This window comes from Pelophylax lessonae (assembly GCF_965119305.1).
Source record: "Pelophylax lessonae genome assembly, chromosome: 11".
Classification (NCBI taxonomy): Eukaryota; Metazoa; Chordata; class Amphibia; order Anura; family Ranidae; genus Pelophylax; species Pelophylax lessonae.
Genome location: NC_138778.1, coordinates 43,887,148 through 44,031,326, shown reverse-complemented (window position 1 = coordinate 44,031,326; position 144,179 = coordinate 43,887,148). Strand labels below are relative to the sequence as shown.

The 144,179-nt window shown below is 44.4% G+C and overlaps 1 protein-coding gene across 1 annotated transcript; it reads right to left on the bottom strand.

Moving 5' to 3' along the window:
- Positions 1 to 33,544: 33,544 nt before the first annotated feature.
- TOP1 (DNA topoisomerase I) lies at positions 33,545 to 115,411 on the bottom strand. The gene is made up of 21 exons (XM_082271219.1): positions 115,170 to 115,411; positions 113,246 to 113,270; positions 76,629 to 76,716; positions 74,781 to 75,246; positions 72,365 to 72,411; positions 70,619 to 70,711; positions 66,732 to 66,804; positions 65,960 to 66,057; positions 65,020 to 65,135; positions 56,537 to 56,658; positions 56,334 to 56,456; positions 55,886 to 56,073; positions 55,327 to 55,471; positions 46,957 to 47,100; positions 45,660 to 45,845; positions 45,483 to 45,551; positions 44,816 to 44,930; positions 42,179 to 42,306; positions 41,983 to 42,077; positions 39,196 to 39,345; positions 33,545 to 35,430 (listed from the first exon to the last, which is right to left on the bottom strand). Exons 1-21 carry the CDS (start codon positions 115,200 to 115,202, stop codon positions 35,328 to 35,330), a joined length of 2,607 nt encoding a protein of 868 aa, XP_082127345.1. The 5' UTR covers positions 115,203 to 115,411; the 3' UTR covers positions 33,545 to 35,327.
- Positions 115,412 to 144,179: the final 28,768 nt, after the last annotated feature.

Here is a 144,179-nt window from a genome sequence, read left to right as displayed (position 1 = left end):
CCAGAGAAGGGAGGACACTGGACCGGACCCAGCACCGCGGATAGAGTATTGAGGCACAGAACAGGTATGAGATGCCAAAAGCATCTAACTGTAGGGTTGAAAGACAAGAGGGAGGGGGGACACAAATCTATATATGTCCTGGTCAGCACCTTAGCATATAAATATTCATACATTTATACATATTTTTGGCGTTAGCTTTCATGGTTTATCCATGGGTTTCTCCTCCCCCCCTCTTCCTCACATCCTTCGATAAGAGAAGATGCGGGGATTCGATTTGACCACGAGTGACGGCTTACTCTGCCCACTTTATTCTACCCCAGACGAACAAACACATAAATGTATGAATATTTATATGATAAGGTGCTGACCAGGACACATATATATTTGTGTCCCCCCTCCCTCTTGTCTTTCAACCCTACAGTTAGATGCTTTTGGCATCTCATACCTGTCCTGTGTCTCAATACTCTAGCCGCAGTGCTGGGTCTGGTCCAGTGTCCTCCCTTCTCTGGGTACCCCGACCTTGCTGGCTTTGTCTGTCTGGCCTCGCCGGGTGAACAGTAGGACCCCTTTTGGCTACTAGGGGGCACCATGTCTCTTTCCTTCAGCAGATGTTTGTCAGGGAATCCCTGTGAGACGTCAGGGGCATGGCCGTGCGCATGCGCAGGCTATTCCCAGAAGAATGGCTAATGGGCGTTTGCGCGTGCACGGGAGTGCGCATGTGCTCAGCGGCGCTGGGCGCCAGGCGGGCTATTTAAAGGAAGTTCAATCCTGTTTCCTTTGCTGACTGATCTTCAGCTGTACCCTGTGACCTGATTATACCTGTATACTTCCCTGTTGCTGACCTGGCGTGTTCTGGACTTGACTTTGGATTCTGCTTCTGCCTCTCTGCTAAACCTGACCCAGCTCCGTCCCCGACTTTGGCTCTGCTTATGATTTGGTACCCTGCTACACCGCCTGTTGATGACCCTGGCTTTCCTGCAACTCTGACTCTAACTTTGGCTCTCAGAGCTACCCCAGTGCTTGCCTGGCTGTCCGCTGCACCTGTTCCATACATCGCTGCATGTTCTAGTTTCCGGGATCCGGACAAGCTGCCTATCCTGACCCATCAACAACTACAGGCACTCGTGTCCCTCCTGTCCCTTGACACCCTCTGTCTCACCTTCAGTGGGGTCTGGGCGGGAGATATAAGAGAGGCCGACCTCATCAACTCAGTCTCCTCCCAGGTATGTGACAATGTTACTCTTTTGGATAAAATGGTAAGATATATTTATGAACCTGTATAAGCTCACATTTGGGGAGATTGTGAAATTGTGATGCCTAGCAATTTTGTTTGTTGTGCATATCACTGCTTACTCTTCCCTTGAGCATTACTGACTTTATATCTCTATTTAGAATCTTTAATGGACTATATAATTTGGTCCCTGAAGAAGCCGTTATATGAGGGATTACACCTCGGCGAAACATGTAGGACCTGTTATCCATCTTATCGATTACTTTTTGTTGAATATCCAATATGTACCTTTTTGCTATAAATTTTAATGTATCTATTGTTTGCACTTTATTAAACTTGTTAATTTTATGATTAGTGTGTTCATATACTGTATATATGTATTGCAACAGAACATATTACAGCCCCAGAAAATCCCATGTTTTGGATGGGTTGCAGTCCATCGACATTGGTTCGCTTTGGACTGCTCCCAACCACTTTTTCTCTAATATAGGGTAACTGTTTCTGGCCAGCATTGAGGAAGACATATAGGGTAACTGTCCCTGGCCAGCATTGAGGAAGACATATAGGGTAACTGTCTCTGGCCTGCATTGAGGAAGACATATAGGGTATCTGTCTCTGGCCAGCATTGAGGAAGACATATAGGTTAACTGTCTCTGGCCAGCATTGAGGAAGACATATAGGGTAACTGTCTCTGGCCAGCATTGAGGAAGACATATAGGGTATCTGTCTCTGGCCAGCATTGAGGAAGACATATAGGTTAACTGTCTCTGGCCAGCATTGTGGAAGACATATAGGGTAACTGTCTCTGGCCTGCATTGAGGAAGACATATCGGGTAACTGTCTCTGGCCAGCATTGAGGAAGACATATAGGGTATCTGTCTCTGGCCAGCATTGAGGAAGACATATAGGGTATCTGTCTCTGGCCATCATTGAGGAAGACATATAGGGTAACTGTCTCTGGCCTGCATTGAGGAAGACATATAGGGTAACTGTCCCTGGCCAGCATTGAGGAAGATATATAGGGTAACTGTCTCTAGCCTGCATTGAGGAAGACGTATAGGGAAACTGTCTCTGGCCAGCATTGAGGAAGACATATAGGGTAACTGTCCCTGGCCAGCATTGAGGAAGACATATAGAGTAACTGTCTCTGGCCTGCATTGAGGAAGACATACAGGGTAACTGTCTCTGGCCAGCATTGAGGAAGACATATAGGGTAAATGTCTCTGGCCAGCATTGAGGAACACATATAGGGTAACTGTCTCTGGTCTGCATTGAGGAAGACATATAGGGTAACTGTCTCTGGCCAGCATTGAGGAAGACATATAGGGTAACTGTCTCTGGCCAGCATTGAGGAAGACATATAGGGTAACTGTCTCTGGCCAGCATTGAGGAAGACATATAGGGTAACTGTCTCTGGCCAGCATTGAGGAAGACATACAGGGTAACTGTCCCTGGCCAGCATTGAGGGAAGCAAAATGAGTTGATGTCCTGTATTAAAGGGATGAGGTGGCAACCCTAACACCAGGTCATTCATCAGATTCAACAGATACTCCCAGTCATGGAAAAGGATAGGTGTCAGGCAACTTGATTGGAGCGTTAGAGAGGTGCATGGCACAAGGTTGCTGGAGGCTGATGGTAAAGTGGAGGCTTGAGGTCTGATGTTTATATGGCCTCTGGCCAATGTTTATCACACCTTTGCACTGTGGCAAAGTGCAGCACACTTCCTGGCACCCCAATGCAGCTTTCCAAATGCACCTGCATTGCACTACAACCCACGTTCCAACACATTGTTGGTAAATATATCTTTGCATGCATCTTTTTGGTGTGTTAAGAAGCCCGGCCAGTTCACACTTATGCAATGCGGGAAGGCTGCGAATTTGCAGCCTGTTCCCGCATCGCAAACGCACCCCGGCAGTTATCACTGCCATATGCGATACGCTGGGGGTGTCAATGTAATCTTAACGACACCCCCAGTTTGATCGCATATCGCAGTGCGATCTTGCAGTTCGCACAGGATGGGATCGCACAAGTGTGAACCGCTGTGCGATCCGATCCTGATGCGGCTGCAAAAAAGGGTCCTGTGCGTGTTTGCTGCGGGTGCGGTGCGAATTTAGCCATACGAAGTGTATGGCTAAACTCGCACCGCACAGCCGATCGCATGTAATGAAGGAGCAGTGCGCTCCGACATTACATGCGAACGTCGCAGCCGTATGAGTGTGAACCGGCTCTTAAATAAAATGCAATATTCAAAACCCTAAGGGTTTCACGCTTTCTATGGCCTCTTAGGAATGACCTGTGTTAAGGTTGCTCTTCAGAGAGCATTTGACGGGCAGTGAGGAGGCATAGTATCACCTCCTCTCCCCCTGCTTTAACCCCCTTAAACCCTGGACTAGGATATAGGTGTACATACCCAGCTGCTGCTTCTGCAGCTAAAGAGGGAGGAGTTAGGGGGGAAGTAAAATTGTGGCTTAACAGTGGGGTTATTGCTGACCCCTTTCCCAACTGCCAGAGTAAATTAGCACTAAAGGAAAAATGTAACTGTAACCATGTTCTACTGGGAGAATATAATTATTTAGAACAACTGACAACCTTAAAACTTACCTGCAGGAAAACAGTTAATTACACACATAGAATACATGTAAGTAATCTGTTTTACCTGTTTGTATTGCTGTCCATCCAATCCTGAGATTTACACTGCTGTGCCACATAGCATAGCATAGCCCTGTCTGCTGGGGCAGGAGACCTGATTTGTGTCTGCTGCAATTCAGAAACAGATCTCCTTCCCATTATTACACTGTGACTGAACCATAAGGCCTCATGTGCTGAGGCATAAAATCCACTTTCTGACACCTGGGGAGGTGCATGTGCCACAAACTAGCTGCCAATGCAAGTGAATGGCTGTATGTGGCCATGCACACGTAAATGTTGATGGCACCTGCATCAGCGTTTATTGTTGCATGCACGTGCGGCACTTTGTCCCAAACAAGAAAGGGACATGTCCTTGTAGAAGCACCATATGTGCATGCATGGGTAAATGCAGATGCACCATTATTCAATTTAGATACGTTAAATAAACACCACACCGGTAACAGCGTTATTTATTACCTGTGTGCAAGAGGCCCAAGAGTGTAGAGGGAAATGAATCATGGTGAACCCTGCACTCTCTACATTACACACTTCTGACCCCCTCACTCTGTTTATTACATACTCCTGACCCCTGCACTCTGTACCGTACATACTTCTGACCCCTGCACGCTGTACAGTACATAATTCTGACCCCTGCACTCTGGCCAGTACATACTTCTGACTCCAGCACTCTGTAAATTACATACATCTGACTCCTGGACTCTGTACATTACATACTTCTGACCCCAGCACTCTGTACATTACACACTGACTCCTGGACTCTGTACAGTACATACTACTGACGCCCGCACTCTGTACAGTACATACTTCTGACCCCAGCACTCTGTACAGTACACACTGACTCCTGGACTCTGTACAGTACATACTACTGACCCCGCACTCTGTACAGTACATACTTCTGACCCCCACACTATGTACATGACATACACCTGACCCCTGAACTCTGTACAGTACACATAGCTCCCAACTGTCCCTGATTTCGTAGGACTGTCCCTGATTTCCTCTGTCCCTCTTTCCTCCTCATTCCTCCCTCATTTTGCTCTAATCTATATAGTTGTATATAAAATGCACTTTTTATCTTTCAAAAAGTGTTTCCCAGTGCTAAACCTTTCATCCAGTTTCTAAACTGCTGCATTTTTAAAATTCAAAAGCCAGTATAAATAAATAGTAGTGGTCAGAAAAAGCACTCGTGGATTAAACTAATAATTTTTCTTTGTATAATTCTTCTTTAAGGGGACATGGCAGGGGGTGTGTCTTATGGCTGCATACTTTTGCTAATAGGTGTCCCCCATTCCCATCTCAAATAGTTGGGAGGCATGCAGTAGGGATCGACGGATTATCGGCAAGGCCAATATATCGAGTGCCGATATGCACTTTCCCCGATATATCGGAATCGGCCCCGTACATTACCGATATTGTCATTAAGTCATTGCGTATGTTGCGCCACGTGCCTCCGCGCACTGGAACAGCTTCTGCCTTCTTAGGCCGCCTCCCTCAGCCTCGTCTGGAGTTGGGGAGTCTCGGGACAGTGAGTATATAGTGCACACGGTGTGTTTAACACAGTCGCCACATACATACACCCACCCACAGCTGCCCGGTGCCAGCCAGCCACCCACAGACCTGTACCAGCCAGCCAGCCACAGACCCTGGGCCTGTACCAGCCAGCCACCCACCACACAGGGTGCCAGCCACCAACCAAAGGATGCCAGCCAGCCACCCACATTAACATGTTTAGTAACAGATTTGTGTAGAAAATTATGTTTATTTTGCAAAACTTTAAATGTTCAAAATATCGGCCCATATCGGCGCATACCATATGCAATGGCCAAAATATCAGTATCGGTATCGGCAACGAAAAACCGATATCGGTCGATCCCTAGTATGCAGTACATACTTCTGTTAATAGGTCTAAGTTTTAAGCCCATTTAGATGTTAGAGCAGTTTTTACAAACCAACAATGCACCATAGGTTTCTTTTCTTAAAAAACGGGGTCCAACTTGCACACAGGTCCATTGCTTTCACAAAACGCCCCTTCATCCAACACACTGCTTTGCAGTTACCTTAAAGTTAAAGCGGAGTTCCGGCCTGTTTTGCAACTTTAGTGATTCCTGGAGTGCTCGCTATGCTGATCAACAATTGGGCAATTTCAATTTTTTTCAGGGGTCCCCTACCTTATTTTCAGGGCATTTTTGATTGTACTTCCTCCTTCTCCCCCCTCTGTGGCCACGGCCACCGACATCACTTCCGCCTTTGCATTGCATCCTGGGAGCTGTTTGTCATCACAACCAGGAGGCTAGAATCAGGAAGAACTCCCAGAACACTCCCTGGAATCAGGAAGACGGACATAGCAGATTACACTGCGGCTTCAGATACCCACATCCAAGATGGCCGCGCCCAGACAGCGTTTTTAAAAGTAAGATTTTTTCTAAAATCCAATACTGTACACCTTGTAAGTATGAGAATAGCGGTTCTGTAAAGGGCGATGGATTAGTATTATAGGGGTATTTTTAGCTAGAAAAGGTATTTGAGGCCGAAACTTCGCTTTAATCATATATTTGCCCACTGCTCACCAAACTTCAACCACACTAACCTTACAATATCGCTTCTGATAAATCACATTTTTAACCACTCAGCTCAGTTTGGGTAGAACTGCAATCTGTAAAATTGCTCTGTGTTCATGTTTTATGAAATCCCCGGCATTAGAAGAAACTGATGACCCTGATGTGATCTAAAGCTCTACCATGAATGAACCTGCTCATACTTTCCTAATGACAGAGGTCACTGAGACAGGAAGTTATGGGAAACCTCAACAGTGGAGACCACATAACCATAAAAACCTTATAGAGAGTTGTTATACATTAAATTGTGCTGCCCGCTCTACTCCTTATATTGTGTTGTGCATTACAATATGGCTAACCACTGCAAATTACATACTCTAGTCTAAACCAAAGTGTGTAGTTCCCCAACAGTTGCTGGTTGCAAAGTAGTTTCCAAACATTTTCATGAAGTTCTTCTTTAACCACCTTCCTACTGCCGTATTGTAGAAAACAGAAAAAAAAGGAGAAAAACAGCGGGCGGTGGACGTTCTATTTCTGGGGGGGGGGGGGGGGGGGGTGTCATTTATAAAATCACCCCAGAAATAGCCTTTATTCTGCACAGTAACCCATTCACCTCTGTTTTCCCACTGTATGTGACCTGAATATTAACCCCTTCACCTCCTCCTCCCTCCGTGTATGACCTACATGTACTGTATCCAGTGCACCATTACCATGCTCCATTGTTTAACCCGCTCAGTACCGGCCTGTTTCCTCATAATAAAGGAGAAAGGTCTATAGGTAATTGGCATCTGTGGGTACATAATAAAGGAGAGGAGTCTATAGGTAGGTGATATCTGTGGGTACATAATGAAGGAGAAAAGTCTATAGGTAGGTGATATCTGTGGGTACATAATGAAGGAGAAAAGTGATATCTGTGGGTACATAATGAAGGAGAAAAGTGATCTCTGTGGGTACATAATGAAGGAGAAAAGTCTATAGGTAGGTGATATTTGTGGGTACATAATGAAGGAGAAAAGTCTATAGGTAGGTGATATCTGTGGGTACATTACGAAGGAGAAAAGTGATATCTGTGGGTACATAATGAAGGAGAAAATTTTATAGGTAGGTGATATCTGTGGGCACACAATAAAAGAGAGGAGTCTATAGGTAGATGATATCTGTGGGTACATAATGAAGGAGAAAAGTCTATAGGTAGGTGATATCTGTGGGTACATAATAAAAGAGAGGAGTCTATAGGTAGGTGATATCTGTGGGTACATAATGAAGGAGAAAAGTCTATAGGTAGGTGATATCTGTGGGTACATAATGAAGGAGAAAAGTCTATAGGTAGGTGATATCTGTGGGTACATAATGAAGCAGAAAAGTCTATAGGTAGGTGATATCTCTAGGAACATAATGAAGAAGAAAAGTCTATAGGTAATTGGCATCTGTGGGCACATAATAAAAGAGAGGAGTCTATAGGTAGGTGATATCTGTGGGTACATAATGAAGGAGAAAAGTCTATAGGTAGGTGATATCTGTGGGTACATAATGAAGGAGAAAAGTCTATAGGTAGGTGATATCTGTGGGTACATAATGAAGGAGAAAAGTGATATCTGTGGGTACATAATGAAGGAGAAAAGTGATATCTGTGGGTACATAATGAAGGAGAAAAGTCTATAGGTAGGTGAAATCTGTGGGTACATTATGAAGGAGAAAAGTGATATCTGTGGGTACATAATGAAGGAGAAAAGTCTATAGGTAGGTGATATCTGTAGGAACATAATGAAGAAGAAAAGTCTATAGGTAATTGGCATCTGTGGGCACATAATAAAAGAGAGGAGTCTATAGGTAGGTGATATCTGTGGGTACATAATGAAGGAGAAAAGTCTATAGGTAGGTGATATCTGTGGGTACATAATGAAGGAGAAAAGTGATATCTGTGGGTACACAATGAAGGAGAAAAGTCTATAGGTAGGTGAAATCTGTGGGTACACTATAAGGGAGAAAAGTGATATCTGTGGGTACATAATGAAGGAGAAAAGTCTATAGGTAGGTGATATCTGTGGGCACATAATAAAAGAGAGGAGTCTATAGGTAGATGATATCTGTGGGTACATAATTAAGGAGAAAAGTCTATAGGTAGATGTAGCACCCTACAGGTAGGTGCTGTGTAAAAGTATATTAGTGGGGCCTTGGCTGCCTAACAGCAGGGCCATGATTTCAGCTGGGCTGTCATGTCTCCCAGGTGTGTCTGCTGTATGGGCAGTAGAGGAAACCCAATCAGAGACACATTCAGGCCTGTATCTACCCCAGAAGGCAGTGTTTGAACAGATCAATATTTGAGCGTCCCCATAGTTTAGTGTTCTCAAAACGTGTCGTTTGCACGATCAGCACTGATTCCTGCCAGCACCTGTGTTTAGCCCACTCCACCCAGCCCACTCCACCCCACCTTCAATTTAATGACCAGGCCATTTTTTGCGATACAGCACTGCGTTACTTTAACCGGCAATTGCGCGGTCGTGCGACGCTGTACCCAAAAAAAATTGATATCCCTTTTTTCCTACAAATAGCTTTTCCCAGCAGCGGCTGATTGCCGCAGTAAATGTACGGTGGGCGGAGCTGAACTGGGTAATGACCAAGCCATTTTTTGGCTTAATTTAATTTAAAGGACAATTGCGCGGTCGTGCGACGCTGTACCTAAATAAAATTGATATCCTTTTTTCCCCAATAATATAGCTTTCTTTTGGTGGTATTTGATCACCTGTCCGATTTTTTTTTTTTCTTGCGCTTTAAACAAAAAAAGAGCGACAATGCTGTATAAAACCCATTGTAAATACGTTTACAATGCAGATGTGTCATCTACGATATTTTAAAATACGGTGGGAGATTTTATGTCTAATCCATTTGGAAGTATTGCAAAAATGTCCGTTGGTAGCCTAAGGGTTGATATTTAGGGCTTTGTATATTTAAATGTCCACAGTAAAATCCCACGGTATTCTAAGATATTGTAGAGGGGGATGTGTACAACACATCTGCATTGTAAACATATTGGTCCAATGGGAGATTTCCTTTCTGACCCATTTTGAAGTATTGCAAACATGTCAGTTTGTAGTCAATGGGTTGATATTTAGGGCTCTGTATCTTTAAATCTCCACAGTAAAATCCCACTGTATTGTAAGATGATATCGTAGAGGGGTGTGTGTATGACACATCTGCATTGTAAACGTATTGGTCCAATGGGAGATTTTATGTCTGATCCATTTGGAAGTATTGCAAAAATGTCAGTTTGAAGTCAATGGGTTGATATTTGGGGTTCTGTATCTTTAAAACACCACTGTAAAATCCCACCGTTTTGTAAGATATCGTAGAGGGGGGTGTGTATGACACATCTGCATTGTAAACGTATTGGTCCAATGGGAGCTTTTATGTCTCATCTATTTGGAATTATTGCAAAAATGTCATTTTGTAGCCTAAGGGTTGATATTTGGGGCTCTGTATCCCACTGAATTATAAGATATTGTAGACACATTTGTGTAATAATTATTTCGTAGATTACAATCTGCTGTGTATTGTGTCAAATAATGTTTCTGTTTACAATTTCCAACCCAAAAAACTTGTCTGATAGCATGACCACTAATTTGGAACTGTCTGATGGCTTGACTTCAGTCAAATATTATCCAAAACCATAATGTGCATCTGGAATAGCAATCAGCAGGTTTATCTATGCATTAAGGCCAAATAGCCTACTCATCACCAGAATAACCGGGGCAAGCCCCGGGGTATCCAACCATGGTGCCCACAGCTTTTCAAACTTGGCCATGGTTCCCCTGTGTTGATAAATAACTTTTTCCAGTCTCAGTACATTGCCCATTGCATTAATCCATTCTTTCAATGTTGGGGGGTCCTCTGAGATGGAATTTATTTTAATGCATTTCATTCTGGTGGCTTTCTATTAATGTGTCTAAATGAATACCATCTTTTAATAATTTTCTCTTTTTATTATTAATACCTGTTAACTTCCTGTATGTGTCACTATTGTATTTGTGCTTTTTAATTAATTGCTTTTTTAGTGCCATCTTGTGGTAGATTTATAAATTGCACATCCACAATTTACATAACATCACTTATTCTTTATATAGGATTGGGACATTCAGCTGGCTGTTTGAATTAAAGTGATATAAAGACTGGCACTAGATGGACCCCAATCCAGTATGAAGAATAGAAGTGTTAGAATGGGGTGTGCATAATTTAAATCCACAAGATGACGGTAGTTACAATGATTTAGTCTTTCTATTGTGAATATATTGCTGGATATACTTTTCTTATGGACTTGGGAGCATATTTGGGGTTTATTACAGCTATAGAAGCCATTTACAGACACTAATCCTCACTTTTACATTTGTAAATGTATTATCATTATAATTAAAGGAAGTTAAATAGAATCGACAATTTACACAGAGCTTTACAAAGTGTACATTTACATTTGTCCATGCCTTTAAGGTGTCTAAGGTCCCTATCTCACATGCATACATTCTTGGGCCAGTATTGACAGGAGCCAATTAACCTATCCGCATGTCTTTGGAGTGAGGGAGGAAACTGGAGTACCTGGAAGAAATGCACACAGGCACAGGGAGAATGAGCCATGCCCCGGAAGACGTCAGGTATGATGAAACGTGTAGGGAGGAGCCTGCTTTCATGTCATTGTGCTACCAGAAGTCTATATGCAGCCGTGTCCGATGTTCTGAATGCCTTATCATTCTATTTTAAATGTGAGTGTTTTTCTTTTTAACATTAAATTGATTTATTAGTACACACTATGTGGCACTTCTTCTTTTGACATATATATCTATGGTCCTGTGACTGAGAGCGTTCTAACCTACTTCATATGACGAGTGACACCGTCCCATTACCCAGAGGTCCCAGGCTTTAGAAAATAATCTAGAGTAGGACGAATTCCTCTACATCAAAGTATAGCATTAGACAGAGATTTAGAGATAAAGGACCAATGGTCCCAATTGATCACATCATTGGGTGAACAGATGTCAAAGCCCTGCTTGGAGATGAGATGTACCTTATGCGTTATTTTCTTTCAAGCACTAGCTTCAATTTATTCATGGGGAAGATTGTCCACTCTTTGGATCACATTACACTTTCTACAATTCAAACTGTATTTGTTGATTGGACTTATGAATAGACTATCAAGCTAACACTATTTATGATGTTTGTTATTTATGATGGGGTTAGCGCTATGTGTGATTATTATTAACTGTAGCACTATGTTTTTATCTCATAGTATGATTGCTGCTTTCTTAGTAATTCATTATACACTTTAGCACAGTTTACTTTTTGTTTTATACAGGGAGAACAGCTAAACTCTATGCAGCTAGTGTCCTGATTGGGATTTAAACCAGGGACTCGAGTGCTGCAAGGAAACTAGGATCCCTAGAAGCAGGGGAGGACTGCAGGGAAACTGGGATCCCTAGAAGCAGGGGAGGACTGGGCCAGGGGGGCAATTGCCCCCTGGGCCGCTCTGATGTCCTGTAAAAAGGCTGCTCCACTTCTGCCACAGACATGCCTAAATCATTCCTATTGAAGAGAAGTAAAAAGTCCCCACCACTGACCTACTGAGTGCAGGATGAAGACAAGGACAGAGCGCAGGCCCCCCTCCCCAGCATAAATGGTATAAACTGTGTCTGAGTAGAGGCCGGTTCCATGCCCCACTTGAGACTCTCCTCCGGTGGCCAGCCCCATCCGAGCTGTCCCAGCTCCCCCCAACGACCCCCTGCTGGTCAGATTTGGAACCCAGATTCAGCCGGTGAGTAGGGAGTACCTGGAGCAGGGCTTCAGTCTGGCATGGGGGTCAGAAGGAAGATGGAAAGAGGGAGAGTGGGAGGGGGGCTGAGTCGCTGCACCATGGGCCTTTGGTTTGTACTTTTCCCCTGGGTTGAATGTTTCCAGTCTGCCCTTGCCTGGAAGAAACCCTTTCAGGAAAAGGGAAAACATGCAAGCTCAATGGGTATGGAGTCCTGATTAGGATTCAAACCAAAGACTCCAGATTTTCTCTTTTAATAGCAACTACTACACAGTGCAAGTATGTTTTTACTTTTTGTCTCCTTTTATGTATCCTTTATTTTGTGCATAGTTGTACAAATGATCAACTACAACAAAGATATTTGATAATAAAATGTCATTGGCCTGTGTTAAACAATGCATTAGAATATGTGACAACTTTCATACACTAATTGTCCCTTTGCAAGTTCCTTTTACCCTGTTCCCAACAACCCTACTGTAAATTATCATCCAGCTGGGAGAAGACTAATTAAGATCAAATTTACCATGCCAGAGATTCTTGGCTAAACCCTCCCACCAGGGAACCCAATGTGTTGATCAATAACCAATTGTGATCATGAGAAAGATCAACACACTGCAGGCTACTTTGTATCATTTTCCCTCACACAGCAACTTCAGCTGTTAGGAAAGACAAAGGTCTGTGTGACAGGAAGAATCTCAGGGAAAAATAGTGTTAAATAAAGCAAATAACAAATACTACGGAATTAATCCTAAAAAGCAAACATTTATTATATTGCAGCTTACCAATTCTTAGATATGATGGCTGTTAGTTTACATTTCAGGCTTTCTTTCTTCTATTTTCACCTGCTGATCCTGTCAGTAAGTCTGTTGTTTTTCAACAACCCCATTTAGCACTGACTGGGGTGCTTACAATGGTCAGCTTTTTTTTTATTATTATTATTTTGTTTTTTAATCAGATTTTATTTTTGAAATTTTAATAACAAATAAGCACCAACAAAAACAAATAAAAAAACAAAAAATCAATTATACAATCCAAAGTCAAGCAATATCAGAATCAATGCATTTGATACATCATCGTCAAGATATTCACACGTAAAAAATATTTAGAAATATTTAGAGATATACAAAATTATTAAAAAATACAAAAGATTTCAGAAATACTCCGAATCAGATGGTATATGAATCTTTAAACTTTGACTGCTTTTATTTATGTGAAACCTTTACCCCAAAAGGAACAAACCTGTTACTCTATTTGCTTATAGATTGTGAGTTGAACTTTGCCTTCAATTTGTTAGTGTATCTAAATCTGCTAGTCCATCTAACACACCCCTCCCCACAGACTGATAATGATCCTTCATCCAGAGTATAGGCACTCTAATACAGGAGGTACAGTATGTTACTAGTCAGATCATCAGGTGAAAACAGAGGAGAAAAAAGTCTAAAAAAGAAAACAAATGCAGCCACCACATTTAATGGTTGTCAATCTGCAAAATAATGCATTTTTGGTTTTGGTTTAAGGCTATTAAACTCTAACCAGAGTGCAGGAAAATGATCTGTGACCGTTGTATCCACCAGACACAGCAGATCATCAGTCGGTGTTCTGGGCCAGTGTGTTTGCCCCTAGTGTTTTGTGATAACTGTGATCAATCACAGCAATCACATGTCCAGTAGTAAACAATGGCTTTCATTCATGATGCCGTTGCTAACTACTGTGATCTCTGTGATTGGTCACAGTGATCACACGATACAGGGCCAGTCACATTGGCCCTGTACCATGTGATGGCTGGGGACAATCACAGCAATCACAATAGTAAGAAATGGCATCATGAATGAAAGCCATTGTTTACTACTGGACATGTGATCGATCACAGTGATCACATAATACCAATTGCATAGTAAACATCATGAATAGATGCCAAACACAGATTGAAATTATTCATTTTACAGTGATCATCACTGTAAAAAGGAGAAAAAATCCCAATTAACACCCCAACTATGGTGACACTGCACTGCTCTGGTGACAGTATGTAAAAAAAAAATGTTTTCTACTGGACATGTGATTGCTGTGATTGATCACATAATACCAATTGCATAGTAAACAATTGCATTATGAATGGATGCCAAACACAGGTAGAAATGATTGCTTATACAGAGATTATCACTGTAATAAGGAAAAAATCCCAATAACCACCCCCACTATGGTGACAGTATGTAATTACGTACTGTCACCAGAGCAAGTGCAGTGTCACTATGGTATCAGTGCCGCCAGAATTGTTATTGATTAGCACCACAGTAGTACATAGTCACCAGACCAGTGCTGCCAGTCAGTGTTCCTAATCACCTCTGTCCACTCACAGTGTCCCTAATCACCACCGCACAGCTCACAGTGTCCCTGATCACTGCCACACCAGTCATATTGTCCCTAATCACCGCCACACCAGTTACAGTGTCCCTGATCACTGCCCTACCAGTCATATTGTCCCTAATCACTGCCACACCAGTCATATTGTCCCTAATCACCGCCACACCAGTTACAGTATTCCTGATCACTGCCACATCAATTAGAGTGTCACCAGACCAGTGTATGCCAGCAAAAGTATTGCTTATCACCGCAACACTGGTCACAGTGTCGCCAGTAATGGTGTTCCTGATTGCTGCCACATTAGTTTTCAGTGTCACCAGACCAGTGTAAGCCAGCAATAGTGTTCCTGATCCCTGCCACACCAGTGCAGAATGCCTCTGACTGCCTTCTGTACTTACCCTGGCCTATTTATTGATAATGTTTTGCCTGTTTGCTGACCAAGCCTCTGCCTTCAGCCTGAACTGACCCATCTGCATGTTCGACTGACCATGTTTCAGCCATCCAGCCATCCTCTGCGGACAACTGCACTCCTGGAACCAGAGGAACACTTTTGTTCTTCCTTTATTTTGCCTCCTGTGCTTATTGGACGGTAAACATGGCATTCCTGTGGGCCGCTATGTAACAGTAGGCTAGTTTTGTTTGTCTTCTAGAAACTGGGACTGGTATAGGTGACCCTAGACTAAGCTATAGAAGTATTTGCTCTCGTACCACTAGGTTGAAGAAAAGCTTCTTTCCTCGATCCGTATGGCTCTTGAATGTAAAAGGTGTTTTGGGATAAACTGATTGGGAGTTATGAAGTTCTTGTGGTATGTGTGTAGTTTTAAGTTATGTTAGGTGTGGAATTTCTTTTTAATATGGGGATCCTACAACTGTGTTTCATTTTATGATTGGTATTGTAAAATGATAATACATTTTTTGATCGGAAACTTTCTAGCCTTCAAGAGGTAGTGATAACTAAATCCAAAATGCTTCTGTCCCTCAAAAAGCTGCTCTCCTGCGCTCAAGTGGTATGCTTAAAGGTATATAGTATGTCTTTTCTTTTACTTCAGAGCCAAGGGTTTTGCTTCCCCCTCAGGACAATAGGTATCCTTATATACTGCAAAACAACAACCAATGGTATGGGAAGACCAGGTGGCGTCCGTCATTTCTGACGCATTTCAAAGGAGAACCCTGTTCATCAGAGCCATAATGGTCTTCCCATACCACTGGTGGATTCCAGCAGTCCTGAAAGCGGAGTTCCGGCCTCAATTTTGGGCCATCCACTTGCTAAGGGGAACCTGAAAAAGAAATGGATAATGGCGATTTTTTTTGGTCACTTACCTTATTATAGAAGAAAATATACTCACCTTCCTTCCACTTCCTCCCTCTGTGGCCGCAGCCCGCGCTGTCACTTCCGGTTTTCGTTGATTCCTGGGAGCTGAACGTCATTGCTCCCAGGAATCAATGCACCTGCACTGGCCCCGCTCGTCACTTCCGGTGCAGGCGCGGTATTCACTGCTAAACAGCTTCTGGGCATGCCCAGAAGCTGTGCAGGGATGCCGCGCCTGCACCGGAAGTGACGAGTGGGGCCGATGCAGTGCATTGTGGGACTCCGACGTCACGAAGAGGACACGAAGAGGGACTCTGCGGCTTCAGCTGCCCACACCTGAGATAGCAGCGCTGGAGAAGAAATTTTCAAGGTAAGTATTTCTTCTTACAGGTAAGTGCGACCTGGGACAGTTCAGAGGCTCTCCATTATGGAATGTACTAGCCCTGACTGTCCCGGGGGTATTTTTAGCTCATATTGACCCTCGAGGCCGGAACTCTGCTTGAAGGCAATTCCTCCCACTTGTAATCTCTGACCACTCATACAGAGGCGAAAATTACAGTATATTGGTTTTGATATAATTGGTTGATTTGTGTAATACACATGATACAATGTCTGGTACATAACCAGTCCAAAAAGTAAAAAAGTCTCACCATACTCAGGAGGAGCAGCAGAATGTGTTTTGGGTTGTAATTCTAAGTATGGCTATGCTGTGTGTGAGAAAAATAATAATAAACTGATAACATTGTATAAAGAAAAATATATTTTTATTTTATTTTTGTAATTTCCAAAAACTTGTGGCAAAAAAAAATGGAGTCTTGAAAAGACTCACCAAGCCTCTTAGAAAATAGCCTGGAGTGTTTGTTTCCCAAAATGGGGTCAGTTTGTGGGTGTTTCTACTGTCCTGGTGCTCCAGGGCCTTCAAAAATGTCATAGGTAAACAGAAAATTAGATATGTAATTTATGCTCCTTGAATACCCAAAGGTGCTTCTTGGATTACAACTTCAAAAAGCTCACTAAACTACTAAATAACTTGGACTGTCTACTGTCAAAAAAAGGGACATTTTTGGGCAGAGCATATATCTCATCTGGTGGGCAAGGCTCATCAAAGACTACTTTTTGTAGAAGCTGTGGAGGACAGGCTTTTCAGAGTGCATTCTCATTAGTGTCAATAAAGCTGCAATTGAGAGTATGCTATCTTATTACATTTCTCTGTTGCAAGGATCATGCACAGTCCATGACAGAAATGCGTGTAGAGGGTAATAAAAATGACACAGACGACTATTGCAGGAGTTGGTTTACTGAGTATTGAGGAACTGGGGGAAGGAAGATGCAAATTAAATTTTGGAGGATATTTTGCATTTTTTTATACATTGCTACTTTCTGGTAGACGGTATAGAAGGATTTTCTCTCATACCACTAGGTTGCAGATTAGCTTCTTTACTCAATCCGTAAGGCATTTGGGATAAACTGATTGGGAGTTATGAAGTTATTGTTATATGTGTGTAGTTTTAAGTGTTTCTATACTAGGTGTGGAATTTATTTTTAATGTGGGGGAGCTACAACTATGTTTAATTTTATGATTGTTATTGTAAAATGACAATACATTTCTTGATCCTACACTTTCTAGCCTTCAAGAGGTAGTGATGACTAAATATAAAATGCCCCTGTTCCTCAAAAAGCTGCTCTCCTGTGCTTAAGTGGTATGCTTTGGGGTATATAGCAGGGATATGCAAACTGTGGCTCTCCAGCTGTTGCAAGTCCCATCATGCCTCTGCCTCTGGGTGTCATGCTTGTGGCAGTCAGTCTCTTGCTATGCCTGATAGGACTTGTAGTTAGGGCAAGAGTTTGGATATCCCTGGTATATAGTATGCCTATTCTTCGACATCAGAGCCAAGGGTGTTGCTGCCCCCTCAGGACAATAGGTATTTTTATATACTGCAAAACAACAAACAATGGTATGGGAAGACCAGGCGGCATCCATAATGGCCGACGTGTTTAAAGGGAGAACCCTCTTTATCAAAACCAAAATGGTCTTCCCATACCACTGGTCGATTCCAGCAGTCCTGAAGACAATTCTTGCCACTTGTTTTGATATGCTTGTATATACTGTGCGTTTGTGAGTATGACATTTGTTGCTTTTTACCTTTCAATAAAACATTTATTTTGGTAATGTACTAGGTCGGTGCACCCTTTTCTTGTTGTTTCCCTGTCCCTTAGAACCATGGCTTCAAATCCATGCAGTTAAAAAATAAGTTCAGATGTAACATGTAACGAAAAGACCAGCCCCGGCTCCCCGCCTATCCCCCGTTGTGACAGCTAACAGGGGATCTTCGTCGCCCACTAGCTGTCAAAACGTTTTTAAAACGCGGCTGTTTGGGGCTCTGCCCACCTGGCCACGTTACTCATTCACAGTTTATTCTATGAATAGGAAACTACAAGTCCCGACAGCCTTTGCAACTGTAAGCTTGTAGTTCTCAATTAACTACCACAGCGCTGTTGAGCGCTGTGTTAATTAATTTACTCTTTCTGTCAGTGTGTATCTGCTTGCCTGTATGAGGTACGAGCGGACAGATACACTGACAGGTCTGCAGGAGTCCTGCATGGTACCAGCAATCTGCTGATTGTTAGTGCAATGCTTTAAAGGCTTCCATAACAAAAAATAGTAAATGCACATTTGTTTACCTCCAAGAAAACATGTGCCTTTATTATTTTTTGTTAAAAGGTGAGTTTATCCTTTAAAGCAGTGGTCTCCAAACTGCAGCCCTTGGTGCATTTTTCCTCCCCCTGATACAAGACACTATATCACCCACTAACACCAGCAATGGGGCATAATTATTCACACTGATACCAATGATGAAGCACTATTCCTACCACTGACACCAACGATAGAGCACTATTCCTACCACTGACACCAACGATAGAGCACTATTCCTACCACTGACACCAACAACGGGGCACTACTCCTTCCACTGACACCAACAACGGGGCACTACTCCTTCCACTGACACTAGTGATGAGGCACTTTTTCTCCTACTGAAACCAACGATGGGGCACTATTCCTCCCACTAAAACCAACTGTCAGGTACCTGGTCAGTGAGCCTGACCTGTAGAGGAGGGCCTCTCGTACAGCTCTAGTTTGGGGGCCACTGATAGTGAGACAGTAGCCACAGGAGTGTCTGTATTCAGTCCAGTAGTCTGTGTGGCAGCAGTCAGAAGGTAGATATTGAAGCAGGCAGGCTGGTAGTAGATGAGCTGGCACAGAACTTGGCAGACTGTAGTAAGCAGCAGAGAGCCGGAACCAGATGAAAGTTTGCTAGACTGAGAGCTGTAGCATGCGGATGAGCAAGATGTAGGGTCAGACGAGACGAGTCGGTAATGGTCAGGCAGATCAGGCATAGACAGGATGGTCAGGTCACAAGCCAAGTCGGCAACGGGAGATCAATCAAGCAGAGACAGCAGGCAGAAGTGCAATCCAAGACAAGCTGAGGTAGGGGTAGGTAGCAGTCAAACGTAGGTCAGGAGTAAGCCGGGTGTGCACGTGCCTTTGCAGGTTCACAAGCCCAAAACTATGCACATCTGCTCAGCCAGTTGCTGGTCTACGCATGCAAATTTGTGTTCGCTGCGAGACTCCATCTGTACTACGAACATGCCTTCCCTGACACCAACGTTGGGGCACTATTATTCCCACTAACACCAACGATGGGGCATTATTCCTCCCACTATCACCAAGGATAGGGCACTATTCTTCCCACTGACACCAACAGGGCACTATTTCTCCTACTGACACCAACAGCAGGGCACTGTTCCTCCTTCTGACACCAATGATGAGGCACCGTCTCTCCTACTTATAACAACAGGCCATTATTTCTCCTACTGATGCCAAATTCAGAGGAAGATACAAGGTGCACAAGTGCAGTAACCTCTGTGAGAATGAGGCAGCATAGAAGGCACTTTGGTTATTTGCACCAGGTGAACTCCAGAGCCTACAATTCCACCAACCCTTTCTACATATTGTATGGGATTGTGCTGAGGGAAGACCTCTTTGGTCTCAGGTCACTGAATTTATGGCAGACTCGATTTGATTTGCCAAATGTGTGTAGCCCTCTGGTTTTGGGAGTGTTGTAGAATCAACATATGGACAATGCTAAACTTTTTCTGAGGCTTTTTATTTTTTTTTTTTAAGTATGAAAACAAATCAAGTTGAAATGGGTAACTACTAATAAAAAAGAAAAGGGGGAAGAGATCTGTCACAAAATGTATGTCTGGTTGCCTCCATCCCTAAATGTGTATTGTGGAAGAGGGGGGAAAGTGGGACTTTAAATGAGTTTTGTAACCAGGCATATCTGTTTCCAAATGAGTATCATATAAAGCCCCTACACAAGGAGGGGAACCCAACAAGAGCTGACATAAATGTACAGATATGAAGAACCATATTTATTAATCACATATATAACTAATACAAAATGGGGATAATGCACTCATTTCATGTACAATAAAATCCATAAAATTAATAGGTTGCATCTGACATCAATTTCTCTATAGATACAGGGTCTGGAAACATGAGATACTTGAAAACGGCTGAGTAAATATAGGCTCTACGCGTTTCGTGGACCTCCGTCCACTCATCAGGAGCTTGAAGAAAAACAGTATCTAAAATACATAAAAAATCTCAATTATACCAAAAATATTAGGGAAAAAAGAAAAATGGGGAAAGGAGAGGAAAAAAGGGGGAATACATTTGTATGGAATGGGCACTACCTGAGATGGTGTCACATATCCAGAAGTATTCCAATTGGGAAAAATGAAAAACAAAGGTTGATCCGAGAAATGCCTGACCCGGGACTGAGGCACGGACATCATCCAGCACGCGGGGGAGAAAGAGCAGTAACGAAGTGAAGAGCCAGTGGGTGGTTGATAATGGATGTTTTGGAATCAAAATAATCTACAAATATATATGCACTTAATTTGTTTGTTATATGTTCCTTCAAAATAAGGAAATTAATTGATCTGAAAGCCACCACCAGATCTTGTTGAGACATAATAAAAACCAAAGAATGTGGGAAACATTGCCAGAAAAAGTGAACATACCAGATAAAGAAGGGTGCAGAGAGAGCAGTGATACCAAGCTGCATGTCTCCAAGTGAGAAGAAAAGTGAAAAAAGTGGTGGAAAAGTAGCCTAACCACAAGAGAAAAAATAGAATAGGGAAAAGAGTGAGAGGCCAAAGAAACAAAAGGGGTGCATGTCTGTCCCATAATAGAAGGGAATGCAAGAAAAGTGCATATTGAGAATAATGTGAGTTAAACCAGAACCAGAAGGATACATACCAACAGGTGCACCTCCACAGTGGGAGGATAGGAGGAATTAGATGGCAATATGAATTGAAATAACCCAGCTGCATGTCCCGATCGGCGAGGATGAGTCCATGCCAACGCCATAATGGCGTCTGATCTATATAGGCGGAAATCAAACCTCCCACAACCGGTCAGCTGACCGGATGTTGGTCGGAGAGGAACCGCCACAGACGCAGATGAAAAAAGCGTAACCATGGAAATATGACGCCGACGGGCGCCAACTCCATGGTGAGCAAATTATGGCGCCGATGGTTGTAGCACAACCCGACCCCCAACCTGGATGCGGGAAGGCAGACGCAGGTGCAGGGGAGGAGCGGCTAACAATCATCGCAGCCCCGGAACCGGAACCCCGGACCAGTCCCCGTGATTCAGGTCCACTCTATAATGGGGACAAAAAATAAAAGGAAGCTCAAATGGCTAAAAAAACAATTGTAAACAGGGAATAAAAGGTATAATGAGAAACAAAAATGGTATTGGACTGAAAAGCTTAAAGTGGCAGACCTCTTCAGTAAACGGGTGTCTTCCACCCAAAATAACTACCAATATCCTTATAAATTAGTTAGTGTCACCACAGGATGACACTGTGGACGCTGGGGTAATTCTGTGCCTCGTCCTAATCAGTATTGTTTAGAAAAAATTATGGACAAATGGACTTTGTTGGCACCATGACAGGACAATATGTCATAAAAAGTATTTTTTATTATGAAACTATTAAAAATGTGTATATATCCAAAACAAACATTAAGCAAAAACAAAAAAACACGATCTTAAAAACAATTGTTGCTAGTAATATAATAGCTAGTATACATGAAGCCCATACAACCACCTAGTTGGAAATATAGAACATCTATATAATGTATAAGCAAAAGACGGAACCGTGGCTACTCAAGAAAAAAATATTCATGACAAAATGTAGAACGGTGGTGGTGGGTTCACTAGATCACAGTATTCAGATAACCATAACGTTCTCTACATGTTTCACACTAAATGCGCTTCTTCTGGAGAATATTGTTATGTGGATAATTTAGGCAATCATGAAATGAAGATATTGATTGTAGGGTACATAAGAATTTTTCTATTATATCAGTAGTTGTTGGTCATTACAGCAGAGGGTCAGCATAAGCCCAAAAGTCCAGAACCAAAAAGTGGAGGTGGGGGGATATTTAAGATAAATAAGTAGATCAGTCCATACAAAGAAAGCTAAGATTTGAGGTTAAAGAGGTCTCCAGCCAAACAGGTTTTTTTGGCGCAGCAGAGGCAGTAAGGAATATGTGTTTTTTTTCTTTCTATTTCCAGATGGTTGGAACACTTGTGTTGCCAAAAGAGGTATAGCTATACAAATGTATATGGAAAATGTGTCACTGGTTATAATATGCAGTGGCAAGTAGTAAGTATTCTGGTATGATAAAAAGATTTCATAAGTATAGGGAGTAAGTCCACCAGTCTTTTCCTGTGATATCTGGGAGATCGATTCATCCTTATGTGTACTGCCGGTCAAAAATATCACCTGATGGTAGAAAACGCTGGAGTACCGAGACCTCTGCTCTATCCTTAGCCTGAAGGCCTGGAAAAAGCTGGTTAACATGGACATCCCACTATAATGAGATGACATACGAGGCTAGGGATGTATATAATGAGGCTCTGCTACTGGTTCTTGCACCAAAATATATCAAATAGAACTATATTGATTGTTGCTAAATGCGAATCATAAAAATTGAATAAATTATTATTATATTTAAAGTGCTGGATGCTGTGTATTCAAAAAATAGTCAAAGAGATAAAAAAAAATAGTGTATTGTATACATATAATATGCTAAATACCATATGAACTAAATAAAAGTGCTGGATGCAAGTGCAAAAAAATAAAATAATCACCCAATATCGCTGCTACAAAGTGATAAAAGTGCTCAGGGTTTCTTCAAAAAAATTATATTGTAGAAAGTGAACAAAATAAATTAATTATTAATGTCCATAAACAATTGTGCCAAGTGGTGTATTTTCATAGTTTCCACGCTGGTGCAAAGTTGCTGATCCACTACCTAGTGAATAATGGCCACTCACCAGAAGCACTCAGGCCACTAAAACCTATAGTGCCTGTAGAATTCCTCCTAGGGGTAGGCCAGGATTTTATACAGTCCAATGGTGCGTGTTTCTCAGAAAAATATAAAAGAAGCACTTCATTGTGCAATGTACTTTATTAAAATCGATAAACAAGGGTAAAGCATTCACTCACATTTTGGGGTACCTCCAATGGTACCATCTGTAGGCAAAGATACTCAGAAACATGGGAGCGCCGCTCAGCTGATGGCGTGCTTTCAAAGATGCATTCCACCCCACTCGGTCCTGCCACAAACCGGAAGTGATGTCACTCAGAAACCTCTATGCATTTCACCAAGAAGTTAAAATAAACCTACCATTACAATTATAGACTGATCATTTCTTTGTCAGTGGGAAATTGTACAAAATCAGCCAGGGGATCAAATAATTTTTTCCCCTCCCTGTAAAATAGATATACATTATGTAAAGGGATGTCCCTGTAGCTTCATAATGTCTGTCAATTTTTTAAAGAAGCCGGTGTCCTCTGCTGTACTATCAGGAAGACATGTTCTGCATTAACCCTTCTCACCACTAAGGACCTGTCCAACATGATGATATGCTAGGGTTAAACTAGAGCAGATGGCTTCTGACTTTAATAGCACTTGAGAATGTCCATCTGTAACTGAAAGACATATTGCAAACGCACGGCCCTGAAGAAACCTAGGGAAGGGTATGAAATCCAAGAGCAGTGGTAGAGTAGATTAGGTGCAACACTCAACAACCTAGTAGATGTCAGTTCTCAGCCCTACAGCAAAACCTTTCTGTAGTAGGAAGCGGCAAAAAGTGGGGATTTCAAAGGTGCCCAGCAATCCAAACAGATGGAGGAGCTCCCGGGGACCAGTGTGATGGGCCTATTCACAGAGCAAGTCACCAGAGACAGTACAAGAGCTGGGGCTAATATCAATGGCTCTGGAAAGCCCCTTACAAAGAAGCCAGTGCCCAAGGGTCCCAGCTAACCCTACAATGTCTAATCCAGCAGGGTTCAGTCGTGGAACTCCAAAGCCAATGTGAAATGCTGCAGTAGATAGCTGCAACCATTAAGTTCAGCTCTTGCAATGCCATCTTAAGAGCATTAAAGGGCCCCGCCTACACAATCACACACAAGAATAAAAAAATGGATTTTTGTAAGATCTTACCGTAAAATCCTTTTCTCTTAAGCTCATTGACAGACGTAGTCTTCTTGATTCTCAAGAGCTGGGTTATGTTGTCTCCGCAGGAGTAGGACTAGGCAGAAAGACAAAACGTTCTGGCTCCACCTTAGGGGCAGTCCCTGAGGGTATATCCTCCCTCTCTCTGCTACAGGGAATCAGTTCTGTTTTAAAGCAGTACAGAGAATTTAACCCAACCCAACTCAATGATAGAGGGGCGGGTACTACGTCTGTCAATGAGCTTAAGAGAAAAGGATTTTACGGTAAGATCTTACAAAAATCAATTTTTCTCTATCGCTCATTGACAGACGTAGTCTTCTTGATTCTCAAGAGCTGGGACATCCAGAAGCAGTGCCACAAAATGAGGGGTGGGATTGACAGAATCAAAATCCAATCTAGAAGGCCCAACCGGAGCCAACCAGAAGTATCAAAGGACTCATCGAGAAAACAGATGAGACCTACCCCACAAATCCTCGAGGTAGACCAACAGTCTCCTCAAACAGTGGCCTGCAGGAACCTTGCGGCCAGAAGAGGCATCTGACGATGCCATCACATAAACCTTATACAATATTGTAAAGGTATGAACCGACTACTAAAACAGTCGCCTTGAAAACCTGAACCACTGACGCCTGATGGCGGAAGGTCCAGGAAACTCTAAGCGCCCGAGTAGAATGCGCCTTAACAGGGAACGGGGGATCCCGACCCTTAGATAAAATAAGCCTATACCACCGTCTGTCTGATCCATCTAAAGATGGTCGCAGCAGAACAGGCAACCCCTTCTTAGGGCCATCCGTGATCACAAACAGTGAATCCGTCTTACAAATTGAATCCGTAGTATTCAAGTATATCCTGATCGCCCGAACTACATCCACGGAATGCCATGCAAATTCTCGAGGATGATTGGGCTAAGGACATAGGAAGGACAATACACTGTCCTTATTCAATGAAACTTTGAAACCACCTTAGAAGGAAGGATGGATTCGGATGAAGAACAACCTTATCCCTATGAACCACCAGATCTGGGGAACAACAGGATAATGCAGCCAGTTCTGACACCCTGCGTGCAGAAGTGATAGCCACCAAGAAGACCACCTTCTGGGATAAAGTAAGCAAGGGAATCTCCCTGATATTTTCAAAGGGAGGTGTCTGAAGAACCGACAGCACCAAATTAAGATCCCAGGATGGTAACGGCACGTGCACTGGCAGAGCCAGGTGTCGCACCCCCTGGATGAAATTCCGCACCAAGGAATGAGTAGACAAAAGCTTCTGAAAGAAGATAGCAAATGCTGAAACCAGACCCTTGATAACACTCAAGGCCAGCTTCTGCTCAACTCCCTGTTGCAGAAAGCCAATATTCGGACTACCGAATAAAGATGTAGATGGAACCCAAGGGATTCACATCACACAATATAAGACTTCCATGTACGATGATAATCTTTCTGGAAGTCGCTTTCCTTGTTTTAACTAGAGTAGGAATAACTGAAGCTGACAATCCCTTGTCCTTCAGCACCTGGGTCTCAATAACCAGGCCGTTTAAAACCAGCGATCGTAAAGCAGGATGGAAGATCGGTCCCTGAGACAGTAGATCCTCCCTGAGAGGAAGTCTCCACGGGACGTCCGCCATCAGTCTGACCAAGTCGGCGTAACAAGCTCGACGAGGCCAGTCCGGAGCTGCCAGGATTACTGGAATTCCTTCCTCCTCTATCTTGCGAAGAAGTCTTGGCAGTAACCCAAGAGGAGGGAAGGCATACATTAGCTGGTATTGCCCCCACGGGGCGATCAGTGCGTCTGCGGTTTCTGCTAGAGGATCGCGGGAGCGAGCCACGAATCTCTGAACTTTCCTGTTGAATCGAGATGCCAACAGATCCATATCCGGGGTGCCCCATCGTAGGCACAACTGGTGGAAAACGTCTGGATGGAGGGACCATTCCCCCCGATCCAGAGTCTGACGGCTGAGATAATCTGCCTGCCAATTCTCCACCCCCAGAATGAACACCGCAGAGATTGCTGGAACATATCGTTCCGCCCAGCGAAGAATGCAAGCCACTTCTTTGGCCGCTCGGACACTCTTGGTGCCCCCCTGGTGATTGACATAAGCCACGGCCGTGGCGTTGTCCGACTGGATCCGAACCGGGCTGCCCTGGAGCTGCTCGGTCCAGTGAATCAGACAAAGTCTGATCGCTCTCAGTTCCAATACATTTATCGGTAACCTGGATTCTTCCGGGGACCAAAGTCCCTGGACAGATAACTGACCGAGAATTCCTCCCCATCCGGATAGACTGGCATCCGTGATCACTGTCGTCCAATATATTGGCAGAAATGACTTTCCCTGGCTGAGCATCGGAGACCGAAGCCACCAGACCAGAGACTCTCTGGTCTGTTTGCTCAATCGGATCTGATTGTCCAGGGATTCCGGATTCCGATTCCATCTGAGAGGAATCTCTTGCTGAAGAATTCGGGTATGGGACTGGGCAAATGGGACTGCTTCGAAGGAAGCCACCATCAACCCCAGACCCCTCATGCAAGTCCGAAGGGAAGACCAGCTGTTGGTGGACTGCTGATTGAATCTTTCGGAGTTTCCCTACCGGAAGAAAAACTAGCCTCTGGGTGGGAACCAGAAATGACTTTTGCTGGTTCACCAGCCACCCGAATTCCTGTAAAGAAATCATAGTAATTTCTATGTTTTGTAGCAAGGTCTGAGGAGACTCTGCATGAAGCAGAAGATCGTCTAGGTAACCTAGAATCGATATGCCTCTTTGGCGCAGAAGTGCCAACATTGGGGCCAACACCTTCGTGAAGACCCGCGGAGCCGTGGCGAGACCGAAAGGTAACGCCACAAACTGATAGTGGTTCTCTTCTACGGAAAAACGTAGAAACCGCTGATGTCCTGCGAAAATGGGAATGTGAAGATATGCGTCCTAGATGTCTATGGACGCTAGGACATCCCCTGGATGCAGAAAGGCTGCTACTGTGCGAATGGACTCCATTCTGCGGTAAAAAGGTGCTCTTTCCACCCGTGAGATCCTTAATGATCTCATCTAAGTTGGCTCCAAATAGACGCTCTCCTAAAAAGGGGATATTAGCCAATGCTTTTTTGGAACCTTGGTCGGCTAACCAACCTTTTAGCCACAGTGTACGCCTGAGAACCACTGCTGAGATAGATGCTCGCGCCAATAATGAAGTGGCGTCTAACGCCGCATCACACACAAACTGTAACCCCTGTATCATTTGTTCCAACGAATCTGATACCGCCTGAGGGACCTCTTCTAGGTCCCGGCGTAACCACTTGGTCCATACAGTTACAGCCTGCAAAACCAGACCAATAGCAATTATTGGTCTGAAAGCTGATCCAATCAAGGTAAACATGGTTCGAGACATAGCTTCTATCTTGCGATCCACTGGATCTTTAAAAGACGGAGCGTCTTCTAGAGGAATAACCGTGGCTTTATTCAATCTAGCAATTGGTGAATCCACCACAGGTGGTTCTGTCCATTTCTTAATGAGGGTTTCCTCAAACGGATAACGCCTGTTAATGCGTTTAGAAATAGTAGAAATGCATTTTGGCAGACTCCATTCTTCTTTGATTGGATTGCCAAAACATTTGGGCAATGGAAAAACCTTCGCCACTAGATGCGTTTTTAGTCCCAAAAGGGATTTCAGTTTCAGCTATTTCTGACGGAATACCCTGTAATCTTAAGGTCTCTTGAACAGATACCATGAGTGCGTTTACCAACGCTTCCTCTCTGGCTATGGCTGATGCCGAAACATCCTCCTCACTGTCTGAAAAGACAGTACACGAGACACCAATACCAGATGAAGTACCTGCAACTGCAGAAATAGGCTCAGAGTCTGAATCCGAGGTTTCAGATAATAAGGGGTTAGGCGGGGGTCGCTTACTTGCGCCCTGTCCCTGACAAGCCACTTCCACCCGGGACACAAGCTTCCATAATAGCGGACAATGATTTAATCGTCAGTGGGGTGCTGGAGGATCCCGCAGACCCCTCGAGGGGATCCGGAGGAGATACATGAGTGGCAGGGTCCATGTTAATTCAGGACACCTTTGCCAGAAAACACAAAAAAACTTTTTTTTTTTTTTTTAAATAAAAAAAATACCTCTTTTTTTTTTTTTTTTTTAATTTTTTTTTTTTTTTTATGTGTCTCCCCCTAGCGCAATAGCGCCCCTCAGAGTACCTGCTTCTCGATCCCACAGAGAGAGAGAGGGACCCCCAAGGCTCACCAACCGATGCAGTGAAGTTTCCAACCAACTGCAGTCAGCGTCTGTCTTTACAGACTGGAAGGAGCTGTTGCTTTTTCCCGGGTAGAAGGACGTGGCTCCGCCCCCTGTGTACGCCTTCCGGCGTTCCCAGCTCTCCACGAGGTAGCTGGGCTCATGAAACATGGCCGCCCCCATATAGGAGACATTAGACTCCAAAAACATGGCGGCCGGCGTGACCTGAGGACATGCATGCACCTGGTCTACGGCAAAATGGCGGCGGACCGCCGAAATCGTTTTTCCCAGCACATCCACCTGCATCTCTGCTGAGTGGCGATTGATAGATCTACAGGAGATACACTACAAATAAGGTAGGATTATACCTCCTATGTCTGCTGTAATGCTACAGTCTGCTGGGTAGAGTGTTAGCTCTCAAACCAAGTCCACTTCCCACAAACACATACTGTATTTACAAGGGGGACTTTTAGTGTCAGATATATACTGACCATGTATGGAGGGGCCCATAATTCATACTGCCTCATAACGAGGAAAGAAAAAAGGGAACGTTTACTCACCATACCGAACCGACAGGCACCCTCTCTTCACAATACCCTCTCCACCGGGGTGGGGGTTTGTGGACCACTCCGGACGCCTCGACTCTCAGGTTCCTGGCGTCCAAGCGAAACTTTTAACTCGCAAGGTCAGTCCCTCCACTGGGACTCCGTCGCGGCCGACCCAGCGCGGAGCTCTGGTCTGCACGCGCTCGTAGGCAGAAACCGGGGTGACCACTGGATCTCAACATCCAGCCCGTCGCCCGGCCCCGCATACTTACTTGAATGTGTCGCGCCCGACCAAGCGCAATGCAATGGTCTGCGCGCGCTCGTAGGCCGGCTGAGGTGACCACTAGTGTCGCCCAGTCTGGCGTTTTTTGCTTGAAGATCTCACAGGAAAAACACTGGAGAAAAAACTACCTAAAAAATATTTCTTCTAAAGAAAAAATCTTGCCAGGACCAAAAAGATCCCAGCAAGGAGCTTAGGTCCTTACTCCTGACTAGACAGAAAAAAACTGATTCCCTGTAGCAGAGAGAGGGAGGATATACCCTCAGGGACTGCCCCTAAGGTGGAGCCAGAACGTTTTGTCTTTCTGCCTAGTCCTACTCCTGCGGAGACAACATAACCCAGCTCTTGAGAATCAAGAAGACTACGTCTGTCAATGAGCGATAGAGAAATGCAAATTATCAATAAGGCTATATTTATTGGTACAGCAGTGCAAGGCTAATGACAGCGTCCAAGTTCGGCGGCTGGGTCCGGTGAACACACAGGGACAGGAGTGAGACTCAACTGTCCTGTGTGCCTGTTCCTGTGAAGGCGGAAAGGCATTCCTGCAGTTTTGAGCTCCCCCTCCACGGCCCAAGTGGCCTGACGGCAGCGCAGGGCCGACAGGCGCTTGCCACCTGCTAACACACAGGAATCGGATCTAATGCTTGGCAGGGGCTGGGTAGGTGGGGCCCCCCGGGCAACTGCCCAGCATACCCATTCGGTAAGATGGCCCTGCAGTGATGTAGTCTTAAATGAAAATTTGAAGCAAAAATGCTAGTGAAAGAGGTTAGCTTCCTTTTGTTTTTTTTAAACATCAGAGCTAAAGAAAATAAAAGCTCAGTCCTCTAGGACACTAGAAAAAACAGACTGACATGCCTGTAGTAGGAGGGGGGTTATCCTGAGCTGTCCTTTTGTTTCTTTGCTCATGTAAGTGGCAGTATATCCCAAACTCTAAAGACTTCCTGTGTCCTTCAATGGGCAAGAACTTACTTTCTCTGCTGGCCCTACAGCTATACTGTGTCTTTTTCCTGACATATGGACAAGTAGATGAAGCAATTAAAATGCAGCAGGAAGTGCATTAAAGCATAGATATAGCGGGTAAAATAAGTATTACGCACGTCACCATTTTTCCTGGTAAATAACTTTCTAAAAAGGTGCTATTGACATGACATTTTTACCACGTCTGTAACAACCTGTTCAATCCATACATACAAAAGAAACCAAGTTCAGAAATTAAGTTATGTGTAATAAAATGGAATGACAGCGAAAAATGTTTGACCACATGAAGAAAGGGAGGTGCAAAGACATGGAAAGCCAAGACAGCAGCTGAAATCTATCAGGAATTAAAAAGCAATCCTGCTCCTTGTCAGCGCAAATTAAGATCAGTTGGTGCAGTCTCAACTGATGGCCTATAAGAAAAAAAACAAAAAACGTGTCCCAGTACCAAGGTGTCACACAAACATCTCATGAGGGGTAAAAGCAAAGCGCTCTTTTGAAATCTTCGCAAACTTATTATTCCAGAACATACTGATGACATTAATTACAGAAGGATTTCTAAACTTCTTAATGTTCCAGTAAGCACTGTTAGGGCTATTATCCGAAAGTGGAAAGAACATAATTTCACCATAAACTAGCCATGACCAGGTACTTCTTGCAAGATTTCTGATAGAGGAGTGTAAATTTTCAGAAGAGTCGTCCAAGAGCCAAGGACCACTTGTGGAGAGCTTCAGGAAAACCTGGAATTAACAGGTACAATCTTTTCAAAGAAAACTAAGTAATGCACTCAACCACCATGGCCTGTATGCACATTCACCACGCAAGACTCCAATGCTGAAGAAAAAGCATGTAGACGCTCGTTTAAAGTTTGTTGCACAACATTTAGACAAGCCTGTGAAATACTGGGAGAATATAGTCTAGTCAGATGAGACCAAACGTGAACTCTTTGGATGCCATAATACACACCATGTTTGGAAGTCAAATGGCACATCACTCCAAAAACACCATACCAACAGAGACATTGGGAGGTGGGAAAACATGATGTGAGGCTGTTTTTCAGTATACAGTACTGACAAACCAGGTTATTGAAGGAAAGATAAATGGAAAAATGTACCAAGACATTGAAAAAAATCTGCTGCAATCTACCAAAATGATGAAGATGAAATGAGGGTGGACATTTCAGCAAGACAATGATGCCAATCACAAACTCTCAACTGGTTTCAACGGCCCAGCCAATCACCTGACTCAAATTCAATAGGAAATCTATGGAAAGCACTAAAGATCAGAGTTCATAGAAGAAGCCCACTGGACCTTCAAAATGTAAACACTGTGTGGAAGAATGGGCCAAAGAAAAAAAAAAAATCGAACCTGAGCAATGTATGCGACTAGATTCTCCATACAGGGGGCATCTTAAAGCCGTCATAACCAACAAAGGATTTTTTACGAAGTATTCAATACATTTCAGTTAGCGCGTTAAATGTCATTCCATTTTCTTACAAATAACTTAATTTCTAAACTTATTTGTTTTAGTTTCTTTGTATGTATGGATTGCATGGGTTGTTACCAACATATAGTGAACATTTCATGTCAATAGCACCTTTAGAAATATATTTACCTAGAAAAATGGTAAAGTGTTCAATAATTATTTTACCCTTTGTATATAAAGAAAGAAGAGTGGTTCTATGGAAAACACCAAAATTCTTCTGGCATAGCTCAGTATTTGCCAATAATTACAATTTAAAAACAACGCAAGTTTGTTGCGAAGAGAATTGCTTAACCAGGAAAGGCGTGTCACCTAATATACACACTGGATATGCTTTTGTAGTGTGTATGTAGCCATTTGACTTGACTGTTTAGAATGTGATAGTGCATCACAAGGTTAGTGTATAGACACAAAACTGTAAAATATGCCTTAACCAGTTACCACACTAGCCACTAAGGAGACCTATAGTATTCCATCTGTCCAGGGGAAAATAGGGTTTCCATCCGTCCGGATTTCACAGACAGGATCGGATTGCGGATGGCAGCAGGTGTCAGCGGACATGTCTCTGCTGACATCCGCTGCCCCATAGGGATGCATGGAGCATCCGATCAGATCCGCCTAAAAAACTGACAGGTGGATCTGATCGGATTGCTTGTGTGAAAGGGGCCTAAAGCCTGTCTTAGATGAACAGTAGCACCTAAAAGCACCCACAATTCCCCAGTGTCCTGCTATAGCTCATTCTTACATGTTTTAGGGCCACTTCACACTGACTTGTGCGAAAATGCATGTACATTTCCATCCATTTTAATGCACGCCGACATCCATTAGCATACATTTTGACATCCATCGTGATGCATTTTGCATTTTAGCACAACGCAATATTATGGTGTAATTAGGACACATTGGAAATTGATTTTCAGATGTCCTTCGGTTGATCTGCGTTTTACACCTGCATTTAAATGCACTGGTTTGAATTGGCCCTAAATCATGTCAGTGCAAGATGCCACTGAGCCGCAGTTCCTAACCAGCACTCCACTATTTCCCAAAGGCTGCCTTTATGCCATGTAATAGGTAGCTTCTGGAATATGAAGGCATTTAATTATTTCACCCATTTAATGGCCTCTGGAAGGTTTTACCCCCATCAAGACCAGGGCATTTTTTGCTATTCAGCACTGCATTACTTAACTGGCAATTGCATGGTTATGCAACGCTGCACACAAATAGGTTTCTTTTGTACTGTGTGATTGGCCACAGCAGATCAGCTAACTTCAGCCAAAATTATTGGCTGAAATCAGCTGCCAAACTAATGCTATGTCCAATGACAGTACAGGCTGGCAGGGGGAGCACGGCACGCCCCGAACCTAGAAGAAAGGCTGCGATGTACAGGTACGTCATCCAGGCCTGCAGCACCTGGCTGGCCTACACAACTACTGTGGGCAGGCCTGGAATTAAAAAAAAGGGAATGCATTTTTACATCGTAATAAAAATAAAAACACACCACAACGAATATACACACTAAAGAAACACAGTCAAATGCAAGTTGTAGGGTTTTATTTTTTAAATAACCTACACTCAAGTTAATGGCAAATCATGATAAAAACCGGAGATGGGGGAGATAGTCATAAAATAAAGAATTGTTGTGAACACTCATTTAGAATAAAAAGAAAAAAAAAAAAATGCATTACAGGCTCTCCATAAACCCTGTATGACAAATTTTCCTTTTTCCTCCAATTAAAACTGCCTTTACTAAATATTAGCCAGTCCATTGTGAAATAAGTTTCAAGTATAGCTTTCAAATACATTTCCTCCCTGGCCACCAATGGCTTCCAACAGAGTTGTCCATATCTGTATTGTTCTCCCCATTTCACAGAGTTGCCATACACTAAGCTTATACGACTTAAGCAACTCAAGGAAAAAAATGGCAAGTACCCCCCCACCTTTCCATGGGGTGTCAGTTCATCCCACCTTGACAAATAATGCTTTTATACAAAAGGTTCAACAAGTTTGGTCTCTGTTGTACTTCTACAAAAAGTACTTTTCACATTAAATAAAATTCTGTTAAAAGCATTTACTGAAATTAAAAGTTCAATGTTCCTACAATGGTACAACTGTTTTGATACTGTTTTTTTTTTTCAGCTTTTTTTTGCTACTAAGATACAGGATTAAATACTTAAAATAGTGAATAGATAATTGGGCAAAGAGAAAAAAAAATTCACATTTCTAAAAAGTTAGAAAAAAAAAATCCCCTTTCAGAAAATGGTCAAAAAAAAAAAAAAAAAGTCACATTTGTATCCAAGCGCCCAAACCAACTATGGATGGCTCAGACATAGGGCTCCTGCATAAAAACTGGAGAAAGGAAATGAGATATTGGAGCCAATTCAAGGGAACTAGAGAAAAATTTACACAATTAAGAGTTCAATATCGATCCATTGGTTATTACCCCCCTCCCAAGGTGAAACCCAGTTCATTTCCAATTTTGTGCTAAATCATTTTTCTCCATTTCATGTATTAGCCCTATATAGTCTTCGGCTACAGCAACCTGCATATTTAGTTTTCTAGACTACACTAAGAAAAAAAAGACAGATTAAACCTGATTAGATAGAAGTTCGTTATCTATGGTAACCCGCTTCCATCAGGAATGCAGATTGCATACAAAGTTTCACATGATTGGTTGCTGCGGGCAAAAGACCGCTTCCTGTCCCCCAGTTTTAGACCACAAGGCCCAGATTCACTTTCAATGGGAAAACAAGAGTCAAAGTGACCCCTCAGCTGCCAGACAACACGCCCCCTCTTTTCAGCAGAACAGTGTAACCAGGGTAAGGGGATATGTCCAGATGAAAGGGAAGGGTACAATTTATAGTTTTCTATTAAAATAGACGTTATCGCAAAAAATCTTAACTGTAAAAACACACAGGATATTTTTTTTTTTTCATTCTATTATACAGACTTTTTTGAAAAGCGGATTTTTTATGCCTGGTGAAAACCTCCCATCTTAAAACACACATAAAAACAGCGTAGTCACAACTTCAGCTCATCCATATTGTACATATGTATATATAGTTCTTGTCCATGGGACAATACTGAAGGCAGCAAGGGGATGGTAATATTAATATTTTTAGTTATAATCCATGTCTCTTTTTCTCCCCTTAATCTGCTGCATATCCCCTTCCCATCTTAAAATAAAATTAAGTTAATAAAAAGGTAAGGCTCACAAAAAAAAAAAAAAAAAAAAAAAAAAAAAATCCCTTTCCGAGGTGACAATCCAGGCTTAAAATAATTAAAAACAAATTTAATAACACAATCGTCTCTCGCGCACGCGTTAAAATTCATAGTCGTCCTCCACCATGTCGATAGCCCATGCAAACTTCTCTCGCTGAGTTTTGTTGTAGATCTTCTCAATGGGGACATCAAATTTTTTACACCTGGGAGCAAAAAAGAAAACACAGCATACATTTTTAAAGATTTTTATTTTTATCATTTATAAAGAACTTATACAATGTTTCCCCCCCTAAATCATATTTAACTAGGTGGGGATTCCGCATCACACCGATTTCCCCACAGTCTCTAAGGCTGAGAACTGAGAGATCAAAGACCACTGGTCAACCAGGGGCGGACTGACAACTCATGGGGCCCCCGGGCAATAAGAGATCATGGGGCCCCCTGTGTCCCCGTCCACACTCAAGCCACACCTACACAAAGCCCGCCTACATCTTGCACTGTCCATATTACGTGTTAGTCACATACATTAAATAAAGTGCAACAAAGGTACATTTCCAGAATTAAGGTTTTCATAAATTAACACAATATAACAAGAGCAACAAATGTCTTCTTAGCTGAACGGTTAAATAAAAAAGACCACCACTGTAGGGAGCATTTTTCCTACTCACCACCAATGGAAGGGACATTCTTCCCACTGATCACCAATGGAAGGGACATTCTTTCCACTGACCACCAATGTAAGGAGCATTCTTCCCACTGACCACCAATGTAAGGGACATTCTTCCCACTGACCACCAATGTAAGGGACATTCTTCCCACTGACCACCAATGTAAGCAGCATTGTCCCCACCAAAGTATACAGATGTCAGTATTATGGGAAAAGCCGCAGTGTACACATAACGCCGTAGGAGGAGGGCAGAGAGGGACGCTGTGGGAGGAGGGCACAGAGGGACGCTGTGGGAGGAGGGCACAGAGGGACGCTGTGGGAGGAGGGCACAGAGGGACGCTGAGGGAGGAGGGCACAGAGGGACGCTGAGGGAGGAGGGCACAGAGGGACGCTGAGGGAGGAGGGCACAGAGGGACGCTGAGGGAGGAGGGCACAGAGGGACGCTGAGGGAGGAGGGCACAGAGGGACGCTGAGGGAGGAGGGCACAGAGGGACGCTGAGGGAGGAGGGCACAGAGGGACGCTGAGGGAGGAGGGCACAGAGGGACGCTGAGGGAGGAGGGCACAGAGGGACGCTGAGGGAGGAGGGCACAGAGGGACGCTGAGGGAGGAGGGCACAGAGGGACGCTGAGGGAGGAGGGCACAGAGGGACGCTGAGGGAGGAGGGCACAGAGGGACGCTGAGGGAGGAGGGCACAGAGGGACGCTGAGGGAGGAGGGCACAGAGGGACGCTGAGGGAGGAGGGCACAGAGGGACGCTGAGGGAGGAGGGCACAGAGGGACGCTGAGGGAGGAGGGCACAGAGGGACGCTGAGGGAGGAGGGCACAGAGGGACGCTGAGGGAGGAGGGCACAGAGGGACGCTGAGGGAGGAGGGCACAGAGGGACGCTGGCACAGAGGGACACTGAGGGAGGAGGGCGCTGAGGGAGGAGGGCACAGAGGGACGCTGAGGGAGGAGGGCACAGAGGGACGCTGAGGGAGGAGGGCACAGAGGGACGCTGAGGGAGGAGGGCACAGAGGGACGCTGAGGGAGGAGGGCACAGAGGGACGCTGAGGGAGGAGGGCACAGAGGGACGCTGAGGGAGGAGGGCACAGAGGGACGCTGAGGGAGGAGGGCACAGAGGGACGCTGAGGGAGGAGGGCACAGAGGGACGCTGAGGGAGGAGGGCACAGAGGGACGCTGAGGGAGGAGGGCACAGAGGGACGCTGAGGGAGGAGGGCACAGAGGGACGCTGAGGGAGGAGGGCACAGAGGGACGCTGTGGGAGGAGGGCACAGAGGGACGCTGTGGGAGGAGGGCACAGAGGGACGCTGAGGGAGGAGGGCACAGAGGGACGCTGAGGGAGGAGGGCACAGAGGGACGCTGAGGGAGGAGGGCACAGAGGGACGCTGAGGGAGGAGGGCACAGAGGGACGCTGAGGGAGGAGGGCACAGAGGGACGCTGAGGGAGGAGGGCACAGAGGGACGCTGAGGGAGGAGGGCACAGAGGGACGCTGAGGGAGGAGGGCACAGAGGGACGCTGTGGGAGGAGGGCACAGAGGGACGCTGTGGGAGGAGGGCACAGAGGGACGCTGTGGGAGGAGGGCACAGAGGGACGCTGTGGGAGGAGGGCACAGAGGGACGCTGTGGGAGGAGGGCACAGAGGGACGCTGAGGGAGGAGGGCACAGAGGGACACTGAGGGAGGAGGGCACAGAGGGACACTGAGGGAGGAGGGCACAGAGGGATGCAGCATCTTTTGATTTGGGGGAGAGGGGGGTAAGAGGATATGTATTGGGGGGTGCTTTGGAAGGAGAGATGACACCCCTCCCCCCACTAGCAGAAGTACTCTCTCCTCCCAAAGCACCCCCAATACATATCCTCTAGCCCCCCCCATCATTCCATCATGTGTGCTACTTGCCCTTCCCCCCTTTCTGGTTACCGTGACCCCCCCTCCACTGTATCTATAACTATACACAGACCTCAGATCCTCAGCGCGGCTCTGGCAGTGAAATCTTCCTCCTCCCGGGTTCCTTCTGTCTGTTTACATCCGAAGGGGGCGGGGGATGCTCAGTAAGATGTGCGGGCTGCCAGTGGGGAGAGAGGTGTCTTACAGGAGGAGGATAGCTGCGAGTGGGACACCGGGCTGCAGATGTCCCTTGTGCCCCCTCCCCTTCCCTTTGGCAGCGCTGTGTGTGATAGTACACACACACTGACTGACCTGCTGCACACGAGGCTCTGCAAAAACTTTTCTGCACTCTGCAGCTCTCTCGCCAGCTGTCCCTTGTGACAGGAGGTATGCAGTGGCCACTTCCCGTCCAGGGACGGACGGACTGACCCTCTCATGGGGCCCCCCTCTGACGCCGGGCCCTCGGGCAATGCCCGAGTGCCTGAATGATCAGTCCGCCCCTGTGGTCAACTCAGTTCTCCCTGCCGCCCCCAAGCAGAGAACGATGATTGTCAATCACTGCTCTCCCTGCCAATGTTTACTGGAATTCTAGGCTGTAGAGGGGGGTGGAAGCAGCTGACTCAGCCTCTCAGCAGCTTGCCGAAAGGCTGAGCCAGGTGCTGATCGAAGCTCCAGGGTGGAATCCGACCATATGGTTGCGATTTTTCCCCAGCCTGGACTGGCTGTGTGAAGTCAGCTGAGAGTGGGTAACCCACTGGTGGCTGAAAACGGGACACAGGAGGAGTGCAGAATGAACTGCACTTCTGTAATCCACAGGAGAAGTACAGCCAAACGAGCTTTAGTTGTACTTCTCCTTTAAAGCAGAACATCACCCTTCTTAGTGGTCTCTCCATGCACTTCCCAATTACTGGCTTAGGCCAGATCTAGTTGTACAAGTGCCCACAGCAGCCTCTTGGCATACCCATTTCACTGCTCATAGCAGTCTATTTGAATTATGTCTGCTTGCAGCTGCCCGCCCCCCTGATGACAAGGTGCATACATTTTCTAACCAGGCCGATGGACAACCCAAGAGAGACTGTTGGCACCCCCTGGTGAGGTCAGAGGATGGCAGCACAGGACTGGATGTGCTGAGACAAATCCCTAGGGAACATTGCTAGATCGCCAGCCAGGTGTGCAAGTATGTTTTTTGCACAACTTGTTTATACAGGTAAGGGGTTGGGGATAGGGAGGTTTAGTGAAGCTGTTGAATAAAGATTTTTTGTAAATGTATTATCAGATAATGTGCAGCAACGGCAGCTAGCCAAAGATAAAAACTAAAAATGCAATTGAATGTAATGCACCCGCATTTATAAAACATTACCCTATAAAAAAAAAAAAAAAAGGATGCTACTAAACTGAAAGTATAAAAGCTATTCTTACCAAGCTACAGAAATTCTTGGATCCAAGTAGTTAAGTTTGGAGGTTCCTAGAGCAATTTGTTTGTTTTCTTCTCGGTCAGTGGCTTGAACCTCCAGTTTCATCAGCTGCTCCTCTAACCTCTGTACAGCCTTCTTCTTGCTTTCCACCAACCTGCAAGTAAATGCAAAACATAATTTAAAACGGAAGGGGGACGGACCAAGGGAAAAACGGTATTTCCTTAGATACCAATAGAAAGGTGCATGCTAAAGCAGTTGAGCGACTACTCCGTTAACCATATCTAAATCACTATAGTGACCACCAGGAAGGCTGCTAAACCTAGGTAGTGTTCCCAAAATTTGCAACACCCACTATACCACAAGCACCCCTGGACAAAAAAAAAAAAAAAAAAAAAAAAAAAAGACGACCTTCAGCCCGACAGTGCCTGCAAATTTGCAACATCGATGTGACTGAGAAAAAAAATTAAATAAATCCGAGCAGGACAGAGTCCTTTTATCTTCGGCAATTAGCCACTGACATCAGTGTAAGGGGCCATTCTCCTATCCACTGACCATCAAAAAGTATAAGTGGTGTTTAAGGTTACATATTTCTTCAAACGCACTCCTGTGACCGATTTACCCCACAGAGGACTAAAGCACGCTGTTTGAAGACATCACAGAGCCCATCAATGCTTTACAGGAATCCCCGATAATGAAGGGATCCTTCCAGATGCCTGACCGGCAGCTGACTCAGCCTCTCAGCACATCAGGGACAGCCTGAGCCGGCCACTTTGCCCCCTCCAAGGAAGGGTGCTCCAGTGAGCACTGTAGGGGCAGAGCAGAGAGCGATGCTCAACAGACACTGCTCAGTTCAGTGAAGATTGACAACTGATCGACCAGTGGTCTTTGGTCGCTCAGTCTCGTGCAGAGCCGGCCAGGGACAGTTGTATCTATATAGGGGAGTATAACTGTACAAATGTTTATTTTTGAAACCCATTCTCTTAAATATCACATTACTCCTGACCAACATGTCTTATCTCAAAAGTTGAAGGCTGCCAAGTAGTATTGTAGGTTCCATTTGAAAAGGTTTAAACCTTGAGGCCCCTTTCACACAGGCCGACCATTAGATCCGCCTGTCCGTTTTTCAGGCAGATCTGAACGGATGCCCCATGCATTTCTATGGGGCATCGGCTGTCAGCGGAGACATGTCCGCTAACATCCGATCCGTTAAATCTGGACAGATGGAAACCCTATTTTCCATCCGTCCAGCGGATGGGATCAGATGAGAACGGACAGGCGGTTTGTTCTCATCCGATTCCCCCATAAGGAACAGCGGGGACCTGACAGCTTTGTCTCGGCACACAGTGCGGAGACACAGCTGCCATCCGCCTGCTCAGCTGGGGATCGGCGGATTGATCCCCCGCTGAGAAAAACGGAGTCCGCCAACGGACTCCTATTTGTGGAAGGGGCCTAATGTGTCTGTGGCGTTTGTGAGATCCTTGCTTGTGGCATAAGTATGACATATTTTGTGGCTATACAAAGAGCTCTTGCATGTGTGTACAGTGCATATTTTGCATAAGCCAAGAATATTTAAACATGCACATGAAAAGATCTTTTTTTGGTTTTGGACAAATTTTCGTATATGTGGGTGGGCACCATACCCATACCCACTGAAATTATGCAGTGAGTGTACTCCAAACACAAAGGTTCTACAGGAGCACACTAATCTTATTCTACTTATTCAATGAGTAAGGCAGATTATTGTGGTATCTTCTGCAATGTTTAAAACTTGTCAGTTCCTGAACCTCTGCTGCTATAGATTAAAAGAGGATTTCAGCTACATTGTATATGCGAGTTTATGAACTGATCTCGTTATTAATTTAACAAACAGTGCACAAAGCAATAAAAAACGTATTTTGTTTAACCTTTCCAATCCATGTTGTTATGAATGCCACGAGTTCTAGATAATGCTTACTGGATCAGAATAGCAATGTCCTGGGACAGCCTACCTCAGGCATGTCCAAAGTCCGGCCCGCGGGCCAAATGTGGCCCCCGGGCTGCTTTAATATGGCCCCACAGGTAATTTGGAAAAATACATTGGCATCATTCATGACTTTTTTTGCTGCCATCATTAATCATCATCGGTGGGTTAATATAGCGCTTATAAGTGGTTAACCCTTGTGTGACTGATTAGGAAGCACGCATGCTCCGGATTGAGATGAATATATTGTAAAATCTCAGTTAAGGTCAGTTGGTCTAAATCAGTTATCAATATATTTTAACACAACATGTATACTTGGTGTTATGTTCCTGTTCATATATATATATTTTTTTTTAACTTAAAAGTTAACAACCTTTATTACCAATAATATGTAATGTACTTTACAATGTTCATGACATATTTTTTAGCTTCCTGGATTTTTTTTTCATCTGGCCTTCAGATATGAAAGGTGGAGCGAATTAACATCCGTTTAGATTTGTCATCCATGTGATGAAAGGAAAAGTATGCCGTTTGCAATAAACGTTGCATAAAATAGTTAGTTTGTATTTAATTTGAATGGTCCAAAGAATGTCAGGTAAAATGGTCGGCCCTCACGCATGTTCACTTCATCAAATCTGGCCCGCTTTGGAAAAAGTTTGGACACCCCTGGCCTACCTACTCAGATATTGACTAACAGATTGCCTCGGTAGGCCCTCAAACTAGGGGGGGGGGGGGGGGCACCATCTAGTCAAGATATGTCAAATAGGTTTTGAAATAAGATCTAATGTGTAGTTATGTACTACACATGAAAAAGGAACATCCCACACATACTTCTTAGTCCTTTCATCCCGTTTGACCTTGGAGTCAGCTTTGGCGCTTTTCAGCTCTCGTCGTGCATCCCCTATCTGATCCTTCTTGGCATCAATCTAAAAAAAGACAAACAGGAGCACTTTAATACCGGTCTACACAGTGAACTAGAATTGTCCACTAAAAAAAGCAATCAGTTGAAACCCTGAGAGGTACTTACCTTGGTCTGCAAGGTCATCATAGATTTCTCAAAGGTTTTAGGAGGAGCACGCTGATGGTTACATAATATAGCCACAGCTCTGTTGGCACGGTTGTAAGACAAGATTTTGGCAGCGACATTATCATCGCCTGTTAAAATAAATGAAAATATATTTATAAACATTTCAATAGATAAATACATAAAAAAAATGCTGACAGCAAAACATCATTACTATTACATTTTTATTTTTTTAGGGAATATCTAAATCTTAGATCAGTACGAAACGTCAAAGCCCAAGCATAGCCCTTGGCCAATGTACCACTTTAAGCTAGGCCAAACTACAGAGTGCTCATATATAGGTTTCAATTTCTTACACGTGGACTAGGTAGTATTGCATAACAGATCGACGAAGGCACAACCGCTGAAACACCTCCGGATGAAGGGACCATTCCCCTGCATCCAAGGCCTGGCGACTGAGGCAATCCACCTGCCAATTTCCCACACCTGGAAAGAACAGCGGAGAGAGCTGGAACAAGGCGCTCTGCCCAATGAAGAATGTCTGTCACTTCCAAGATTGCAAGGACACCCTTGGTGAATGACATAAGCCATGGTCGTGGCTTACTCCGATGGACAGATGCAGGTGCCCGGTCCAGTGGACTAGGCAAAGCTCAGCTCCAGGACATTGATTGGTAACCTGGATCCTCCAGGGACCATACTGCCTAAGCAGAGAACCTGCAAAGGACTCCTGCCCACTCGGACAGGCTTTCATCCGCGGTGACAATTATCCAGTAAAAAAAAAGAAAGAAGGATTCCAGATCAGGACTCCCTGGTCACCTGGCTCAGCCGGATCCGAATGTCCAGAGAGAAGGATTGCCTTCTGGGGGATCCTCGAGAGGGATTGAGCGAAAGGGACTGTCTTGAAAGACGACACCATCAGTCCCAGGACTTGCATGCAGATCCGAAGGGATGACCATGTGCTGAACAGTTTGAAGTTCCAAAAGTTTTCCCCAGAGGGAGAAACACCCTGAGGATGAGTCAAAAAGTCAGGTACAGATAGTCCAGTCTTACAAAATGGACCAGGGATGACTTCTGAAGGTTCAGAACCCACCCCAAACTCCTCCAGAGTTCTCATGGAGACTTCCAAATTTGTCGTCAGCACCGAAGGGAACTCCACACAGAAGCAGATTGGCCAGGAATCCAGGACTGATACACCCCGCTGCTGCAACAGCGCCAGGACTGAAGCCAATACCTTTGTGAAGACCTGAGGAACAGAAGCGAGACCAAGGGGTAACACCACAAAACCGATAGAGATCCTTCTCCACGGCAAAAACTGAGAACCCGTTGGCGTCTTGCACATAACGGGATGTGAAGGTAGGCATCTGATGTCTATGGAGGCCAGGAATCCCCCTGATGAAGGGAAGCCACCATTGCACGAACCAATACCATCTTGAATTTTTGATCCGCACGGAACCATCAATGGCCAGTAGGTCCAGCCTTGTTGAACTAGAGGCTGAACTGCTCCATAGAGCGCCTGCAAGCGATCAGGGGACAGCCCTAATTGGAAGGGAAAAACTTACCGGAAAAAATGGATCGAAACTTGATCTTGCAACTGGACCGCATGACCTGGGATCCAGGCCAGCCGCAGGTCCGAGAACCGGCAAAGACGTTCCCCACCCCATATATGGGTGAGGATGCACCTCCAGGCTTAGTAGGCCTTGTCTGCAGGTCTGGAAAAAAAACGCTCCTTCGCCAGACCAGGGTCGTTTGGAACCATTTGAAGGACTTTGCCAAATCGACTTTGTGAGCCGAAAAAAAGGGACCAAGTCTGCGAAGAAGGCCCTTACCCTTGTTAGCCTGTGGAAGAAAAGCACTCTCCCCCTCCCCCGTGAGATAATGTCATCCAGGGCAGCGCGATCCCCCTGAAAAGGGAGATTCATTAAGGCCTTCTTAGAAGTTTGATCCCATCGTCGAAACTGACAGGTGACCCAATAAAGGAGCCGTGCCCAGCGCGGCATCGCAAACAAAATTGCAGCCCCTGCGCCAGCTGGTCCACAGCTCCCCCAGGGCAGGAGGGACTTGCTCCTCACCAAGTCACTGCGTTGGAACTCCGCCCATCAGGCAGAGTCTGCGTGGCAAGGGCAATCAAACACTGTTCCCAGTGCAGACCCCGCCAAGAAGTACAGATCGTGGGCCACAGCCCACGCCATCCTATCCTCCAGGTCCTTAAAGGACAGCTTCCTCCACCAGAACAACGGTAGTCCTATTCAGCCTAGAGACCGGTAGGTCCACCGTAGGCGGTACAGTCCACCTCAGAGACTCCTTAAAAGTGTAGGGAGGCCCGCGTCTGTGGCGGCTGAGTCAGACTCAGAACACGAGACATGAGATGAGGCACGGCTTAAGTGGAGAAACGTTTTAGCGCACCTCACTCTCTCAAGGCCACCTCTACCCGGGACCCAAATGCTTCCCAAACTGCCAAAAATGCATTGATGGACAGTGGGGATTGGGAAAGGCCCTGGGGCCTCTGAGGGGTTAAGGTGGAGACATGGTCTGCAGGGTCCATACTGAGCCAGAAGAACCCTCCAGCAAAATTAGCAAAAAAAAAAAAAAGGACTTTTTTTTTTGCAAAGAGCCAAGAATTGCCACCAGAAAAAGACTTACCGTTGGTGAGCTCCTTCAGTTGCTGCTGTAGGGTAATAGAGGCGTTGTACGTTCTGAACACTTTGGCCGTCAGTCCATCCATCAGATCCTGAAGGTGTTTATTTAAAATACTTGTCTGGGGAATAAATAAAAAGGCATTACTTATCATAAAGGCCACTTAAAAAGGAGGGGGGGAAAAAACAAAGAAATGTAGGAGTTCTGTCCTGCAGGCACCCAAGTCCGCATACAATTTCAGTTCTCTCCACAGACTTCCAGAACAGTCAGTTTTCACAGGCTACTATCCAACTGTAGCTGGTAGTGGGGAAACAATGTACTGTCTACTGTCTTTAGCCACTGATGAGCAGACTTAAGTTTCAGGATACAGGATGGGATGTCTTTGGAAATATGGTGGGTTGACAATAGGTGGCCTTAAAGTTAGCCATTAAAAAAACCACACCACTACAAGCATGTGGATGGAGGAATCTTCCCTGTTGGGATATTGTATTCTGTCAGCAGCACCTGCAGATGATTGACAAAGATTTTCCAACGTGTCCCTTCAACATGAGTTAAACAATCTCTTGACCAGGAATGGCCACACACTTAAATTCAGAAGGTTTCTGCTGTACTGGTTGAATTTCAACCAGTTTATGATAGCACGAGAATTGAAAAGCTATGAGAAGACACTTACATTGAGCCTATCAAACAAGTCATCCTCAGGTTGTTTGTTTTCCATGAAAAGTTGCAGATTCTTAAAAACCTGTGAAAAAAAGTGGAGGACAAAGATATCATTCAAGGATCTATACTATAGTTAATGCCAGGATCAATATACCCATGACTAAAGCAAGCACTCAAAATGGGAACGTACCCTTTTCTCCACAGGCACCTTGTTGTAGTAGCGGATGGAATCTTTACCAGGGAAGTCGAACTCGACCACAAACTCCTGACCATCCATCTCAGGGAAAAGTTTTATATGTTCCACTCTCAATGAGCAGCAGCCTACAGTGTCAGCCGTCTCTCCTTCCTCTTTTTCATTACCAGCTCTCAGAGCAAGCTATGTGAAAAAAAAAAAAGGCATTAGTATAAATCAGGCAATAAAAAAAAAGCACAATTTGTGCCAGCATTGTATTCCAGCATTCTGGGCAGCTGCACGATCTCATACCCACAGTTACTTCTCATTATCCAGATAAAAAAATATAGAATAATGCACTTGATTTTTAAGAGATAAATTCATCTTTGGGAGCACGTTACGCTCATTTAGGGTGTAACCTGTTCTATGCTCTAGCTCAGGGATTCCCAAACTACGGCCCTCCAGTTGTTGAGGAACTACAATTCCCATCATGCCTAGTCATGTATGTCAATGTCAGAGTTTTACAATGCCTCATGGGACGTGTAGTTCTGCAACAGCTGGAGGGCCGTAGTTTGGGAATCCCTGCTCTAGCTTTTTAGCAAAGATCTACCCATACGGAAGGTATGGACAGTCCGCTATACTGAGTCTGCAGGAGCCTAGCATTGCACCCATGATGTAATTATCACAGGTGAAATACTTTAGGCTTCTGTGGGGGAAAATAGGGTCCATTTTGTATTTTTTCCCCAAAATGTTAACTTTAATTCAAAGTCTAATAATGACCATACACATGACATCAAATTGTATCTATCTTGTTGAAACTGCAAAGTAATCAATACAGGTATAAGTAGAACTGATAGTGAAATTGCATTGATCGTAGCAGAATCTTTTTTTTTTTTTTTAATTAAACACAAGATTTTTGTAGCCCCCCCCCCCCCCCCTATTCATTCTATGTCAATTTTAATCACAATATATCTGATTGAAACTATCAATTTATTTGATGGAAAGTAGCTAGAAATTACAAAAAGTACCATGTGTATGGCCAGCTTTATGGAGCAACAGTTATGCTAAACAGAGAATGAGTCTGGGGGAAGAAACTCCCAATTGCAAAGACAATGTGAAAATGCAAACCTAGTACTGGTAGTGAACTAGAATGCCCAGCATTTTTTTTCCCAAACATATACCACTGTAGTGGACTTTTACAAGTCCCCCCCCCCCCCCCAAACACAAAAAAGATTGAGAGATAGGAGAACACTACAGTGGTGTTCTGCTCAATCAACTAAGGCTACCAAATGACTAACAACTACTTTAGCCTCACCTTGTCAATAAAGTACATTGCAACAGCTCTCTGTCTGGCTTTCATTTCTTTGGATTTCCAGTCTTCTTTGTAACAATTGCGGATCTTGTCAACACACATCTTCAGCCTGCGGGCTGTCTCATATTTTTGCCAGTCCTTCTCACCCTAAAAACAAGGACAAAACGAGAATTTCTGTGGAGGCAATTCACCAATTGTGATTTTGCACTTTACCCTGCCTATTCAGATATTTTGCTTTTAGTCAATTTCCAAGAAACCGGTGAAAGGTGACCCCCCACCATTCAAGGGGAATATGTCAGACCTCGTACTTTTACAGTGCAAGCATGCAGTTATTGAAATGAAAATCAGAGAAAACCTTTGCAAGGAACGACGGAGAGGGGCGAAAAACCACCTTATCTCTGAATCCATAGAAAAGAGAAGGGTGCACCGACCTAGCGCAAGATCACAATATATTTATTGGAAAATAACATGCCATAGATTATACTCACAAGCATATGCTGAAAGTAACAAAAAAAAAAAAAAAAAAGGCAGGTCCTTTTGCAATCAGGATACCTCCAAGACAAAGATGATTTTTGGTAAAGCAGGAAGACTGAAATACGTTCGTGGTGATGGGGCTGACACGTTTCCAGGGAGAACCCTCTTCATCAGAGCCATGATCACAAGTGACTTGCAAGAAATTTATATACACACACACACACACACACACACACACACGGATTATATCTCTCTCTCTCGATCACAGCAGGGTGGACAGGACCTCCACTATAGGTTGGCCCTGCCCCTCTAACATCATTAGCAAACAATTGGTAGCTTAAAATACAATCTAGTTGAATAGAAATGCATTATAAAAAAAAGTCACATTAGTAATAGCAAACAAACCAAAAAAAAAAAAAAAAATGTAAAGAAATATTATCACAATGAAAGACAATTACTCAGTTCCTCAACACTTTGCAGATGTGCATAATAGCAGTACTGAAGGCCTCAAAGTTTTCGGCATCGAAGCCATCAGTAATGATCTAGATCAGTGGTTCTGAACTCTGGTCCTCATGACCCACTAACAGGCCAGATTTTAAGTATCACCTTGGGGAGATACAGACTTCAATCACTGAGTAGCAAAATATATCACCTGTGATGCATTTCAGTTATCTTGCAAACCTGGGCTGTTAGTGGGTCCCGAGGCCCGGAGTTGAGAACCACGGATCTAGATAATGGTAGAAGACATCAGAAACTTTGCAGTAGAGAGGCATTTTGGGTCTCCACCCTAGGCTCCCTCACCCCCAAGGGGTTGAATGAGGAAATTGAGCTTCAGTTTCAGTCGGTGATGTCATTTCCTCTACCTTTTTGTGAAAGTAATATGCAGTTTAAAATTAGTGATCGATGATATTTTTTTTTTAATGCCGATACCGATATTTTGGTCATCGGATATCGGCCGATATTTTCGGACATGTAAAAAATTTATTTTTTTTTTCCACAGGTACTCCTTGTGGAGGGATCTGGGGGTCTAAAAGACCCTAAACGCCTCCTCAGCACTAAAGAGAATTCAAAACGCCAAGTTTGGCCGTTTTGAATGCTGTCAGTTTTTTGAATTGGTCATGACATCACTTCTGGGTTTTTTACATGGAGACCCAATCAGAGCCGAATGCGGCCTTGATCGGGTCTTCGGCGGCCGCGCAGGTAGGATGCCCGAGTCTCCCGGTGGGACAGGAGAGGAGGACGCCCCCTCCCGCTCCTTGCAATGACAGCCAAGCGGCTTCTCTGCCACATCGGTTGTCATTACAAGACAGCCGACCGTCGGCTATGGATGCCGGTACCGGGGTGATGCCTTTAGCTGCAGGCATCACTCCGGTACAAGCACGTTCCGAAATAATCAGCAATATCGGTAACCTCAGGGGCCGATTCCGATATAACGGGGAGAAATGCATATCAGTGGTGCCAATAATGGGTCGATCCCTAGTTCAAATCGCTCCCATCAAAACACTGGGGGTTCTCCTCTTTGATTTTAATATCGTTCACCAGCCTGTCTGGTGCCCTTCCTCTTTCAACAAGCTTGAGTGGCATGCATCCTGCCTTGTCCCTCTCAATTTTCTATTTTTGGTCTGGTCTTAGTGGATTAAGTCTATTGATTTAGTAATTCATCTTTACAATTTTTGTACATATATGGCAAGACATTCTTGCTGTGCAACATTCAAGTTTTGATTCAGGTCTATTTATACTACAATTAGGTTGAAACCAACGTATTCAGAGGCATTTTAGTCAGTTGTGGTGGACCCTTGTCTGCTTTGGGTGCTTCCTGGATCTCCCCCTGGGAATTTTATGATGGGGTGTCACCAGTATATATCTACTAATTTATATGCATTTTCCCCCTCCCTCCTTTTTTTCCCCCAGATCTGCACCAACAGGGGTGGTCCTATGGGGCCCCTAGCAGCTGTATGGTCTTTGCAAGTGACTGCCCACATACATTAAGACAATAGATGCTTCTACTAATTCGTTTGGTTCTAGCTTTTAGATTACTCCATTTTCTAATTAAGGTTTATATGGCATGCATTATTTAAAAATATATTTATACTTAGTTCTCTCTGAAATTACAGAGCGCCTGCGATCCTCCTATATAGGATTACAGGTCTCGATGTTCATTTCACAGTCCCTCCCCCATACAGTTAGAAAACACTCCCCGAGGCTCACACTTAACCCTTTGATCACCCCTGGGTTAACCCCTTCCCTGCCAGTGTCATTACAGTAACAGTGCATATTTTTAGCACTCATTACTGTAGTAATGCCACTGGTCCCCCCAAAAGTGTCAAAAATGTCAGTTAGGGGTCCGATCTGTCCGCCGCAATGTCGCAGTCCCGCTAAAAATCGCAGCTCGCCGCCAATGCTAGTAAAAAATACAAATTACAGTTTTTCCCTAGTTTGTAGACGCAATAACTTTTGCGCAAACCAATCAAGATACACTTATTACGATTTTTTTTTACCAAAAATATGTAGCAGAATACAAACTGGCTTTTTTGGGAATGTTGTATAGCAGAAAGTGAGAACATTTTTTTTTTTTCTGAATGGTCGCTCTTTGTTTATAGTGCAAGGAAAAAGGAAAACACGCACAGGTGATCAAATACCACCAAAAGAAATTTCTATTTTTGGGAAGAAAAAATGGATTTTTGTAAAATCTTACCGTAAAATCCTTTTCTCTTAGCTCATTGACAGACGTAGTCCTCGGTGATACAGCACCTTCGGGTTATGTTGCCTCCACAGGAGCAGGACTAGACAGGAAATTAAAAAGCTCTGGCCACACCCTAGGGGCAGTCCCAGAGGGTATATCCTCTCTCTCTCCGCCTCAGCAAATCAGGCGTGAAAAAGCAGTCTTTAGATATTTTAACCCAACCCAACTCAAAAAAACAGAGGGGCGGGGACTACGTCTGTCAATGAGCTAAGAGAAAAGGATTTTACGGTAAGATTTTACAAAAATCCATTTTTCTCTAGCGCTCATTGACAGACGTAGTCCTCGGTGATACAGCACCTTCGGGACGTCCCAGAGCAGTATCACAAATGAGGGGTGGGAAAATGAAAATCAAATCCCAATCTAGAAGGCCCAACCGGTGCCAACTAGAAGTTTACAATGCTCATCCTTAATGATGAGACTCAACAAAAAAAGAGAAAAATTTTTTTTTTTTTTTTTTTTCAAACAGAAAAAACCCTCGAGGTAGACCACCGGTCTCCTCAAATTGCGGCCTGCAAAACCTTGCGGCCAAATGAGGCATCCGCCGATGCCGTCACATCAATTTTATAGAACTTTGTAAAGGTATGTACCGACGACCAGGTGGCCACCTTACATACCTGGACCACTGACGCCTGATGGCGAAAGGCCCAGGAAGTACTGAGCGCTCGAGTGGAGTGCGCCCTAACAGGGAACGGAGGATTCTGACCCTTAATAGAATAAGCATGTACCACCGTTTGTCTAATCCATTTAGCAATGGTCGCGGCAGATGCAGGCAAACCCTTTCTGGGGCCATCCGTGATCACAAAAAGTGAATCCGTCTTACGGAATGATTCCGTAGCTTTCAGGTATACCCTGATTGCCCGAACCACATCTAAGGAATGCAACGCATGTTCCCGATGATGCTTGGGCTGAGGACACAAGGAAGGTAGTACAATACCTTCATTCAGATGAAAATCTGAAACCACCTTAGGAAGAAAAGATGGCTTAGGATGAAGTACTACCTTATCCCTATGAATCACTAGGTATGGGGACTGGCATGATAATGCAGCCAGTTCTGACACCCTGCGAGCAGAAGTAATAGCCACCAAGAAGGCCACCATCTGGGATAAAGTAAGCAAGGGAATCTCCCTGATGTTTTCAAAGGGAGGTTTCTGTAGAACCGACAAAACCAAATTAAGATCCCATGGCCGTAAGGGCGCGCGGACTGGTGGAGCCAGGTGCCGCACCCCCTGAATGAATTTCCGCACCAAGGACTTGGTAGCTAAAGGCTTCTGAAAGAAGATTGCTAATGCTGAAACTTGACCCTTGATGGTGCTCAAGGCTAGCTTCTGCTCAACCCCTTGTTGCAAAAAGGCCAATATTCGAGTCACCAAATAGGTACGTGGAGGAAATCCTAAAGATTCGCACCACGCAATATAAGTCTTCCATGTGTGATAATAGACCTTGCTGGAAGTCGCTTTCCTTGCTTTAATAAGGGTAGGAATGACTGAAGCTGACAAACCTCTGTCCTTCAGTACTTGGGTCTCAATGGCCAGGCCATTAAAACCAGCGACTGTAAAGCATGATGGTAAATTGGTCCTTGAGACCACAGACACTCCCTGAGACGAAGTTCCCACGGAACGTCTGCGACTAGCATGTCCAAGACGGCCAGGCCGGCTTGAGGAGGCCAGCCTAGAATTTCTAGGACCACTGGCGCTGATAGAATCTGAACCAGGCGTCCCTAGAGGTATCTGGCCCTGACCATCCGAGAAAGTCTGGTCGTTTTCTGTTCCCACACATTTATCAGATACCTGATTGTTATCAGGAAGGGTGATCTTTTCTGGTTGAACCTCAGGGACCGAAGTCACCCGACTAGAGGCTACTTGGCCTATCTGGTCAACCAGATCCGATTCCTGTGAGGTATAGGGACTAATCTTAGGAAAAGGTAAAGGAAAAGATCTATTCAGGGAACGGTAACTACCGCTTCCTGTAGTACTTAAATGTTGGAAGGGAAGAATCGCACCGGTAGTAGTGGTTGATGCTCAATCTAATGTCCTGAATACCGGTGAAAACGTCCCCCCACCCTGAAACCAGGTGGGGGCGCACCTTCAGGCTGTGTACTCCTTTGCTTCGGGTTTGGCTGGGTTGGTCCTCTGCTTGTCCGACCAGCCCTTCTTGAACCCTCCTGGAGGAGTCTTGCCTTTCCCGCTTGTACCAGCCGGGCGCCCTTTATGGGCGGTAAAGAAAGGTCCTCGCTTGTTGCGAGGTCCCTTAGCTTTAGCAGCCTGTGGCAAAAAAGTGCTCTTGCCCCCAGTGGCATCCTTAATGATTTCATCTAGGTTGGCCCCAAATAGACGATTCCCCTGAAAAGGGAGATTTGTCAAGGTCTTTTTGGAACCTAGGTCAGCTGACCAGCATTTTAACCACAGCACACGTCTGAGGATGACCGATGACATAGATGCATGCCCTAATAAGGGAGTAGTGTCCAAGGCTGCGTCACAGATAAACTGTAGCCCTTGTATAATCTGTTCCATCAAATCAGATGTCTCCTGGGGAATATCTTTTCCCCTAAGGTCTTGGCGTACCATTCTCGCCCATTCCGTAAGTGTCTGGGAAACTAGACCAATAACAATTACTGGTCTAAATGCTGACCCTATCAGAGAGAAGATGGTGCGGGACTCTGCTTCCATCTTTCGATCCACCGGATCCTTAAAGGACGAAGTGTCCTCTACTGGGATAACCGTGGCCTTATTCAGCCTGGAAATAGGTGGATCCACCACTGGTGGTACCGTCCATTTCTTAATGATGGATTCCTCAAACGGATAGCGTCTAGCAATACGCTTGGAAATAGTAAAAAGGTACGTTTAGAAACACTTGGGTACAGGAAAAACCTTCACCGTTTTGATGGGCTTATTAGTACCAAAAGGAATCTCTGTTTCAGTTGCCTCTGCCGGTAAAGCCTCAAGTTTTAAGGTTTCCTGCACTGCCACAACTAGTGCGTCCACCAATGCTTCTTCCTGAATTATAGCGGGAGAAGAAACGTCCTCCTCACTGTCTGAGGGGGCTTTACCTGAGACAACAGCCCTTGCAGAGGAACCTGCAACTGCAGTGACCATCTCTGAATCTGAGTCAGAGGTGTCAGATAGTATAGGGGTAGGCGGGGGTCGCTTCCTTGACCCCCGTCCCTGACAGGCCGCCTCCACCCGAGCCACCATAGACTCCAAGATTGCTGTAAATGACTCTACACTCTGTGCACCGGCGGGTCCCGTGGCCCCCTCGAGGGAAACAGGTGGGGGAATATGTGTGGCAGGGTCCATGATAATTCCAGTCACGTCCTGGATAATATAATTCAAAAATAAAAAACTTTTTTTTTTTTTTTTTTTTCAGACCCCCAGCGCCACAAAAAGCCCCTTAGTGTTACCTGCTAGGGATCCCTATCGATCGAGAGAGAGAGAGATAGACCCCCAGGCTCACCACTTGATGCTCAGAGTCTAACTGCAACAGGTTACAGCGCTGTCTTGACAAACAGGAAGTCTTTTGGCTGGCTGCCCAGGAAGAAAGGAGGCGGCTCCGCCCCTCTGCACGCCTTCCGGCGCCTCCCCTAGCTCCACGAGGTGTTTGGATCACCTCAAACATGGCCGCCCCCATGCTGGAGACACGAGGCTACGCCAAAATGGCGGCTCGTGCGATCTAGCAAAAAAAAATGGCGGCGGCCTGTACTGAATAGCGGTGTGCTGCAGGGCACACAACACTCTCTCTGCATGGGGATTTGGCGTGGTTGGCGGTACCGGCCCTGGCGGACCGCATGGCCATTCGGGAGGCCTGCTAATAGCTGGAGATCTGATTAGGAAGGCAGTCTACATGTCCATGGCTTCTGACTGGTAGGTAGCTTATTCTTATCACCGTATGATTCCCAGAATGCCACTGATTACAATCTTTTTAACATGTATACAATTAGATTGTTAGCTCCCAAACCAAGCCTCCTGGCTTTTTGCACATAAAATCACACTCAAAGTAGGAGGATCTGTGTCATTTATAGGATAGAGAGGGACTCTATCTTACCATACAGAGAGGGGCCCGCGTTCACCACAAGACCCGTCAGGGGGAAAAGGGGGAACATACTACTCACCATACCGGAACCAGGCGGGCACCAACTCCTGAAAGTACCCCTCTCCACCGGGGCGGGAGGGCTGTCGACCGATATGGACGCCGTGACTCATGGTCTTTGGCGTTTCAGCGAGACGTTTAACTCGCGGGGTCAGTCCTTTAATGGGACTTTGTCGCGGCCGACCCAGCGCGGAGCTATGGCCTGCACGCGCTCGTAGGCTGAACTGGGGTGACCACCGGATCTCAACATCCAGCCCGTCGCCCAGTTCAGCTTTCTTGCTTGAAGAGCTCACAGGAACACTGGAGAAAAAAAGCTGTCTAAAAAATCTTTTAAGAAAAAAATCTTGCTAGGACCTAAGATCCCAGCAAGGTATCTAGGTCCTTACTCCTAACTAGACAGAAAATAACTGATTTGCTGAGGCAGAGAGAGAGAGGATATACCCTCTGGGACTGCCCCTAGGGTGTGGCCAGAGCTTTTTAATTTCCTGTCTAGTCCTGCTCCTGTGGAGGCAACATAACCCGAAGGTGCTGTATCACCGAGGACTACGTCTGTCAATGAGCGCTAGAGAAAGGACAATTTTTTTTCTTTTATTGGTACAGCGTCGCACGACTGCGCAATTGTCCGTTAAAGTAACTAAGTGCTGAATCGCAAAAAATGGCCTGGTCATTGGAGGCAAATCCTTCCAGCTCAGAAGTGGTTGTAAAGACAGACGATTTTTCAGGAGAGAGGAGCTCACCTTCAATTGCCACTCCATTGTACGTGCTCCCACCTCTCCCCAGCAGCAGACACTCACTGACACAGGGGAGCCTCTGCTTTTGCATCACTTAACCAGACCAAAGGATATTCATGAAATGTATTTACACACCTCCAACCATATACACCATAGGTAGGAGGAGGGGAAAGCAGCAATTTTAAGCAAACTTCTATGTAACTGAAGTTTCCACTTTAAAGGCCAACTCCATTATTAGGGACAACAGGTGACATAGTACTAAGTGGTCCCCACCACCAGACCAAGATAGTTCTTGGTTGAATTTTATGGGCTTTGAGTCTTCAACATTACTAAAACTCTTACCTTAATACGGGAACTAGGATTCAACATAATGTATTTGATAGATCCTTGGATGTTTTCTGTCCAGGAGACAAGCCATGTAACTTTATTGTCATGTCTTACTTCCTTCCACTTGTGTCCAGGGGGAGCAGCGGGAATCTTGGAGTCTCTGGATAAAAAATACACAGAAAGAGGTTACGACACCACCATACTGATATACTGCTGTAAGCTTTCAGAGGAAGAAAGAAAAAAAATGTATGCATGAAAAAAAAAAAAAAAAACGGTTGTAATTCTAGTTGACAGGAAAATAGTCAAGACTAATCTGCAGTTGAGAAACCGTGCTAATCTGCAGTAAGTACACATCCGAACCATTTTTGGGGTACACTGCCTGGCCTCGGAGTACCTGCCCTGCTGTCCTGATTGGACACTGAGAAAGTTGCTCCTTAATGGATTATACCCCTTCTGCTTATTAATTCCAGTAGTGCAAACTAGGATTATATTTTGAAAATTTCTTTAGAAATGAAGATTGTTGCAAAAAAAAAAAAAAAAAAAAAAAAAAAAAAAAAAAAAAACAACAACTTACTTGCTGCAATTAATGATGATGTTTTCAGGATTGATCCTCCTCTTAAGCTTTCCCATTTTGGGATGATTTCCTCTGCCTCTGAACAAGCCCGGAGGTTCTATCCTGAAATTGGCAATTCTTTCTTTGTGGTTGTCCATGATACAGAAGCCATATTCCTGTACCAACCTCTCATTCTCCTCTTTGATTTTCTAAGCAAAAGGGAAAAAGCAAAGATGTTTGAGCTTTGCAACAGAGAGCCAGATTACAAAGTGCCAGCAGAGTAATGAAACATTTTACAAACTTAAAACAAGCAATGCCGATGGAAAAAAAAAAAAAACAAATTCTGGCATTTTGAAGTAGAACACGGAACATGACCGGAATTCTATAGTAACCCAAAATAATAAAAACATTCTGGCATTTTGAAGTAGAACACGGAACATGACGGGAATTCTATAGTAACCCAAAATACCTGTTTCTCCTCCTTGGTCATTTGCTTCCTGGCCTCAGACTGAGCTTTGAAGTACGTGCTCAAATGAGTGAAGTCACACTTGTTCAGATTAGTAATGAGACTTTGTTCCTCCGATGTCATTTCCTATAGAAGGCAGAATACTGGTGAGACAACAAGCTTACAATTCATAAAAAATTTCCCTAGTGAAGAGCAATCATGGTCACCTTCTTCCAGTCTTTATAAAAGTTTTTCCTGAAGACATCTTTTGTAGTGTATTCGTGATCCAACATTTTTGCAAAGAAAGTGGCTACTTCCTCTGCTTTGGGGCTGAGCTTGACGTGTTTACCTAAAGTGAACATAAAAGTTGCCCAGAATTAATGGTCACAAGTGCAAAACTGCAGAGTTTACTTTAAATGGTCAACTATCCGACAGAAGAAAAAAAAAAAAAAAGGGGGGGGGGGGGGAAGGTATTCTGGCAACTGTATGGGGTTATACCTGTGGTGATCATAGTCCATGCATGTATTTTATTTATATTTTTCTCCACATTTAAATGCAGACCAAGCTGTCCAGTAGAAATGACAGGTACAGAGGTTGAGACACAAAACACTGCTAGGGGGTGCCAACAATTCAATTCACATGTTTAAAAAAAGCCACGTGAGAAGTAGAATGGAATTAAAAGTATAAAGGTTAGAAAATTCTGGGAAATTTTACATTGTGTTTAGAGTGCTAAAGCAGAAGTAAAGAAACATGTTTGCATCAAAAAAATGTTTCTAAAGCAAACTTTTTTCATCTGCATATAGTAGAAAGGTTTAGGACCTCTTTTTTTTTGCCGTCTCTACAGCATCCAACCAAAAAACGGAATTTTTGTAAAATCTTACCTGTAAAATTCCTTTCTCTGAGTCCTCCGACAGTCGCCGCCTCTTCATATTCGTCACATATGGGGGTATTAGACTTTGCTCCGAAGGAGTAGCTAGGCAACAGAATATGTTAACAATAAAGCTTTAACATATCCCACCCTCAAGGGGTGGTCCCCTCAGTCAATACCCTCCTACTTCCTGCAACCATATCTCAGTTTTAGTGGAATAGCAGTAGAGTATACATTCAAACCCCAAAAGAGGGGCGGGGGCGGCGACTGTCGGAGGACTCAGAGAAAGGAATTTTACAGGTAAGATTTTACAAAAATTCCGTTTTCTCTTACGTCCTCCGACAGTCGCCGCCTCTTCATATTCGTCACATATGGGGACGTCCCAAAGCAGTGCAAACATGAGGGGTGGGAAACGCATCCGCGCCGAAAGGCAACGCAGTCTCCACATCAAAGAAAGGAACCTTACCAAAGGAAGGAAACCAGCTGGGCAACAGCAAAATAAGTGCTCAACAGGAGCAACAACCCAGGAAAAGACAAAAAAACCAGGGGATACAAAAAACTATCCCAACAGCCAGGAGTCCCCAACAAGGGACCCTATGGAACAGCCGCACTAAGAACCTTGCAGCCAAAGGAAGCATCCGCCGATGCCTGAACATCTACTTTGTAGAATTTTGTGAAAGTGTGTACGGTCGACCAAGTCGCCGCCTTACACACCTGGGCTACAGAAGCCCCATGACGGCAGGCCCAAGACGTACTCAGTGATCTAGTAGAGTGCGCCTTCACAGGCACAGGGGGAACCTTCCCCTGCAAGGCATAGGCCTGTTCAATGGTCTGCCTGATCCATTTGGCAATGGTAGAGGCGGAAGCCGCCATGCCCTTCCGAGGACCCTCTGGAAGAACAAGCAAGGAGTCAGTCTTACGAAAAGACTCAGTCGATTTAAGGTAAACCCTTATCGCCCGAACAACATCCAGAGAGTGCAATCTCACCTCCTTCGGATGTTTAGGCTTCGTGCACAACGAAGGCAAAATAATATCCTCGTTAAGATGGAATTCCGAAACTCGTTTCGGTAGAAAAGAAGGATTAGGTCGCAAGACCACCTTATCCAAATGAACAACCAGGTACGGAGACTTGCAGGACAAAGCCGCCAGTTCCGACACTCTGCGAGCCGAAGTGATCGCCACCAAAAAGGCGACCTTTTTGGACAACATAGACAACGAGATCTCCCTGATACGTTCAAAAGGAGCACGTTGTAACACAGATAGAACTAGATTCAAGTCCCAAGGGGGCAAAGGATCCCTCCTAGGAGGAACCAGATGCCGCACACCCTGAATAAAAGTGCCAACCAAGGAGTTGGAAGCCACGGGACGTTGAAACAGAACGGCCAGCGCCGACACCTGACCCTTAATCGTAGCCAGCGCCAAACGCTGATCGACACCCGTCTGAAGGAAAGACAGCACACGGGAAACCGAGTACGTGCGGGGTGAAAACCCCCTGGACTCACACCAGGCAAAATAGGCCTTCCAAGTACGGTAATAAACCTTCCCCGAGGAAGACTTCCTCGCGTTGATCAAAGTATGAACGACCTCTGGAGAGAGACCCTTCTCCTTCAGGACCTCGGTCTCAACAGCCAGGCCGTCAAAGCCAGCGACTGTAAAGCAGGATGGTAAATCGGTCCTTGAGACAGTAGATCGTCTCGAAGAGGCAGACGCCAAGGAGCGTCGACCGCCAGATTCACGAGGTCTGCGTACCAGGACCGGCGAGGCCAGTCCGGTGCCACAAGAATCAACGTGCTGCGTTCCGAGTGCAACCTGCGAAGGAACCTGGACAGCAACTGAATCGGTGGAAACGCGCACATCAGCCTGTACTGATGCCACGGGGCCACCAACGCGTCCGACGCGTCTGCCCGAGGGTCGCGCGTCCTTGCCACGAACCTCTTCACCTTGTAGTTGAGGCGAGACGCGAACAGGTCCACATCTGGAAGACCCCACTTCGCGCACAACATCTGGAAGACAGCCGGGTGGAGAGACCATTCCCCCTGATCCAGGGTCTGGCGACTCAGATAGTCCGCCTGCCAGTTCTCCACTCCCGGAATGTGAACCGCCGTTATCGCCGGGACATGAGTCTCGGCCCAAGACAGAATGTCGGCCACTTCTCGAGCCGCTCGGGCACTCCTGGTGCCCCCTTGGTGGTTGATGTAGGCCACCGCCGTGGCATTGTCCGTCTGCACCCGAACCGGGCAGCCCTGCAGCCGGTCCGTCCAGCGATGAAGACAGAGCCTTATCGCACGCAATTCCAGAATGTTGATCGGAAGGGAAGAGTCCCCCTCCGACCAGGTCCCCTGGGCGGACAGAACGCCCAGAACACCACCCCAGCCCGACAGGCTGGCATCCGTGGTGATTATCGTCCACGAGATCGGACGAAACGACTTGCCCCCGGACACCAACGGGGACTGGAGCCACCACAGAAGGTTTTCCCTGGTGCGATGACTCAACGAGATCTGAAGATCCAGAGATTGAGGTCGCCCGTCCCACCTGGACAGGATCTCCGCTTGGAGACCCCGCGTGTGAAACTGCGCGAAAGGAATCGCCTCGAAGGCCGAGACCATCAATCCCAGACATCTCATACCCGTCCGCAGAGACGAGTGTGGAACGTCCCTGAGGGACCTGACTTCCTCCTGAAGAGTCCTGAGTTTGTCTTCCGGCAGGAAGACCTTCGCCTGCACCGAGTCCAGTATCATTCCCAGATAGGGGAGACGAACCGACGGACTCAGTGTCGACTTTGGAACATTTATCGTCCAACCGAACTCCTGCAGAGTTTGCATTGTGACAGACAGGTCCTTCTCCAGACCCTGTCTGGTCGCAGACCGAACCAGAATGTCGTCCAGATACCCCAGGACAGAAATGCCCTGGGCTCTCAATAATGCCAGAACCGGCGCAAGCACCTTGGTGAAGACCCGCGGAGCCGAGGCGAGCCCAAAGGGCAACGCCACAAACTGGTAGTGATCCTCCGCAATGGCAAATCGAAGGTACTTCTGATGACCCTCGAATATGGGGATGTGAAGGTACGCATCCTTCAAATCGATGGAGGCCATGAATTCCCCCGGAACCAGGGCAGCCACCACCGAGCGCAGGGATTCCATGCGGAACTTGCGAACTCGCACAGAGCGGTTCAGAGCTTTCAAGTCCAGAATCGGACGAACCTTGCCCTCCTTCCTGGGCACGGTGAACAGATTGGAATAAAACCCCCGAAATCTGTCCCGATGAGGCACCGGAACCACCACTCCCTGAGCCCTCAGGTCCCGCACCGCCAGGTGCAGATCCCGCAGGCGCTCTGGAGACAGTTGAAGATTTGAGGGAAAAAATCTGCTCTCCGGCCGAGAGAGAAACTCGATCTTGTAACCAGATCGAACGATTTCCAGAACCCATCTGTCCCTCACACGGGCCAACCAGGGCTGAAGAAAACCGAGCAAGCGTCCCCCCACCCCAAAACTGGGTGAGGGCGCCCCTTCAGGCCGAACTGTTATGGGCCGCAGGTCCGGATTGACCGGACTTCTGTTTCCCAGACCAGGGCTTCTTCTGAGAGCCTTGGCCCTTGAACGGTTTGCCCTTGTAGTGCGGCCGAAAGGCACGAAAGGACCCCTGAGGGGGCCGAAAATGAGCATGCTTCTTCCCAGAAGCCCCCTTAGCCTTGGGGAAATGGGGCAAGAGAGTGCTCTTACCCCCGGTAATCCCCTTAATCAACACATCCAGGGACTCCCCAAAAAGGCGAGACCCATCATAAGGCAGATTGGCTAAGGTTTTACGTGAAGATTGGTCCACCGACCAACATTTCAACCAAACCAGGCGGCGAGACAACACCGCCACGCTGTGCACACGCGCGGCCAACGGAATCAGGTCCAGGTCCGCATCACACAGATACATGACACCCTGGTGGATCTGATCCACCATATCCAGGGTCGCCGCCGAGGCCGAATCGGCCACTAGGACGCGCCTAAGCATCTGCGTCCAACTTGCGATCGCCTGGGCCGCCATGAGAGAAGCAAACAGAGCCTTAAGCATAGAACCCGTAACAGAATAAGTATGACGGGCAAGAGACTCCAGTCTCCTATCCGTGGCATCACGGAAAACAGGGGATCCCTCTGCAGGGATCGCAGTGGCTTTGTTCAAAACCGCAATAGCATGATCCACTGGCGGAGGCACACACCACCGTTCATCAGTGGCAGGCGAGAAAGGATAACGCAGCTTAAATTTACTTGGTACCGCAAAAGGCTTGCGCAAATCGCGCCATTGGTCCTTAACAGCGCGCTGAAAATCAGCATTGCAGGGAAAAACCTGCGGCGTCCTGCGTTTTCTCTGCGTCCCATAAGCCGCCAAGGCAGCTGGGGGACACACCTCGTCCTGCAAACGTAGCGTCTGCTTAATGGAAGCAATCAACTCATCCATGATTGCAAGCTCTTCAGGCGAGCCAGGGGGAGAATTATCAACCCCCTCAACTTCAGCCTCTACCTCAGACCCCACTAGATCAAGAGAGGAGCGGGACCCCGATAGGGGGGTCCCCGCCAGAACAGCCCCATCACCTTCACCCTCAGAATCAGAGGACAGAGCAACTCTGGGCCGTTTAGTAGATTGAGCAGCCACCAGCATTTGCACCTGTGCAGCAAGGCCAGCCACAATAGTGGCTAAATCCCCCCCTGGGGGGGAAACAGCGGTCCCCTGGCTTTCCACCAATACTGTGGGAAACTTGCCCTCCTGAGAATCCATTGCCCCTGTATGCCAGACAACCAAGGGTTAACTGCCCCCTTACAGCAAGCGCGGCAAGCGCAGCCCACCGCACCACACTCCGGCACAATGAGACCCCCACAGGGAATATACAGACTGAATACAGGCAATGGAACACAGGAATAGAAGGATAAAACCTGAGGAGACTCCGCTGCTGCTGCTGCCTCGATCGGTGCTTCCAGGAGAGAGGAAGTGATGCTGCCAGGGCGCTCTATGTAAGCCTATGGAGGCTACAAGAAAATGGCCGCCGTGCATGTAAACCATGTGGCCGGAGCGGGCGCCGGTAAAATGGCGTCGTTTGGCGCCGAAATCGCCGCTCCACAGTGCATAAAATCACACACAATATTATCCCATTATATGGATACATGTTAGATCGCCGCAGCGATCGCTGTATATGTCCCAACATGCCATTAAAAACATGCCCCACAGCACACAGCTCCTCACACTGCCCAGCCTGACATACTCAGTGTCATACAGCTCCCCCCCCCCTTGCAGCCCACAGCATGCAGCCGAGAGATAGGGAGACAAGCAGTGTGATTAAAGGCAGGTTACACAGTCCCAGACTGAGACCCCCCCCAGACAGACAGGTCCCCACATAGATACACTTACCTCACATGGCGTGGGGAACCCGCACAGGCGAACAAGCCGCTGCACATGAGGCAGGGAGAGTCGCAATTCAAGACGCACACAATGGCGGTTCAGAAACCGCACAGCGTCCGGTGAGGTAGCCACCTCACCAATCATCCCTGCACCGAACAGGGATGGGTCGTTCACTGTGCCAGGAGCGTTACCTGGCTGAACGCTCGATGGCAGACTGGGAAGCCACTGACCCACGACCTGCGACCAGGGGGATCAGCCCGAGACCCAGTCCGCATGATCCTCTTCGTCCGAAGAACGAACTAATGCTGACAAAAATAACAGCTAAGTAAAGGTAGAGAGAAAACTCAAACAAAATATCAAAAAGAAGAAAGAGTCTGGGACAAAAAGTCCCAGCACAGAGAGAGCCAGCCACTCCTGACAAGCTAGACATTAAAACTGAGATATGGTTGCAGGAAGTAGGAGGGTATTGACTGAGGGGACCACCCCTTGAGGGTGGGATATGTTAAAGCTTTATTGTTAACATATTCTGTTGCCTAGCTACTCCTTCGGAGCAAAGTCTAATACCCCCATATGTGACGAATATGAAGAGGCGGCGACTGTCGGAGGACGTAAGAGAAACTTATCTTAAAGGGAAAAAAAATGTTCAAGCGTTTAAACCATTCATTATTTTTGAAGAGGAAGCCTACATTTACATTGGAGGAGGATTTTTACAAGACTGCCTGTTTGTGGGTGTCTCCTTAGCTAGCCAGCTGCCAAGGAGACACTTGCGGGTGCAAGCGCACGGTCGGTGCTGCACGTATCCGTTGAAATATACCCTGCCCAATAAGCCATGCCTCTGCTCCCTCCTCCCAGCAATTTGACTGACATCAAAACTGCCCCCAATACCCTAGTTTCTATCCAGGAAGATCTATGAAATAGCGCAGATTGTGGAAGACCCAGCAACGGTAAAAACAGAACGCAGGTTTTGGGAACAGGGGAACAGAAATGTACCATGTTCACCTTAACAGCATTTAGTACATTTTTAAATGAAAATAGAAAATCAAATATCAAGGGGGAAAAAAAACAAAAAAGAAACTTAACAAATAGAAATTGGGACAGCAAGAATGCTAGTCCCACTTCTTAAACTAGTCCCACTTCTTAAACTAGTATACAATCAGTCAGCAGGGAAACTTTTTACTACCAGTTCTCTGCTTAAACCCTTTAAATAGAAAAATCCTTTAAGTTGGGGATAGAAAATGCTGAAGCACAAATTGGCAAGTCCAGGCATTCATAAGGTACATGCTCCTGGATAACAGTCTAACCAAGTTCCAAATCCAGTTACTATGCGGTGCAGAAGCCTTAATTACGGTACAAACCGCTTCCTTCATTGAGTGAGACAAATTCATTGTGTCTCACGTGCTTCACTTCCCAGACACTGCAGCTTACGGTGGAAGGGATTAAAGTAATAGAGGCACTGCCTTAAATCAAAGCAGGGAAAAGTGCGGCCAGGTGCTGAATGACAAGCTATAGGCTAAAAACATAAAAGCACAATACACTTTAGGGAGGGAACCTTTGATCAAAAATGGAGAAAGATCTGGGAGTCTTGGTGGAGGATAGACTAGGCAATAGCATGCAATGTCAAGCGGCAGCTGCCAAAGCCGGCAGAATATTAGCATGCATAAAGAAAGGGATGTATTCCAGAGATAAACCTATAATCCTTCCACTTTATAAAACTCTGGTCCGACCACATCTGGAGTATTCTGTCCAGTTCTGATCGCCAGTCCTCAGGAGGGATGTGTTGGAGCTGGAGAGAGTCCAGAGAAGGGCAACTAAACTGATTAGGGGATTGGAGGACCTTAACTATGGAGAGCGTCTGCAATCTCTTAATTTATTATCCCTGGAGAAGAGACGCTTGAGAGGGGACATGATAGCAATTTACAAATACCTCAATGGTGATCTTGGCATAGAAAAAAAAGCTATTCAGTCGCAAGGATTGCATGAGGACGCGAGGGCATACAATGTGATTAGAGGAGAAGCGTTTTAACCTCAGGCAACGTGGGGGGGGGGGGGGGGTTCTTTACTGTTAGGGCTACAAGATTGTGGAATTCTCTACCACAAGAGATAGTTTCTGCGGGAAGTATGGTGGCTTTCAAAAGACTCTTGGACATACATCTCAAGGATCAGAACATAAGGGGGTATGAGAGATGATTACGGTCACACACACCTACACAGGTTGAACTGGATGGACTATTGTCTTTATTCAACCTCAACTACTATGAATCAGCAGCGACAATGCCGATCCCTCCTCCCCAACCCCCACAACCCCAGAAATAGCTTCTCAAGCCACTGTAGTGAAAAGCAGAAAGCTGCATTAGATGATCAATGGCAGGGTCAACAGGTGTTTGTGGGACTTTTCCAGGGCACTTAAACAGCACATTTTTATTTTTTATAGGAGGCCATAGTTCTACTTTAATCAGGTCATACCATCATAGTAAAACTTCACATTGTCTGGGAGAGGTTCATAAGGTGGAGCAAACACAGGTCCTTTGTGTTCCAAAAAGGTCCACTTGACTCCGTCTGCATGACGTTCCTCCTCCCACCTACGAGGAAAAGCCAGTAGATGAGCTGCAATTAAACACTATGTATTGTATGGAGAAAAATAAATAAAAAAAAGGATTCTATACAGCAGAACTTGCACTTTAGGCAAGGCTTGTTTGCTTAACGTTTCCCTTCCTCTTCCTAAACTATGCATAAAAGTGCAAAAAGGAACCCCGGGGAGGGGGGCAAACATACTCTTCTCAGACTTTTATATTTCATAGTGCAAGGGGTGAAATCAGCCTCCTGACAATATCCCTGAAAAGTAGCCCAAATCTCAAAGATGCTGCAGCAAAGAGCAGCTCAACATTCACCGGGGCCTGATCAGTAGGATGATGTCACCCTCACTAAGGCTTTGCAGGAAAAGCAAGTATCATCAATTTAAACCCAAAAGGGTGTTTTTTTTTTTTTGGGCAATTTCATTCAGCATTTAAGAGAGGCCCCTTGAATAAGCAGACCTGGTCATCGAGGGTGTTTTAAGATCTGTGATCCTCCTTCTGCTTTACCAACACTCAAAACTTCCAAAAACACATACGAGAAATGTTTACTAGGATTTATGTCAAATCATTCGTGTGTGGAAGACAGCAAGGAGGGTGTTCAAGATTTACCAGGTAACAAAACAAAAAAATAATAATGAGGTAGACTGATGCAGCACAGCAATGTGTGAATGAAGAACTCAACAAACAGGTAAGTGATGCTCCATGTACACATTTAAAGAATTAAATGTGCATATAAATTATAAAAACACTACATAAATTGCATTTTTTTTATTCTACCAAACAATAAAAATAAAATTATGTAAAATGCAACATATATGACAAAACATTACCATTTCCACTTCTCCTCTTCCTCCTTTTTCACTTTTTTCTTCTTAACTTCACCGACCTGCCCTTTGTCTTTGTTCTTGGTTTTCTTAGGTTTTACATCCTAGAAACAAATATCAATAGGTTTTATACCAGCAATAGAAATCAATCTTTAGTTTTTGATAAAAACAGCCTCAGAAGCCAGCATATCAGACCAGACCACCACTCTGTATGAGATGATTTTTAATGTGGCTCTTAAAGATTTAAAGCAGGGGTGTCCAAACTATGGCCTTCCAGCTGTTCAGGAACTACAGTTCCCATCATGCCTAAATATATCTGTGAATGTCAGAGATTTGCAATGCCTCATGGGAATTGTAGTTCCTGGACAGCTGGAGGGCCATAGTTTGGAGACCCCTGATTTAAAGGATTCTGCAAAGTTTTGAAATTAAAGACCACGTTCTCAAACTGGGCATGAAAGAGGGATAAGATAAAAAAAAAAAAAAGGGGGGGGGGGGGGGGGGAGATTGTGTTGGTCCAGAGGTCTTTCTACAAATTACCACTGAATGTAGGGCTGGTTGAAAGGAGCCAATTCAGGATGTTTGGTTCACCAAATATAATGCAATTCATGCAACAAATAATGATAGCTGAGGCTCAAAGTTTTCAAGCCCTTTAAGCAGGAAATAGCCTCAAAAGGCTTTAAAAAAAAAAAAAAAAAAAAAAAAAAAAAACACCACTGGCTTCAGGAATTCTATTGTGAGTTCTCCACCCCCAAATAAAAAAAATAAAAAGCTATTTTACCTCCTCTTCCTGCTTTCGTTTTTTTGCCTTCTTACTATCTTCGGTTTTAATTTTTTTGGGCTTGTAATCGGAACTGTGGAAATAAAATGGAAAAGTTTAATAAAAATATTGAAGTATTACAGCAAGTTAAAAAGGAACACTAACCATACACTGTTGAATTTACATTGTCCCTTCTATTTCTGTATGTGGACGATGGCACTGCAATTATTTTATTATTTATTTTTAAACCCACATCCCGTACCCTTTTCCTAATCAATATATAGCTGTCACATGATCTAAATCTTTCCCAGCCTGTCTGCATAGAAACATAAGCAGGAGCAGCTTTTAGTCCTCAGCTGCTGGTCACATGTTAAAAAAGAAATGGGATTTTTGACTTCCCATAAAACCCATTTCTCCGATTTTCTTTGGTGGACACCGCTCCTGATATTCATAACCACCTTTGTGTTATACTGCCCCCTAGGGCAGTGGTCCTCAACCCTGGCCTACAGGGCCCACTAACAGGCCAGGTTTGCAAGATAACGGAAATACATCCCAGGTGATATCATTTGCTGCTCAGTGATTGCAGTACTCTAGTCTGCATCTCCCCAAGGGAATACTTAAAATCTGGCCTGTTAGTGGGCCCTGAGGACCGGAGTTGAGGACCACTGCCCTAGGGGACGACATTCGGGCAGAAAAAAAAATTCTGGCTACACCCATGGGCAGTCCCAGGGGGGTATACTCCCTCTGCTATAGTCACTCAGCAATGTCAGGAGAATTATAACTCCACAGAGGGGTGGGTGCTGTGTCCGTCAATGAACATGAGAAATGGATTTTACGGTAGGTCAAAAATCCCCTTTTCTTTCGTTAACTGACAGACACAGCTTCAGATCTTCATAACCATTGGGACGTCCCAAAGCAGTGTTAAACATAAGGGGTGGGAACAAAAAACAAAACTCCCAAGGCTAAAACATTAGCCAACCAGATAACAGGAGCTCAACCAAAGGAATGGAGCCCACCTGAGGGGAAAAAAACCCCACACCCTCAAAGAGGATCAGGTCCTCTTAAACAGCAGCCTGCAAAACCAAGCATCCGCAGATGCCAACAAATCCACTTTATAAAAGTGTGCACCAACGACCAGATGGCCGCATTGCAAACCTGCATCACTGACACTTGATGACAGAAGGCCCAGGAAGCACTAAGAGCCCTGGTAGAGTGCGCCTTGACGGGGAAAGGAGGAACCTGACCCTTGATGGATTAGGCCTGAATTACTGTCTGCCTGATCCATCTGGAAATGTTGCAGGGGAAGCAGACAACCCTTTTCGAGGTCCATCCGTGAACACAGAGTCTGACTTCCTGAAAGACTCCGTAGCTGTCAGGTACACCCCAATTGCCTGGACCACATCCAAGGCATGCAAGGCAATTTCCTTCGGATGTTTAGGCCTGGGACACAGGGAAGGCAACACAATGTCTTCATTCAAATGAAAATTATCCAACCTTTGAAAGGAACGACGGACAGGGGCGAAGAACCACCTTATCCCTGTTAATCACCAGGTAAGGTGAATGACAGGATAATGCCACCAGTTTCGACACCCTGTGAGCAAAGGTGATAGCCACTAAAAAGGCCACCTTCTTTAAAAAGGTAAGCAGGGGAATCTTCCAAATGTTTTCAAAGGGAGGCTTCTGTAGAGCTGAAAGCACCAAATTAAGATCCCAAGGAGGCAACGGAGCCCGCACTGGGAGGAACCAAATGTTAAAGACACCCTGAAGAAAGGTATGCACCAGGGAGTGTGTGTCCAAAGGTCGTTGGAAGAAGACCACCAAAGCCGACACCTGGCAATTGATGGTAACTCAAGACCAATTTCTGTTCAACCCCCCCATTGAAGGAAGGTCAAGACCACGCAAAGTACATCTTCCACGTACGATGGTACAAAGTATGGGAGTGAAGACAAGCAAGTAGGTACACTGTCAGTGCTCTGCACCTATTCCCTGCACTCAAAGTGGTGCAATCCTCTATCCAGCTCGACTTGTAGATGAGAACAAATCATTCGGCAACCTTCTAATGCTTCAGCCTTGCAGCCCCTCACTAGACCAGGGTGGTCCGGAAACACTGTGAAACGACAAACACACACAAGGGCGCACTGGCCTAGTGCATTATCCTTAAAACAGATTTATTAAAATGATGAATTAAAAATACTCACAAACGAGTTCTTGATAAAAGGCACATCAAACAAGCATAAATTTATGCTTGTTTGATGTGCCTTTTATCAAGAACTCGTTTGAGTATTTTTAATTCATTTTAATAAATCTGTTTTAAGGATAATGCACTAGGCCGGTGCGCCCTTGTGTTTATGGGAGTGAAGAGGCAAGAACAGGCCAACATCCCAAACAAAATACAGAAAGAACAAGGGGTGCCTCTAAGCGGGACTTTAAGGGCCTCGAAAAATGTAATGTACTAGAGTATAAACAATTGAAGCAAAAATGTATAAAAAGTACATTTTATTATAGATTGATGTTCTAACAAGATGGTATGATTGAACAAGCAAGATCTTATTGGAGCAAGAAAAAGGCAAACCACCTCAACAAGACACGGTGGTTAATGACAAATAGCAGAGAAACCCCACAAAAACACCCAACAAGTTTCAGAGTTTTTTTTCTTTTTTCAGGGTTTTTTTTTGCATATGTAGAACCCATTTAAAAAAAATGTAACCCCAGTCTTTAATTTCACAATTAAAAAGCATTTTTATTACATCTGATAAGTGGGATAAAAAAAACCCTCAAAAAAACTACTGATCATGACAAATTCAGAGCTGCCATGTGTCCTTTGCACACTTCCTGCATGCTCTTCCTCTTAGTTCTCATCTAGGAATACAGAATGACTAGCATTAATGTTGTAGATATCTGAGAGTGGTAGCAGTTTAGCAAATAACAGCTAGGCAGGGCTGACACCACAAAAGTGCTGCACGTCGTCAACCCACAAGAGGGTTTACTAGCTCAGTGCATTGTTATCTGATCAACTGCTGTGTCTGCAGGGCCTTTAAAAATGAGTAATACATGGGCAAATGCATATGTAAAATTTTATAGAAAAGTAAATATGGATACAGAAAGCCACCCAAATTTTTAATTCATGCCCGTGCAATTTTTCCCAAACTCCTTGCAATGAGGATAGTTTATTTTAAAGAAAAATTGAAGTTAGTTTAAAAGTGGACATAAACTTAAAGCAGTACTAAACCCAAAAATCAAACATTGCAGCTTACCAATTCTTGGATGTGATGGCTGCATTCTTTTATGCTTTTCTTCTACTATCATCTGGTGACCCAGCCAGCAAAAGCCTGTTTTTCAAAAGCACAAACTCTCTAGCAGAATGTATCAGTTTACATTACAGAGACAAACCATTTACCAATGGCAGGGGTTATTAAAATGGTTTATTCAGGCAAAACCTTTACCCCAAATGGGAAAAAAATGGTTGGCTGTAATGGATTATAAAGTGTGAGAATGAGTTTGGCTTCAGTTGGTTAGTGTATTTAAATCCAACAATCCCCCCCCCCAGACTGAACGACAATGTTGCGGTCCAGAGGTGCCCTATCCAGAGCTTTGTCTCGCTTATACTGGAGGTGAGTTACTGGCCAGATCACCAGGTGAAGCAGGAGGAGAAAAAGCCAAAGAAAAAAAAAAAAAAAAAAAACACGAATACAGCAACCACATCTGATTGGTAAGCTGAAAAATATTACATTTTTAGTTTTGGGTTTAATATCACTTTAAGTAGCCATTTTACAAATACAGAGAAAAACCCTCAAATCCTAGTCTAAGCTTTGTCAAACTTATTTCTTTTGCTGAAAGTCATAAGTGGCTTTTGCAACCTGATAGACCCCTGCCTCCCATGATCCCCCCCCCCCCCCCCCAATACTTACTCTTCTTCATCTCTGGATCTCTTCAGTGCCTTGTTCTCCTTGGGAGTGAAGGTGTAGCCATCATCTTCTGGTTCATTTTTGACATGAACGGGACTAAAAAACAGGACGAGGAAAGGTCACATATAAATGAAGCTTCAAATAAGTCTTACAATATATAATAACTGTCTAGCTAACAGAAATTGAAGCAAAACATTGGATTTTCATTTTAAATATACTATGGAACTATGTAACCTGTCAAACTACAGGAGCTACCCCGGTTAACGAAAAAAAAAAATCTCATGTCATTGACAGGCCGTAACTGCCAAGGTGATCTCCCAACACACCAGCTCAAGAGTCAAGCTAAATATTGGGACGGAGAACAATCTCATCAGTATTCAAAACTACGAAATGAAACCGATTAATTCCAAACCCATTTATGGCTGGTTTTCTTTAACCTCTTCCTAGCTGACAACCAAAAACATTAAATGGATAGCAATGAGAGAAAAAAAAAACGCCACACACACCTCCCCCCTTGGAAGACATGCCCTATACAACTGCACATGACCCCTAATGACGTCTGACGAAAGGCGTTGGGTGGGATCTACGGGACGCGTCACTTCCGCCATCTTGGAATGCAGGTGGAGTGCAAACCAGCGTCCCTGCTAGTTTATAACCGGCTCTCATTGATCGGCAACATTGTAAGTGTAATCTTTTTAGCGTGTGACCAGTTGTTTATACAGCACTATGAGAAGCATTCCGTTTCCCTCCCGATTTCATGTGCCTCGAATACCCAGAGTTATTTTCTGGTTGGATTGATGTGCAATTGCAGGACGGCTTCCTTCCTGAGGGGATCTATCCCTCTTCAATATGCATTCAAAATACACTGCTCAAAAAAATTAAAGGAACACTTTTTAATAAGAGTACAGCATTAAGTCAATTAAACTCCTGAGATATTGATTTGGCCAGTTAAGTAGTAGAGGGGGTTGTTAATCAGTTTCAGCTGCTTTGGTGTTAAAGAAATGAAACAGGTGCACTAGATGGGCAACAATGAGACAACCTCCAAAACAGGAATGGTTTTACAGACGAGGTGGAGGCCACTGACATTTTTTCCCTAATCCTATTTTCTGACTGTTTTTCACTAGTTTTTCACAGACAAGAGCAGGTTCACCCTGAGCATATGTGACAGAAGTAAAAGGGTCAGGAGAAGCCATGGGGAACGTTATGATAACATCTTTCAGTATGATGAGTTTGGTGGTGGGTCAGGGATGGCCTGGGGATCCTCTGGATCTTGGTCCTCAGGAACTAATTAGTGGGGGAAAAAAAAAAAAAAAAACCCAAATCTTCCCTGTTACAGCCAAGACCGAAGTCCCAGCGGCGAGCTAGGTCCTATTCCTAACACTAGGCAGAACAAACTGATTCTGATTAATGATAGAGTGTGAGGGGGTTTTGCCTGCAGGGACAGCCCCCATAGGTGTGGTTACATTTTTTGCCTGCCTAGTGCCTATTCCTGATGGGAGGAGCATAACCCTACTAGTAATGAAGATGGAGCTGCATCTGTCAAACGATCGAGAAAAAAAAAAAAATTAGATTCTTTGCAAAATTTTGAAAAAAAAAAAAATTTATTTTTTTTCCATCTTTTTTCATTTCTTTAGCAAAAAAATTTAAAACTCCAGCAGTGATTTATATAGCACCAAAAGAAAGCTCGCTCTGGGCAGGAAGGGGATGAAACTGCCTGGTTGTGAAGTGGCACAAAATGTTCCATCTTACCTAGAGAAGCCATTTTCTTTTTTCACTTTTACGCTGTCCATGGAGGCCTTGAGCTGCAATACAAAAAGTTTTAAAATCGTTAAAAGGTTAAAACCCAAACACACTCAAGCACCTATTAGAGCAGGGTTTCATGGAACCCTAGAGGTTGTTAGGTGTTCCTTGAGCAATGAACAATTTCTACCTCCCAGATAAGTTCCACCTGACACCATGGATCTTTTCAGCCATCTATAAGGGGGTAATTCTTCCCAATGACCACAAGGGTAAGGGGCATTCTTCCCCACTATCACACTGATGTATCAAGAGTTGTAGATCTAGTATTTTTTAGCAGGGGTTCCCTGAGAATGGAAAGTTATTTTAAGGGTTCCTCTGTGTTGAAAAGGATTAGAAAAGTTGTAATAAAGAAATCTGTCAAGATTAGGGTAGGGCTAACCAGTGATTTTAAAAGTTTGTATGCCCTATTAAAGCCTAGTGCGTCCAACTGCTCTTTTTTCCAAGAGATCTGCTACACAAGAGATTAGCAGCAGTGCGACAGAAATCAAATTTCTCACATTCAGGCAATGTCACCAATTCTGTAGCAGAAGTTGTAGCGATTTCCATAAATCTTAATGAAAATGAATCACTCCTTTTAGGTTAGACTGCGAATCCCCCCCCACCCATTGAGATCTACATCTACCGATTAGCTTCATGAGACTACCCGTCAGCTTTACTAAAATTAGCAAACCTAATACAAAAGCCTTTGCATTTACTTTAGTTTTAAAGGATTAATAAAATGTTGAGCTCCATTCTAAATGAAATGTAACTGCTCTAATATTTAACGAGCCTACAATAATAAAGGCCTGAATTATGCTAACCATACCCCATTTGATTGCAATTGTAAAGTCAGAGAAAGTATAGAAAATAATCCCCCCCCCCCCCCCTTTTAGTGTAGACAGGCACAGTTTTTGTTTTATTCAGCTGTAGTTACTTATAATGTCCAAAAAAAGGATCACCCCCTTGTGTCAGTATTTTGTTGAACCACCTTTTGCTTTAAATTACAGCCTTTAGTCTGTTGGGATATGCCAGTACTAACTTGCCAATATTTGCCCACTCTTTTTTTTTTTTAAGTTCAGTTAAATGAAATGGTGACCGTTTTGTGGACTGCAGTCTTCAAGTTATTCCACAGATTCTCAATGGGGTTTCAGTCTGGGCTCTGGCTAGGCCATTCACCTTTCTTCAACCACTGTGTGGTCATTTTTGCTGTGTGTTTTGGGTCATGTTGCAAGGTAAACCTTCTTCCCATTGAAAAATTTCTGACAGAGGGCAGCAGATTTTCCTAAGAATTTGACAGTTTTTTTTCCCCATCCATTTTCCTTCTATCCTCACAAGCGCTCTACTCCCTGCTGCAGAGAAACACCCCCATAACAGTACATTACCACCTCCATGTTTTACTGTAGGAATGGTGTTATTTGGATGGTGAGCTGCATTGGATTTCCACCAGACAAGGTTTGCTGTTAAGGCCAAATAATTCAATCTTAGTCTCATCTGACCAAAACACTTTGTCATTTGGCCTCAATCTTCAAGGTGCAGGTAGCAAAGCAACAAAATGTATTTTTAAAAAAAGGGGGAGGGGAGGCGCACAATTCTTTTCTATACCCATTGTTCATAGCCACTTTGTGCGAAGAGCTTCCATTTTTAGAGCCGGTTCACACTACCACGACTTCATCGCGGCTTGCAAAGGACTTCCTCATTATAGAAGTCAATGCAAGTCGCTCCGACTTCGCCCAAAAGTAGTGCAGGAACCTTTTTCTAAGTCGGAGCGACTTGAGTCACTCTGATTAGAACGGTTCAATTGCACAGCATGGAGCGCTACTCGTCAGGCGACCAAGTCGCCTGACAAGTCGAAGTAGTGTGAACCGGCTCTTATAGTCCTACCCCCACTTTTCTGTTACAGCAGTTGTGCAGGGTGCATGAATATGGCTGTGCAGGTCTACAAGCACCAGAATTTGAGCAGATTACACACCACCACAACACTTCTCTGCTATACAACTTTGTGCAGACATTGGGGATGATGAACTAAACTGGAGTGTGCAAACTTTGGTGCAGCTCTGCATAAAAACCAATCAGCTTCCAGATTTTGTTTGTCAAAGCTTAAATTGAACATGCTAAAGTTAGCAGATTGGCTACCATACACAGCTGCCCCAGATTTTGTACTCTCCGGTAAATGATCCCTTTGTGTTAGTGGGGGTGGCTGTTACTCAGCAATGCCACCATTGAGCACTGCAGTGTGAGGAAGCATCCTTGCTAGGAGACAAAACATGACCAACTGCCCATTTCTGCTTTTGCTCAGTGGCTATGCAAGACAACGATGGACCACCAGAGGCAAAAACACAATCTACAGTTTAGTAGGTTAGGAAAAGCTACACGCTCTACCACATACCTTTTCCTTTTCTTTCATTTCCTTTCTTTTTTCCTTATCTCTGTGTTTTTCTTTATGCTTTTCCCCATCCTTATGCTTTTCTCCATCTTTATGCTTTTCCCCATCTCTGCGTTTTTCTTCCTTTTCTCGATGTTTCTCACCATCTTTATCCCGATGTTTTTCGCCATCCTTGTGCTTCTCGCTCTCCTTGTCTCGATGTTTCTCACCATCCTTGTGCTTCTCGCTCTCCTTATCCCTATGTTTCTCACCATCCTTCTCCCGATGTTTCTCGCCATCTTTCTCCCGATGTTTCTCGGCATCTTTGTCCCGATGTTTCTCACCATCCTTTTCCCGATTTTTCTCACCATCCTTCTCTCGATGTTTTTCTCCATCCTTCTCTCGATGTTTTTCTCCATCCTTCTCTCGATGTTTCTCACCATCTTTATGTTTGTCCTTGTGTTTCTTTTCAGAAGGATCTTTGTGCTCACTTCGTAAAGAAAAAAAAAAGGATTTTGAGTAGATGGGAGATATTGGAATACCAAGAGAAACTCACAAAAAAAAATATGGGATTATAAACAATCCAATGCTACTTAAAAGATAAACCCTTTTGTACCCCAAAGTCATTGAAACCTAGATGCCCAAGCCAAACTGAACAGCATCCTTACAGCTTAATACAATTGCAAGATCAAAGCTGACAGTAGTATTTGGCATGAATACAACTAAGATTTTTAGCATCCTCAGCAGCCATCTGGACATGGTACAGCCAGCATTAGAAGTGTTTTTTTTTTTTCCCCTCCGAAGATTCACTTCTGTTTTAGAGCCGGTTCACACTACCGCAACCAGAAAGTCACCCCATGAAGGAGCGACATTTTAGCAGAGACTTGTAAGAGACTTGTAAGAGACGTGACTTTGTCTGTGGAGAATGCCTGGCTAATCTTTTTCTTCTTCCTGGAAAGTCTGATTACAGTCGCTTGAAAATAGATAAGGATCAGACTTAAGAGGCGACTCCCATTGAAGTCTATGTGCACAAGTCGGATAGAGATCGCCTTGAAGTAGTACAGGAACCTTTTCTGAAGTCGGAGCGACTTCAGTAGTGCATATTAAGACGGCTCTCATTCATTTACATTGAATTTGTAATGACAAGAGACTTGGGGCGACTTGAGGGCACACAAGTCACGTCCCAAGTCGGAGTAGTGTCAACCGGCTCTTAGGGTTTAGCCTTAGGCTGAGGGTCAAAAGAAAAAAAAAAAAAAAAGTGATCTGCACTTCCCATTCATTTGTAGTGAGCTTTTGTACTTGCCTAACAGGAATGAATGGAGAGTGCATGCATAGGCCTGGCAAATAACTCTGCAATCCGCACCGTTATTTTTTCCCTGACTAAGAAATACATAGACTCCTCGAGGAGGGAAGGCTACAAAAAGGCTAAGTTAAGTGGGAAAAAAAAAAAATATCTATCTTACAAGGCCATTAAATAGATTAATCCAGACATACCCACTGCCTCCAAATTCCCTTCCATGAGTGCCAAGCTTCTCCTTTTCCATATCCTTGCCTGTTTGAAACAAGCAGTACCTGCTAGCTGTGGTCATGCGCGCTGCTCTATGCGCACTACAAATCCCATATATTTTTGATTTTTAATAGCCTGAAATCCACTTGTCCAGACCTCATTTTTTTTTTTATTCCCCCTTTCTTCTTCTAAAGATTTCTCCTGTTGTCTCCACTACATCATGGGCAGTTTTCACTGCTGCTGTCTTTTTTCCGGGGAAAAAAAAAAATAATTCCTACCTACCGATAAGACCTGGCCTATACATTGATAAAGAATAAAGAAAAAAACTTCTCAATTGCAAAGATTTTTGCACCTAGTGCAATTACCTGTTATTGTGTTTGGATTTTTCACGGTCTTTGTCCTTCTTGTGTTCTTTGTGACGATGCTCCTTGTCTTTCTTATGTTTATGGGAGTCTGCCAGGTGAAGAGAAGGATATTAGAAGAATACAGAAATAAATGATCTCACAAACATCTAGCATGTATTGGTAGTGAGATTTTACAATCCTAGCCAAAACATTGTACGTAGATATGGAATGCATATTAACTGTTAAATATTACAATGATTACGGGTACCAGAATATTGTGGACTAGTTTCTTTACATCAGTCTCCGTATGATCCTAATGATGACCTACATGGGATGTCCTTGCTGACTGGCTCAACTCCCAGGATCTTGTTTCAAGTTAAACTAGACATACACGGGCCAACAAGTAAAGGTCATCCAGGGCTGTCAATGGGCTTACACTAGTTGAAATTTATAGTACAACTTATATTGCATCACCACACTCAGGCCTACAAATAGCTGAGCTTTAAAAGGAGTTGTAAAGTCAGAAGGTTTTTCATCTTAATGCAAGAAGATAAAAACCTTCTGTGTGCAGAAGCCCCTCTAACACTTACAGGATTGTCCTCTGTCCACGAGTGTCTCAGCCATCTGAGATTCTCCCTCCTGATTGGCTGAGACACAGCAGCAGCACCATTGGCTGTCACTGCTGTTAAACAAAGTCAGTTAGCCAATCAGGAGAGAGGGGATGGGGCTTCATGTCTGAATGAACACACTGAGCTGTGACTCTGCTGCTTGCTGTGGGGGCACTGAAAAGGAGGGAGGGACCAGGAGAGCAGAAGAGGAACCCAAGAAGAGAAGGATCCAGGCTGCTCTGTGCAAAAAAACTGTATAAAAATAGCTAACCTGTTATACTTGCCACCTCTATAGGAAAAGATTGAGACTTTAGTCGCTTTGAGTGATAATTGTCAAAAAACACACGCAAGGACAGTGGGGCGTTTCTTAGTAAGAGTTTACAGTATAAATATCTAAAGTCAATCCCCTGCTGTACCGTTTTGGTTAGAGAAAAGAATGGTAAGTTGTTACTTTTGTGATCATCTCATCAACTTTACAAATCACTTAGCGTCTGCTACCCCTCTCTGCCAATCCCTCTAATGGCTGTCACTCACCCAACAAATTAAATATGAATAATAACTTGCAAAGCATTTCACAACTTGTGCCCCCCCCCCCACCCCCGGCAACACATCACTAGCCTAGTCTCAAAATACCATCCAAACTGTTGTCTTCGTTCCTCCCAAGACCACCTGCCCTCTAGTTCCCTTTCACCTCCTTCCATGCTTGCCTCCAGCCTCTCCCATCCTTTAGAATTCCCTACCACAACCTGTCTGACTGACTATCTCCAAATTATCCACTTTAAGGCGATTCCGAAAAACTTCAGAAAAGCCTATCCTGCATCCACCTAACAACTGTACTTTTTATTTGCTCCATCAGCTCATACCCCATAGTTATTACCTTTTGGTTTTACTTGATCCTCCCTTCTAGCTTGGACGCTCCAACGAGCAGGTCCCTCTGATTCCTCCTGTATTGAATGCTTTTGTAAGCGTAATGTGTGCCCTCTTGATGTAAAGCAATGCCCAAACTGTTAGTGCTCTATAAATCCAGTAGAACAGTAATCTACGCTCTATCGAGAACCTTTCCCTTCTTGTCCCATAGACAACAGAAGTGAAGGAAGTCATTGAAGTGAAGAAATCTCCTTAGGACACCCATCACTTAAGATTTCCCTTTTTTCCTATTCTGGTGCCAACTCACAACTTAGATCCCCCCCCCCCCACCCCCTGTACCGAAATCATGGTCACCAGGACAAATTCAGTGTATAGGTATCCCTAACATGGGCACGGACTGCAACAGAAATGTGACAGAGGTTCTAACCTCTTACCATTTAATGGAGTTAATGCAGGTTGTTTTAGCTTTAGATATACTTTAACCCAAATTCATCTTATTTGCCTCCAAGAGGCACTGAAAGTACGGCTCATTTCTAAAAAAAAGCAGAATCAGGGCCGCCCGCCAGCCTTCTAATGTATGCAGGGTACTGTAAGAGTAAGCGCACTACACCAATGAATTCATTTTAGTATGGGTTTTAGGCTTTAAAACATCAAAGGTAAACAAACATGTTTCAGGAGCTTACAGATCCCCCTTCATTAGGGTTGATTTGCTGGCAAAAATGAATTGTAATACTGGACAGGTAATTTTGGGAAGTTAAGATTCTACACTAATCCCAGCATGGGTCACCTGTCTGAAAGCCTTCTAATGTAAATCAGCAGGAGTTTTTTAATAGTGCTGCGAGGCTAAAAAGGAGAGAAAATTTCTCATTCCCCTATTAATGCTAAATAGTGAGGATGGAGGTATTGTCCCTACCGGCTGTTGTATTTCGACAGCATTTATACTTAGAGACCCATCACCTGTGGCCTTTTGGGGACCGATTAGATCTCATGTCGCATGGCCCATTCTGCTGGTCACATCTGTGCATTACACTCCCATTGACTTCTACAAGTCCATTAACATGGCCTGGGGACAGATTTGGAGGAGTACGGTCATGAGAGGGAGACTTGTAACACGGGATGTAACCATCACTGAGAGTCGTGGGTCATGGATCCCATAAGCAAGATCAGTGGAGTGTGAAGGTGGGACTGTTTCAGTCAGGGTGTCTCAATGTGCTGCTCTTTGCGGATCATAAAAGCTTAAGGGCACCTGTACCCAGACTATGGACATTAAAAGCAAAAGCGAAGAAGAAAGAAAGAGAAAAAGAAAGAAGGAAAAGAAAAGAAAGAAGAGAAGAAAAAGAAGGAAAAGAAAAGAAAGAAGAGAAGAAAAAGAAGGAAAAGAAAAGAAAGAAGAGAAGAAAAAGAAGGAAAAGAAAAGAAAGAAGAGAAGAAAAAGAAGGAAAAGAAAAGAAAGAAGAGAAGAAAAAGAAGGAAAAGAAAAGAAAGAAGAGAAGAAAAAGAAGGAAAAGAAAAGAAAGAAGAGAAGAAAAAGAAGGAAAAGAAAAGAAAGAAGAGAAGAAAAAGAAGGAAAAGAAAAGAAAGAAGAGAAGAAAAAGAAGGAAAAGAAAAGAAAGAAGAGAAGAAAAAGAAGGAAAAGAAAAGAAAGAAGAGAAGAAAAAGAAGGAAAAGAAAAGAAAGAAGAGAAGAAAAAGAAGGAAAAGAAAAGAAAGAAGAGAAGAAAAAGAAGGAAAAGAAAAGAAAGAAGAGAAGAAAAAGAAGGAAAAGAAAAGAAAGAAGAGAAGAAAAAAGAAGGAAAAGAAAAGAAAGAAGAGAAGAAAAAAGAAGGAAAAGAAAAGAAAGAAGAGAAGAAAAAGGAAAAGAAAAGAAAGAAGAGAAGAAAAAGAAGGAAAAGAAAAGAAAGAAGAGAAAGAAAGAGAGAAAGAGAAAGAAAGAAAGAAGAGAAAGAAAGAGAGAAAGAGAAAGAAAGAAAGAAGAGAAAGAAAGAGAGAAAGAGAAAGAAAGAAAGAAGAGAAAGAAAGAGAGAAAGAGAAAGAAAGAAAGAGAGAAAGAGAGAAAGAAAGAAAGAAAAGAAAAGAAAAGAAAAGAAAAGAAAAGAAAAGAAAGAAAGAAAGAAAGAAAGAAAGAAAAGAAAAGAAAAGAAAAGAAAAGAAAAGAAAGACTGCCATTTTTGCTGAAGCGCAGAGCAGCAGTAAATCTTTAGGCTATCAGATCAGCCTCTAGTGGCTCTTATTTTCAGCACAGTGCCAAAAAAAAAAAAAAAGGAAGAGCAACTGAGCATGTGCAGAGTAGGGTGAGAGTGCATTACTGGATTTTAAACAATATAGACACTTATTTTTAATGGTTTTACATTGCAGGCATAGCTAACGGGGCCAGCCTGAAGTGATCTAGCAGGGCTTTATTTCCTGACTACAGTCCCAGCAACTTGCATTTTATATAAGAATGAAAACAACCCAAAATTATCAAGGTCTTCATTAAAAAAAATAAATAAAAATCTACATTTTAAAAGCACATCTAGGAGACTTGAAAACGCAAAACTTTATGAAAAGAAGAGTAGTACATTTCTATTTATAGTTTTAGGTAAGGTATGTGTTTGCATACATTTTTCTTCATGACAAAGTATGCGGGACTTCCTGTTTAATTGAGCAACTGCACTTTACCTCTCCCTTCCCTGTTTCTCAATACAAGTACAGTATATAAAAAGCTTTGCTTTTTTTTTTTTTCCCTTTTTTGTCCACTAAAAAGAACCCGTTTTGCTTTGCCCAAGCAAGGAAACGCAACACGTTCACTATAATTTCTCCTGAATTCTCACAATTCTGTTCAGTAATGGCAGCCAAGATGGGGGAATATGTGAAGTGCACACATGTGATGGGCACACTTTCCCCACGGTGTCTGGGCATCTAATCAAGCACCATCACATGGAACAAAGGGACCGATTCCCATATTCTGGTATAGATGAGCTATAGGCGGAGTACCAGGTAATATTCCCACTAACTAAATAGACCAGCAGGTAAGCAAAGGGGATTCGAGCATATGCTGCTGTTGGATTTCCCAATTAACCACTTCCATACCAGGCGAATTCTGGCACTCCGCTCCTACATGTAAAAATAGTTTTTCTAGAAAATTACTCCGAACCCCCCAAAAGCTATATATGGTTTTTTTTTTTTTTTCTAGCAGAGTCCCTAGGGAATAAAATGGCAGTCGTTGCAACTTTTTATGTCATACTGCATTTGCACAGCAATATTTCAAAAGCTTTTTTTTCCCCCTCTTCCCAAAACACACACACAAACACACAAACACACAAACACACAAAAGCTAGCCTAATTTTTTTTCTATAAAAATGTGAAGGATGTTATACCGAGTAAATAGATAAATATGTTTCACTTTAAAACTGCGCACACTTTTGGAATGGCGCAAAATGTCACTTCATCATAGGCAACGCTTTTAAAAATGTTTACAGGTTACCTGTTTAAAGTTACAGAGGAGGTCTTGGGCTAGAATTGTTGCTCTTCCTCCATCGTTCGTGACTATACCTCACATGTGTAGATTAAACTCAGTTTACATATGTGGGCGCAACGTACGTATGCGTTCACTTCTGCTTTTTTCTTTGTTATTTTTACACTTCCCTTTAATTTTTTTTTTTTGTAATCCCTTTTACTCCTATTACAAGGAATGCAAGTATCCCTTGTAATAGGAATAGTGCAAAAGGTCCTCTTTATGGCGATATCTGGGGTCAATAAGACCTCAGATCTCTCCTACAGGCTGGAAAGCCTGAAATTAAACAAAAAAAAAATCTTGATTTTCCAGCCCAGATCACGGCAGTATTTACAACTGGCAGGCCAGACGCGAAGTCATAATGTTGCACCCGGGACTCCGAGAGTCAGAGACTGCCTGGGACTTTCCCATCCACCCTTTTCCCCCCTTCAGGGGTATTGCAGTGGGGGCCCCTTTTGTGCCCCTCCCTAGGTTTATTTACCACCCTCGGCGCCTGGTTGGTAACTCTGCTGTGGTGGTCCTCCCACAGTGCAAGGATCCAGGTGTCATTTGATTCCATCTATTGGCCTATATTTTTGTGGTCCTTTTTAGAGGGTACCTACCCCAATGTGAGTATACCTAAAGCACATCACTGGACTTTTTCAATTCAAACTGATTAAACTAATTTAAATATAAAAGCTTTTTGTTCCATTTTAAACATTCAAATGTCAAATTGGTTACCTTTATTATGACACGATTTTTACACAGATATTTACTAAACCAACCTTAGCGGTCTCCTGATGAAGTGGGCGTTGCACCACGAAACGCATAGAGATTATAGCTCTGTTCAACTATAAATTCAATGTCTCAACAATTAAGTCAGCATCTTTAATATGTACTGGTGATCTACCTTTTATGATGAAATGTATGCACTGTAAAAATGAAATACATTTTTATTTTTTATATACTTAATGTATCATTTTATGAAGCACCATTCTCAAAGTCCCATGGGTAAATCTTTTCTTGATCTTTTGAGAACTACAAGCAGACAGTCGCAAAGGATCTGTGAATCAATGACGCGGCTGTATAGGTGGAGCCTGCATTGCCGCAGTCTGAATTGTGGCATTGGAATATGAGGAGAAGATCCCAGGCACAAGGACAATGGGGGGTTGGATATTGAACATGTTACACCTTAAATATGGGTGTAACATGTTCAGAAAGGTGAGCTTACCCTTTAAAATGTAATCTATTGCTTAGTTTGGCTATGAAGTAGAACTAAACCCTCCTATCCGTTTACAGCCAAGGAAGGTGCCATCTAACTTCAGTGTGTTCTGCAGCTGCCATGGCACTGCACTTGGGATCAGTATGACACCAGCCATTTGACAGCTTGACCGCTCAGTTAAGAGCGCACGCAACTGACAGTTATTCATGGTACCATGAAGTCATATGCATAAATTGCGTCCTCGCACCACAGCATGTGCACCAAAGGAACGCTAAGGAGGCCGGGTATCATGTAATAAAAACGTCTCACAACGCAAGAACGTCGAGATAAAATGTATTCAATAAAAAGACTCACTTCCGCAAAACAAGCACGTAATGGCGACAACTGTTTGTCCAGTAGTCAAAATAGCTGACATTGACCGTACATGCGTGGTAGCATGTGAGCATAGCTACGTACACACTACCATGCATGCGCAGTTAAGGTCAGCCATTTTGACTACTGGACAAACCATTGTCACCATTACACGCTTGTTTTGAAGCCGCAGAAGTGAGTGTTACTCTTTATTGAATAAATTTGCAGTCTTACGCTATGTGGGCCGTTTTGCCTTTGGTGCACATGCTGTGGTGTGAGGACACAATTTATGTATAGGACACCAAGGTGCCATTTGCCCGGCTGGAGGAAATGATGTCCCAGTGATCCGGATCTCGGGGATGTCCCAGTGATCCGGATCTCGGGGATGTCCCAGTGATCCGGATCTCGGGGATGTCCCAGTGATCCGGATCTCGGGGATGTCCCAGTGATCCGGATCTCGGGGATGTCCCAGTGATCCGGATCTCGGGGATGTCCCAGTGATCCGGATCTCGGGGATGTCCCAGTGATCCGGATCTCGGGGATGTCCCAGTGATCCGGATCTCGGGGATGTCCCAGTGATCCGGATCTCAGTTTATCCATTTAATATAGCGAGTGAGACCACCCTTAGTGGGGTTACATTACATACAGTAAAGCACAGTGTGGGATCACAAACTAGTGTCCCCCTCCAATATCTTTCATCACTATTCACGGAGTGTGGGATCTTTGTCATTTTGACACTCAATGGGATTTTACTTAAAAGGAGTTCTGTCCCAGAAAAAAAAAAATGGAGTAATTTTCAGCAGCTGTCGGGTTCTGCTGCCGCCATTGCTGGTAGGGGAACCCGGCAGTGAAGCCTTGCGGGGTCACAACTGGTTCCTTATTGCACATGTAAAGCGCGCTGCACATTCTGAATGGTTCGGAGGCGGGCAAATGAGGGGGCTGGACCTGCGACGTACTTTGCCACAGCTGAGGCCACCAGAAGTGGGGATGGGTACCTGCTCCCCCCCCCCCCCGCAAGGTGCCAAATTAGATAAGCGCAAGTTCCACTTTTGGGTGGAGCTCCACTTTATATAGACTTCCATAGGTTCACTATATCATTTGTTTATAGCGCTGCATTTTTATATTTTTATTGATCTAGTGGAGGAATCCTCAAACTACGGCCCTGCAGCTGTTGTGGAACTACACATCCCATGAGGCATTGTAAAACTGACATTCTCAGACATGACTATGCATGATGGGAGTTGTAGTTCCTGAACAACTGGAGGGCCATAGTTTGAGGACCCCTGATCTAGTGTCTGGATTGTGCACAACTACTGTTTATAGTTTCACTGGTCGGGAAGATTTATTGTATTTCACATGCCTTGAACATAGCAGTTTTGGGTAACCACTCAAAATCCAAAATGTAGTTCCGTCATGGAATTCTAAACATGAGAACTGTTGTACCTGCCATTTTCTACTTTTCAAGGATCTTCTGAAACTTATACCAAGTCCGATTCAGTTATTTACCCTAGCTGAGTTTAAACACATTACTTCAGGTTATATGTGCATGAAAATATGGTAACTGGCAGTTTAAAATGCTCATAAATTTTATTAAATTTTTTGTTGTTGTTCGGGCAATCATTTTAATAAATTACTCCTTAGCTACAGTTTACCTGTGCTAAAAATTTGAAAAATGTTCAGTTAACACAGAACAAAAAGTGAAGGCTTTTTAGTGTGTGGTGTCTTGTAATCTAGCCATGTGCAGAAAGTGACAAGTGGAAATGCCCCAGGCAATACTACATAGTTGTGACAAAAAAAAAAAAATGTGCTACTATATAAGGTTTTTTTTTTTTAGCCTTAGAGGCATGTATTTTAAAGTTCATTTTCCTACAAAGTTGGCATGACAGGATTGCACTTAGGCTAGCATTGCAGTAATTACCCTAAAGCCTCGTACACACGCACCGATTGTTGGCCGTAAATTTCCGGCCAACGTCCGATCGGCCGATTGTCAGCTTGTTAGTATGATGCTTCCGACAACCGACTGCGACTTTTCGGCCGAACAAAATCTGGTGTGCATGCTATAAAATTTTTGTTGGCCGTCACCAGAACGGCCGATTGTTTGTCAGTCAGTACAGATTTCGGCCAACAAAATTTAGATAAGCAAGACTGGGCATGCTCAGAGAAGAAAAAAAACACGGAAAGTAATCCAGAACATGACATCACTTCTGCAGTTGGTTGTTGTTGGCCGACAAAATTCGTGTGCAGTCTAGAGCACATTTCAACCAACACAACAACACTGGACAAAAGACGGCCGATCGGTCGGCCAACAATCGGTGCGTGTGTACGAGGCTTAACCAGACATTTGATAAACTGCTTCCCGCCTGGCTTATGGAGAAAAACTACATCCGAGCGGGAGCTTTCTGGTTCTGAGTGGACATCATATGGACGTCCTCCTAGTCACTAGCCTTAGTGGCCGGGCTGTAGCACAAGCTGTCACAGATCATTGTACCGAGAGGTTCCAGATTTCCTGCATTTGTGCTTTGTATTTTTTGTGCTTTATTATAAAATAAAGACCCCATTGGTGAACAAATATCACCAAAAGAAAGCTCTGTCAGATAGAGATATACAGTATCTCACAAAAGTGAGTACATCCCTCACATTTTTTTATTATATCTTCATGTGACAACACTGAAGAAATTACACTTTGCTACAATGTAAAGTAGTGAATGTACAGCTTGTATAACAGTGTAAATTTGCTTTCCCCTCAAAATAACTCAACACAGCCAATAATGTCTAAACCGCTGGCAACAAAAGTGAGTACATCCCCAATTTGAAATGTCCAAATTGGGCCCAAAGTGTCAATATTTTGTGTGGCCACCATTATTTCCCAGCACTGACAACCCTCTTGGGCATGGAGTTCACCAGAGCTTCACAGGTTGCCACTGGAGTCTTCTACTCCTCCATGACATCACGGAGCTGGTGGATGTTCGAGACCTTGCGCTTCTCCACCTTTGAGGATGCCCCACAGATGCTCAATAGGGTTTAGGTCTGGAGACATGTTTGGCCAGTCCATCACCTTTACCCTCAGCTTCTTTAGCAAGGCAGTGGTAGTCTTGGAGGTGTGTTTGGGGTCATTATGATGGAATTCTGACCTGCGGCCCAGTCTCTGAAGGGGGGGGGGATCATGCTCTGCTTCAGCATGTCACAGTACATGTTGGCATTCATGGTTCCCTCAATTAACTGTGGCTCCCTAGTGCCAGACCATGACACTCCCACCACAATGCTTGACTGTAGGCAAGACACACTTGTCTTTGTACTCCTCACCTGGTTGGTGCCACACACGCTTGGCACCATCTGAACCAAATAAGTTTCTCTTGTTCTCATCAGACCACAGGACATGGTTCCAGCAATGCATGTCCTTAGTCTGCTCGTCTTCAGCAAACTGTTTGCAGGGTTCTTTGTGTATCATCTTTAGAAGAGGCTTCCTTTTGGGACGACAGTCATGCAGACCAATTTGATGTAGCGTGCGACGTATGGACTGAGCACTGACAGGCTGACCCCCTCCCCCACCTCTTCAACCTCTGCAGCAATGCTGGCAGCACTCCTACGTCTATTTACCAAATACAGTCTTTGGATACGACGCTAACATCATGCACTTACACTTCTTTGGTGGACCATGGTGAGGCCTGTTCTGAGTGGAACCTGTCCCGCTAAACTGCTGTATGGTCTTGGCCACTGTGCTGCAGCTTAGTTTCAGGGTAATCTTATAGCATAGGCAATCTTTATGTAGAGCAACAACACTTTTTCAGATCCTTAGGGAGTTCTTTACCATGAGGTGCCACGTGGGCTGTGGCTGGCTGAATATCCAGTGAAGTGCCTGGTCGCAGGTGATAACCAGAGACGAAACCACTCCTCCACAAGCTGCACCTGTTTATCTGCAGTCTTCTCTTTAATCACTTGCTGACCGTATACTGTACAAATATGGCAGCAAAACAGCTTCTCTGTGCAGGATCATGTACCACTACATGATCCTGCTCTTGCGGGTCTGGGGCGCGCCACCCCGCTGTCATTGAACACAACGGGAGCCAATCAGCGGGTCCAGGGGAGGCAATGACCGCTGGGACCCACTAATCATTGCTGAGAGAAAGAACAGGGGTCTGCCTACGTACAAAGCAGATCGCTGTTCTGTGAGAAGGGGGAGGTAGTGATCCTGTGTTTCTGCCAAAGCAGGAACACAGATCTCTGCCTTCTCACCATACAAGCACCCCCACACCTCTAGTAAGCACTCCCTAGGAACACATTTGCCATTTAAACGCCCCTAATGTTAACTCCTTTCCTGCCAGTGTTATTAGTATAGTGACAATGCATATATTTAGCGCTGACCAATATTAGTGTCACTGATCCCCAAAAAGTGTCACACAAACCTATCAATATATGCTTATAGGAATTTTTTTTTAACACCAAAAACATGTAGCAGAGTACATATTGGCCTAAATTGATGAAGAAATTGATTTTTTACATTTGTATTGGATGCGTTTTCTAGCAGATTTTCTAAAACTGCATGGTAGCCAAGTTGGTTTCTAACAGCTTGCGGAACTAGGCTTTGGCAATAAAACCTGGAAGCTGATTGGTTTCCATGCAGTAGTGCACCTGATTTTTGCACTCCATCTTTAGTAAATAAAACCCTATAGTGTTCCGGATTGAAACACTACTATAGAGCAGGGATATGCAGACTGTGGCCCTCCAGCTGTTGCAAAACTACAAGTCCCATTGTGTCTCTGCCTGTCATGTTGGTGGCTGTCAGTCTTACTATGCCTCATGGGACTTGTAGTTCTGCAACATCTGGGGAGGGCCACAGTTTGCATAACCCTGCTATAGAGAGATATGCTTTGTTCAGATTTCATATCAAAAGGTTTCCAAACAGTTTTGCAGTCTGATCGATAAGGGAGATGGGGGAAAGCTTTCCCCTGCCCGCAGCAAAAGCCTCAATACATCACAGCCTAGGCAGAATCTCCTAATTGGAGCACAAGGACTACTTGTAATAACAGACATAAGTTAATTTATAAATTAAACTGTTTGTAACTGGTTATTAATTTATTCACACAGACTTCTAAAGTTACTGAAAAGTCCATTAATATTTTAAGATCATTTCATTCAGGGTTCATACACATTTTCACCAATAAAATTCCATGACTTTTCCATGACTTCACGTAAATATTCATGACCTAATTTTTCATGAAATGTCTATGTATACATGTTAAATAAGAAGAAAATCCATGTCACACCCAGCATATTTTTACTAAAATAAGGCCCCTTGCACACTGCAGCTTAAAAATTTTTTCTTGGCTAAAATAGAGCCCATTCATTCTAATGTGCCTATGCACACAGCCGTGTAAATGAGCGCTGCGTATTCTTCAGTAAGAACAAAATAGAAAAATCTGCATTTTGGAACAGTAAATTACGCCTAATGCGCGCATTTACATGCAAATGAACGCACACGATCCCATACTGTTGATCTGAAAAAAAATTTGCATATTCAGAGGTGCGAATTTGCGTGAAAATGCGCGCATTTCAAGGAGACTAAAATTACGGCTGAAAAAGGAGATGCTCAAACAGGAGTATCGTGTGCAAGAGGCCTAAATGACAATCTTTGTAGTGTACAGTACCCTCTGCAGTTAGGGTTTCATTTCTGGATACTGCATGACTCAAAATGGTCCCTTGTTTTACAGTGGATGAGATGGAAGCACCGCTGCCGCAGCTGGGAGCCGGTGTCACTTCAGTCGCACGGGAGAAAAAGCCAACGATCGGATTGGAAGCTGTCAAGCACGCAGCTGCAGACTGGTGCTTTGAACCTTTAGCATGGCTAGACCCGTGGCTATAAACCCGAAACGGTTACCGCCCCCTTCCACGTCATCATCACGTTCATGCAGCCGGCCCGCCCTCCAGTGACGCTTCCGCTGCCTCATTGGTTGATAATCTCCCGGCTATTACTGCTGCTGCTAGCCAGTCACAGTGTCTCCAGGCAAACCGCGGCCAGCCCTCCCTGCTACCTGATTGGGTCATCTCTTCAGCTGCAGCTGGCCAATGACAGCACGCGCATACCGCGGACCCGGAAGGACGCTAATACAGCGAAATGTAAATACAGTATGTGGCAATATAATTATCATAAAATAATTAAGCATCCGCTCCCCGCTCCTCCACAGTAATTTAATTCCATGACTTTTCCAAAACCTAGTGTGTTTCCTAATTTTCCATGACCTTTCCAGGCCTGGAAAGTGTCATCTAAAAATTCCAAAACTTTTCCAGGATTTCCAGGACCGTATGAACCCTGTTCATTGTATTTTTAAACAAAAATGTAAAAAAATCCCCCCAAAAAAAACAAAAAACATTGCAATGGTTTTGAAAGTTTACAGATTTTATTGATTTTTTAGATTTCTGTTTTACTTGTAAAGTTCAGTAGATCATGTGCTCTACACACTTCATATAACAACTGCTTGTTTTGAGCAACTTACACAGCACACGGAGTACCGAGAAGTTCTGAAAAATACTTCAGTTGTTTTAGGACACCAATTTAGATTGAAAGATAAAAGCACCGACAGCTGTTCTTTATTAGATGTCGTGTTCCTTGCAATACAGAAGTTGGTGTTCAAAACACGACTCAAAGCGCATCTACTGAAGTATAAAAATGAATAAATAACTGAGCACAGCCTGAGATTTATTCATTGTCTTCAGTAAAGTACCCATCTTTTTTGGGGCAGGATTGCTGGTTTTGCCCCACACACACACACTTTGCAAAAAATTTATTTATTTATTTTATTAAAAAAAAAAAAGTGCTCCCATTGAAGCCTATGGGGCAAAAAAATAAAAAATCTGTCAGAAAAGAAGCTCCTGTACTTGCATCTACAACAAGTACTGAACGCTCAGGTGAGAACATGCACCATTTAAAACAATTCCATATTTAGTGTTGAGCATTTTATAACTTCCACTAATTTTTGTGTTTAGGAAAAGTCAGCAGCTACAAAAAAAGTGTAGCTGCTGACTTTTAACACTCACTTGTCCCACGGTGCAGCCGCCCGAAGCCCCACTTCGCTCCCCCTCCGCAGCACCGCCATTGCAAGTGTGGGCACCCAGCTGTAACAGCTCGTGGGTTCATAGCCTGGTGCGCACTGCGCATGCATAAGCCACAGAGCGCCTCCCCATTGGTTTGGGCAATCTTCTGTGACCTCTGATGTGCCCCGGAAGATTACAAAGAGGGAGGAGGGAGCAGGTACCGGTCAAAACTAGGTACCTGGTAAACCCCTCCCCCCTCCCCAAAAAAAGGACATGCCAAATGTGGCATATTCGGGGGAGAGGAGCGCTTAAAGTGGAACTTACTCTTTTGGGTGGAGCTCCACTTTAAGCTAAAAAATGCTCAGGGGTTATGGGGCCTTAGAACATACTCACTGGGCACAGTTACTCTGGACCACTGGACCGTGTCAAAGCATGATTGTCTCTCTCTCTCCCCCCCCCCCCCCACCCGCTGTCCTGCACTCACTTGCAGGGTCAGTACAAGGGAGGAGGGTGCGGAAGGTGTAGAGGCCCTGGGTGGAACAAATTCCTGGAGGAAGACGAGGGCGCAGGTGCTGGTGTACTGCCAAAAACTCCAACCACTTCACTTCCGTTGACTCTACACCAGGAATAATTAGAGATTTCGACCACTTGGCATTTTCACAGAACAGGCGGCAGCGTATACACTCCAGTACACGCCACAATGGTGGACATTGTTAGTCCGCCCGCTAGTTGTCGCCGCCTTGGAAGCGGTCATGTGGTTACTAGCGCACTGACTAACAATGATGACCACTCATAGCATGTAAAGGAGTGTATATGCTACTGCCTGTTCTGTGAAAGTACCAAGTCGTCAAAATCTCCAACTAGTCTTGGTGTAGGGTCGCCAGAAGTGACGTAGATGGAGGGGTTAATGTATTGCCACTGGTCACTGATGCATTAGTGACCAGTGGCAGTTAATTAACCCCCCTTTGTGCTGCATTAGTGGCACCAGTGGCCGTGGTGTTAAGTTTGCCATCTTTGCTATGGGCACTGGATGAACTTGTCCCAGCTTACATATGTATCCTTTTACCCGAGTGGCACAAATGAATCTGCTCCAGCATTAGGATTTCATGCTGTGGCTCAGTTAGCAATCACAAAGATGCAAATATGTTCAAGTCTGAATAACCTGTGCCAAGACCACCTCTTTCCAGCAGGTTAAAGGCTCTGCACAGAGCGATCCCACCAGTCACTGGGTGAGAACACCAGTGAGAGAATGGTAAAAACAGGCACCCATATGCCACCCATCTGAACCCAAACATTACAGCCTAACAGGGCTGTACACATGCCACAAAAAAAAAAAAAAACCCATTATGCATTACTACCTTCAGATCGTTTTCGGAAGGCAATAAGAATTACTGCATGCTGAAAGAAGTCTTAGGCCTAGTACACGGTAAAAACTGGAGCAACTCATGAGAAGGCCTCTGTGCTAAATATTCAATGTTAGTACAGCAATCTCCTCACCATGCTGTTGCGTTCTGACAAGGGGACCTACCTCCCACCCCCACCAGAGCACACTGGTCAGCAATCACAGCCATTGGCTGAGTGTGCTGATCGGATGCTGGTTTTTCACATGCTCGTTCGACAGAAGCCGGTCATGAGATCAGCTTCTGTCAAGCAAGGACATGTACACACGAGCTGAATGTCAGCCAGTTTCTACTCTACCGGCTGATTTCAGATGATATACGGGGCCCAAGACCATACTTTAGCTTCGGTACCTTTGGTTGTTTTCTGCGCAGTTGGAGGCTTGCATATTTTTGTTTCAGCCAATAGAAAGCTAGTTCATTAGGACCACTAGGAAGAGGAGGTGGTTGTCAAGTGCACAAATCACACGTAAAAAACACACTTTATGCGCTTAAGAGAAGAGGTGCTGCCAGGAGTGTTGGCAGGGGACCTGAGAAGAGGATCTAGGCTGATCTGTTCAAATCCACTGTACGGAGCAGACAAGTTTGATTAAAGTTATTTTTTTATCACTTCTAATGCCTCATTTCCACTGAGTGGTACGGTACGGTTCAGTACGGTAAGGTTCGGAACGGTACACATTGCGGTTCCACTGCCAATAGTACCCTTTCATGATAGGCGTGGTGTAGCAGGAAAGCTGTGATAGACGATTCTCTGTCAACCAATCAAAGTTCTGCAGAGTGTAGCTCTACCCTGTTGGTACGGTACTAATGTGCTTGGTACCCCAACGAAAGCGTACCAAAAAGTGGTATGGTACGGTTCGGAATTAGGGTACCATTCATAATGGAAACAGCATAAATGGCGTACCGTACCGAACCGAACCGAACCAGGAAGCTCAGTGGAAACGAGGCAAAAGTGGTTCTAAAGGCAGAAGGTTTAGTTTGTAACTTAATGCATTCTCTGCATTAGGGTAAAAAAAAAAAAAAAAAAAACCTTCCATGATCAGTTTCCCCCAGCACCCCCCCCCCCCCCCGTCAATGCTGTGCTTTTTCACACAGAATACAGAGGCAACAAAGCCATTGGTTCCCTGCTGCTGTAAATCAAACCCAGTGAGGGAGTTGGGCTGAGCCACGCTGTGCGTCTATGGATGCACACAGCTGAGCTTGGGAGCGAGCCCACAAGAGTGCCCCTGCAGCACACAGCTTGCTGGGGCAGCATTAAGAAGAGGGGACAGTACTGTTGGGTGATCCCAGAAGAGCAGTGCAATACCACTGCAAGCATGTATAAACATTTTTTTTTTTAGAAAAAAAAAATAAATAAATAATAATAATATTATATTATTATTATTATTATTAATGCCTTTCCAACCAGTTCAAAGCTTATCAAAGAGTAAAAATATATTACAGCCTACCATTCCTTTGATGTGGTGGCTGCATAAGTTTTCTTTCAAGCCAAGAACATTTTCAACAAGTACAGAAAATACTTGCCATGGGGTGTCCCGTCACCTCCTGTGAGCTGCAAAAGTCTTCCTTCCTAGCCATCTTCTATAATCTACCAGTTGTTTTGCCCCACACGTAAGAGATGGATATAGATGGACAGGTTTGTAGTCCATAACAGGAGAGCAGCCTAAAGGTGACAACCACCGCTCCCTCTATAGCAGTCATGTCCAAAGCCCGGCCCGCGGGCCAGTTGCGGCCCGTCCTTTAGTTTTATGCAGCTCCCTGAGGCACTGCTGACTTTTGTCAATGCCTCCTCACATCCCCGCCCCAATGCCGATGCGATGGCTCGGAGGCAGGGGCGGGGACTCTGGCCTCCCTCAGCTGCTCCCGAGTCCCGCTCGGCTCTATCTGCCAGCGCCACCCACGACTGCGCGGGAGTGCAGAATGCCTTCTCTCCTTCACCGCACACTGCCACCTGTAGGAGCCGACCGAGGAGATGTCACTTCTACAATCCTACTGCCTGTTTCTGCAAGTATGATATAATGTATGTATGTATGTATGTATGTATGTATGTATGTAGCTGACCGAGGTGTCACTTCTACAATCCTACTGCCTGTTTCAGCAAGTGTGATTTTATTCATAAAGTACTGATGCTTATTATTTCCTAATATATATATATATATATTTAATTGGTTCAAATGTCAGGCAAAATGGTCGGCCCTCACGCATGTTCACTTCATCAAATCTGGCCCCCTTTGAAAAAAGTTTGGACACCACTGCTCTATAGATACAGTGAAGGAGTGATTTATCGACCCAGGGACAGAAGTATGTACAGTATCTCACATAAGTGAGTACACCCCTCACATTTTTGTAAATATTTTTATCTTTTCATGTGACAACACAGACCCCGTTCACACTGGGGCGACCTGTCAAGTGACCTGGTCGCCCGACAGGTTGCCGTAGGTCCCCTGCCATAGAGAAGCTGTGGACCCGTTCTAACAGGAGCGACACAAGTCGCTCCGACTTAGAAAAAGGGTCCGGAGCTTCTTTGGGGCGACCCAAAGCGACCTGCATAGACTTCAATGTTATGAAGTCCGTGCCGGCCACTCCGAGGTCGCAGTGCGAGCAGCGCGCCGCGACCTATGAGGTCGCCCCGGCAAGTCGGATTGCCCCAGTGTGAACGGGGCCTTAAGAAATGACCCTTTGCTACAATGTAGTGTTGTCACATGAAAAGATATAATAAAATATTTACAAAAATTTGAGGGGTGTACTCCATTTTGTGAGATGCTGTATATTTATTTATTTACAGAATTACAGTGAAAAACCAAAAAAAATATTAAACAAAATTTATAATGCAACCACCACATCAAAAAGTCTGTGTAGCTGAAATAGATTGCATTTTTTAGTTCGGGGTTTAGAGACACCAAAAAATGAAAAGAGACGGGATGAGATCAGCGGTTTTCTTAGGCTTTGTACACACAGGCTTCAGTTTGTATAAGAGCATTGCACACAGCAAGCTTTTACATGTATAGAATGTGCAAAGCTTTCAGACAGCTTGAGGACCGTTTAGTTGGAAGATTTTAAAGAGATCATAATCAGAATGCAAGCGGTCAGATTAAACAAGGTGCTAGCAGGCTGCAGTACTACTTGAATAAAGTCTGCAAGCAGCCAAGATAGGGAATAGTGTAGGCATCCTTTTAGGAGGCCAACCAAGCCCCAATCAGCATTAGTGCAGCCCACTTACCTATTGCTTAGAGCTCATTGAATAATAAGGGCAGTTGTCCCACTGTGCCGAGCTGTTTTACCAATCTCAGATTTTTACAGCCAAATCCTATCAAGAAAAACTTCTGAAAATGGAACTGATGATTTGCTATGTTATGTAGAAAATTTAGAAATGATTAAAAATGTTGTCTAAACAGTACCATGCAATGAATCTTGTCAAATTCCTCCTGAAAAATAGCAGTGCACTTCCTGGTATGCGAGTGTGCCTAGGCACTCCTGTGTCTACAGCCTCATAACTGTATATCTGCAGTGTGAGATACAAGGCACCTCCTCTGACTGTTAGGCTAGGATAAAATTAGTACAATGTGGTTTGAGTGCAGTACGATTTATGCACATAATTATGCAGTTTTAGGTGCATTCTTATGGACTCTGTTTTCATGAAAGTGAAGCCAAGTCCTGCATACTGCCCTGATAAAAAGGTTGTGAACCCCAGAATAAATAAAAAAAAAAAAAAAAAAACTGCAAGATATACAGCATAATGAGCCAGCATGCATCGCATACTAGCTCATTATGAAATATTTACCTTAGCCTTTCCAGCGGTGCTCACTCACCGCTGAGACAACTGACATCTTCCCCGGTGTTTCTTCTGGGGTTGCGGGCTCCGGCGCTGTGAGTGGCCAGAGCCGCGATGACGTCACTCCCATGCATGCGTGCAGAAGCCGCCGTTTACAGCACGGGCTTGGTAAGCCGGACCTTCAGAGCGCATGCGCCAGTGACATCAGCTGCATACACTCTGAATATCTCCTAAACTGTACAAGTTTAGGAGATATTCAGAGTACCTACAGGTAAGCCTTAGTATAGGCACAAGTGGTTTAACAGTTTACAACCACTTTAATGCACTTTTAGGAAATGCACAATGAAAGCCCACCTAAATAAGTAAAAACACCTTGCCTTTTTCGACCACACCAACTATGTACCCAAACAGCAGTGCACCAATGTGAACCCAGCCTTAGTCTCAGGAGGTTTGGTGATATCATTACTTTTCTTCTGACAGTTCTTGCTGGAGGCTCCAACATGAGGAGCTCTTCCAAGATGGCCACCTACATGGTTAGTCAGTAATGGGAAAAATCAACTGCAGGCATAGTACAGGCAATACTGGTGACTAAAAACAGTATCTCTCCTGCGCTGAAGAGTTATGCGGGAAGGCGAGTGGTCTGAATGGTCTTTTTAGCACAGATAAAGGTGGTCTTGCTGCCCCCTCAGGACCAAGGGTATCCAAAAACACTGAAAGACGACAACAAGAGAAGGGTGCACTGACCTTGTGCATTACTACTAAAACGTTTATTACAATCGAAATGGGTAACCTACATTATACTCACAAAGGTAAGATGTACACATGCATGTAGGAAATGGGAACCAATCGTCTCCTGAACACTTCTCTATTGCTGGATGGCATGATGGCGTCCACAATGACCTGGCTTGGCTTACGTGTTTCGGTGGCATTTTTGGCTCTGAGGAAGAGGGTTCACCCTCGAAACATGCAAGCCAAACCAGGTCATTGTGGACGCCATCATGCCATCCAGCAGTAGAGAAGTGTTCTGGAGACGATTGGTTCCCATTTCCTACATGCATGTGTACATCTTACCTTTGGGAGTATAATGTATGCCAGAGATGTATAGTAACTAAGTAGAACTACTTCCCTACTGTACTTAAGTACGGAAAGGCGTTATCTGTACTTTCCTAGAGTAGAATTTTTTTCTCCTACTTCCACTTTTACTTCACTACATTTTTTTCAATGATTTCAATACTTCTACTCCGATATTTTTTTTTGTGCTGCATAGTTACTCGTTACAATTATAAAAATTACCACTGCCAGAACAGTAGATGGCAGGTTTCATGAAGCTCAAAACATGTGTATTATCAGCGCATAGGAAAATAAAAGCTACTGTATGTATAAATAAAAGCTGCATTTGAAATAATAAAAAACAATATGATGTTCAAACTTTTGACTTCTTTCTTTAATAACTACATAACACAGTACTTGTACTTTTACTTTCAGTACTTAAGCAGCAATTTTTTTTTCAAAACTACTGGTACTTTTACTTTCAGTACTTGAGTAGCAAAATTAAAAAAAAAAAAAAAACTACTTGCAATACTTAAAGCGGAGTTCCACCCAAAAGTGGAACTTCCGCTTTAGGGAGTCCTGACCCCCTGACATGCCACATTTGGCATGTCATTTTTTTTGGGGGGGGGGGGGGAGCGGGTACCTAGTTTTGACAGGTACCCGCTCCCACTTCCGCTCGGAGCGCTGCAGCGCCCTGAACGGAAGTTCTCCTCTCCCCTCCCTCCCTGCAATCTTCTGGGACACGTCAGAGGTCCCAGAAGATTGCCGGCCAATCACGGCGCGTAGCGCGACTCGCGCATGCGCAGTGGGTACCCGGCTGTGAAGCCGTAAACTGTAACAGCCGGGTGCCCACAGCAGTGATGCCGGGGGAGAGGATCGAGGCTTCGGGTGGCCGCATCGCTGGACCGTTGGACAGGTGAGTGAATGGCTGGAACTCCGCTTTAAGTACAAAAAATGTTGAATACTTTAGTACTTCTACTCAAGTCATTTTGATTGAGCACTTCCACTTCTACTCAAGTCACTTTTTGATCGAGCACTTGTACTTTTACTCAAGTATGGGTTTCGAGTACTTTATAAAACTCCGATGTATGCTACCCATTTCGATTGTAATAAACTTTTCAGTGGTAATGCACAAGGTCAGTGCGACCTGCTCTTGTTGTCTTTCAATACTGGTGACTAGTCTTTTGCCTGCCTTTTTATAGTTCACACTGAGATTTACTCAACTGATTAAAACAGATGACCAACTGTCAAACCCATTCGTAGCGGCTTACAAGTTTCATGGGTGAACCCTCTCCATAGTTCTTTAAAGGGTTTGCTTTTAAAACATGTGAGCAATCATATGCATGTTTGGGGTAAGTGGAACATACATTGAGACATTTCACTAAAGTTGGGGGGGGGGGGGGGGGGGAAGAGAGAATGGGAGTACGATGCCTCCTAAATGATGCATCATCACTTCTCCCTTTACAGTGCACACGGGAACTGCAGTAGAACATGGCTGCTAGCGTGAATAAGACCTAAAGCAACACACAAATAGCATACTGTACATATCTGTGACATGTATAATCCCCCAAATCCAAACTACCCTTGAAGTTATAGTACTATAGCAGTGACTACTCTATCATATACCAAGTTCTTATGTGCATATTGCAACCTATAATTACTAAAAACGTGAATGAGTCACAGTATTGCTTCATAGACAAAATTGCCTTCTCTTCGACAGTAAATAAGTTCAACAGCAGTCTCCATGTTTTTTTCATGTTTCTGCCTTAATACAATTACCTTCAGGTGTTCAAAAATGTCAGGTTTAAATGCATTAGAAAGTAAAGTGCCCCACTGAAATAGCATATTGTACATATCTACTAATTCTGTACCCACCTACACACCTGACACAGGTTTGCTTCATAAATAAAAAAAACACCATTGTCATAAATAAGAGGTCAGCAATGGCAGACTCCATTGGAGCTTTTCCACTGCATGGAACCGAACGGTTCGGCTCGCTTTTGTGCTTTTCCACTGCTACCGCATGGTATGGTGTAGGAACGGTTCGGTACGGTAAGGCGGCGCTTTTCCACTGCATGGAACCAAACGGTACGGCTCTCAAAAACAGTACCACCTCGATTGTGGTTCAAAGAGGTACCATACCCGGTACCATATCCCACAATCCTTTGCATGCAGTCACTACTAGCCACTGATTGGTCAGAGAATGGTTATCCCACCCACTTAACTTTAGTGGAAAAGCAAACCATACCGCACCGAACCGTTCCAACACCGTACCATGCGGTACTAGCAGTGGAAAAGCAAACCAGGCCAAGCAGGGCAGAGTAGAGCCGAGCCGGTACTTGCAGTGGAAAAGTGACACATGTTTCCTACATGAAAAGGTTTCTTTCAACAACTAAACCTGCCTTAGTACAACTACCATGTCCCAGTGTTCCAAAAAGTTCAGGGGAAAAAAAAAAAATCCATGAAAAGTAAAGAGACATACTGAAATGTACTATGATCTGTGAATGTTCTAGCTACCTAAAGCCAAAACATTTCTCAAAGTTTTAGCATGAGAGCGGTGACTTCACTTAACCACACACTGCGCTCTCACGTGCATATTACAGGCTATAGTTAGCAAAAAACATAGCCGACTCACTGACAGGTTTTCTTTATAAATACAAAACACCATTGTCTTATTTGTTCAACGTATATGAGGTCAGCAAAGGCCGCCTCCATGTTTCTTTTAGGAACAGTTTCCTTAAAGCGGTAGTATCCCACTTTTTGACACTTTTACCTACAGGTAAGCCTATGGTACAATTAATATCTCCTAAACCTGCACGGTTTAGGAGATATTTGCAGTGCATTCAGCTGCTCACGCGAGCGGCGCATGCGCTCTGTCAAGTCGCACAGCAAGTCAAAAGCCATTCATTTCCATTTGGCCCGTTCTCACTGCCGCGACTTGAGTTGCGGCAACTTGAAAAGTAGTTTGTGCACTACTTTTGGGCCGACTTAGTGCGACTTCCCTCTATAATGAGGGACAAGTCTCACTGAAAGCCACAAACAAGTGAACACTACAGAGTCGCGCTAGAAGTAGCGCAACTCTGTAGCCGCAGCAGTGGAAACCGAGCCTTACCGACTAAAAACCTATACAACTACCACCTCCCAAAGAGTAAACAGATGTACAGATATGCCCAACTGTACATACACTATATTACCAAAAGTATTGGGGCGTCTGCCTTTACACATGAACTTTAATGGCATCCCAGTCTTAGGCCGTAGGGTTGAATAGCTGGCCACCCTTTGCAGCTATAACAGCTTCAACTCTTCTGGGAAGGCTGCCCACAAGGTTGAGGAATGCGTCTAAGGGAATGTTTGACCATTCTTCCAGAAGTGCATTTCTGAAGTCAGGCACTGATGTTGGACAAGGCCTGGCTCGCAGTCTCCGCTCAAAGGTGTTCTATCGGGTTGAGGTCAGGACTGTGCAGGCCATTCAGGTTCCTCCGCCCCAAACTCGCCCATCCATGTCTTTGAGGACTTTGCTTTGTGCACTGGTCCAAATTATTTGGTGGTGGTGGTGTGGGGCTTCGTCCCTTAGTTCCAGTGAAGGGAACTCTTAAGACAGGGATCCTCAAACTACGGCCCTCCAGCTGTTGCAGAACTACACATCCCATGAGGCATTGTAAAACTCTGACATTCACAGACCAGACTAGGCATGATGGGAATTCTAGTTCCTGAACAGCTGGAGGGCCATAGTTTGAAGACCCCTGTCTTAAGACATCAGCATACCAAGACTTTGTGGTAACAGTTTAGGGATGGTGCCTTCCTGTTCCAACATGACTGCGCACCAGTGCACAAAGCAAGGTCCATAAAGACATGGATGAGAGAATTGGAGGTGGAGGAACATGACTGGCCTGACCTCAACCCGATAGAACACCTTTGGGATAAATTAGATCGGAGACTGCGAACCAGGCCTTCTCATACAACATCAGTGCCTGACCGTACAAATGCACTTCTGGAAGAATGGTCAAACATTCCCATAGACACACTCCTAAACCTTGTGGACAGCCTTCCCAGAAGAGATGAAGCTATTAAAGCCACAAAAGGGTGGGTCAACTCAATATTGACTAAAGCCTTGTACACACGCAACGATCATCGGCCGACCGATCGTCCGACTTTTGTCCAGAGTGGCGTTTTGTTGGTTGGAATGTGCCTAGACTGCGCACGATTTTTGTCGCCCAACAAAAATCTACTTCAGAAGTGATGTCATGTGCTGGTTAACTTTCCGTGTCTTTTTTCTTCTCTGAGCATTCCCAGTCTTGATCCTCAGATTTTTGTTTGGCGAAATCTGTACTGACTGACAGAAAAATCGGCCGTTGTGGTGACGGCCAACAAAAATTTTATAACCTGCACATCAGATTTTTTTTGGCCGAAAAGTCGGAGTTGGTTGTCGGAAGCATCATACTAACAAGCCAAAAATCGGCAGATCGGACGTTGGCCGAAAATTCACGGCCAATAATCGATGCGTGTGTACGAGGCTTAAGACTGGGATGCCATTAAAGTTCATGTGTGTTAAGGCAGGCATCCCAATACTTTTGACAACCTAGTGTATCTGAATACCATACCCACATAAATCCAGACTTATTGAAGTTTCACTACGAGTACGGTGACGACATACTTTCCTTTAAGAACTATAAAGCTATACTGTAACTACCACCTCCTGGTATTCAAATTTATCAGGTAAAAATTCAAGTCAAGTGACGTACAGATATTATATAGGATTTATATAGTGCCAACAGTTTAAGCAGTGCTTTACAACTTAAGGGTAGACAGTAAAAATACAATACATTTTAATACAGTAGGAATCAGAGGTCCCTGTTCGTTAGAGCTTACAATCTAAGAGGGAGTGTCAAGAAGTACATGGAGGTAATAACTGTGGGGGGATGAGCTGATGGAGAAACTAAAAAAGTACAGTTGTTAGGTTTTTCTGAAGAGATGCATTTTCGGGGGTCCTCTGAAAGTGGACAAAGTAGGAGAGTCGGACAGATTGGGGATATATGGTGATATATGGTACTGCAGACCTCTATGAATTTTTTTACCCACCTAAATCCAATCTTCCCTCAAAGTTCCAGTACGAGAGCGGTGACTACACCATCATATACAAAGTTCATACTGCAACCTAAAACGTGAATGGAGTTGCTGATAGTTTTTTCTTTTTAAATCTAAAAAAACTTTTTTTTTCGCTTTTTAAATGGAGGGGGGTCAGCAATGGCAGCCTTCATGTTTCTCTTAGGAACTGTTTCCTTTTATACTATACTACAGTTTTGGAAGTTTTTAGTTGTTAAACAAGATTTTCAGGTAAAAATTCAAGAGAAACAAATGAAGTTTCAGTATGAGAGTGGCGACTAAATTCCTAAAAGCTACACTATACCATAAGTACTACACAGCATTCCAAACTTTTGAGGTAAAAATTCAAACAGTAAAGCCCCGTACACACGTACCGAATGTCGGCCGAACGATCGGCCGTCTTTTGTCCGGTGCTGTCCTGTCGGCTGAAAACTGCAAAAGACTGCACACGAATTGTCGGCCAACAACAGCCAACTGCAGAAGTGATGTCATGTGATGGTTAACTTTCCTTGTCTTTTTTCTTCTCTGAGCATGCCCAGTCTTGCTAATCTGCTGTCTGTCGGCCAAAATCTGTACTGACTGGCGAACAATCGGCCGTTCTGGTGACGGCCAACAAATATTTTAAAGTCTGCACAACAGATTCTGTTCTGCCGAAAATGCGCTGTCGGAAGCATCATACTAACAAGCCTACAATCGGCCGATCGGTCGGTTGCCGAATATTTACGGCCGACAATCGGTACGTGTGTACAGGGCTTTAGGCCCCTTTCACACTTATGCGACGCGATTTTACCGCGACTTTGAAAGCAATGGCTATGGCTCAAAACGCAATCAAATAGTGGCAAAGTAGTGCAGGAACTACTTTGAAGTCGGTGCAACTTCAAAACGCACTGATATGAATGGGGCTCATTGAAAATAATGGAAAACGACTTGTCATGCGATTTTGCGGTCCAAAATCACGGGACAAGTCGCACTAGTGTGAAAGGGGCCTAAAGCGACATACTGATGTCGCTCTATACACATCAATAAATTTTTGACTCACCTAAATCCAAACCTCTCGAAGTTTTAGGAGCAAGTGGCTACATAATTTCCTTTAAGAACTAAAAGATATACTATACTGCGACTACTACTTCTCAGCATTACGGTTCTTGAGTTTTTACCTCAAAACATTTGGAAAGACATACCACTATGTCGTACTCTACAGGTCTGAATTTTATATCCATGTAAATCCAAACTTTCCTCCACATTGCAGTACGAGAGCAGTGACTACACTAACCTATCCCAAGCTTTCACGTGCATATCGAAGCCTATAATTACTAAACTGTGACTGACTCACTGACACAGTTTTGCTTCATGAATACATAAATGCCTTTAACTTTTTTTTGTTGCCGTAAATGAGAGGTCAGCAATGGCAGCCACTGTATTTCATTCAGGAATGGTTTCCTTTAACAGCAAACACACAAACTGTACTATACTATAAAATTACCACCTCCAGGGGCTTCAACATCTTCAGGTTAAAATTCCAAAAAAAAAAATTAAGAAAAGACACACTGAAATGTCCCAAAGCATGTGTGAATATGTAGATACACTATATTACCAGAAGTATTGGGACACCTGCCTTTATACGCACATGAATGGCATCCTAGTCTTAGTCCGTAGGGTTCAATATTGAGTTGGCCCACTTAGTAGCTGTAACAGCTTCAACTCTTCTGGGAAGGCTGTCCACAAGGTTTAGGAGTGTGTCTATGGGAATGTTTGCCCGTTCTTCCACAAGTGTATTTGTGAGGTCAGGCACTCATGTGGATGAGAAGACCTGGCTCGCAGTCTCCGCTCATTCCAAAGGTGTTCTAACGGGTTGAGGTCAGGACTGTGTAGGCCATTCAAGCTCCTCCACCCCAAACTCACTCATCCATGTCTTTTGGACCTTGCTTTGTGCACTGGTCTAAATCACTTGGTGGAGGGGGATTGTGGCATGGGTTTTTTTTCCCAGGGGTTGGGCTTGGCCCCTTAGTTCCAGTAGAGGGAAGTCTTAGGCCTCATGTATACTGCTGCTGAGAAATGGTAGTTTAGGAGCACTTGGGTGTTTTTCTTCAGCAGCCCCTGAACTCTCCTCTGTTATCTTATCTGTCCATGAACACAAGTTGTTTATAGTCGTTTAGTGGCATTATTTTTTTTAAAACAGACGTTTAGACCCCGTTCACACTGAGGCGATCCGACTTGCCGGGGCGACCTGTGAAGTCGCGGTGCACAGCGCGCACCGCGACCTCAGAGCGACATGCACGGACTTCATATCATTGAAGTCAATGCAGGTCGCCCCAAAGTAGTACAGGACCCTTTTTCTAAGTCGGAGCAACTTGTGTCGCTCCTATTAGAACGGGTCTAATAGGAGCGACACAGGTCCTGTCACCTGACAAGTCGCCCTAGTGTGAACCGGCTCTTAATGGCATTTGAAACGCCAAATGCTTATAACGTGCAAACGCATCTAAACGAGGTAACTTGCGTTTACAAGTGCTTTCAATGGCATTTGTCCATTTTACAATGTATAAACGAGCATAAACGCTGCAAAACTGATGTTATTAACCATTGGTTACTAGCTGTCAAGTTCCAGCGTTCAGGAGAGATTTTCAAACGTCCCATGTACATGAAACCTTAAGGACTCAGCGTACCAAGACATTTTGGACAATTTCATACTCCCAACTTTGTGGGAACAGTGTGGGGATGGCCCCTTCCTGTTCCAACATGACTGCACACCAGTGCACAAAGCAAGGTCCATAAGGTCCACATGGATGAGCCAGTTTGTGGTGGAGGAACTTGACTGGCCTGCACAGAATCCTGACCTCAACCCAATAGAACACCTTTGGGAGGAGTAGAGCGCAGACTGTGAGCCAGGCCTTCTCCCTGATATCAGTGCCTGACCTCACAAATGCGCTTCTGGAAGAATGGACATTCCCATAGACACACTCCTAAACCTTGTGGACAGCCTTCTCAGGAGAGTTGAAGTTGTTACTCTCAATACAGGGTCAGGAGGGTACCCAATATTGAACCCTACAGACTAAAGCCTAGTACACATGCAACGATATCGGCCGACCGATCGTCGTCTTATGTCCAGAGTTGTGTTTTGTTAGTTGGAATGTGCCTAGACTGCACCCGAATTTTCTCGCCCAACAAAATTCTACTTCAGAAGTGATGTCATGTGTTGGTTTGCTTTCTTTGTGTTCTTTCTTCACTGACCATGCCTAGTCTTGCTCATTAGATTTTCCCTGTCGAAATCTGTACTGACTGCACGAAAATCGTCTGTGTTTTGACGGCAGACAAAAATTTTATAGCCTGCACACCATATTTTTTCGGCCGAAAAGTCGGAGTCGGTTGTAGGAGGCATCATACTAACAAGCCGAAAATCGGCAGATCGGTCATCAGACGAAAATTCCCTGCCGATTTTCGACGCGTGTACGAGGCTTAAGACTTGGGTGACAAAGTTCAAAAGCGTGTAAAGGCAAGCGTCCCAATACTTTTGATGTATGTATGTATGTATGTATGTATGTATGTATGTATGTATGTATATTACACACACACACACACACACACACACACACACACACACACACACACACACACATTGCCTAAATCCAAATTTTCCTCAAAGTTTCAGTACAAGAGCGGTGACTACATATAGTATATTCCTTTACCTCCTGGCGGTCCAAAATTTTTTAGGTACGAATTCAGCAGTAAAGCGACAGATATGTCAGTGTACAAATCCATGAATTTTATACTCGCCAAAAACAAAAAAAATCCTTCAAAGTTTCAGTATGAGAGTAGTGACTACATAAATTCTCTTCAGAACTAAAGCTAAACTCTACTATACTACAACTTCTTGGAGCTCCAAAATTGGAGGTAAAAATTAAAGAGGTTGTAAACTCTGATTTTTTTTTTTTTTTCACCCTGCAAGAGAAAGACATAATGAGCTAGTATGCATCGCATACTAGCTCATTATGCAATACTTACCTTAGAACGAGCCCCCGCCGTGCCGCTCACTCACCTCTATGACGGGCGACATGTCCAGTCGCCCGTCTTCCGGGATCGCGGCATCCGGCCATCTGATTGGCCGGAGCCGCGGTGACGTCATTCCTGTGCACGCGCGAGAGCCGACAGTCACGGCACGGGACTCTGAAGGAACGGCACGAGCGGCCGTTCCTTCAGAGCGCATGTGCCAGTGACGTCACTGGCTGCATGGAAGGAAAATATCTCCTAAACTGTACATGTTTAGAAGATATTTACAGTACCTATAGGTAAGCCTTATCATAGGCTTACCTATAGGTAAAAGTTGTAGAGGAGGGTTTACTTCCTCTTTAAGGAACAGTAAGGTATTAGCATGTGGCACTTTACAGATATTTGAATTTTATACCCACCCAGCCGCATCACTCATTCACAATGTCCTGTAAATGGAAAACAACAAGTTCCAGCAGTCTTTGCGGCTGTTGGCCTGGTAGTTTTCATTGAACTACTATGACGCTGTGAAGCACCGTGGTAGTTCATTCTCTTTTCTTGACAGATTGTATCTGCTTACCCGTACGGGATGTATGGGCAATCAGATACACTGGCAGATCTGCTGGAGACCTCCATGGCACCAGCGGTCTACTGATTGCTGGTGAAATGCTTTTCAGGCTACAAAAAACTACCATTGCTCAGTGTTGCAATTTTTAGAAGTACAAATTCAAGGGCCGTAAAGAAACATTCTGACATGACATACTGTACATATCTAAGAATTTTACACCCACTTAAAAACTAACGGTCCTTGAAGTTTCAGTACGATAAGGGCAACTACATATATTCCTATAAGAACTAAAAGCTATATTGTTAACTATAAGTGTTCCGAAACCTGAGGTAAAAAAAATTTAACTAAGGGGACATACTGATACGTTGTACTGTACATATTTATTCATTGTTCATACCCACCTAAATCCAAATTCACCTCGAAGTTTCAGTATGAGAGCACTGACTACATCATTTCCATTAAAAACTAAAAGCTATACTATAAACTATCACTTCTTGGCATCCAAAATTGAGGTAAAAATTCAAGAACAGTAAAGAGATAACACTATGTCGTATTGTACAGATATATGAATTTTTTACCCACCTAAATCCAAACTTCACTTGAAGTTTTAATAAGAGCATGGACTACATAAATTCCTTTAGGAACTAAAAGCTATATTATAACCAATTTCTTGGAATTCCAAAACTTTAGGAAAAAAATATAAAAAATACAGTACAGTACAGGCGGAGTCATACTGTCTCGGTGCGGTCCCGCTGCGCTTTGGGCAAAGGTCATCCAACTCGTGGTTTTCATGCACGTTAGCCACACTTTCCCATAGACTTCTGTGATGCCCTACAGCTTTGGCGCGGTTACAGAAAGTGCACCAAAAATGCAGCACGAAGGGAGTTTTGATGCATTTTCTGAAACCACAGGACCTCAGAAGTCTATAGGACAGTGCAGCCAACTCACACAAACTGCAAGTTAGCTGAACTTTAGCAAAATGCACCGTGAAGCCATCCTAAAGTGAGTACAGAGCAACAGATTAGCAGGTAGCTTCATTGTACTTTAATTTTTACCTCAAAAGTTTGGATTGCCGGGAGGTAGTAGTTTTTAGTTGTCCTAGATAATGTAGCTGAAAGAAACATGGAGACTGCCATTGCTGACTTATTTTAGGCTCGTTGAAACCCCAAGTCACATGATGTGTGAAATCCAATGTTAGTCAATGAGAGCGGTCTTAATTGGCGCTACTGAAGTCGCTGTGACTTTAGAAAATGTTCCTGTACCATTTCAAGGCGACTTCTATCCAACTTGTGCCTGTAGACTTTAATGGAGGTTGCCGCCTCATCTATATTGATGTGATTTGGATCCGACATTACAGGAAGATTTCCCAGGCATTTCTAAAAGTTGCATCAAAGTAGTACTGAAGCCAAGAGGAAGTTGCCTGGCAAATTTGCACGACTTTTAGGCCCCGTTCACACTGGGGCGATCCGACTTCCCATCGCGACCTCGGAGCGGCCAGCACGGACTTCATAACATTGAAGTCTATGCAGGTCGCTCCGGGTCGCCCCAAAGAAGCTCCGGACCCTTTTTCTAAGTCGGAGCGACTTGTGTCACTCCGATTAGAACGGGTCCGCAGCTTCTCTATGGAAGGCGACCTACGGCGACCAGGTCGCCTGACAGGTCGCCCCAGTGTGAACGGGGACTAAGGTTACAGTAGTGTAAACCGAGCCTTACGGCAAAAAAATAAATAAATGGAATTTTTTACCTATGAACCAAAACAACCGTATCAGTCGTGGTTTAGTAGTAGTAGTAGGCCACCAGATCATAAATATTGTAGTCACAACTTTTGTAGCGAAAAGTTTGGCTTTAGGTGGATAAATAAATTCTTAGAGATGTACAATTCGACATAGTAGGTCTCTCTACTGGTCTTGAATTTTTACTTCGAAATTTTAGATTGCCAGGAGGTGGTAGTTTGTAGTGGTTATAGATCATGTATCTAAAAGAAACATGGAGGCTGCCATAGCTGACCTCTCATTTAGGCTCGGTTCACACTGCCACAACTTGGGATCGGACTTCTGAGACCCTAAGTCGCATGACATGTGAAATCCCATGTTAGTCAATGATAACGGTCTAATTTAGCACTACTGAAGTAGCTCCAACTTTAGAAAATGTTCCCATACTACAAGGCAACTTCTATCAGACGGGTGCCCATAGAATTTAATGGAAATCGCCTCAAAGTCAGATCCCCATCTACATTGATGTGATTTGGATCCAACATTAGAGGAAGACTGCTGAAAGTCACATCAAAGTAGTACTCAAGTCAGCAGGAAGTTATCTGGCAAAGTCATGAGACTTTCAGGTCGCAGCAGTGTGAACCAAGCCTTACGGCAAAAAAGTTAAAAGGTATTTGCTTCATAGTTATGTGCAGTTCGCCATAGTATGTCTCTTTACTGGTCTTGAATTTTTACCTTAAAATTTTGAATTGCCCGGGGGGGGGGGCAACCTCTAGTTTTTAGAGGTTATAGATAATGTACCTGAAAAAAAGGAGGCTGCCATAGTTGACCTCTCATTTATGGGGAAAAAAAAAAAAAGTTAAAAGGCGTTTTTTGTACTTCTGATCCAAAACTGCGCCAGCCGTGGTTTAGAAGTAGTAGGCCGCTATATCATAAATATTATGGTCGCAACTTTCAAACTAAAAAGTTTAGATTTGGGTGGATGTAAAATTAATAGATAGGTATAGTACAACGTATTGATACATTACTTTATTGTTCTTGAATGTTTACCTCAAATTTTGGAACGCTGAGACGCTAGGTATTGTCTAGTAAAGCTTTTGGTTCTTAAATAAATTCACGTAGTCACCACTTTTTATACTGGAACTGAGGAATGTTTTTGGATTTGGTTGAGTATAAAGTTCATAGATCTGCACACTACAAATCCGTAACGGCAATCCTTTCCTCTTCAGGCCTCTTTCAGTTCTGGGTTCATACTAATGTGGTGCGGGACACTGCATGTAATTCACACAGGAATCACAGCACATTTCTGTGCTATTACATGCGGTGTCTTGGGGGTGCGACTTGAGCCATGGATTTGTATGGCTCAAACCACACCGCATTTGCACCAAACGCGTGCAGGGCCCTTTTTTTGTCTGCACCAGAATCGGATGTGAACACCCATGCAATCCGATTCTGCAAACCGATTTCAAGGTGTCATTAACACACCCCGCAATCTGTTTGCATGAACGGGTTGCAATTTTGATGCAGTACGGAATCTGCAGCGAATTCGCTGTAAATTCAGCATTGCATCAGTGTGAACCCTGCTTCAGACGGAGCGGAATCCGTCAAGCAGACCTGCCTGCTCGGGCGGGGGATCTGTCCCCTCGCTAGGCAGAGCTCTTCTTTATGGGGTGGTTGGATGGAAACTGACTGCCTGTCAGTTTCCATCCAATCAACGGATAGGGAACGGATCTCCATCAATCTGTTTTTTAGAAGACCAGATTGGATGCTGGCGGGTTTGACATCTGCCGCTCCATAGAGAGCTATAGGTGGTCCAATCGGGTCCACCTGAAAAAAGGACTAGTGGACCCGATTAGTCCACTGGTATGAAAGGAGCCTTACATTTACTAGCCCTCTGGATTGGTACAGGGAAAAGCCTGTACCCCCCCATGCTTTGGGACACAGGGATATCCTTGAACGTCCTTTTTGAGCAGCGCCAAAAGCAATACAACAGGACGCTGTAGGTCGCTTTAGTGTTTAGTTAACATGAAAATTTTGGAAGCAGGGAAGTAGTAGTATTTTTAAAAGTTCTTAGTTGTTACGGATTTCGTTCCTGAAAGAAACGTGAAAGCGGTCATTGCTGACCTCTTGTTTACGGCAAAAAAAGTTAAAGGCGATTTGTACTTCTGAAGCAAAACTGTGTCCTTTGCAGTTTAATAGTAGGAGGCCGTTATATCATAAATAGCGTTGTCACCGCTCTCATACTAAAAAGTTTGAGTTTAGGTTGGTAATAAATTCATAGGCACACTAGATTATCAAAAGTATTGGGACGCCTTACCATTACACCCACATGAACTTTAATGGCATCCCAGTCTTAGTCCGTAGGGTTCAATATTGAGTTGGCCCACCCTTTGCAGCTATACCAGCTTCAGCTCTTCTGGAGAGGCTGTCCACAAGGTTTAGGAGTTTGTCTATGGGAATGTTTAACCGTTCTTTCAGAAGCGCATTTGTGAGGTCAGGCACTGATGTGGAGAAGGCCTGGCTCACAGTCTCTGCTCTAATTCATCCCAAAGGTGTTCAGTCAGGTTGAGGTCAGGACTCTGTGCAGGCCATTAAAGTTGATCCACCCCAAACTCACCCATCCAGGACTTTGCTTTGTGCACTGTCATGTTGGAAAAGGAAGAGGCCATCCCTAAACTGTTCCCACAAGGTTAGGAGCATGAAATTGTCAAAAATGTCCTAGTATGCTGGCGACTTAAAGAGTTCCCTTCACTGAAACCAAGGGGCAGGGCCCAATCACTGAAAAAAAAAAAATCCACACCATAATCTCCCCTCCACCAAATGATTTGGACCAGTGCACAAAGCAAGGTCCACGAAGACATGGATGGGCGGGTTTGGAGTGGAGGAACTTGACTGGCCTGCACCTCAACCTGATAGAACACCTTTGGGATCAATTAGAGTGGAGACAGGTCTTCTTATCCAACATCAGTATCTGACCTCACAAATGTGCTTCTAGAAGAATGGTCAAACATTCCCATAGACACTTCTAAACCTTGAGGACAGTGTTCCCAAAAGAGCTGAAGGTGTTATAGCTGCAAAGGGTGGGCCAACTCAATATTGAACCCTACGGACTAAGACTGGGATGCCATTAAGGTTCATGTGCGTGTAAAGGCAGGTGTCCCAATACTTCTGATAATATAGTGCATCTCTAGCAGCAATTTTTCCCTCTTTACAATTACTAGCCCTCTGGATTGGTATCAGGACAAGCTTGTACCCCATGCTCCGAGACACAGGGAATTGCTCTAACCGTCACCTTGAGCGGTGCCAAAAGTAGTATAAACAGGTCGCTGTATGTCCCTTTAGGCTCGGTTCACACTTGTGCGATGCGGGAAGGCTGCAAATTCGCAGCCTGTTCCCGCATCGCATCCGCGCATCTGGCAGTTCACACTGCCATATGCGATACGCAGGGGGTGTCAATTAAATGTTAACGACACTCCCAGTTTGATCGCAGTGCGATCTGACAGTTCGCACAGGATCGGATAGCACAAGTGTGAACCACTGTGCGATCCGATCCTGATGCAGCTGAAAAAAAAAAAAAAAAGGGTCCTGTGCGTGTTTGGTGCGGATACAGTGCGAATTCAGCCATACAAAGTGTATGGCTGAATTTGCATCCGCACCTCCGATCGCATGTAATGAAGGAGCAGTGCGCTCTGAATTACATGTGATCTCCGCAGCCGCAATAATGTGAACCGGCACTTACTGTTGAATCGTTGCCTGAAAATTTTGGAACGCGGGGGAAGTAGTAGTTTTTAGTGGTTATGGATATTGTTTCTGAAAGAAACATGGAAGCTGCCATTGCGGATTTCTTATTTATGGCAAAAAAAAAAAAAAAAGTTAAAGGCGTTTTGTACTTATGAAGCAAAACTGTGTCTGTCGCAGTTTAGTAGTAGGCCCCTATATTATAAACAGCATCGTCCCCGCTTTCTTACTAAAAAGTTTGGGTCTTCTTGTTTATGGCATAAAAAGTTAAAGGAGTTTTGTACTTATGAAGCAAAACTGTGCCCGTCGCAGTTTAGTAGTAGTAGGCCGCTATATTATAAACCGCGTTGTGAACGCTCTCATACTAAAAAGTTTGAGTCTTCTTGTTTATGGCATAAAACGTTAAAGGTGCTTTGTACTTATGAAGCAAAACGGTGTGTCGCAGTTTAGTAGTAGTAGGCCGCTATATTATAAACAGCGTTGTCACCGCTCTCATACTAAAAAGTTTGGGTCTTCTTGTTTATGGCATAAAAAGTTAAAGGCGTTTTGTACTTCTGAAGCAAAACTGTGTCCGTCGCAGTTTAGTAGTAGTAGGCCGCTAGATTATAAACAGCATCGTCCCCGCTTTCTTACTAAAAAGTTTGGGTCTTCTTGTTTATGGCATAAAAAGTTAAAGGCGTTTTGTTCTTATGAAGCAAAACTGTGCCCGTCGCAGTTTAGTAGTAGTAGGCCGCTATATTATAAACAGCGTCGTCCCCGCTTTCTTAGTAAAAAAGTTTGTGTTGAGGTGGGTATAGAATTCATAGATGTGTATAGCGCTACATCTATGAATTTTTTATTTTTTTTTTACCCACCTAAATCAAAATTTTTTTGGCATGAGAGCGCCGATGACGCTAATTTTTCACGTGCAAATCACAACCCAGTAATTACTAAAAACACGACTGAGTCACTGACACAGTTGTACTTCGTAAACACCAAACCTTTGTTTTTTTTGCGCTGTAAATGAGAAAACATTGTTATCGGCCCAGTTTTAGGAGCGTGCCGACGGACGCGAGGTAAAAAATATAAAATAAATAAAACTTTATTAAAGTGTTTTGTACACAAAGATTTAGCATTGTGAACAGTGACTGGGTGAGGTATAGCAGCTCCCAGTCATTAGTTGTCTCTGAGCACATTTCTAATGTGTGGTAATAAGGAATGGACACAATATAAAAGGTAATAAATAATGATTTGAGGAGATTTCAGAGTATGGTGCTGTGTGGTGCAGACAGCCCAGGCCTCTATCAGCAGCCATGTCAGCCCTGCAGCCCAGGCCTGACACACACACACTGCTCACTCACTCACACACAGACACAGGCAGCAGAGAAAAAGAAAATGGCGCAGAGACTAAGTCCCCACCGCCTGAAAGCCGACTTTCAGGCGGGGAAAACGGAGGGGAAACGGGGCCGGAGGTGCCCGGGGAGGGCGGCACATTGGAGATCGGTTCGGGCTGAACAGAAATAGGGGGTTTTTAGCCGGGGATCGCCCTCCATGGGCCGGATGGAAGGCTCTGGAGGTGAACAAAGGAGCCGGTGAGCGAGCAGACGGGACTTAGTCTCTGGACGCCATGTCTGCCCTTTCTAGAGGAGGAAGGAGAGTGAGAGGAGGAGGAGAGGGGGGGGGGATGGGAAAGAGGAAAAAACAAGGGGAGCCCACACCCCGATCCACACTCAATGCACCCCCAAAATGTGCCCCACACCCCCACACTGACCGGGGACCCCAAAACTTACCGTTTGCCCGAAAATTCGCGTCGATCTATAGGAAAGAGAAAGAGAAATCAGGACATGGGGTGCTGGTCAGATATAGAGAGCTCTGCTGACTACCTGTACCCCCAAAAATCACACTTTACTGGGGGGGGGGACTGATGGAGGTCACCATACCCTCTAAATAAAAGGGGATCCCCAATAATAATCAGAACCCAGCTATAGATCACAAGAGACACCAGATCCATCCCATAACATTATATAGATAGATCCCAGTTATAAAAAGTATCTGATCATTGTTATAACATGCACCCCCCCCCCCCCAAATCAAGGGGGCACCCCAACAACTCATCAGATCACATCTATAATATATGGATCTGAACATAAAACATAGGGTGTATCAGATCCTACCTATAACATTACATGGATCAGATCCCAGTTATAAAAGTATCTGATCATTGTTATACCATGCATCACCCCCCCAATAAAGAGGGGCACCCCAACAAATCAGATCTATAACAGAATATGGATCAGATCATAAAACATAGGGTGTATCAGACCCTACCTATAACATTATATATCAGTTATATAGGGTGTATCAGATCCCAGTTATAAAAAGTATCATTGTTATAACATGCATCACCCCCCAATAAAGAGGGGCACCCCAACAAATCAGATCTATAACATAATATGGATCAGATCATAAAACATAGGGTGTATCAGACCCTACCTATAACATTACATGTATCAGATCCTAGTTATAAAAAAAAGTATCTGATCATTGTTATAACAGGCATCACCCCCCAATAAAGAGGGGCACCCCAACAAATCAAATTTATAACAGAATATGGATCAGATCATAAAAGAAGAAGATGTATCAGATCCTACCTATAACATTACAAGTATCAGATCCTAGTGATAAAAAAAGTATCTGATCATTGTTATAACAGGCATCACCCCCCAATAAAGAGGGCACCCCAACTCCTATGATCTGATCCACATTATAGAGGTGATCTTAAAATATATAAAATATATCAGATCCTACCTATAACATTAGATCCTATTTAATAGAAGTAGATTAAATTTGTATTACAGGATGCACCATACACCCCAATAAAGGAGATCCCCCCCCCCCCCCCCCAGTAAGTCATCAGATCCCATCTATAGTATATCATAAACCATACAGGACATATCTGATCTTATTAAAAATGTTTAAGATCCTATTGATCTGATATTTGTAGAAGATTCATCAGATCCTACCTAGAATGTAAATGTAGAAGGCCCTACCTGTAAAAAAGGTATCAGATCCTTTAATATAAGATTTATCAGATCTTACCCAGAATATTAAAAACTGTATCAGATCCAAATTTTAGGTAGAATATAAGATCCTACTAAATGCATCAGATCCTAGCATATAAATGTAGTAGGCCCTGCTTAGAATATATGGGGCATCAGATCCTACTTCTAACAAATGTAGGAGATCCTGTGCTATAAATATAATAGGATCTTACCTATAATATAGAGGAGATCCCACATATAATAGAGGAGATCCCACATATAATAGAGGAGATCCTGTAGTATAAATATAATAGGATCCTACCTATAATCATTATCTGGGGGAGAAAAGTTCAAGTCCAGGGCCTGGATGTTTCTGGGGTGATGGGATTTGGGGGGGGGGGGGGTGATCAGAGATACATTGTAACTGTCAGGGTGAATATTGGGGGGGGGGGGGGGGTCAGCATGCGTTTAGAAGGTTGGGGAGATTGAAGAGGAAGCAGAGAGAAGATTGTACAGCTGGAACACGAGCTGATTGGTAGTGTGGCCGTTTAAAGGGATTTCTCATAGGGATCTGATGGTTTACAGGAACTGGGGGAGACCATGTGGCTGGGGTGCTGATCTAGGAAAGGTTATTTTTTGGGGGGGGGGGGGGTAATAAAGGTGATCAGCTTACCTGTGAGTCGTTGTGACTGTTATCCCCACTCATCCTCACCAGATACAGAAAGGGGGGTCAGTGAATGAATGGAGGGGAGTCGGTAAGGAGCAGAGGCGTCGAGCACAGAGGAGAGGAGGAAGAGTGAGCAGTATGGACGGCTCCCGTATTGTGTGTCTGGGGGAAGGAGCAGGGTACAGCCAGGAGAAGCAACAGCAAAATGAGAGTGGGCAGAGACACACAGCGGATTGTGTAACAACTAAGTCCCGATTTAGCCCGACTGCGCAGGCGCATCTCATTTAAAAGGCCCGGGAGGAGGAGCGTCGGCTGAGCTGAGTCCCCGCCTCTTCCGTCACTCGGCTGCTGCTCTGCAAGGAGAAGTTCTCTCCCCGGCTGGTGGATGAGGCCGTCCACCGGCTGTTACTGTAGTGACCGCGTCCCCGGGTCATCCGCATCCGGCACAGCTCTGAGCTCACTCCTCCTCTGCTCCTCACTCCTCTATAGTGCTCATTGCTGCACATCCACATAGACATTACAAGGTTACCTGCCTGCTATTGTGTACATTGGGAGGGGGGATTACAAATCAGGGAGGTCCAGTCTGCAACATTTTCCTCCAGCAGAGGAGGTCTGAATCTCCTGTCTGTGCTATGAGTCACATCCTCCTCTATATAAAGTCATTGTATAGAAAAAGAAGAAATCTTCTATTTACACCAAATAATAATGTCCATATTCAGAGTGCCCCAATATCAGCCCTCCTCTTACAGCCTTCACAGTGCCCCATTATATCAGTGCCCCCATCACAGTGCCTCATTTTATCAGTGCCCCCATCACAGTGCCCCATTATATCAGTGCCCCCATCACAGTGCCTCATTTTATCAGTGCCCCCATCGCAGTACCCCATTATATCAGTGCCCCCATCACAGTGCCCCATTATATCAGTGCCCCCATCACAGTGCCTCATTATATCAGTGCCCCCATCGCAGTACCCCATTATATCAGTGCCCCCATCGCAGTGCCCCATTATATCAGTGTCCCCATTGCAGTGCCCTATTATATCAGTGTCCGCATCCCATCGCAGTGCCCCATTATATTAGTGTCCCCATCGCAGTGCCCTATTATATCAGTGCCCCCATCACAGTGCCTCATTATATCAGTGCCCCCATCGCAGTGCCCCATTATATCAGTGTCCGCATCCCATCGCAGTGCCCCATTATATTAGTGTCCCCATCGCAGTACCCTATTATATCAGTGTCCCTATCGCAGTGCCCCATTATATCAGTGTCCCCCATCACAGTGCCCCTTTATATCAGTGTCCCCCATCGCAGTGCCCTATTATATCAGTGTCCCCCATCGCAGTGCCCCATTATATTAGTGTCCCCATCGCAGTGCCCCATTATATTAGTGTCCCCATCGCAGTGCCCCATTATATCAGTGTCCCCATCGCAGTGCCCCATTATATCAGTGTCCCCATCGCAGTGCCCTATTATATCAGTGTCCCCATCGCAGTGCCCCATTATATCAGTGTCCCCATCGCAGTGCCCTATTATATCAGTGTCCCTATCGCAGTGCCCCATTATATCAGTGTCCCCATCACAGTGCCCCATTATATCAGTGTTCTCATCACAGTGCCCTATTATATCAGTGACCGCATCCCAGTGCCCCATTATATCAGTGTTCTCATCACAGTGCCCCATTATATCAGTGTTCTCATCACAGTGCCCCATTATATCAGTGACCGCATCCCAGTGCCCCATTATATCAGTGTCCCCATCACAGTGCCCCATTATATCAGTGACCGCATCCCAGTGCCCCATTATATCAGTGTCCCCTTTGCAGTGCCCCATTATATCAGTGTCCCCATCACAGTGCCCCATTATATCAGTGTTCTAATCACAGTGGCCCATTATATCAGTGACTGCATCCCAGTGCCCCATTATATCAGTGTCCCCATTGCAGTGCCCCATTATATCAGTGTCCCCCATTGCAATGCCCCATTATATCAGTGTCCGCATCGCAGTGCCCCATTATATCAGTGTCCCCATTGTAGTGCCCCATTATATCAGTTTCCCCATCGCAGTGCCCCATTATATCAGTGTCCCCATCACAGTGCCCCATTATATTAGTGTCCCCATCACAGTGCCCCATTTTATCAGTGACCGCATCCCAGTGCCCCATTATATCAGTGTCTTCATCACAGTGCCCCATTATATCAGTGTCCCCCATCGCAGTGCCTCATTATATCAATGTCCCCATCACAGTGCCCCGTTATATTAGTGTCCCCATCACAGTGCCCCATTATATCAGTGTCCCCATCGCAGTGCCCCATTATATCAGTGTCCCCATCGCAGTGCCCCATTATATCAGTGCCCCAGTATATCAGTGTCCCCACCACAGTGCCCCATTATATCAGTGTCCCCACCACAGTGCCCCATTATATCAGTGTCCCCATCGCAGTGCCCCATTATATTAGTGTCCCCATCGCAGTGCCCTATTATATCAGTGTCCCCATCGCAGTGCCCCATTATATTAGTGTCCCCATCGCAGTGCCCTATTATATCAGTGTCCCTATCACAGTGCCCCATTATATCAGTGTCCCCATCGCAGTGCCCCATTATATCAGTGTCCCCATCGCAGTGCCCCATTATATCAGTGTCCCCATCGCAGTGCCCCATTATATCACATGTCTCTATCACAGTGCCCCTTTACATCACGTGTCCCCATCACAGTGCCCCATTATATCAGTGTCCCCATGGCAGTGCCCCATTATATCAGTGTCCCCATCACAGTGCCCCATTATATCAGTGTCCCCATCACAGTGCCCTATTATATCAGTGTCCCCATCACAGTGCCCTATTATATCAGTGTCCGCATCCCAGTGCCCCATTATATCAGTGTCTCCATCACAGTGCCTCATTATATCAGTGTCCCCATCACAGTGCCCCATTATATCAGTGCCCCCATCACAATGCCCCATTATATCAGTGCCCCCATCACAGTGCCCCATTATATCAGTTTTCCCATCACAGTGCCCCATTATATCAGTGTCCCCATTGTAGTGCCCCATTATATCAGTTTCCCCATCGCAGTGCCCCATTATATCAGTGTCCCCATCACAGTGCCCCATTATATTAGTGTCCCCATCACAGTGCCCCATTTTATCAGTGACCGCATCCCAGTGCCCCATTATATCAGTGTCTTCATCACAGTGCCCCATTATATCAGTGTCCCCCATCGCAGTGCCTCATTATATCAATGTCCCCATCACAGTGCCCCGTTATATTAGTGTCCCCATCACAGTGCCCCATTATATCAGTGTCCCCATCGCAGTGCCCCATTATATCAGTGTCCCCATCGCAGTGCCCCATTATATCAGTGCCCCAGTATATCAGTGTCCCCACCACAGTGCCCCATTATATCAGTGTCCCCACCACAGTGCCCCATTATATCAGTGTCCCCATCGCAGTGCCCCATTATATTAGTGTCCCCATCGCAGTGCCCTATTATATCAGTGTCCCCATCGCAGTGCCCCATTATATTAGTGTCCCCATCGCAGTGCCCTATTATATCAGTGTCCCTATCACAGTGCCCCATTATATCAGTGTCCCCATCGCAGTGCCCCATTATATCAGTGTCCCCATCGCAGTGCCCCATTATATCAGTGTCCCCATCGCAGTGCCCCATTATATCACATGTCTCTATCACAGTGCCCCTTTACATCACGTGTCCCCATCACAGTGCCCCATTATATCAGTGTCCCCATGGCAGTGCCCCATTATATCAGTGTCCCCATCACAGTGCCCCATTATATCAGTGTCCCCATCACAGTGCCCTATTATATCAGTGTCCCCATCACAGTGCCCTATTATATCAGTGTCCGCATCCCAGTGCCCCATTATATCAGTGTCTCCATCACAGTGCCTCATTATATCAGTGTCCCCATCACAGTGCCCCATTATATCAGTGCCCCCATCACAGTGCCCCATTATATCAGTTTTCCCATCTCAGTGCCCTATTATATCAGTGACCGCATCCCAGTGCACCATTATATCAGAGTCCATATCAAGTGTCCCCTGATATCAGCCGTCCCCATCTTCGTTTCCGTTTACATCACATGTCCCCATCACAGTGCCCCTTTATATCAGAGTCCTTATCAATTGTCCTCTGATATCAGCTGTCCCCATCATAGTGTCTGTTTACATTACGTGTCCCCATCACAGTGCCCCTTTATATTGGTGTCCTTATCAACTTAAGCCCCGGAAGATTTTACCCCCTTCCTGACCAGGGCCTATTTTGCGATTCGGCACTGCGTGACTTTAATGGACATTTGCGCGGTCGTGCAACGCTGTACCTAAACTAATTTGACGTCCTTTTTTTCCCACAAACAGAGCTTTCTTTTGGTGGTATTTGATCACCTGTGCGATTTTTTGATCATGCGCAATAAACAAAAAAAGAGCGTCAATTTTGCAAAAATAACAATATTTTTCACATTTTTTTATATGAAATTCCCCAAAAAAAATGTAAAAATCTAAATTTTTTAACATTTTAGGCCAATTGGTTTTATGCTTCATATGTTTAGTAAAAAAAATCGCAAAAAGCGTATGCATATTTTGATTGGTTTGCGCAAAAGTTATTGCATTTACTAACTAAGGGAAAGATTTTTGTCATTTTTGTTGTTTTTTTTTAACGCGTAATGGCGGCGATCTGCGATTTTTTTAGTGGGACTGCGACATTGCGGCGGACAGATCGGACCCTTGACTGATATTTGGGGTTACCAGTAACATTACTACAGTAATCAGTGCTATACATATGCACTGTTACTGTAAAAATGACACTGGCAGTGAAGGGGTTAACTTTTTTTAGAGGGAGGGGTTAAGTCCCTAGGGGCGTGATTCTAACTGTGATTGGATGTGGCTTGATGTGTAAGAACAGAGATCAACAGTCCTACTTAGCAGAACAGTGTGATCTCCATTCTTACACAGGGGAGAATGACAGGCGGCTTTGTTTACACTAGCTGCCTGCCTTTCTCCCGGTGTAACGGACGATCGCGAGTGCCCGGCGGACATCGGGTCCACCAGGCACAAGCGCGGGGGGTCCATGACCGAGCGGGAGCGCCCCTCCGGCGGCGCGCGCTCGCTCCCTAGAGCCTCACAGGCTAGCGACGTAGTCCTACATTGCTTTGCCTGTGAGGGGCTGACCGCCGCAGTAAATAGTCGTGCGGCGGTTGGCAAGTGGTTAAATTGTATTGTAACTGTACTGTTTCCCTTTATTTTGTTAAACAATGTGAATGTGCAATCTGTTGATGCTATTTATGTCCTGTATACATTGGAAAAGTCATAATACTTATTGCAGACTAATCTAAACCACAAGATCATTACTGTAGCCTGGCAACTGGCATCTTAAAGACAGGTCCACAATGGAAGCTTACATATTTTTAGAACTGGTTTCCCTTATGTCACATACATGGGCGTCCACAGGTAGGGGCAAGGGGGTGCAAATGCCCCTCCCCCCCCCCCGGAATCTCAACCTCTCTCCTTTCAAGTGGCTGTTAGGCCACTTTATACCATCCTGTCTGGTCTGATTAATATTACTGTGTTGTGTGCCCCTGTGTCTAGCAGGGGCACACAAAAAAGGCGTTGTTTACCAGTTTTCAGAGGGCCGCGCACCACTCACATGACCCGTCGGCTCTCTCCTCTCCCCGTCTGACAGCTGCCTGCAGCAGGTGGGGTTGAGGATTCCTCACTGATATCAGTCGGGAGGGGAGGAGGAGGGGGAGAGGAGGAGAGAGGCGGCGGATCACGTGAGCGGCGAGTGGCGCTCTAAAAACTTGTAAAGAATGGCTTATTTTTATAAAACACAGACACAGGGGCACACAGGATTATTAAATAGACTGTAGACGGGATATGAAACTTTAAATTAAACTACAGCAGCAGTAGGGGACGATGCGGGCATTGACACAGGTGCAGACAAGGAGAGAGAGAGGGGGGGAGAGAGAACAGATTAGGACAGGAGGGCTGCGGATTACGGAGGCATGTAAACTGACCACAGTATCAGGGCTCAGCAGCCATTGTATACCGTGGTCAGTTTACAGAGAGGAGGACATAGCCAAGCAGGATCAGCCAGGTATTTTAGGTGATAGAAGGGGCCAAATTACACAGTAAAGCACTGTGCTGTACAATATGCTTTAAGGGAACATGATCAATTTTTTTCTTTAGGTTAACAAATGCTTTAAAAATAAATGCTGCTGCTTGCTCTTTAAAAATAAATACTCAAAAAAAGTATAATGATTAAACCCCTCCCCTTCATGACATTTTTGAAAATGGGCGGAGCATGGATGACCTTAAAATGATGCACCCCCTGAAAAAAGTTCTGCAGACGCCCATGGTCACATACAACAGCATCTCCTCCGCTCCTTTTCCTCTTTCTGTTGGGGCACCCCAAGGCTCTGTCATTGTGCCCCTCCTATCCTCTCTCTATACCTCTTACCTGGACCAGTTGATAATCTCCCATGGCTCCCAACACCACCTCTATGCTGATGACACCCAGATCTATCTCTACACTCCTCAATTCACCCCCTTAAAGTGATTGTAAATGATCAGCTTCTAAAACAACCCATTTAGTTTAAAATAGACACGAAAGGCAAAACATTTGTGTATAGATATAAAAAACATTATAAATACCTTTCTTCCCTTTTTTATAAGTGATCACATTCCCTCTGTTCTCAGCTGCATAAGAGATGAGGGGAGGAGAAGTAGCAGTACACTGAGCTTCCCAGTGAATGGCTGTGCAGTGGGGGCATGTCAGGGCAAGTCTGATCATTGGAGGAGTGCACACTGAGTTCCTAGCACAGCTAGATAACTGGCCACGCAGTGCTCTCCTGCTTAGTGTGGTCAGTTTTCAATGGGAAAGCAGAGGGACTGGCAGGAACACCAGGGATTTCACACAAAGGAAGCAATGCAAAGAGAACAGGATACTTTTTTTCATGTAAGTACATGGTACAGCAGGCACATATCAGGAATATGAAGTGTTGGGGTAACAAACGCTACAATCTCCCCACGTATCACAAACTTACCGAGTGACATATCAGTATGGATGTCACACCACTTCCTCAAACTCAATCTTTCTAAAACTGAGCTTGTAATATTTCCTCCTCCTGGATCCCTTCACCATGACTTTACTATTGAGATCAATGGCACAACCATTGGTCCCTCCACACAAGCCAAGGTGCTGGGTGTAATCTTAGACTCTGACTTCTCTTTCAGCTCCCACGTCCAATCACTGGCTACATCTCGCCACCTTAACCTCCGCAACATTTTCAGAATTCGCCCCTTCCTAACTAATGACACCACAAAACAACGTATTCACTCCTTGGTTATTTCCTGCCTTGACTACTGCAACTCCCTCCTCACTGGCCTATCTTTACACAGGCTATCCCCCTTCAGTCTATCATGAATGCTACTGCTAGAATAATACACCTTACTAAGAAATGTATTACTGCTGCCATTCTCTTCACTGGCTTCCCCAACCTTTGTGAGGAAATACCCCAGCAAAATGGGCTTGCAGGAATGAAATCATCTGACAGATTTCCATGGGTTCTGCCGAACTGGGTTCCGACCAAGTTTGGACAAACCCCAGCTCATCTCTGGTGGTGGGATAGGCTTCATTTAAAAGATGAGCTTTTATTTATTTTATTTTTTTCAGGATATGCCTAAAAATGGACAGAGTAGGTGGTACCTGTGCAGGATAGGTAGTTCCAGAAGATGGGAGAGGCTCTGGAGATGTCCCGGAGGCGAGCCTGGGAGGAGGGGACAAGGGAGCTAGACAGCAAGAGGTCTTGGGAGGAGAAGGACAGTTTGCGTGATATTTTTAGATGAGGTTGGTAATGCAGTTCAGATGTGCATGCTTGGTTCAAGTCAGAGACTCAAAACATATATAAGCTGGAGGCAGCCAGGTATCTAGCATTTTTAGAAGTCAGTCAACAATGGTAGGCAGTCCTACAACAGATTTATTTTAAACTTTTTTTTCAGCTTCTAACATACTCCAAAAACATAATGGTGTTTAACTGCTTGGGTTAATATTCAAGAACCTGCATCCTACTCGGAGGCTGGGCTGGAGCTTGCTTGTGTAGTACTGCCCCCTAGAGAACTGCTGATAATTACACTTTCTGGATTCCCCTGGGTTACCCTTAGCAACTGATAGCAGATAAATAGCATTGAAAGTTATTGGCTCAGTCAATAATCAATCCAGGGGATGTTGGTTTTTTGTGTTTTTATTTAGAACTGGGATAGGAGAAGGGATGAGTGGGATACTCCAACTATGAACTATGCACAATCATGAGGACAACTAGCTGTAGTGTGCAGCAAGGCCTCTGCTTCACCTTGCCACTGAAGTGAAGATAGATAATGTGTTCCTGTTTGAATTACTCTTCAGGGTCTAACTTGGCACCTCCTTTCTCACTCGCTGTGTGTGCTGACACCTGTCCACTGACTCTCCACTGGAATGGGCCCCTTCCTGGGCAGACCCCCCGGCAAGCTTCCTGGTACTCACGGACAATGTTTTTCCCAAGGTTGCTCTGCCTCCAACTCCACTAGTCAGCATCCATTGGACCTCCTGTCTCAGCTCCACACTCTTGGCTCACAAGGCCGACTGCCTGTGACCACCATCCACAGCAGCAGAAGGAGAGACCACTTTCACCCTCCTTCTGGGACCTGGCTTCCCACCCAAAGACACCCTGTCACATGTGCCCTTGGCTTTTATAACATATCCCAGGATGCACCACTGTTTGTGCCAACCCACTGGGATAGTCACAAAGGCCTGTGTGTCACTGGCTGGGTTTCCTCCCCTATTGGATACAGTGGGGACACTCCCTCAGCCCAGATGAATCACACCCTGGACACATGCAACAGGCCTAACTATTAATCAGGCTCCTCAATAAGCAGATGGAGACACTAGGCTTTACCTACCTAGCACCTACCTAGGAGGGTGCTACACCTGCATTACCACTACATTGTTGCAGCATGTCTCTTTCTAAAGGAAATGGTCCAGTTGCAACAAGTAAACCCAGGTCCCCTAATGAGTTTGGGGATAATAGTCACAGGTACGGACATCTGCAATTTGAGGTTCTGTTACCTTATGGTTATAGGCTCTACCTTATCATTGGAGTCCTCCTTAGCTTTGCCAGGTTGCTCTATCGACCAGGTTCTCTACCACAGTCACTCCAGACTTTCACCCAGTTTATTTACAATTCTGACCACAGAGGCTCTAAGCACGCTCCCACACCTTCCCCTAAAAAGCCCTATTCTAATCTGTTCACAGCCTTAAACCTAGTGCACATAGTACACACTATGAGTTTATTTTTTCTGTTCAAGACCTGTCACCTCCAGTCGGAGCTGCTGTACTAACAATCCAACGTTAGTACAGCGATCTCCCCTGCTGAGATATTGTGTTCTCACAGGGGGATGGCCCCCCGCTAGAACACTCCGATCAGCGATCTCAGCCATTGGCTAAGAGCGCTGATATCAAGCCGGTCGGCTGCTGGTTTTCCAGCTTGCTCATCCAACAGAAGCCAGCCAAACGGAGGGCTTCTGTCAGACCGGCTGCCATACACATGGGCTGAATGTCGGGCGGTTTTTATTGAACCAGCCAATGTCGTCTGGCATTCGGCCCGTGTGTATGGGGCTTTAGAGACAGCCAGGCCATCAGGTGTGGTGACCATTTCCAACTGTTATTCTGGGTCACTTCAGCGTCTCCCTCAGCTACCTTCTGCTATTGCCCCAGATTTATAAGATTTTAATTTGGGTTTTTAATACAGTAATGTGGTACATACTACTCTGCATCTAGAGCAGGGGTCCTCAAACTACGGCCCACGGGCCACGTACGGCCCGCCAGGGTCCTGAACCTGGCCTGCCGGCCGGGATGGATCATTCATGTTGTTTGCTGGGCACGGCAGGGGCACCGTGAGACTCCAAGACTCCATCGGCATACGGCTGACTGCCTGTCACTCATTGTGCAGTGTGCAGGCCTCACCCAGGGCAGGTGCTTCCAGCCAATGAAGTGCTGAGTGCCTCAACGTGACGTCATTCGTCCCCACCCACAAGAGTACAGAGGCGCCCACAGCCCCTGGCTGTCCCACACAATGTGGTTTTGGAAGAGATGGGGACAGGCGGGCCAGTGTGTGATTATGAATCAGGATATCATTTATATCAGCAGTAAATATACTGTATAAGCAGCAGTCTTGTGTGATCCCCACATTCCCCAATATTATATGTTAGCAGGAAAATATAATACATACAAAAGCAGCATTCTTGTGTGATCCCCAATATTATATATCAGTAAACTGATATATAATATGCTGTCAAGTTGTAAAGCGCTGTAAACTGTCGGCGCCATTTAAATCCTAAATAATAATAATTATTATTTTGGGGACACACGACTGCTGCTTTTGTATATATTATATTTACTGCTGTATATAATAATGGGGATCACACACGACTGCTGCTTTGTAAATTTTATGTTTACAATAAATATAATACAGTATATACAAAAGCAGCAATCTTGTGTGATCCCCATTATTATATACAGCAGTAAATATAATATATACAAAAGCAGCATTCTTTTAATATTAAATATATATAAATATATATATATATATATATATATATATATATATATATATATATATATATATATATATATATATATACATATATATTATTATATTACCAGACTGCTGCTTCTGTATATATTACTGTATATTAAGAGTGCTTCTCGAGCTGCAACCTAGAGGAGCCGAGGAGGAGGGACTACTAAGCTCTTCAGCGTGTATATCACATCAAGTATATATATATATATATATATATATATATATATATATATATATATATATATATATATATATATATATGTATATAACATTAAATATTGTATTGTTTTTCCTATTTTTTTGTGCACTACAAATAAAATATGTGCATATTGGAATTCATTCATTTTTTCCAAACTATAGTCCGGCCCCCAAAAGTGTCTGAGGGACAGTGAACTGGCCCACTGTTTAAAAAGTTTGAGGACCCCTGATCTAGAGGATCAGCCTGCTGTCTCCTCCAGTCTCCGGTCCTTCAGAGCTAGCACTACTGTAAAGACCTTCCCTTCACACACTTCTCCGGGGTGTTTCTCTATTGGGATTGGAGGCACCCTGATGGGTCATGAACAACCCCTGATTATTTACTGGATTTTGTACCATTTGAGAAGGGTTTTGCTAAACAGTGGTTACTGGACCATGGATCTGCTACTTACTCACTTTAACATGAAAACCACTAGGCAAGTAAAGGGATTCTTCACATTTAAGGATTCTGTTGGTCAACAGTTAAAATTCCTCTTTAAAGGGTTAGTTCACATCCACAAAAAAAAAACTGCCTAGGTAAGAGGCACCTGTAGATAAAAACAAACTGTGCAGCATTGACCAAAATTAAATAATGCCTTTACTATAAGTGTAGGCAATTTATGTACCTCTTAAAGCCTGGCCAAAAAACTCTAGGATATGGCATTATCCTATCCTGCTTTGTTGCTGGGACTTGCTAAGTCGCTACCAGCTGATTCAAACCTCCCTCAAATGTGATCTCTTTCCCCTGACAGAGTAGCTTTGAGTTTAGGAATGCTGCGACAGAGGGGATAGTGGGCCACACATGTGTGGAGGTTTGAAAGCTCTCTACCATGATGAAGGGAGTAAGTAGTAACAGCTGGGAGCGTGTTAGCAACATCCTAAAAACAAGGCAGAACAGGATGATGCCATCTGTGGGAGGTACATAAATGGCCTACACCATTAGCAAGGGTGTAATCCAAATGTAGTCAAAGCTGCACAGTTTGTTTTTATGTTCAGGTGCCTTGGTAAGGGAAACTAACAATTTAAGACTCAATTCCTATTGGCGGGCTCTGCCATTCACCCTTATCTGGCTGTAACCTTAATTTGTCAAACCGTGGCATAATGGTCTAAATCCCTTAAAATGGATCTCTCCACCATGACACTAGATCCCTTATAATTGAGCATATGGAGCAGATGAGTGGAGCTTGACCTTTAGGCTGTAATGGTTTACATAGAAAAACAGAGAAGTGATGGCAGAATAAGACCTAGTAGTCCATTGAGTTTGCACATTTTTTTTGTTTTTTAGGGGTTTTTTTTGGTAGGGTTTTTTTTTTTTTGTTCCCTTTGTTGTCTGACTATAGATCTATGTTTATCCCAAGCATGTTTGAAGCTATCACTACCTCTGATGGTAGTTTATTCCAAGCCTCAACTACCCGTTCAGTAAAATAATATTTTCCAAAATTAGTTTTGAACTTCCCTCCAGTTAGTCTGAGGTCATCTCTCCGTAGTCTTGATTTTGGTTTCATATTGAAAAAAACTGCCTTCCTGAACATGGGCGTAGGAACCGGGGGGGACGGGGGGGACACATCCCCCCCAGGAAATAATGCGGGGGGGAAAGGTATGGTGAAATCCCCCCCCAGTTTAGTACTTGGAGAGTAAAGGGGGGGTGGGGTTTACGACCCAGAAAGGAGCCGATTGGCTGCCTTCTGGGGGCGTAACCTGGGCGCAGGAAAGAGCGCCTGGCCACCCCCACCTTCGTGATGTCCTGGCTGTGATTGGTCCAGTCTCCAGCCTGGACCAATCATCATCATCCAGGACATCCGATCGCTGACGTCACAATGGGGGCGGTGACGGTGAGTGACTGGTGCACGCTTCCGGTTCCCGCCGCAGAGAAGAGGAGAGAGGGAGAAGAGGACGAGGGAGAAGCCGCTCACCTTCCCGCCGCCACCGATAGCCGAGCCGCCGCCGCCAGGTAAGTGTATTGGGTTGAAGGGAGCACGCACGCTGGTCTCTGCATTGATTGGGGGACAATGCTGTGGCACTCTGCAATCATTGGGGTACAATGCTGTGTGGCGCTCTGCAATCATTGGGGTACAATGCTGTGGCACTCTGCAATCATTGGGGTACAATGCTGTGGGCACTCTGCAATCATAGGGGTACAATGCTGTGGGCACTCTGCAATCATTGGGGTACAATGCTGTGGCACTCAGCAATCATTGGGGTACAATGCTGTGGGCACTCTGCAATCATTGGGGGACAATGCTGTGGCACTCCGCAATCATTGGGGTACAATGCTGTGGGCACTCTGCAATCATTGGGGTACAATGCTGTGGGCACTCTGCAATCATTGGGGTACAATGCTGTAGGCACTCTGCAATCATTGGGGTACAATGCTGTGGGCACTCTGCAATCATTGGGGGACAATGCTGTGGCACTCTGCAATCATTGGGGGACAATGCTGTGGCACTCTGCAATCATTGGGGTACAATGCTGTGGGCACTCTGCAATCATTGGGGTACAATGCTGTGGCACTCTGCAATCATTGGGGTACAATGCTGTGGGCACTCTGCAGTGATTGGGGACAATGCTGTGGCGCTCTGCTGTGATTGGGGACAATGCTGTGGTGCTCTGCAGTGATTGGGGACAATGCTGTGGCGCTCTGCATTGAAAGGGGCTCGCGCGCTAAACTCTCTCTCGCAGTTTACTGAAAAAGCATATACCTGGCGAGTAAAAATGCTGTCCCCCCCAGATTTGTGTGGGTTCCTACACCCTTGTTCCTGAACCTCATTTACCCCCTTGATGTATTTAAAATCATGTCTCCCCTTTCCCTTTTTTCCTCCAGAATGTACATATTAAGTTCCTGAAGTCCCTCTTGATATGTTTTATCTCCCAAACCTTTCACCATTTTTGTTACCCGTCTCTGGACTCGTTCTATCTTATAAATATCTTTTTGGAAGTTTGGGCTCCAGAACTGGACACAGTATTCTAAATGAGGTCTCACTAAAGATCTATGTAGAGGAACCTCCTTCCTCCTGGAATATTTAGAAATGTTGTTGAACTGCAGTCTCCACTGCTTTGATCAATCTTCCAGCAATGCCAAATCATGTTCCATGTTACAGACACCTCCAGGAATATTATGGTTTGCTGGAAGCATCTTGGATTGTCTCCTGTATCGGTTCGTTGTCCAGGCAAATGCACAGAGCACTCCAGTTAAAGACACTCTGAACACTGTGTCATAGGAGTAAGTGACTGGTCTGGTCTTTGAGGAACAACGTAAATTAGGACATTATCATCAAGGATATCATTAGAAGGCAGAGCATTCACCTGCCTCAGCATAAGAGATTAAGTCAAAGTTTTTAAGTAACCTTCCTTTCCTTCCCCCTACTCCTGAAGTAGGCACACAGAGGTCTTCCAAGCCTGGTTTTCCAGCTACCTACAAGGTCAGGAGTAAGAAGCCCATAAACCCTTAGGGACTCCATCATCAGCATAAACTTTTAATGGGGTCATTTGGTAATCCTTGCAGTCTCTTTGGTAGTTTGCCCTTCTGACATTTAGGTGCATAAAGTGTCCTTTCAGGATTAATGACTGAATCCTGACCAGCACCATGCTCTTCAGCTCCTTACCTTCTGTCTTTTTGTGCCACTAGCATATCAATCTCTGTCAACTTAGGGGTCTCCTGGACCTAAAGATCCTTAACCTAGCTTCTATACCGGTTTGGGCCTCAGAACTGTATCCCAACCTGACCTCAATTCTCTCTCAGAGAGAAGCTGTTTGTTTTGGGACATGTAAGTGTAATGGTTTTGCATGGTATCTATCAGACCAAGCACCTCTGTCATTTCCCTCTGACCTTCGTGGTTAGCCTGGATGCATACTGTCTGGTCACCTTCCAGGGGCTCTAAAGCCTCGTACACACACACAGATTGTTGGACGACCGATCGGCCGTCTTTTGTCCAGTGTTGTTTGTTGGTTGAAATGTGCTCTAGACTTGCACTGGACTTTTGTTGGCCAACAAAAACCAACTTCAGAAGTGATGTCATGTGATGGTTGACTTTCCGTATGTTTTTTCTTCTCTGAGCATGCCCAGTCTTGCTCATCTGATTTTTGTCTGCCGAAATCTGTACTGACTGAGGAACAATCGGCCGTTCTGTTGTTGGCCAACAAAAATTTTATAGCATGCACACCAGATTTTTTTCTCGCAAAAAGTCGCAGTTGGTTGTCGGAAGCATCATACTAACAAGCCTACAATCGGCCAATCGGACGTTGGCCGACAATTTACGGCCAACAATCTGTGCGTGTGTATGGGGCTTAAATCTCCAGTCTTGACCCTGCACTCTAAGTTTTCTCCTGGGTGCTGGTCCCAGGGTTTTCTCGAATGTCTTCTTATGGCCCCCATATTGTTGATATGGGCCCTAGTGGACATTGTCTTCCTGATGGCCCAAACAGTTCCATTTACAGACTGATTTTACTGTTGTGGGTTTAGTAACACTTTGATTTTTTTTTTTTACTGAAGAATAAAGATTGTGTATGTGTAATGTTCTGGTACCTTTGGGTACCCTAATTACTCTTTCATAAGTGTATGCGCCCCACCATTCTCTTTTGGTAAGGTGCGCATACACCTTTAAGACTGATGCTGTCATCACTGAGCGCCGGACTGGATGGCTATTTAGATCGCCGGCTCTAACTCACATGTGTTCGTTCAAACAGCTTTGTGCCTTGATGCTAACCTGTCTTGAAGCTCTCATGCTTGCAAGCATACCTCGCTGTCGGAACCACGCTGCGCTGATCCCTGTATCCCGCTACCGGATCATCCGCTCTTGCCAAACTTCTCCTCTGCTACATTGCTATTAGTGATAAGTACCCCACAGGGGAAACCTCTATAACCTTTATACTAAAGCTTACACTATCTAGCTCTGCATACTAAGGACTATTACTACATCTGCATTATCTAAGATTGCTAGCTCTTGAGCCTACTACCACCTGTTCTTGCACTGGGTTGATCTCTCTTGTATGTCCACCTGCTACTCTGTCATCTGCTACCATACATGATTGCTAAACCTATCTGCATCCCATCTGCTACTATCTTACTTTCAAGAACATTTCCTTTCAAGTGTCTGTCATCTACCATCTCTACCCAACCTGTCTCTTCAGCCTATCATCACTGTGTTACTATATACATAAGTCACTCTAGGAAACATCTTATTGAGTGTGTGTATTTACTTGCTGAATTGAGATCATCCACACATGATGAGTCGTTGAGAGTTGGGAATGGTGTCTCAGCGTTTCTCTACATGACTACTGAAGTGGAATATTTCTGCAGCTGAAAATCCACATCATACGTAAAACGCAGGAGCGTTACAGATTGAACGAACCACAAATGGATTCAGCAGAAATAACCACTCAGATGACACAATTAAAACAGCAAGTAACTGCGTTAATACACGCACTTGCTGAATTAAACGAAGACAATCAGGCTCTGTCGCAGCAGGTAATTAGACTGACACAACTTACCACTGCTCAGTCCCCTGAACCCAAAATAAATCCTCCTTTGGTATTTACAGGCAATCGCAAAAAATTTCGCTAATTTAAAAACGCATGTGAGTTACTTTTCTTGCTAAAACCCCGTACCTACCTTACTGATCACATTAAGGTTTGTACTATTATTTCTTACCTAACAGGCGATCCTCGGGCCTGGGCAGACTCTCTTTTTGAGAAAAGCGACCAGCTTCTCAACTCCTATGCCTTGTTCCTAGCAGAACTCACTAGCCTATATGATGATCCCAATAGGCAGAGTACTGCCGATCTTCAATTAAGATCCTTGAAACAAGGTGGGAGACCTGTAGAAGACTTTGTCGCAGAATTCAAGAGATGGACCCTTGATTCAGAATGGAATGATGCATCTCTGAAATCCCAATTTAGGCTTGGCCTATCAGAGGCCGTTAAAGACAAGCTCGCCCGAGCGGATCTGCCAAAAACCCTGGATGCATTGATACAACTCAGTATCACCATAGATAGAAGACTACGAGAAAGAAAGGCTGAGAAAATGGGAATGCCATTATCCAGTTCTTCTCGGATCTCGGCCGTTGACCCCGTTCCTATGGAGGTAGGAACCATACGCCCACCTCTATCAACTATGGAAAGAGCCAGAAGACGATCTGGTAATCTCTGCTTGTACTGTGCATCCCCGGATCACAAGATAAACGTCTGTCCCCTAGTCTACAAAAAGAAGGGTGAGTGTTCACATGCCCTCCTAGGGGGATTGACAACTTCAATCACTAACCCTTACCTTTCTGTTTGCTTAACATTACAGTGGGACCAGAACAGGATTACTACTAAGGCCATGATTGACACAGGATCTTGTGGAAATTATATTGACATACGTTTTTTCTGCTTTAAATAAAGTTCCTATTATTTCTAAACTTAAACCTGGCTCAGTAAGTCTTATTAACGGTGTTCCTTTATCCTCTGGTCCGATCACTGATCAGACACAGGCACTCCTAGTCACTACTAATGGGTCTCATATGGAGACCACTACCTTCGATCTAATACCTTCACCCCACTTTCCCATTGTTTTGGGACTTCCCTGGTTGCACACACATCAACCAAATATAGATTGGAAGGAACGGACCCTGACCTTCCTCTCTTGCTATTGCGAGGGTACGTGTAACCTCCCGTCTTTCGGGAAGATCCTGTCTGTGGTGACAGATGAGATTGCACCACTATGTTATCAGGATCTCTCTGAGGTTTTTCTTGAAAAAAATGCTCAAGCACTACCTCCCCATCGAGACTATGATTGTAGCATTGATCTACTCCCAAATAGCAAATTGCCGTTCGGTCATGTTTATCCTCTTTCACAGGATGAACTTTCCCATCTCAAAGACTATTTGGATGAGAATTTGGAAAAAGGTTTTATTAGACCTTCCACTTCTTCCACAGCAGCAGGACTCTTTTTTGTCCGCAATAAGGACTCAAGTCTCAGGCCTATCATCGACTATAGGCAATTGAATGCTATTACAATAAAAGATCGCTATCCTCTACCGCTTATCCCTGAGCTCATTGAGCAGGTGCGTGGAGCTACCTATTTTTCAAAATTGGACCTGAAAGGAGCATACAATCTCATTCGAATCCGTGATGGACACGAGTGGAAGACTGCATTCAGAACCAGATACGGATTGTTCGAATATCTTGTTATGCCATTCGGGCTATGCAACGCCCCTGCAGTTTTTCAACGATTTATAAACGATATTTTCAGAGACTTACTAGATGTCTGTGTTGTGGTATATCTGGACGATATACTTATATATTCACGATCCCTGTCTGAACACATAAGACATGTAAGACTAGTATTATCGAGATTGCTTGCACACAACCTTTATGTGAAACTGAAAAAATGCTTGTTTCATAAAGAAGAGGTACTGTTTCTAGGCTACATCATATCCAAAACAGGAATCGAGATGGACATGAGTAAGATATCCTGCATTCAGGATTGGCCTACACCAACCACACGCAAGGCGCTACAGCGATTCCTTGGATTTTCGAATTTCTACAGGAAGTTCATTAGAAACTTCTCTGCCATTGTGAGACCCCTCACACAGCTCACTAGCATTAAAAAACCATTCAAATGGTCAGATGAAGCAAATAAAGCTTTTCACCTGTTAAAGACAAGGTTTACTTCTGCTCCCATACTACGCTATCCAGACCCATCCCTCCGAATACATTCTGGAAGTAGATGCGTCAAACATGGCAGTAGGAGCAATACTCTCCCAACGACCAACTCACACTTCACCACTTCATCCAGTCGCCTTTTTTTCTAAATCCCTAAGCAGTCCAGAGATAAATTACCCCGTGGGTGAAAAGGAACTGCTTGCTATAAAATTGGCTCTGGAGAATTGGCGACATCTGCTCGAAGGCACCCAATTACCCATACTTATATACACGGACCATAAAAAACCATAAAAATCTCCAATATCTTCAGACTAACAAAACTCTCTCGCACCGACAGGTACGATGGTCACTATTCTTTCTAAGGTTTAACTTCCTAGTGACCTACACACCTGCAGATAAGAACAAAAAGGCGGATGCACTATCACGACTAACTGAAGAAAACTACTTCGAAATCCCTTCCGTTCCTATAATACCTCACAAACGCATTATTGGAGTTGTCCGTTCCTTGAAGGAAGAGGTTTTGCATGGTATAAGTTTGGATACACCCCCACCACAACTAAATACTGATGCAGAAGGCTTCCTCTACTACAACGACAAACTTTACATACCACCTACCATACGCACCAAAATCTTGGAATTATCGCATGATGTGCCTATGGCAGGACATATGGGTATGACAAAGACTCTTAATCTGATTACCAGGCAATTCTGGTGGCCTGACATGAAAACATCTATACAAAAATTCGTCTCTTCATGCAATGTCTGTGCCAGGTCCAAAATTGACACTACGAGACCATCCGGTCTACTATGCAGTCTACCAATACCCCAAACTCCATGGGAAGTTGTGTCCTTGGACTTTATAGTGGAATTGCCTCCTTCCAAAGGATTTAATACCATCTTAGTGTCAGTGGACCATCTGACAAAAATGGCACATTTCATTGCTATTCGCAGACTACCTTCGTCCAAACAAACGGCAGAACTCCTGATGAAACATGTCTTTAAGTTACATGGTATCCCAAAAACTCTTCTGTCTGACCGTGGATCACAATTTATTTCCAAGTTCTGGCAAGAACTATGTCACATACTACGAATCGAGCGGAAGCTCACTTCTCCTTACCATCCGCAGACCAACGGACAGACTGAAAGAGTCAACCAATGCATCGAGCAATATTTACGTTGTTACACTTCTTACCAACAGGATGATTGGGTGGATCTTCTCCCTCTGGCAGAATTTGCCTACAACAACGCAACCCACAGTACGACCAAGCAGAGTCCGTTCTACTTGAACTATGGGTTTCATCCCTCTATTCTTCCACCACGCATCCTTCCTTCAAATAACCCAGAAGCTTCAGACTATCTTACCCAAATATAGGACTCTCTGGGTTTGCTTAATACTACCATTGCACACGCTCATAGTCAACAAAAGAAGTACTATGATCTTCGCAGAAGACCTTCTCCTCAGTACGCTATCGGGGACCTCGTTTGGCTCTCAACAAAAAATTTAAGACTGAAAATCCCTAGCAAAAAGCTTGGACCTCTGTTCTTGAGACCTTTCCCAATCAAGAAACTTATTGGAAAAGCTGCAGTACAGCTTATATTGCCAATAGACCTCAAAATACATCCCATTTTCCATGTGTCGCTACTGAAGCCCCATGTTCCTGACCAAGGAATAAGGCCTACTATCCCACCTCCTCCTCCTGTACAAGTTGAAGGTGGAGAAGAATACGAGATAAAAGAGATTCTGGATTCTCGTATCCACAGAGGAAGACTTCAGTACCTGGTTCGATGGAAGAACTATGGGCCCCAAGACGACACCTGGCTAAACACCTCTGACATACATGCCTCTAGATTAATCCGCAATTTTCATGCGAAGTACCCAGACAAACCAGCTCCAGAGGCCTTCAGGAGCCGGCCTTAAGGGGGGGGTACTGTAATGTTCTGGTACCTTTGGGTACCCTAATTACTCTTTCATAAGTGTATGCGCCCCACCATTCTCTTTTGGTAAGGTGCGCATACACCTTTAAGACTGATGCTGTCATCACTGAGCGCCGGACTGGATGGCTATTTAGATCGCCGGCTCTCACTCACATGTGTTCGTTCAAACTGCTTTGTGCCTTGATGCTAACCTGTCTTGAAGCTCTCATGCTTGCAAGCATACCTCGCTGTCGGAACCACGCTGCGCTGATCCATGTATCCCGCTACCGGATCATCCGCTCTTGCCAAACTTCTCCTCTGCTACATTGCTATTAGTGATAAGTACCCCACAGGGGAAACCTCTATAACCTTTATACTAAAGCTTACACTATCTAGCTCTGCATACTAAGGACTATTACTACATCTGCATTATCTAAGATTGCTAGCTCTTGAGCCTACTACCACCTGTTCTTGCACTGGGTTGATCTCTCTTGTATGTCCACCTGCTACTCTGTCATCTGCTACCATACATGATTGCTAAACCTATCTGCATCCCATCTGCTACTATCTTACTTTCAAGAACATTTCCTTTCAAGTGTCTGTCATCTACCATCTCTACCCAACCTGTCTCTTCAGCCTATCATCACTGTGTTACTATATACATAAGTCACTCTAGGAAACATCTTATTGAGTGTGTGTATTTACTTGCTGAATTGAGATCATCCACACATGAGGAGTCATTGAGAGTTGGGAATGGTGTCTCAGCGTTTCTCTACATGACTACTGAAGTGGAATATTTCTGCAGCTGAAAATCCACATCATACGTAAAACGCAGGAGCGTTACAGTATGGCGGTTGTACTAGCAATAACACTAAACAAGAATTCTGCACACTGTCCCAGTGCGGTTTAATTGCTAAAGCAGGAGAGTGCTAAATCAGCCTCACTTCTGCATAGAAACCAATCAACTTCCAGGTTTTATTACCAAAGCCTAATTGAACAAGCTGAGGTTAGAAGCCGATTGGTTTCTATGCAGACGTGAGCCTGATTTTGCACTCTCCAGCTTTAGTAAATAAACCCCAATGTGACCAAAAGCCAGCCTTGAGTGCTTGTTTATCTGTTTTCGCTGTTGTGTGCTTTATCCATGCCATTGTATAGAAATTGTAATAGTCCAGGTCTCAAGCCACAGTACAAAGAAAATCTATCGCTCCACGAAACCCGGAAACTGTATAAGTAGCACCTTATGTTATCTATGTTATGTTAGCTTATGAAATTAAACACATTTGTATCAAACAATAAGTAAGAAAGAAGAACGAGATTAATGAGATCATGCATAGGGAGACCATGAGTTAATTCAAATAGTTTCATAAATGATATTTGCTTTGCTCTTACCTCGTGATTTTTGCAGGTAACACCATACTATGTATATATAGCAAATAGCCATTTCAACATTATGTAACAATTCCCTCAGTCTGAGCAGCTGGACTTCAGTCTTATGTTCTTCTCAGCAGCCATTGATGGCTGATAATGGATTTTGTGTATCTTGCTTAAAGGCAACCCGTGCTCTGCACATGCAACCAGCCCCCGCAGCTGCTTATATTTACCTTCACTTTGCTCCTTCGCCACTCTCTTTTCCCATAGAGACAAGAACAGAGGGAACAGAGAATCAGGTAAGTAGAAGAGCTTTTTGTGATCCCCCCTAGACCTAAATAAGCATTTAACCTTTGCAGTGCAGATGCAGCCTCACTGCAAAGGAGGGTTTTTACTTTACTCAGAGATTGGCATTAAACTTAGTACTTGTTACACCCCCCTAGTTAGTGCAGGTTGCTAGGTAATTTTAGTTAAGCTCCTCTGTTGTGAGTGGGTCAGGGATTTATTGTAATAGTCTTCTCAGTGTTACACAGGTTGGTTGTCTGATTGCTTCCCCCATTCTGAAAGATTTTTGAATTAGAGTTGGAGGAAGAATGGGAGAGCAGCTTGAATATTTATGGGAACTCAGCCAATCCCTGGAGAGATGTGTCCAGAAGGTAGTTAGAGGACCCATAGATAGCTTGAAGCACCAGCACAAGGGATCCTGGGTGAACCCTGCTAGAGGAGTCCCCTCTGGCCAGTCTGCTGATATGCTGCGTGGAGATCATCGAGGCCCCAGTCATAGCTTAGGCTGGGGGCTAATCTCTAAAATCTTGGGTTCTCCTATATGGTCTGGATAAGCACTCTGCAGGATACCTGGTGGAGGCTGGAAGGAAGAGAGTCTAGTGGTTGGTGGTATCGTGAGTCTGCCCCTCCCTCACTAACAAGTGGCCAGTGGACTGGGAAGGGGGGCAGGGTGGCAATTGCCCCCCCCCCCGGTCCTTTCTGATGCCAGGTAAAAAGGCTGCACTCAGGGCTGGATTAATGTAGGGGCCAGACACTGTATACAGCTGCCGATCGTCGATACACAATGTTATATTTGCAGAGCTGCAGCGGAGCGGTATGAGTGTGCAGAGTCGCTCCTGCACCCAGCCAGCACAATACTAACACAGTCATTTCCCTGTCATGCAGAGTGATCTCCGCCCAACAGGAGCTTCCTAGGCCCCGCCTGGCATGATGTAATGTACTTGTGTTAAACCTCCTTTGTTGCTATTAACATTAAATTATGTTACCACATTGCATCATGTTTGTCTTGCTTCATAACATTAATATCCATTATAAAACCAGGTGGGCATGGATGGTGAGCTGATTCAATGGGCCACTTGACTGGACTTGCCCCCCAGGCCTAAGGCTGCCAGCCCTCCCCTGCCAGTGGATGTCAAAAGGTGGCAGCTGATGATCCTGAGGCCTGTGAGTACTGACCTAAATCATGTGCCCTAGGGATTATATGCAGTTACCAGTTCTAAACAGAGACAAATACAAAGGCTTTCTACTAGCAAGTAGTGACTTTGAAGAAGTTCCCTGCCAGCATAGTGAGAATAGTCCTCATTTACTTCAATTCCTTTGAGGTATACTATTCCGCCCCCATACCAATCCATGTTATAATCAGCAATAAAAATACAAAATATACCCCTAGACTGTTCATTAGAGAAGGAAATGCTGTGTGCCTGGCTGTGTGTGCTCTAAGTGGGGAAATTGGACCATTCCAATTGGACCATTCAAATGGTCCGCGATGATACCCTTGATACCCCAAAAGACACCGCTGTTCACAATCGTTCACCCGATCAATCCACTGGTACGTCGTGTGGCCACGCCCCTAACGTTTCGTCACTTCCTGACTTTATCAAAGTCCACACGACATACCAGTGGATTGATCGGGTGAACGGTGGTGAACAGCGGTGTCTCTCGGGCTGTCCAGGGTATCATCGCGGACAACACCAGAGACCAAGTGAGCACCCCAATCCCCTTTTATATGCTATACAAGATATGTTAACTGTACATGCAATATTAGAGGATAATTGATTTTAATAAAGGGCATAAACGTTATTACACTAGTGGGGCCCTTTTTGTTCTCTTTCATATATGAGCAAGAGAGGATTGCTTAATCAAAGGAGTGTCGGTGTTACCCTTGTCCTAATTGCCACAGTCGGATATCTATGCGCAGATGGCCTTTTCCATGAGAACGGAAGGCAAATAGCTGGGGTGAGTTGCTGGGCTGAGGGAGGTGGTGGATCTCTCTGGTGTCTCTTTATTTCAGCACACAATGGGATTTCATCTGATCATCTTATTATCACTATTCTTTAATGATCTGTGAACATTGCACTAGTGGATGAGAACTGTTTATATTATATATAATTTTTCACCCATTGGAGTGACACATAGTGGAAACGGACTATTTTTCACTTGTTTATTATGGTTTAATGATTTTCACAGTAGAAGTTACTTATTCTGGTCACTTTACTCTTGATTCATTTCACAGTGTTTGAATGCACACACATATTTATATATATTTTTTTGCACGGCTAGTGGGATATTTTGATCACTATTGTATACTAAAATAAACACTGCCTGAACCAAGTGGGATGTAAATAATGTATTGGGCAACGGCCGCGAGAAACTGGTAAGTATGCAGGTGCAAGACAGAAAAGCGGTTTGGTTAAACCGGACCCTCACCCCCTAGATGCTCCATAGTTCCCTGCACTCCCTCCAACCTCTACTATATAAATCGATGATATTAAACATCTTTTTTGTTTGTCTCCTTTTCTGCTATTTTGCCTGACCCTGTCACCCCACCGCTTTTCTCACCTCGGCAAGAATGACATGTCCCTGCTCCTTCAGCCTCCTGGGATACCATGTCAAATATCCCAGGAGGCTGAAGGAGCAGAGACTCACAGCGTCTGATCGACAGAGCTAGCATGCTTCCTCTGAGGCCAGCTGCCTTATTCCGAAAAGGCAGCCAGCTTCTGATGACTGAAGAGAAAGGACCAAGATAGGGCACAGGACCCAGGTTACTGCACCTGATCAGTGGATCACAGCAGGATAATGTTTGACTCACTGGGCAGGTAAGTATCTTACATAGTTACATAGTAGGTAAGGCTGAATAAAGGCAATAGTCCATTCAGTTAAACCTGTGTAGGTGTACGTGTGTCAGTGTCGATAGTCAATACAAGCAATACTCCCGATGTGGCAGGACCAGAATTTTATAAAGTGGCAGGATTATAGTTTTATCCCTGGAGTATATCCATTTTTTATGCATGCCAATATTCTGCCGGCTTTGGTAGCTGCAGCTGGGCAATGCATGCCATTGCTCAGTCTATCTTCTACTAGGACCCCCAGATCTTTCTCCATCCTTGATTCCCCCAGAGGTTCTCCCTCTAGTGAGTAGTTTGCATTTATGTTTTTAGTCCCTAAGTGCATTACCTTACATTTCTCCACATTAAACTTCATATGCCATCTAGTTGCCCCCTTCATTATTTTTCTCAGGTCTTCCTGTAAAATTTCTGTATCCTGATGTGAATTTATTGCCCTGCTTATTTTTGTGTCATCCGCAAAACCTGAAATTGAGCTATGTATTCCATCCTCTATATCATTTATAAATAAATTAAACAGAATTGGTCCCAAGACAGAGCCTTGGGGTACCCCACCTACCACTCCAGACCAGTCTCAGTACACGTTAATTATCACTACCCTGTGGATGCGCCCCTGTAACCAGTTTTCTATCCAAGAACAAACCCTATGGTCTTTGCCAACAGACCTCAGCTTGTTGGTTAAGCGTTTATGGGGAACTGTATCTAATGATTTAGCAAAATCCAGATACACCACATCCACATGCCCCCCCTATCTAGATGGCAGCTCACTTCCTCATAGAATGTTAACAGATTGGTCTGGCAAGAACAGCCCTTAATAAACCCATGCTGATTATTACTAATGATATTGTTATCTTCAGAAAATTATTGGATATAATCCCTTATCATTCAATCATCCAATAATTGACCTACTATTGATGTTAGGCTGACTGGCCCGTAGTTTGCAGGAATATGTCTCTGCCCTTTTTTGAATATTGGTACCACATTGGCTTTTCTAAAATCAGCTGGTACAATTCCTGTCATTATACTGTCCACAAAGATTGGGAATCATGGTCTGGCTATAACTCGACTGAGTTCTTTGAGGACTCAGGGGTGTAAGCCATCTGTTCCCTGTGATTTTTTTGTGTTAAGCTTATCCAGTCTTTCCATGACTCCGGCCTCTGTTAGCCACAAGAGTACATCCTGCGACGTGTTATTAACAATACTTTATAGGAGGTATATCCCTCCTTCTCCTGTGTAAAGACTGAAGAGAGGAAAGCATTTAGTACAGTTGCCTTCTCTGTGTCATCTGTAACCATCCTCCCATCATCGTCTTTTATGTGGGCAATGTGCTCTGATCTCGCTTTTTTACTGTTAATAAATATGTAAAAAATTCCTTGGTATTTCTTTTACTTTCATAGTTAGTCAGGTTGAAAAAAGACACAAGTCCATCCGGTTCAACCAAAAAAAAACAGTATTGAAAACCCAACCATACAATCCCATATACACAATCCCATACCCGCTGTTGATCCAGAGGAAGGCGAAAATAAACCCCAGCAAAGCATGATCCAAATTGCTACAGCAGGGGAAAAAAATTCCTTCCTGATCCCCCAAGAGGCAATCGGATATTCACTGGATCAACTTTACCTAAACAAATTTTTAGTAGAATCCAGGCCTTTTTTAAAGCAATCTAGTGAGCTAGCCAGAACCACCTCTGGAGGGAGTCTATTCCACATTTTCACAGCTCTTATGGCGAAGAAACCTTTCCGTATTTGGAGACGAAATCTGTTTTTCTCTAGACGTAAAGAGTGCCCCCTTGTCCTCTGTGTTGACCTTAAAGTGAACAACTCAACACCAAGTTCACTATATGGACCCTTTATGTATTTATACATGTTGATCATATCCCCCCTTAATCTCCTCTTCTCAAGAGAGAATAAATTCAGTTTCTCTAGTCTTTTCTCATAGCTGAGGTCCTCCATGCCTCTTATCAGTTTGGTTGTCCTTCTCTGCACTTTCACCAGTTCCCCGATATCCTTTTTAAGAACTGGTGCCCAAAACTGAACTGCATATTCCAGATGAGGTCTTACTAATGATTTGTACAGGGGCAAAATTATATCTCTCTCTCTGGAGTCCATGCCTCTGTTAATACAACTAAAGGACTTTGCTTGCTTTGGAAACAGCAGCTTGGCATTGCATGCTATTATTAAGCTTATGATCTACCAGAACACCCAGATCCTTCTCTGCTATGGATTTTCCCCAGTTCTACTCCACCTAGTATGTATGATGCATGCATATTCTTAACCCCCAAGTGCATAACTTAACCCCCAAGTGCATTAAACCTCATTTGCCAAATAGTTGCCCAATGAAACAGTGCATTGAGGGCTGCTTGTAAGTTGGAGACATCCTGTAAAGAAGTTATTCCACTGCAAAGCTTGGTGTCATCTGCAAAGACTGAAATGCTACTTTTAATCCCAAACCCTATATCATTTATATAACACTGAACCTTGGGGTACACCACTGATAACTTTAGATCATTCCGAGTAAGAATCATTAACCACTACTCTCTGAATTCTATCTTTTAGCCAATTTTCTATCCAATTACAAACCGATCTTTCCAAGCCAGTAGACTTTACCTTACACATTAGCCGTCTGTGGGGAACTGTGTCAAACGCTTTTGCAAAATCGAAGTATACCATGTCCACAGCCACCCCTCTGTCCAAGGTTTTACTTACCTCCTCATAAAAATAAATCAGGTTTGTTTGACAACTTCTGTCTCTCATGAATCCATGCTGTCTGTGCTTAAAATATATTTTTCCAGCAAAAACTCATCTATGTGGTCTTTTATTAAACTCTCTAATATCCTCCCCACTATAGAAGTTAAACTAACAGTGCTATAGTTACTTGGCAAAGACTTTGATCCCTTTTTAAATATAGGCACCACATTGGCCCTACGCCAATCAAGTGGTACTATTCCAGTCCTTAACGAGTCCCTAAAAATTAGAAAAAAGGCTTAGAAATTACAGCGCTCGATACTTTTAGGATGCGTGGGTGGATGCCATCTGGTCCAGGCGCTTTATCCACCCTTATTCTGTCTAAATATTTCTGTACCATATCACTTTTGAGCCATTGTGGATCATTTGGGGCTGTGTCAATACCATCCTCATTATGGTTATGAGCTCCCCCATGCTCCTTTGTACATACAGAGCTGAAGAAAGTATTTAATAAATTTGCCTTCTCGTTGTCCCCAGTCACCCACGCCTGATTATTTTGTAAAGGGCCTACATGCTCAGACCTAACCTTTTTACTATTAATATATTTGAAGAATTTTTGGGGGTTTGTCCTACTATCTTTTGTTCATTTTAAATTTTTGCGTCCCTGATTTCCTTTTTACATATTCTGTTATATTCTTTGTAACAATTAACCACTTTACCACCGGAGGATTTTGCTGTCTTCCGTCCAGGCCACTTTTTGCTATTCGCCGCTGTGCAACTTCAACTGACAATTGCGCGGTCGTGCAACGCCGTACCCAAACGAAATTTACGTCCTTTTTTTCCCACAAACAGAGCTTTCTTTTGGTGGTATTTGATCACCTGTGCGATTTTTACTTTTTGCGCTATAAACAAAAAAAGAGCGTTTATTTTGAAAAAATAACAATATTTTTAACATTTTTTTATATGAAATTCCCCCCAAAAAAGATGTAAAAACCAATTTTTTTAAAAATCTTTGGCCAATTTGTTTTCTGCTACCTATGTTTGGTAAAAAAAATTGCAATAAGCGTATTTTGATTGGTTTGCGCAAAAGTTATTGCGTTTACTAACAAAGGGAAAGATTTCTGTCATTTTTGGTGGTTTTTTTTTTAACGCGTAATGGCGGCGATCTGCGATTTTTTTTGCGGGACTGCGACATTGCGGCGGACAGATCGGACCCTTGACTGACATTTTTGACACTTTTGGGGGTACCAGTGACATTACTGCAGTAATCAGTGCTATATATATGCACTGTTACTGTAAAAATGACACTGGCAGGGAAGGGGTTAATTTTATTGGAGAGGGAGGGGTTAATGTATGCCTGGTGCTTACTGACATGTAGGGGGGGAGGTGACTGAGTGAGTCATGGACAGATCGGATGTCC

Coding starts and splice junctions, on each gene's coding strand:
- TOP1 (XM_082271219.1), bottom strand. CDS start 115,202: ATGAGTGGGGATAACAGTCACAACGACTCACAG. Junction 65,136..65,959: donor GAAGAGGAGAAGTGGAAATG/GTAATGTTTTGT, acceptor TTTTCCTCGTAG/GTGGGAGGAGGAACGTCATG. Junction 44,931..45,482: donor ACTTGTTTGATAGGCTCAAT/GTAAGTGTCTTC, acceptor TTTATTCCCCAG/ACAAGTATTTTAAATAAACA.